The sequence below is a fragment of the Muntiacus reevesi genome, chromosome 15 (genome assembly GCF_963930625.1).
Source record: "Muntiacus reevesi chromosome 15, mMunRee1.1, whole genome shotgun sequence".
NCBI lineage: Eukaryota > Metazoa > Chordata > Mammalia > Artiodactyla > Cervidae > Muntiacus > Muntiacus reevesi.
In genome coordinates this window covers 63,785,990-63,925,398 of record NC_089263.1, presented here as the reverse complement: position 1 = coordinate 63,925,398, position 139,409 = coordinate 63,785,990, and the positions used below count along the sequence as shown (strand labels likewise).

Sequence of the window (139,409 nt, the reverse complement as noted above, 5' to 3'; positions counted from 1 at the left end):
TGCTGGGATTCTCCTCCCTCTAGGTCTGGCTCCTAGATGCCCCACCCCCCACCCCACCCCAGTCTATTTTATTCGCTTCCTTTCCTGAGATGCCCGTCATCATTGTCTTGGCCGAGAGCTGTCCTGTCTGGTCCCTGGCAAACGTCTTCATGGCGGAGGACCAGCCTCATATCTGGAGGACCAGACAGGTGTTTGTCTCCATCCCCTCGGTGCCCAGTGGCCTGCTGGCCGCCCCAAGTGGAGGTGGAAGTGAGCGCTCGTTTCCGGGAGCCTCTCCCCCGGGGCTGTGGATGTCGTGTGGCTCCAGGACCCGGTTAAGGTGGAAGATGTGTGTGCCCCTGGCCACTTCACAGGCGGCAGTCTGAAATCCAGAAGGAAACCATCCTTCTCAAGCCTGGACTCCTCCACCAGAAGGAATCCTGAGTCAGACACCGGGCGATGAAAGGCCAGCCTCCTCCACGGTCCACCCAGAAGAACCAGAGGGCGAGGGCGGGGCAGGGAGAGGCAAGGCATGGAGCATCTCAGCAGCCTGGCTGCGTGTCCTCTGCTGGTGGACAGCAGCTTTATTGAGATGCAATTCACATGCCATGTGGTTCACCCACACAAGTTTCAGGTACCATTCAGTGGTTTTTAGCATATTCACAGTTGTGCAGCCATCACCACAGTCAATGTTAGGACATTTTCACCTGCCCTAGAAAGAGACCCTGTAACCTTGTTGGCATGACCCCAAACCCCTCTTCCCAGCGTGCCCCCGGCCCTGGGCGGTCACTGCTCTGCTTTCTGGCCGCATAAGCGTGTCTGTTTCAGACACGTCACATAAAGTGAATCACATAATACGTTGCCTTTTGTGATTGGCTTCTTTCACTTAGCATTGTGCTTCAAGGTTCATCGGTGTTGTGGCTTGCATCCCTGTTCCGCTCATTTTTGAAATTTTCTCCTTCTTCGTTTGGCTGTGCTGGGTCTTAGTTGTGGCACTCAGCGTCTTTTCAGTTGTGGCACTAGATCCCTTAGTTGCAAAACGTCAGACCTCGTTCCCTGACTAGGCATCGAGCCCAGGCCCCCTGCACTGGGAGTGTGGAGTCATTCATAGCCCATTCATTTTTATAGTCGAGTGACACTCTGTTTTATATTTGGTTCCGTCATACATTTGTTGATGGACATTTGAGGTGTTTCCAGTTTGGGGCTGCTGTGAATAATGCTGCTGTGAGCACGTGTGTACAAGTTTTTGTGTGGACATGTGTTTTTAGTCCTGTGTTCCAGCTAGCAGTGGAATTCCTGGGTCAAACGGTGACTCCGCGTTTAATGTTTTGAGACACTTTAGGGTATTTCTCTGAAGCAGCTGCACCATTCTGCGTTCCCACCAGCGATGCATGAGGGGCCCAGTGCCTCCATATCCTCATCAACATTCCTTACGTCCGACTCTCTGATGACACCTGGCGGGTGTGACGTGGTCTCCCACAGTGGTTTTACTTGCTCACTTATTTATTTAATTTTCGTCTGCCCTGGGTCTTCGCTGCTGAGCAGCCTCGGCTGCAGTTGCGGAGAGCAGGGTCCCCTCTCTTGTTGAGGAGCACGGGCTCCGGGCGCCTGGGCTCACTCAGCAGCCGCAGTGTGTGAGCTCAGTGGCTGTGGCCCTTGGGCTTAGTCGCTCCGCGGCCCGCGGGGTCTTCCCAGATCAGGGTTGGAGCCTGTCCTCTGCGCTGGCAGGTGGATTCCATACCACTGAGTCACCAGGGAAGCCCCTCACTGCGGTTTTGATTTGCATTCTCTCTGATGAATAACTTGGAAAAGACCCTGATGCTGGGAAAGATTGAGGGCAGGAGGAGAAGGGGACGGCAGAGGATGAGATGGTTGGATGGCATCATCGACTGGATGGACATGGGTTTGAGTAAACTCCGGGAGTTGGTGATGGACAGGGAGGCCTGGCGTGCTGCGGTTCATGGGGTCTCAAAGAGTCGGACACGACTGAGCAACTGAACTGAACTGAACTGATGAATAACAATGTTGAGCATCTTTTCGTGTGCTTATGGGCCGTATGTATATCTTCTTTGAGAAATATCTATTCAAAAACTACTGCTTATAAGTTAGGTTGTTCAGCCTTTTGTTACTGAACTGTAAGAGTTTTTTTTTTTTTAAATATCCTAGATTCAAGTCCCTTACGAGACCCTCCCACCCCAAGCCCATGGCTTCAACGGGATGGACACTGGCCACCCAGAAACAGGCTGGCTCTTGGTGGGGGCAGCGTGGGGGCAGCTAAGGGAACCGCCTGCAAGCGACCCTGGGCCGCCCTGCCCCACTGCTGAGGCTTCCCCGGGTGGGCCGAGGGTGCAGCACCTGTGTCCAGGTTCCCTTGGCCCCGGCGAAAACCAAGACCTGGAGGATCTTGATCGGGAAGCCTGACTGGGGAAGACACACAAATGGACAGGGTGCGGGAGGGAGACGGCGCAGGAGCTGTGCCCCGAGGGAGGAGGGCTGAGCCCGCAGGAGGCGCTGTGTTTGCCGCAGGGCGGTGGGTGGGCTGGGCTGCGGTGGGGGGGGGGGGTGTAGGATGCCGCCCCCTCGCCAGGGTTAGGAGGAGGGTAGGAGTTTGTGAGTGCACACTGGGAGGGTGGGCGAGGAGAGACAGACGGGTGGGAGCCGGGCGGGTGCACGGCTGAGGCAGGCGCAGGGGCGGCCGGAAATGGTGGGGGGCAGGCAGGCGGCCCAGGAGCCCTTGTGCCAGGCCAGCGCACTCAGGCCTGTGGGCAGCGGTAGCTGAAGGGCTTCCATCAGGGGGTGACCCCGTCTGGCCTGTTGACCCAGCAGCTGCTGGCAGAGGGTAGGGGGCTGGGCAAGATGCCGTGACCCCCTGTTCGTGGGGCCCAGTGCCTCTGTCCCCCGGGAGGGGAGGGGGGAATGGGCGCTGTGGGGCATCTTGCGGGTGTTTGCACCACCTTGTCTGCACTGCCTCATCTCTGACAACATTTTGACATAGACCCGACTGCTACCGATTTTACAGATGAGCAGACCGAGGCTCAGAGTGGAGTGCAGCTTGTTCGGGGCCAGCCTGCTCTTCAGTCTGGGTGTGGGGACAAACCCAGGTCTGCCTGCCCCTCAGTCCAGCGGTCCACGGATGGTACAGGTCCCTGCAGAGGGTACCAGTGCCCACCAGAGGGCGCCAAAGCACAGCCTTTGTGGGCAAGCCCTCCCCCGGGGACCGAGGGTCCCAGAGGCAGCCCCTACTCCCAGGCCTTCTGCAGGCTGGCCGGCTCCAGGCTTGGAGAGCTGCAGTGCTCGGGTCCCGGCGGGTGAGGGGCACCCTGTCTGCCCCCGACAAGAGCAGGGATGAGAGCTTGGCCACCGGAGGGGGCAGTGTGAGAACCCGAGGTGACCACGAAGGAGCTCTGGGGCGCCTTCGCTGTCCTGAAATCTTTGGCAAACTCTTCAAGCTCCTGGAGGGCCCTGGGTCTTTGCGGAGCCCTGCACGGACCGCTGTGATCTGAACCAGCGTTCCCCCACCCGCAGAGGCCGCTCAGGAGGAATTCCCGCCTGTCCCCACGCCCGTCCCCTGGGTGGATTGTGACAAGAACACTTGGGTCCACAGGCCTGGGACTAGCCCCCCTGGTTCCTCCCTCCCTCCAGCCGGGAAGATGTGCAGAGCCGGCCGCAGCCCGCTGCGGCACACACCTCGCAGTGAGCCAGGCTTGTGGGGAGAAGAGGAGGGCGGGACAGGACGGCCAGGCTGGGCGGCCTCCCCCTTCCTTGGGGCCTCCGCGGGCCCAGACGGGCAGCAGGAGGTCATGGACTCAGGCCAGAGGGAGGACAGAAGGATGTCCCGGAGGGGAAGGTGGGGACGTCTGGGAGCTACTTGACAGGGTCCCCAGAAGGCACGCGTGCTTCCTGCCCCTGGATGCAGTCGAAGGACCATGGACAGGTTGGTCAACATCCTTTCACCGTGAGGGCAAAGGTGAGAGATTCGTGGAGGAAGGACCCGGAGCCTGGCTCCACTGGTCCCGTAATTAACCAACCCCAGGACCCCCGGGCTGGTCAGCTGCAGCCCAGAGCACCCCGAGGACGCAGGTCCTCACCCAGAGAGAGCACCCCCCCACACACTGGTCCTGGCGGCTCACCCCACTGAGGGCATCTGGGTGACAGGGGTGTCACCTGCCTTGGATGGTTTGACAGAATCATGACAGTATCACCCATGTAAGCTACAAATCCAAAGTCATCCCACCAAAGGCCACCGAGATCCCTGGGAGCTGAGGAAACACACTGAGGTTTGCCGAGGGGAGAGTGAGGGGCAGGGACCCCCCTGGCGGGCCGGTGGCGGAGACTCGGCGCTTCCACTGCCAGGCACGAGTCCAGTCCCAGGACAGGGAGCTGAGATCCCGCAAGCTGCACAGAGTGGCCGATGACATAAAATAAATACATAGTTTTTAAAAAGGGATGGACTACATTGCCAAATGGCCAAATCGGTGTAAAATTGGAGGATATCTGATGGGAGGACAAAGGCAAAGTCATGGTCAGAGAGGAGGGCAGGGAGCGGGGGAGTGGTAGGAGGAGACCTTTGCCGCATACCCGGGGTCCCTGCCATCAGTAGAAAATAAAAACGGTCCTTACTTAATCCCACATACACAGAGGGATTCTATAGGGAACAAAGGTAAACTTATGAAGTTAGAAGAAAACGCAGAAGACTCTTTCTAACATCTGGACAGGGAAGGACTTCTTACACAAAGATCCAAAAGCATAATCAATACGATTTGAAAAAACAACGATAAATTTGACTACATCAGAGCTCAGGGTTTTTCTCAGCAGACACCATGCTGTTGTTGTTTAGTCAATGAGTCGTGTCCGACTTGGCAACTCCAGGGACTGCAGCACGCCAGGTTTCCCTGTCCTTCGCCATCTCCCAGAGCTTGCTCAAATTCATGTCCGTTGAGCCTGTGATGCCATCCAACCATCTTGTCCTCTGTCATCCTCTGTCTAGGTTGGTTATAGCTTTTCTTCCAAGGAGCAAGCATCTTTTAATTTCATGACTGTAGTCACCATCTGCAGTGATTTTGGAACCCAAGAAAATAAAGTCTGCCACTGTTTCCATTGTTTCCCCATCTATTTGTCAAGAAGTGATGGGACCAGATCCCATGGTCTTTGTTTCTTGAATGTTTAGTTTTAAGTCAACTTTTTCACTCTCCTCTTTCACTTTCATCAAGAGGCGCTTCAGTTCTTCTTCGTTTTCTGTCATAAGGGTGGTGTCATCTGCGTATCTGAAGTTATTGATATTTCTCCCGGCAATCTTGATTCCAGCTTTTGTTTCATCCAGGCCAGCATTTCACATGATGTACTCTGCATGTAAGTTAAATAAGCAGGGTGACAATATACAGCCTTGACATACTCAGTAACCTCAGATATGGACACTTGCTCCTTGGAAGAAAAGCTATGACCAAACTCAACAGCATATTAAAAAGCAAAGGCATCACTTTCTGACAAAGTAAAAGTCCGTCTAGTCAAGGCTATGGTTTTTCCATTGGTCATGTATGGATGTGAGAGTTGGGCCATAAAGAAAGCTGAGCACCAAAGAATTGATGCTTTTGAACTGCGGCGTTGGAGGAGACTCTTGAGAGTCCCTTGGACTGCAAGGTGATCAAATCAGTAAATCCTAAAGGAAATCAACCCCAAATATTCATTGGAAGGACTGATGCTGAAGTTGAAACTCCAATACTTTGGCCACCTGATGCGAAGAACTAACTCATCGGAAAAGACCCTGATGCTGGGAAAGATTGAAGGCAGGACGAGAAGGGGATGACAGAGGATGAGATAGTTGGATGGCATCACCAACTCAATGGACATGATGAGTTTGAGCAAGCTCTGGGTGTTGGTGATGGACAGGGAAGCCTGGTGTGTTGCAGTCCAGGGGGTCCCAAAGAGTCAGACATCACTGAGCTACTGAACTGAGCTCTTGGCTATTGGGAATAATGATCCAGTTAATTTAAAAACATTTAAAAAATCTGTTTCTTATTTTGGCTGCATATTGCAGCATGTGGAATCTTACTTCCCTGATCAGGGATCGAACCCCTGCCCCCTGAAGTGGAAGCACGGAGTCTTAACCACTGGACCACCAGGGAAATCCCCTTCTAGTTAATTTTATTTTATTTTATTTTTTCCCAGTTAATTTTAAAGAAGCATGAGCAGAAGCTGCCTGCAGTCACGTCATTTTTTATCTCCTTTTCCTTCTCCTCCTAGGAAATAAAAGAGTAACTCTCATACAGCTGTTTTGGGGCTGAGACCTAGAATTGGTTTAAGAATTTAAACACCGTTTTAGCTGGTCCCAGAGGTTCAGATATATAGTATTTTAATATATTTTAAAAGAAATTTACAGTTCAGGACTATATTTCCTTTTTGAGCCTAGAGATGTCCGAGTGTTTTTATTTTAGTTTTTCTTTTTATTTTTGGTTGCGCGGGTCTTCATTGCTGTACGTGGACTGTCTCTAGCTTTGAGGATCAGGGCTGCTGTCTTGTTCCAGGGCATGGGCCTCTCACTGGGGTGGCTTCTCTTGTTTGGGAGCTCAGGCTTCAGTAGCTGGGGCACACGGGCTTAGCTGCCCCGCAGCATGAGGGATCTTCCCGGGCCAGGGATCAAAGCTGTGTCTCCTGCATTAACAGGTGGACCCTTAACCATGGACCACCAGGGACGTCCTCAGAGTTTATAAATTTAAACTTCCAGGTGAGAGGTTCGTTTTGTTTTCTGATTTGTTTTTATCTTTTGGTTTTACTGTGTGGTACCACAGAATGTTGTCTATATGGTTTTATTTCTTGGGACATATTGGAGTTTGAGGGGAGAGCAGTATGTCAAGATGCTCACAGAGGTTCCCTGGGAAGGGTTGGGAGTGTGGGCCCGGCAGCTCTGGGCCGGCCCTGGCCCTGCTCCAGCTTGGGCTGGAAGGACAAGCCTGGCCTTCACATCATCCCCCTGTTCCCATGGAACTGTCCTGGGCCTGGGACTCCAGTGCCACTGACACGGAAGATCTCTGGGAGCCCTGAGACTGGTGGAATGTGCCAGACCACCACCCCCGCTTCCCCCATCAGCCTGTAACCCTAGCGCCCCCTTCCCAGCAGGCTTTGCCTATAGACCAAGACCTGGTCCCTCACTGGGACCACGCTCGGGGTCAGTCTGTGTCCTTCCCCCAGAAAGACCCTCAGCTGGGTGGGGAGGGCATCACTTTGGGGGCCCAATACCCAGGAGCCCAGTCTCCTATCGCCCACCTTTTCTCCAACCTTGGCCTCACTGGCCAGCAGAGGGCGCCCTGGCCCATCCCAGAGAGTCCCAGGCGTTCTCGGGGCTTCCTCCGTGAAGCAAGTGGTAAAAAACCCGCCGGGCAACGCAGGAGATGCAAGAGAGGTGGACGCCATCCCTAGGTGGGGAAGACCCCGTGGAGGAGGAAATGGCAACCCACTCCAGAATTCCTGGACAGAGGAGCCTGGCGAACTGCAGTCCGTGGGGTCGCAAAGAGTCGGACTGAGCGCGTGTACACACACACACAGAGACACACATCAGACTGAGTACACACACACACACACACACAGATACACGTCGGACTGAGTATACACACACACACACACACACACACACACACACACACACGTCGGACTGAGTATACACACACACACACACACACATCCCGTCCAGAGAGCTGGGCACACACACACACAGATACACACGTCGGAATGAGCACACGTGCGCGCGCGCACGCACACACACACATAGACACAGACACACACACACAGACACACACGTGGGACTGAGCACACGTGCGCGCGCGTGCACACACACACACACACACTGAGCACACGTGCACACACACACAGAGACACCGAGCACACGTGCACACACACACACACACACACACACAGACACAGACACACACACACACACACACACACACACACATCCCGTCCAGAGAGCTGGGCACACACACACACAGATACACACGTGGGACTGAGCACACGTGCGCGCGCGCACGCACACACACACACAAACACACAGACACACACACACACACACACACTGAGCACACGTGCACACACACACAGAGACACTGAGCACACGTGCACACACACACACACAGACACACAGACACACACGTGGGACTGAGCACACGTGCGCACACACACACACACACACGCACTGAGCACACGTGCGCGTGCGCACACACACACACACACACACAGACACACACACACACACACACACACACACCCGTCCAGACAGCTGGTCTAGCCTGGGGAGTCCCGCTCAGAGGCCGGGGAGGCCGGGCCGTCCTCCGCGCAAGCTGTGAAGGGAGCCCCCGCCGCTTCCTTCTGCCCCCCGAGCCTGCTCTAGGAGAAGGGCGTGTGGCTGCGGGAGGCCGTGGGCAGACGCCGGGAGACCCGCCCGTCCTGCTGAAGAAAGAAGCGGCTTGTCCACTTCCCCCTCTCCCGTCCCGGTCCTCCTCCCTGATCACCTCGTGCCCACCTCCCGCTGGGGAGAGTGGGCACTGGGGCTCCTAGGAGCCCTGCTGGTATCGGGGCCTATCGGCATCGGGGGCCTGGAAGGGGCAGCCAAGGCGGTGGCGGGCGCCGGGACAGGCCGGCCGCCACCTCCAGCGGCCCCTCGTCCAGGGCTGGACTCCTCCCGGAGGACGAGACCCCAGCGAGGGGCGCCCACGCGTCCTGCGGGGCCACGCGCGCGAGTGCTCTGCACCGGTGCCCACCCCCGAGCAGCCCGGCAGAGCCGCGGGGGGCGCGCGGCCACGCGGGGAGGGGCTCCCGGGGACGTGGCGGGGCGCCTCCCTTCCGGGGGCGAGGAGGAAGCGCGGTTCTGGTCGGGCAGGAAGAGAAGGGGCCGGGGTTGGGGCGCCGAGGTGGGCCTCAGAGGCCCGGGAGCCCGCCCCGCCCCCGACGCGGGCCCAGCTCCGCCCGCGGCAGCGCGCTCCCGGCCCGTCCCGCCTCGAATGCCAAGTCCGTCCTCCCGGGACTCAGACCACCGCGCGGGGAGGCTGGCGGCGGGGGTGGGGTGCGGTGTGGACGGCTGTCGAGAAGGGTGACCCCGACGCAGCGGGGAGAAAGGGGGTAGGGAATGGCGGGAGAGGGCCCCAGGGAGACCCCTCTCCCCCACCCGGGCGGACTCCACGGGGGTGCCTGGAGGAGCTGGAGGCGGGCTGGCGATCCCTGGCGAGGCCCCTCTCCAGCCTGGATGTCCCAGAACAGCCCGATGAGCAAAAGGCGGCCGTGGGCGTCCTGGCCTCTGGCTCTGAAACTGCACCGCGAGAGGCGCCCGATTATTGTTACTTAACGGATGGGTTGAATCGAGGAGGCCTTTGGAATCATTTCCGTCTCTTCCACTGGGAACCCTAAAAGAATGCCTCTCCTCCCCCGCCCCACGCTAGCACACGTCTTCTCCAGCAGTCTTCACTCTGAGGAGTACCAGAACTTTCCAAGGACTGGCAGGGACCTGCAGCTCTAAAGGAACCCACTGCCAGTTTCTGGACTTCCACATGATCTCTTTCCTGAAACCTACCTGCGCCAGAAAGCGCTGGGGACACCGGGGTCCCCTGCCCTCCTGTCCTTTCGCCAGGCACGCTCTCCTTTCAGAGAGGGGCTCCCCTGGCAGTCTGGCCTAGGTCCCGTGCTCCTTGGTGACAGTGTTTCCAGGGAGACAAAGGAAAGGCAGTTCACAATTTGCTTTAGAATAGATAAAGCTTCCTTTAAGCGAATCACTGCAAACCCAAGTAGCACTTCTGTCTGTTTTCTCTTACGCATGTTTATTTAAGAGCAAACTTGGTTAGAAAGTGGGTGTCTTGGCTCTAGTTGACATGTTCTGAATACATATATAGTGTTCAGTGGCTGCGCTGACGATTTCCTAACCTGACTGTCGAGAGAGGTCAGACTGCCGGGCAGTGACCTTGGAGGGAAGGACAGAGCACCAGGAAGAGACGGTGCTCCTTATTCCAGCCAGGGCCCCTGTCAGGGCCAGGCGGCTGCGTGTCCAGGTCGTGTCTGAGAAGAACTCAGGCAAGATGGCTGTAGTGGGGGCACTTGTGGGGGTCTCCAGGACTGATGCTGGAGCTTCGTGTCCACAGGGCAGGTAGTCAGGAAGGGAAGGTCAGGAGTGGCCTGCAGCCTTCTGAGTGGGAGCTGGTGCCCCATGAACACAGGCTGATATAGCGAGGTCAGTTCTTGATGCTCTGATCTTGGTAACTGTCTTTTGTGAAAGCCGGTATTTTTATTTAGTGTTGCTCTCGAATGGTCTCAGCCTGCAGTGGCTTGAAGCGGGGCTTCAGTTCCTGGCCAGAGACAGGTCAGGTCTAGGCGGTGAAGGCACCGAATCCTAGCCCCTAGACCGGTGGTCAGTGACAAGAGCCTGACTCTTTGACTTGGCAGAAAAAAAAACTTGCACAAAGATGGAAAGCAGTGAAACAAATATTTATTAGGAGGAAAAAGAGTAGAGTATGTGTGGATAGACACACGGACAGACTCAAGAGAGTCAAGCCCATGTGGCAGATTGAATCACTTTTATGGGGCATTTCTCCCCGTTTTCCTTAGGCCAATCATTTTTAAAAATTATTTCTTTATTTAGTTTTGGCTGCACTGGGCCTCCGTTGCTGTGTGTGGGCTTTCTCTAGCTGCAGCGAGTGGGGGCTACTCTCTAGCTTCTCATTGCCGTGGCTTCTCCGGTATCGGAGCACGGGCTCCAGAGCACAGGCTCAGTAGTTGTTGGCCCACAGGCTTGGTTAGGGCTTCCCAAGTGGCACAAGTGCTAAAGAACTTGCCCACCAATGCAGGAGAGGTAAGAGACGCGGGTTCGATCCCTGGGCTGGGAAGAGCCCCTGGAGAAGCGCACTGCAAAGCCACTCCAGTGTTCTTGCCTGGAGAGTCCCATGGACGGAGGAGACTGCTGGGCTGCAGAGGCGAACATGACCGAAGGGTTGCAGAGATGGGCACGACTTACACACACACACACACACACACACACACACACACACACACACACGGGCTTAGTTGCTCCGCGGCATGTCAGATCTTCCCGGATCAGGGATCGAACCCAGGTCTCCTGCACTGGCAGGCGGATTCTTTAAACCTGAGCCCCCAGGGAAGCCCTGGCCAATCACTGAATTTGCCTGGTTCAGAGTCCACATTTGGTACGCCTCAGGATCCTCCCATGTGAGCACGCGCAGCTCTCCGCCAAGATGGATTTCACGGAAGAGGCCTGTGGGTAGTCGGCATCACTTAGCATCACGCCCCTTTGACCTCCACAGAGTCTTTCGGCACATGTCTAGTTGGGGAGGTCTCCTGACCGAGACAGAGAGACACGTGGTCTGTGCAGGGCCCAACCTCCTCTCTTAACTGTCCTGCTCTTCTCGTCTTGGAGTTTTCGTCCACGGGAGTGACTCTCCTATTGCTTTATCCTGGTGGTGGGAGGGATCAATCTCCTGCCTCACAAAAAAGTATGACAACCTTTCTTGTATCTCTGATCTGTTTTTGTTTTTAAAACATATGTATCATGTCTTTGACCTGGTAATCCTACTGCCTAAACGTTAGACTGTTTGCGCTGGCTCTTGCCTGTGGCGACTTGTTCCCTCATCTGTTCTGGAACCTTGGACCATGAGCTTTATCTGAGAAGATCAGGAGAGATCCCCACTGAAGGTGCGTCCCTCCAGACAGGCAGGCTTATATTGCCTCTGGGCTCTGGAAGGAACTGCCAACCTGGGCTGCTTCTTCTTTGTTTCTCAGCTGGCTGTTTCCAGGACCTCAAAGGGATGCTCAGTTTAAATCCCACCCATACCCCCCGCCTCCTGCCCCAGGCCTGACCTCTCATTAGAAATTTTAGGGAAGATCTTTTATTTTTTGTCCTAGGAAGGGCCCAGGATAGGAAATTTTCTGTCTCGTCTCCTTTTGCTGATAGTTTGAAAATATTTGAATTCACTCATTCACTGAGGATCTGGACCTTCTAGGATGCAGACTTTCTGTGGGAGTCTCGGTTCTAAGTGGGAACTTTCGAAAAGTTCACAGTCTTGTCACTCTTCTCCATGACACCCGAAGCTCTTGGTTACCAAGATTGAAAATTCGGCTTCCCCCACCCCCAGTTTCAGCAGCTTCTTTGTTTGGGTCATTTTCTCTTCTCCACCACTGCAGCTGTGCAAGGAAGGACTTTGTAATAGCTCATTCAGAATCTCTAGTCTCAGCAGATTTTTTTCCAGTCACCTAAACTACTTAATTGCTGAAAAGGGAGTAACCACTTCTGCTTTGCAGTGTCTGCATCCGCGTTTGTCTTCACCAGCAGACCCGCTAGCAGAGACGGCCCAGCACGGCTGCGCTGGTTCCAGCGGGCGTCAGAGGGCTCCTTTGTCTCCTGCTCCCAGGAGGGGCTGCAGTTGTTCTCCACAGAGGCCGAGGCAGCTGCTTGTTCCCGGGGATGCTGTCCTTCTCTGTGCCTAGACACTGAGACCACAGCTCCTCCAGTTAGGTCCAGACTTGGGGGTCAGAGTGATTCTCTCTGGCCTAGAACCAAAGGCTCAGAGACGTTAAAAGGCCCCCAGGAGCAACAACGCCTAGATAATATCAGGCCAGGAGTTTGGGGAGCGGGCACCTGGAATACGGCACGAACTTTGCTATCTGTGATTTCCTGCCATGAATTTCAAGAGGCCGCTTCCACTGGGGTGGCCGGTAGGTTTGCAGGGCTGCCCAACCTTGGGCGGGTGAGTTCAAACGTGGCACTCAAATTTAGGGTTGTTGTTTAGTCGCTAAGTCGTGTCCAACTCTGGGCGACCCCATGGACTGTAGCCTGCCAGGCTCTGTCCGTGGGATTTCCCAGGCAAGAATACTGGAGTGGGTTGTCCTTCCTTCTTCAGGGAATCTTCCCAACCCAGGGATCGAACCTGCATTTCCTGCATTGCAGGTGGATTCTTTACCACTGAGCTACCTGGGAAGCCCCAGTTTAGGGTTAGCAAGGTGATTTAGCTCAGTCTGCCATCTGTTCCTACCCAGACATCATTTGTAATAAGGTACAATTTTATATACGTGTTCTTGAGTCTCCTTTGTCCTATCTCATGAGCGTTTGGGTCTTGGGCGAGAGTAATGAGGTGTCACTGGGTTCTTTCACACCTCTGCATTAACCACTGCCTTATCCTATCTGATTCTGTACAGTCTTTTGCATGCGAACAGCCTCAACAAGCAATTAGCAAATTTATTTCATTAGTATACTGAAAAAACAAAACCCAGGATAAATTGAGGTTTCATTCAGAGAGGCAAGCATTTATTCAACTACTCAACAAATATGGTCTGTTTAGCTATGATGTATCAGAAGCATTCTTAAAATTCAGGTTGTCATACAAAATTGCATAATAAAAAATACAGGAATTATGGGGAAAATGAGGTTAGGGAAGGATACTCAAAATACCTCATCAGTGATACAGCTTTAAAAAGATGGGAGCGTGGGACTTCCCTGGAGGCCCAGTGGTTAAGAAACTGTCTGCCAATGCAGGGGACACAGGTTCAATCCCTGGTCGGGGGAGATTCCACCTGCCGTGGGGCAACTAAACCCATGCCTGCTGAGCCCGGGCTCCACGAAAAGAGATGCCACTGCAACGAGAAGCCCATGCCCAGCCCCTACTGAGCCCAGGCTCCACGACAAGAGATGCCACTGCAACGAGAAGCCCATGCGCTGCAACTGGAGAAAGCCCGCATTCAGCAATGCACAGCCAAAAATTAATAAAGATGGGAATCTAGTGAAAAAAGAAGGTTAGCACAGTTGTACAAGTTAAATTGTTTTCTTAAAAGACATAAATACTACAAAGGGGGCTTCCCTAGTGGCTCAGATGGTAAAGAATCCTCTTGTATGCAGGAGACCTGGGTTCGATTCCCTGGAGAAGGAAACGGCAACCGCTCCAGTATTCTGGCCTGGAGAGGCCCGTGGACAGAGGAGCCTGGTGGGCTACAGTCCGTGGGGTCGCAGAGAGTGGGACACGAGTGAGCAACTAACACTTTCACTTTTTTTTCACTGCAAAAGACGTGATTCTTTATCTGGAAAAGCTTGAAGTTTGCTTGCGGAAGTAGGCATCCGAAGGGTTGCAGCTTCTGAGGTATGGGTGAGGTGGTTGCAAAGTTGTAATGCAGTGTGGACGAGGGTTAGAAGGAAACTGGGAGACATTTGAAGTGTGTGAGTGTGTTTTCCTACACACCTCAGTTCAGCTGGTGGAGTTTTCTGTGTTCACGTAGGCTTTCTTGTAAACAAAATCACACAAGGTCCAAAATTCACATTATGCTCGAACTGTTTCCTAGTTGTTGAATGGTGTTGGAACAAATTCAGCTTTTCAAAGCAAGCATCAGAGCAGGACTGTAGGTGCTGTGTGGGAGGCACTGCCCGGCACACAGTAGGTTCAGCAATGTACCGCTTCTGCCCTCATGGGAGAGACACTGTAATGAGGGAAACAAGAAACAAATAATCAATTTCATTTCATATAGTTTGCATACCACCTTCCCCCTAAGTTCATGTGTTCACCTAACCCCCACGGTGATGGTGTTTGGAGGTGGGGCCTTTGGGGGTGATTAGGTCCTGAGAGAGGCGCCTCATGGACGGAATTAGTGTTTTTATAAAATGGACCCCTCCCACCCCTGCCCAAGCTCCCTTCCACCACAGGAGGACTTGGCGAGAAGACAGTTACGCGTGAGCCAGGGAGCATCTCTCGCCAGATGCCGAGTCTGCTGGTGTCTCGACCTTAGATTTCCCAGTCTCCAGAAATGTGAGTGATGAATACCCGGTCTCCGGGGTTCTGTCATAGCAGCCCAAAGGAGCTCAGACAGTAAGGCAGTGAGCTGTGGGTTCATGGCAGGTGGAGTGGTATCCCCCCAGATTCCTGGGCTGAAGCCCTCGCCCTCCTATAGGTTGAGGTGTTAGTTCCCTGGGCTGCTGTGACTCACACAGAAACTTACAGTCTCACAGCCTGGAGGCCAGAACCCTCAGGTCAGCGTGTTGGCAGGGTTCATTCCTTCTGTGGGCTGTGAGGAAGAATTCATTCCATGCCTTTCCCTCAATGTTTAGTGATTTTCTAACAATCTTTGGCATCCTTGGCTGTAGAAACACCAGCCCAATCTCTGCCTTCCTCTTCATGTGCCGTTCTTCCTGTCTGTCTGTGTGTGTGTCCACATTCCCCCTTTCTTAAGGCATCAGTTACAGTAGAGTTGGGGCTCACTCTGTTCCAGTAGCACCTCATCTTAACTGATTATATCTGAAAAAAACCCTATTTCCAAATAAAGTCACATTCTGAAGTATTGAAGGCTAAAATTTCAACATATGAATTTGGGGGGATATACACTTCCACCTGTAACTTACTAAAGGGATGAGGGAAGATCCCTTTCAGTAAGTGATATTTGAGCAAGAGACTTAAATAAAATGGATGGATTAAGGGACCTCCCTGGTGCTCTAGTGGTTCAGACTACATGCTGCCAATGCAAGGGGCCCAGGTTCAATCCCTGGTCAGGGACAAAGAATTGATGCTTTTGAACTGTGGAGCTAGAGAAGACTCTTGAGAGTCCCTTGGACTGCACGGAGATCAAACTGTCCATCCTAAAGGAAATCAGTCCTGAATATTCACGGAAGAACTGATGCTGAATCCAAAGCTCCACTATTTTGACCACTTAATGTGAAGAGCCAACTCACTGGAAAAGACCCTGATGCTGGGAAAGATTGAGGGCAGGAGAAGAGAGTGGCAGAGGATGAGATGGTTGGATGGCATCACTGACTCAGTGGACATGAGTTTGATCAAGCTCTGGGAGATAGTGAAGGACAGTGAAGCCTGGCGTGCTGCAGTCCATGGGGTTGCAAAGAGTTGGACATGGCTCAGTGACTAAACAACAACAAGGAACTAGATCCTGCATGCTACAAATAAGAGCCTGCACGCTGCAGCTAAGACCTGGTGCATCCAAATAAATTTTTTAAAAAATGAGGGAGTGACCATGCAGACATCTGAGGGAACAGAATTCTAGGGGGAGAGAACAGCAAATATGAAAGTCCTGCGATGGGAAAAGAGATTTTCCTGCCAAAGGAACAGGTCATTGTGTCTAGAAGGTAGCAAGAAGAGTGGTAAGAGATGAGGTTAGAGGATGATTCATCAACAGGAAATCCATCAATTTACAATTATTAAATTCTCAAAATTAAAGAAGAAAAACCTTATGAATTTATCAGAGTTCAAAAAACCAAAACAAAAACAAACAAGAAACTGCTATTGTTCCCAGTAAAAATGCTAAAGTATAAATAAACAATAACTTTCTCTTATGATAAAGAGTATCAGAGCATACAAGCATACATCATATTATTCATGCAATGTAAAGACATTTCTGTTGTTCAGAAATGTGGAGGGATGCCAGCAATTACCTCTTTGGTTCAGTATTGTTATTTTGGTTCAATATTGTTATATTTGCTAAAGCAATAAGATAAGAAAAGGAAATAAGCAATATTCTCCTTGTTGTTTGCAGATAATATGTTCCTACACACTTCCCCTCCCCCCACAATGAGGTATTTTCAGCAATCAGAACTGAATCACACATATATAGAGATCAGACTTATGGTTGTAAAGGGGGAGGGGAGAAGGGAGACGGATGAACTGGGAGTTTGGGATTGGTAGATGCAAATTATTACCTTTAGGATGGATAAACCACAACCATAAAACAACAAGGTCCTATTATATATCACAGGGAACGATAGCCAATCTCCTGGGATAAATCATAATGGGAAATAACTTTTAAAAGAATATATATGTGTATAACTGAGTCACTTTGCTATACAGCAGATATTGGCACAACATTGTAAGTCAAGTGTACTTCCATTTGAAAGCAAATAGAACTGAATCAGTCTTTTATGTGCTAGACTCATGTACTCTGGGTCCACTTTCTTGTCCTAGTCTTGGCTACAGCAACCATCTGGTTGTGCGGGTAGAGCCTGGCCGCCACTTGCCTCAGCTGCACTGCACACCCCTGGGTCTCTACTGCTGCTGCTTGGGATGCTTCTGGAGTTCACTCAACCTCCCGGGCACATGTGCACCTGGAAGAGAGAGTTTGCAGGGCAACCCTGGAGCCGTAAGGCATGGGTGCCAGTGGATATATGCCTCCCGGGCCTCTGTGCCTCAGTGGACAATTCCGTCATCCTACATGTTTTCTCAAGTACTCCACAGCAATAACACAAGAATACACGTGGTGTGGGATTCCCCACACCTTCCCCGTTTCTCTCTTTCAGGGCCTCCATTCTGGATCCCAGTGGTCACTTCCAAAAATAAACTATTTGCCCACTAGACCAAGTCCCATGTCATAGATTCTGCTTCGGGAGGGAATCTGAATGAGGAGAGTTAGTACCAGAAGAGGCTGTAGAAAGCAAAACTTAGGGGTAGAATTCTAAGATACATCACACACCCTTCAGACCCGTGGTAGGGCCCTTATGCTGGTGGTGAGTGAGCCGGTGACGAGCTCTGGCCTGTGGCACGGTTATAATGATTTGCTAGGGTGGATTAGGATGTGATTCAGGTGGAAGGGGAAGCACGGGCCTCCGTGCTGGCAGTGGAACTTTAACTGCGTGGAGGCAATGGTAATAAGATGGACCACGGGGCTGGCTGACTTTTGTTTAGGGTTTTCAAAGCCTCAAATAATAATGACAGAATCAAACCAGCCAACTGTCAATTTAAGGCACTCTGAATGCCCGTTAGTCTCATGGCAGCCTGAAGAAACCCTTACCTCCTGTAGGCAGAGGGCGCTGTACGGTGAAAACTGGTCCAGGTTTATTCACATCTCTGAATAATGTTGGTTCTATTTCTCTCTTCAACCATGTTTAAACTTCTATTTAACCTATCAGTGGGTATTTTGTGTTAAGTAACATAATAAATTATTATATTTTCCATTTCTAGAAGGTTTGCTCTTGTTCGGTCATTAACTTACCGTCTAACTCTTCGCGACCCCATGGACTGCAGCACAGCAGGCTTCTCTGTCCTTCACCATCTCCTGGAGTTTGCTCAGGTTCAAATCCATTGAATTGGTGATGCTATCTAGCCACCTCATCCTCTGCCGCCCTTTTCTCCTTTTGCCTTCCATCTTTCCCACTATCAGGGCCTTTTCCAATGAGTCGGCTCTTTGCATCAGGTGGCCAAAGTATTGAAGGTTTTTGTGTTTTTTTTGTAAGCTTTTCTTTTAAATCTTTAAACACATATAATTATTTTGTATGTCTGATAACACTCATATCCACAGGTTTCTGGATGTGATTTTATTGTCTGGTGTTTCCAATGGCTGTCACTCAGAGTGAAGTTTTCCTCATGTGTTTTGTGACTTGTTTTGACCGTGAGTTGCCCAAGTTCCCTGAAAAGTTATCCAAGGGGAGTTGTTGAAACCTGTGTGGAACTTGCATTTCTCCAGAGAATATTTACAGCTTGTCCTTTAAAAAAATTTTTAGTTGTGTTATCCTGCAGTCAGAAAATAAGTCTTGTAATATCTGTTTAGAAATCAAGTTGTCTGTTTTAATAAGTATATAATTAATATTATACACTAAGGATGTTCTGTGCTATTTATAGAAAAGCACATTCTGTCCCTGACCACAGACAGTGAAGTGCAAGATGTCTTACTGCCACTTAAACGTTGAGCCTGTGCTGCCAGGGAGGCAGGAAACTCCAGCTCCAGCGGTCTTGGGTGCAGCCCCTCAGGCTGCACTGGAATGAGGGAGATTCATCGGTACCCCAAGCCTAGGGGGAGGGGCTGTCTCACCTCCACTTCTGGCCCAGGCCTGCAGGCCTCCTGAGGGCCTCGGGCACCTGTGGGTGCTTGCAGCGGACAGTGGGCGGGGCTCACTCAGGTGTGCAATCCCAGGCCTTCGTGCCTGCCCCCACCATCCCAGGACAACCTTTCTCCTCTGACATCAAGGAACAGCAAGACCGGTTGTGCAGCTGGAGTGGAAGCTTGGAAATGATTGGGGCAGGGGAGTCAGACCTGGGGAGCCCCTTTAGATGACCCCAAAGCGCAGATGCCCAGGGCTTTCCCTGCCCGCCTGCTGCGGGGTGAATGGGTACCTGCTTCCATTCATTGTCTGGGTTGGGATGGAGTTATGTGATCTCTACTCTAAGTCCAGGAGGGCGCTACACGAAGCCAGGAGGGTTTAGGTGGGGGAGTGAGATGTGATGAACGTTTTATAAAGTTCTGGACTTTATAAAAGTTGAACTCTGGACTCGGCTCAGTGACAAGAGGGGGCTGGGGGGCCCCGAGGGGAGAAAGGGAGGGCATGAGGGGCCCAGGCCGCAGAGTGGGTGCCAGGAGGGAGTGACGTGGGACCCTCGGCCTGAAGCTCCTTCGCACGCTCTCTCTTCCCTGGGGTCCCCCAGGCCTGGAGAGGGGCCGCGGCGGCACGGCTCCCCAGGCCTGACCTTGAGTGAGGCCAGTCTGGCTTCGGGCCACGAAACTGGATCTGAAATGTGAAGAAATGCGGCTATTTCCCGGTTGACGTGGAAGGGATCCGGTTACCATTTGCTCCGGGACGGAAGGGGTTCTCCTCGGAGGGAGGGCAGGGAGCCGGGGCTGAGGGAGGGGTCCCCGCCCGCCCGCGGCGTCCTGGGGAAAACGCAGCGGGGCCGGGTAGCTCGACCGAGCGGAGAGTGAAGCCGGGCGGCGCGGCCGGTGGGCGAGGCCGGCGCCGGACCGCCCGGGCCGGGGGCGGGGCAGACGCTGCGCGGGGCGCAGGAACGGGGGCCGGCGGAGGGGCGCGCGGGGCCCCCGGCCTGGGGCGGGTGGCATCCGAGCCGCAGGGGGCAGAGCCGGGCCGGGCGGGGCGGGCTGGGGCACAGAGGGGCGGGCTTTCCCCGGCCCGGGCCCCCGGGTCCCGCCCCTCCCGCCGCCCCTCCCTCCCCGGCCCCCGCCCCTCGCGGCCCCGCCAGGCCCCGGCCTCCGCGCCATTCCTGCCGCTGCGCGTCCCGCCACCGCGCGCTTGGGCCATGGCGGGCCTGGGGCTGCGACCGGCCAAGGGCTACCGAGTGGTGCTGCTGGGCAGCGTGGCGGTGGGCAAGACGGCGCTCGCCACGCAGTTCGCCTGCGGCAGCTTCCCGGAGCAGTGCGAGCCGTCGGTGGAGGAGCTCTTCAGCAAGGTGATCGAGGTGAACGCGGCGCCCGCCCTGCTGGAGATCGTGGACACGGTGGGCGCCGAGCACCTGGTCACCCTCAAGGACCTGTACATCAAGAACAGCGACGGCTTCGTGGTGCTCTACAGCGTCTGCAGCGAGGCCTCGTTCGAGGCGGTGCGGCCGCTGCGCGAGCGCATGGGCCGGCTGCGGGGGCCCAAGGCCGTGCCGCTGGTGCTCGTGGGCACCAAGGCCGACCTGGACGCCCAGCGCCAGGTGCTGACGGCGCAGGGCCGCGCGCTGGCCCGCGAGTGGCGGTGCCCCTTCCTGGAGGTCACGGCCAAGAGCAAACTGATGGTGGACCAGGTGTTCACGCAGGTGGTGCGCGAGATGGAGGCCCTGGCCCCGCCCGAGGAAGTGGTTCCGGCGGTCCCCACCAACGCGCAGGAGACGTGGCCCTCGGAAAGATTCATCGGCTGACGCGCGGCGGTTCCTCCTGCCTGTATTCATCGCTTTTCGTGATTTCTGAAGCTCCCTTTGCTCCTCTGCGCTTTTAAAGAAAGTTATTCAGCTGTAAACAAGTGGTTACTTCTATATATTGACTCAAATCCGTGCCTCAGACTGTCCACAGAGCTTCTTAAATATTTGTCGAGAACTTTGCAACTGTATTTACTTCTGACAGTGCTGGGAGGAGAAACCAAAAATCAATTTTTTACCTCCTGTATGAAGAAAGGCTACCCTTTTCTTCAGTGGAATTTGTTACAGGATTTTTGTTTTGGTGATAATTAACACCTTCCAGTGTCATCTGACGTTTGATATTGATTGAGGAACATGAACTGAAGTTTCAGTTTTCCATTCCATGAGGCTCTGATGTGTTTCCCTCTCATTTACAGCCTTGAATTGCAGTAGTATTTTCCTCTCTGCCTACTTCTAAATATAGTTATGACATACGTAGCCATGGTTTGAAAGGGATACTGTATACTCTGGGAGGGGAAAAATCAACTGTGTACTCAGGCAGAGATAGCTCAGCTCTGCCTTCAGTTTTGTAATTGACACCTAGTTGATTTCTACATCTGTCGATCTGTGAATATATATGTCGATAAAGTGAAAATAAAATGACTTTAGAAGTCGATAGTTTTTGATATTTGTCTTTCTAGAACTTAAGCTACAGTTCCTAAAGTTTCCGTACACCATATCTTTGGTTTTCAGTTATTTTCCAGGACAAGTTAGTTACTAGAGTGAAAATGGGCCCACCTCTTTCTCCATTTCTGCAGAAGTCCTTTCGACTGCAAGTTTTTTTTTCTTGTCTCTGGCCAGAGTCAGATATGTTTTCTGAATACCTGCCTAGTTTAACACCAGTACTGAAATAAAAACAAAACATGAAGAATCTTTTTGCATAGTTTTCACGTAACAATAGAGATCTTTCTTGCACTGGGTTAATTTAAAAAATTGGTCTTTGATATGAATTGCTTGTGTTTATTTGCACAAGTTAGCAATTTTACCTCCCCCAGTGCAACAAATTTTTAAAATTTAGGAACTTAGCTTAGCCATTTGAAGTGAAAGTCGCTCAGTCGTGTCCGACTCTTTGTGATCCCATGGACTATACAGTCCATGGAATTCTCCTGGCCAGAATACTGGAGTGGGTAACTGTTCCCTTCTCCAGGGGATCTTCTCAATTTAGGGATTGAGCACAGGTCTCCCACATTGCAGGCGGATTCTTTACCAGTTGAGCCCCCAGGGAAGCCCATAGCCATTTGAACATCTTTCTAAGAAAAAAATAAAACAACGAAGCTCTATGCCTGTGGTCTAAAATAATCCCATTAAAGGAAAGTTATAGAGTGGCGGTTACACTGGGCTCTGGGTGTTATATTTACATTGTATATGATATTTGACCAGAAGAATGGATTTTAACACACAAAAATATTTTGGAACCTCGCAGTGCCTGAGAACTAGTTTACCCGGAGGAGGCGGCTAGGCCGGGACCTCCCCTTCTTTTACTTCTTTCTCTTTCCCCTGGACACTGGGGAGGGGGTGGCTGGGTGCTTCCTTTTGAGCCTTGAAACCCAGCTAGCCCGCGGCTCGCCTATGACCCTCTCTGCCTATGACCCTCTCTCCTGGGGTCACTGCTCCGGGCAGTGTTACCTCACACCCTCTTCCGGAACCATCATTTCTCCAAGGGGATGGTTCGGACACAGGGAGGGGGGAGGGCTGGGCAGTCAGGAAGCCTCTCCTGGCCTCGGCTTGGTCTGACGCTGCCCCCTCCTGCTGCTGAAGCAGAGGTGGAAACCCAAGACCCTTCCCTGAGCAGATGTGGGCTGCACAGAGAGAGCCCGGGTGGGGGGGCCGGGGGAGTGGGAAGGTGAGCAGTCCCCGCCCACCCCCGAGAGCTGGGCCCCCAGGACTGGGAGTGGACGGCCCCTTCGCCCGCCTTTCTGACTCCACTTGCTTATGCTGAGGCCGCTGGGGAGGTTTGGTGTCCCTGGATCCCAGGCCCTCTGGATATCAGGCCTGATTCAGGAAAAAAATTCACAAACAGCCATTTCTTTCCTTAAATTACTAGACTCCTCTCAGACTACCACTCAGATCCGGGTGTCCGGCTTGGAGGCCAGCGGCGTTCCTCACTGACCGGTCGTGACCAGTCAACGCGAGCGCCCGGCCCGTGTGATGAGCTCAAGCGACCGCAGGAGTAAGTGTGAGGCCGCTTTCCGCGTGCATGTGCACGCACACACACAGCTAAAGACCCACACCCTGGTTTCTTTCTCTTCCCGCATTTCTAATTTATTTCTGTTCCTCACCAGCTGCCTGCGGTCACTCTGGCCTCGGTCAGTAAGCAAGTGGCCGACATGACCCCTCGTCAGGGTGCTGTGGTGCCGGAGGCGCTGCGCCCAGCTGAGGGACGTGGCGCTGTGGCCGCCTGACCTGCCATCGGAAAGGGGCGCTCAGATCTCCAGCCCTTCACCTAAGACTGGGCTGTAGACTGTGCCCGCTCAGTATAACTGGAGAGTGCGAAGCTGGTTTCCAAAGAGGACGGAGCCGTCCCTCACCCACAAGAAGGGCGAGTGCTTCTGAGTTTCCAAGCGCCCCGCCACTCGGGGCAGATCTTTTTCTTGCCCGTGTGGTATGGTTTCAGTTTGTGTTATTCAGATTGCGGGTGATGTAAGTTTTCTGTTTTTGCAGGATCTCACTTCCCTAACCAGGGATCGAACCTGGGCCCTCAGCAGTGAAAGTGCCAAGCCCTGACCACTGGACCACCAGGGAACTGCTGATGCTGAGAATTCTTTCGGGGATTTTTTTTTTTTTCTATATTTCAGCCGTGCCATGTGGCGTGCGGGATCTTAGTTCCCAACCAGGGATCAAACCCTTGCCCCCTGCATTGGGAGTCTGGAATCCTAGCCATTAGACCACCAGGGAAGCCCGTCTTTGCCCATTTTTTAATCAAGTTATTTTTCCATTGTTAAATTTTAGGAGGTCTCTATATATTCTGGATGTTAATTTTGTGTCAGGTATGTGACTTGCAAATATTATTTCCCATTCTGTGGGTTGCCCTTTTACTCTGTTGATAATGTATTTTGATGCACAAAATTCAAATTTTTTCATGAAATCCAGTTGTCTAGCTTTTCTTTTGTTGTCTGTGACTTTGGTATCATTTCAAAGAAATCACTGCCAAATTCAAAGTTTCCAGGTTTTGACATATGAAAGCATAGGTTTATGACTAGTCTATACCTTTGGTCTATATCTTGTCTTTTATGCAGGCACTGTACTGTTCTGGTTACTAAAGTATTGCAGCAGTTTTGAAACCAGGAAGTTTGTCTTCCACCTTTATTCTTTTTCCAGGTTGCTTTGGCTGTTTGGGATCCCTTGGCACTCCATATGAATTTTACAATAAGTTTTTCTATTTCTGAAAAGATGTCATCGGAATTTTTATAGGGATTGCAGTGAATCTGTGGATTGCTTTGTGTAGTATTGATATGTTAATGATATGAGGTCTTCCAGTCATAAACATGGAATACATTTATTTGTGTCTTTTCATTTTTTAGTAATAGATTGTCATCTTCATTGTACAAGTCTTTTCACCTCCTTGGTTAAGTTTGTTTCCAGTACTTCACTCTTTCTGATGGCATTGTAAATGGAATTGTTTTCTTAATTTCCTTTTTGGATTGTTCATTGTTAGTGTATAGAAATGCAACTGATTTCTGTCCATTGACTTTGTATCCTGCTTTGTTGAATTTACCACTTCTAACAGTTTTGAGTTGTTTTTCTTTTGTGGAATCTTTACCGGTTTCTCCACATAAGATCATATGGGCAGAGATATTCAACTTCTTCCTTTCCAATTTGGGTGCCTTTTATTTGTTTTACTTGCCCTAATTGCTCTGGCTAGGATTCCAGTACAATGTTGAATAGAAGTGGTGAAGGCAGACATCTCTGCCCTGTTCCTGATCTTAGAGGAAAAGTTTTCAACCTTTCATCTCTGAGTGTAATGTTCATTGCGGACTTTTATATATTCAGTTTCTATTACATTTAGCTAATTTCCTTCTATTTCTAGTCTGTTGAGTGTTTTCTTTTGTGAAAGGGTTTGAATTTTGTCAAATTATTTTTTTGGCATCAATTAAATGTGGTATATACATTGATTTTATTTTTTTTAATTTTATCTACACTGGGTCTTTGTTGCCCTGGGCATGTGGGATCTTAGTTCCCCAACTAGGGAATGAACCCACACCCCCTGTGTTAGAAGGGTGGAGTCTTAACCACTAGACCACCAGGGAAGTCCCACATGGATTAATTTTTGTATGTTGAACCGCTCATGCATTCCAGGAATAAATTCCTCTTGGACATGGTGTATAAGACTTTTTATGTGTTGTTAAATTCTCTTTGCTAGTATTTCATTGACAACATAGTTGATTTTTTCCCCCAGTTTTATTGAGATATATTTGACACAGAACATTGTGTAATGTGTACACTGTAACATTGTGTAAACATTAATGGTGTACAATGTGATAGTTTGATACACATATATATTATCAATACAAAATGATTAACACAGTTCAGTTAGATAACACATCCTTCAACTCCCATGATTATAATTTTTGTTGTTGTTGTGATAAGAACATTAAAGATCTACTTTCCCAGCAACTTTGAGTATGATTTTTATCCTCTATTCCCTATCCATTTCATGGTTTCTTTCCTCTCAGCCCAGACCTTGGCTGATTAGAGTTCTTTACCCAGTAGAAAGACCCCAGCATTCATTCCCAAAGGATTCACGCGCTCAGTAGGTTTCTGCCACTTTTTGGTTGATACCGCTTTATGATAACCTTTTACCATTGGAACAGAAATACCAAGAGGCATCTCAAAGAACCCACTTGGTCTCTGGGTACCACAGTTAGAGTAAGCTCCTCCACCATCCCTCAGCTCCCAAACTCCTGTATTCTGACTTTGGGGAACACAGCACCAAATATGAGTCCCTGATTAAAGAATACGCCGGAAGCCGTAAGATGGAGCCCCATCCTCTCTGGGTACAGGCTCCCAGCTGGTGCTGCCCTTGTCTTCAGAGGCTGTCCCACCTTCCCATCAGGCCAGCCACTTGCGGGTGAGCGAATAGAAACAGGACCATTGCACTCCATGCGCATGGCCTGTTACTTTGTTTCTTCTGCTGTAAAATCAGTCCTCTGGTCATAGAAATGTTCTGCGGGGCACCAGGAAGGTCTACAAGGCATCCTGCAGGTCTGTGATGGTGGTGCTGGCAGAAGCATTAGAGGCAGGGAAGGCAAAGCCACATCCAGAATAATCGTCTGCCCCAGGGACGGCAAACAGCTGCTCCTTCCACAATGGGAGAAATCTAGTGTCATGGACTTTTCACCAAGTGAGGAGTGTTCCCGTGGAAGATGACACCATCAAAGGGGCTCAGTGTTGGTCTCTGCTGTAGGCAGGTTAGATCCTCGATGGTGATGAAGCCAGATCAGATGTTTTGAGGCAAAGTCCATGATGCGGGGCCCATTTGTAGCCTCCATCCCGGCAGCCTTGGTTGTTTCGTGCATGGGCCCATTGAACAAGCACCCGGGGGGATGGCTAAAGTGGCTGAAAGGCACAGGACAGACTGTCTTGCCCAACTGATTGTTGACAGCCTCCTCTGCAGAAGTGCGTGAGGGTGGGTATTCACATGCAGTAAAGTACCTTCACACTCGAGGGAGGTCCAGCCTCATTTCTCTTCCCCAGGTCACCCCATTACCAGTCTTCCAATCTTGTTTTTTCCAACTCTTTGATGGTCCAGCCCAACCCATTAGCAACTGCCCGTTAATCAAATGTAGAGCCATACTTCTAGCCATCTTGCAGTCCAGGCAAAGTGGTTAACAACCCAGTGCTTGAATGCTTGAAGTGAAGGCCACAGGGAGGCTTTTCCTTCAACACTCTCCTTTAGGGCCACCTCTAGATGGGACGTAGGGCTGCAGCCATCCACTTCTGGACCATCTGTAAACCAGGAGCGAGGTTTTCCCTCCTCAATCAACTAGTCGTAAGGCCCTCCCCATGAGGCCACAGGTCTGGACTGTGGGTGGGAGACCAGGCAGCGGGAGGAGGTAGGAGACACAGCCTATGAGCAGATGTTGACAGATTCCTGAGGCATGTGATCTACCTTTAAAGGCACCGAGGACCATGATTTGACCAAACATCCTGTGGTGGCAGCACAGGGTCACCAGCTTCCCAGCCCGCAGAGATGCACACTTACCGCCTGTGCAGTGGCCTCCCGCTGAGCAGAAACAAGTTCACAGACCGTGACCCGTGTGGATCAAGACAAAAACAAGAGTGCTCTGTAATCAGGTCCAAACACAGACAAAAGTGTGAATACTTTCAAAGCCACAAAAAATGATCAAACACTCTCCACTCTTCGCTACTATGATGAATGCTTCTTTACCAAGCACAGGCTTCCCTTCTCGGAGGTGAGTTGTTATGATATTCAAGCATGTAATCTCCCCCACTTCCCCACAGCATCTAATTCAGAGCAAAGCCCTGCTTCTGATTCAACTTTCACCAAAACCACACCATACAAGCCCATAACCAGCTGAAGCTGTGCTGAAGCTGAAGCTCCAATACTTTGGCCACCTGATGTGAAGAATGGACTCATTGGAAAACGCCCTGATGCTGGGAAAGACTGAAGGCAGGAGGAGAAGGGGACGACAGAGGATGAGACGGTTGGATGACATCACCCAATGGACTCACACTCACTCATATCGACTCAATGGACATGAGTTTGAGCAAACTTGGGGAGATGGTGAAGGACAGGGAAGCCTGGTGTGCTGCAGCTGATGGGGTTGCAAAGAGCCTGACACGACCGAGTGACTGAACAACAACAAAACCGCCTCATGTAAGGCCATAACCAACTGAGAAACTTCATGGCTCCCAGGTGTGTGTTCCCCTTACTGCAACTGCAGAGTAAAGTCAACTTTTCTTTTTTGGTTGTGCCTCACAGCATGTTGGATCTTATTACTAGTTCCCAGACCAGGGATCGAACCTGAGCACCCTGTAGGAGAAGTGCAGAGTCCTAACCTCCGGTCTGCCAGAGGAGTGCCCAGAGAAAGGCCAACTTGTTTGGTGACAGGCGTGCTCTGTGGTCTTTAGCTGGAGGGCAGCCACACCACGCATCACCACACCACCCACACCTGTGGTGATAAGGCCACATCATCTGTGGCAGCCAAGCATGTGGCCGTCAGGGTGCAGGGAGCAGAACCACGGCAGATAATCTAAGCGAGGCTGACAGCAGACACAAGGCTCTGGACTGGGCCTCTGAGAGCCACTTCCAGAGGTGGGGGTGGGGTTCCACCCTCTGGCTCTGCCTCCAGAGTCAGGAGTCTGTCAAACATCCAGAGCTGCCATCCTAGGCTGTGGCAGCCAAAATAGATGCTCCTGCAGCTGGGTCCCTGCCGTCCCTGCCTGCCACCGCCCAGGCAGCTGGGAGGAGGCATCAGAACCTGCCCACCCCTTCTCCATCTTGCTTGTCAGCAGAAAAGAGCAGAGAGCAGCAAGGACATGGCCTCCGCCCCCTTTCCCCTCCAAACCTCCTGGAAGATCACAGTTGGCTGACTCCAATTTCCAAGCAGACCTGGGTGGGAGGAAGTGGAGACAGGCAGCCGCAGCAACTCCCCCAGTGTGGCCTCGAGCGAGCAGCTGTGCGGCCCATTTCCAGATTTCTCTTTCTTTCTCTCTCTTAAAGAAAACCATACTTTTGTGTTCAGCCCCACAGGGTCCCCACTACAGACTGGCGGAGGGAGAAGCCGGAACCCCGGAACCCCGCTGTGGTCTGAGTCTGGGACTCTGACTGGGGTTCGAAAGCGGAGCCAAGTATCAAAGGTGGCAGAGGGGTTCCTGGGGCTCCCTGGGAAGGTGGGCCCGCCCTGACCTGTCGGGGGCGGGGGGCCGGGCGGGCAGTGTGGGGACCCCTTGTCAGATGGCCTCTGGTGAGATGCGGGCAGATGCTCAGTCCCAAAGGCATAAGGGCCCCCGAGTCGTCGGAGGGCATCTCGGGGAGGGACGGCACGGGCGCGCGGAGGAAGCCCACGACGGGGGGCGGGGGGCGATCCCTTCAGATCCCATCCCCGGCCTGGGTGAGTGAACCCCCGGCCTCCCGGACGGGCCTCTGGCGCCTTCCTGGAACCTCAACCCGAGAGGTCGGGCTTCCTGGGGAGTGGACACCAGAGCGCAGCCTCCCCGAGGTCCTGTTACACGTGCGTGTTGTGAAGTCACACTCGGCTAGTTAATAAGGCCCGCCTGCATTCCAGGGACGGCCGCAGACCGCGGGGGAGGACGCCACCGAGTCGGACTGGGAGACCTGGGGCAAGGGTTGGCGGCCGCGGCGGGGCGGCCGGGGCGGTGCATTCCTGCGGGCGGAGGCGGGCCCCGCGGCCCTGCGGGCTGACCACGCCCACCAACGGCCACGCCCCCTCCCGATGCCCACGCCCTGTTAATAACCACGCCTCTCTACTGGGTGACCACGCCCATCAAACCACGCCTCCTTTCGGGGTGCTCACATCCAGTCGATAGCCCCGCCCCCGCCCGGGTGGCCACGCCTCCCACCAGGCTGCTGACCCGCCTGCGCCGGACCCGGGCGAGGCTGCGCAGAATCCACTTATATGGACACTTGGTGCTTGTTCCTAGATCGCGGTCTGCTGTGCTGGGAGGCCGGGAGGCAGGAAGACCCGGCGTCCGTGGGCCGGGAGGCAGGGGGTCGGCGGGTCACCAGGGGCCCCTGGACTCTGGTCCCCGCCGGGCGTTTGTGCTGCGGCGGTGGAGGGGATAGCTCTGGGACGAAGACGCACGTGGGTGGCAGGGAAGGAGCCTCTCAGGGCAGCGACTTCGGTGCGTCTTGGGTGACTTGGAGGGAGGGGCGTGCCCACTGGAGGACGTCCTTACTGTCGGTGTAAGGTGACCCCCGCCGGGAAGTGGGGAGGGAGGCCCACCCACTCTCGTGGGAGGAGGGCAGTGAGCCTTTTGGTTTCCAAGGCTTCAAAACAGAATCCAACCCCTGGGAGGGAGAGGACACCAAGGAACCTCAGAGCCCGCCCTGCGTGGGGTTGAGAACTGAGCTCTTTGGTCTTGTTTTTGAGGCAGGTAGTGAGATAAAAACCATCACCTTATTTATGTGAGGGACTTCCCTAGTGGTCCAGTGGCTAAGACTCAGCTGCTCCCAGTGCTGGAAACCTGGATTCCACTCCTGGTCGGGGTGCTAGAGCCCACATGCCGCAACTAAAGAGCCCCTGAACCTAAGAGTGGGTGCAGCCAAATAAGTAAATAAATATATTTTAAAAGGATAAAGCGTTCTCGGGCTGGCGGCTAGGCCCGCACTTCCCTAACCGTCGAACCCCGCAGATGCCGGTGGCCGTGGGTCCCTATGGACCGTCCCAGCCAAGCTGCTTCGACCGCGTGAAGATGGGCTTCGTGGTGGGTTGCGCCATGGGCAAGACGGCGGGGGCCCTCTTCTGCACCTTTTCCTGCCTCAGGATCGGAATGCGGGGTCGGGAGCTGATGGGCGGCATCGGAAAATCCACGATGCAGAGCGGCCGTCGGGATGGGCAGCCGATGCTAATCAGCGCAGTGGTTGCGCACAACGTGCACCCCTCCCGTCAGTCCCATCCCATGTGTACTATAATAAAGCAAGTCTTTGAGTAAAAAAAAAAGGAAGAAAAAGCCATGATCACTTTTTATAGAGCTGTTCTTAACAAAGTTATATAATTGTTACAGATCAAACTACTGTTGTGAGATTTGTTTGGGGTTTATTTTATTTCGAAGCATGTGATCCCTACAGCTGATAAAGTAGAGAAGCCACAAATGAGCACAAAGGGCAACTTTTTAAAACAAGCGAAAAAGAAATCCTCCCTAACGCTGCAAAAGGAAAAAATTTGAGAAAAGAGTTTCCCCATATACCACTATGAGAAACCAGAATCTAAAAAAGGACTTAGGGTTGATAGGTTTTCTGTTCCAAAGCTGATGCTACTTTTAAGATATTCAAGAGCTCAGATTGAATAAAGGGATCAGCTAATACCTTTTAAAATATATTTGAAAATTTTGGTTTCATTTGTTTTAAAGTTTTTACTTTGTTTTAGGTTTGAAGGGTTCGTTAACAAAAGAAACCACATTTTTTACAGAAGACTATTTGATTTAATCTCAATATACAGTCTTTAAAGGAAAAGAAATAGAAACAGTAGAAGTAACAGCATATATGTCCCTAAATTGGGCCAACGACCTACATCCAGACTTAACAGTGCTGAAAGTCCCTCGTTAACAGCAATCTGTAGTCCCAACTGGGAAAGGAGTCTGGGTGGTGTGTCCACCCCACCGGTGAAGCTTCCAATCGCCATTTGGGGGCTCCTGCTTATATTCTCAGGCCACAAATGGGATATCACATCAGTTTGCAGGACAAAAATGCAGCTCTGTTCTTTTCTTTAACTTTTACAATGCTGTTTGTTTTACCTAGTGAGTCATAGGATTTCTTAGGCCCTGGGGGCTGGCCAGGCCCTCAGGAACTTAAGAGATTCCACTTCCTTTCTTATCTAAGGTGCTGCTTGACTTGCTGGTAACAAGTGGTGTGCTTGCGGGCAGACGTGTAGTCCAGGCAGCGTCCAGGCAAAGGTCTGAAGTGGGTCAGAGGCCTGCTTCCCTACATCTTTTAAAAACAAGTATTTATTTGTTTATTGTTATTTTTAATTTACTTTGCTTCACCAAGTCTCAGTTGTAGCATGTGGGGTCTAGTTCCCCGACCGGGGATCGAACCCAGGCAACCTGCATTGGGAGCGCAGAGTCTTAGCCATTGGACCATGAGGGAAGTTCCTCTCCTACTTCTAAAGCCTAAACAAGACTACCTCCATTTTAATTTCCCTAACGGTTTCTCATTACATAGATTTTGCCCTTCCTCTGAACAGAATTCTTGGGAAAGGAGTTAAAAAGTAAATGTGCTAACAATTTGTTAACACAGCCTTAAAATAAAATTCATTCAGACAAATGTAAAATCACTTTATTTGTGCTCAATTTACTGATGCAGGTGTCTCCTGAGACTAAAAATTACAAAACTGGCAGACAGAGCTCAGTTCTTGGGTCTGGGTACACAATTAATATCCCTGCAATGCGGGAGCCTTCTCCAGGCATTCCTACGGAGATCATAACTATATTTGGAGCGATACAGAAAGGGCCACAGCTGCAGTTCAGGGCTGCAAACAAGCTTTCAAATATGTGGAACTTCAGTGAAAACATTGACTATAACTCTCAGAGTATGTTCTGCATGTTATCTCATCTATGCAGCCATGTCCTACTATGCCTCCCCCACCGGGAAGTGAAGTGTCAAAGCATGAATATGCCAGACAGGGAGAAAATTTGTAGAGAAGTAACCCCTACTTTGAGGCTCAATTAGTCTCCGTTTTTACTTTCTTTGTGTGTTAGTCTGTCAGTTGTGTCCAACTCTCTGCAACACCATGGACTGTAGCCCGTCAGGCTTCTCTGTCCATGGGATTCTCCAGGCAAGAATACTGGAGTGGGTTGTCATTCTCTTCTCCAGGGGATCTTCCCAACCCAGGGATCGAACCCAGGTCTCCTGTATTGCAGGTAGATTCTTTACCGTCTGAGTCAGTAGGCTAAAGGCATTAATCTGGTAATTCTGAGCTCAAAAATTTACTCATTACAAATATAGAATGTGATTCAGAAAATCACTTATATTTTTAAACACTATCCCTTGCATTTAGGCCATTATGAAAATCTTAGAAAGCTAACGGGCTGATTGATAGGGACCAGATTTCACACTGATGGGAGCAAATGAGCACCCCTGTTCTCTGCCCATGATCTTGAAGGCCAAGGCATTGGCACAGGCCGGTCCTCTACCCAGCCAGTACCAAGGCCCCATCTGGGACATTCAAGTTGTGGCACAGGACCTCACTGTAGCTTCCAACACAGGCTAGTCTCCGCCTCCAGCTGGATCTGAGTGCACACCTGGTCCACCTGGGCCTCGCCCTCTGCTGTGACCTCCAGGCCATGAACATTCAGCAGTGTCCCTAGCAGGCCAGTGTGGGCCCGGCAGTCAGCCCCTCAACTCCCCTGCTGAGGCCTCCACTATCGCCCACTGAGCTTGCCAAGGTCTACTGGCCCTCCAAGGCATGAAGGGCTCATGGAATTCTTTACTCTGTTAAACTACCATTCAAAAATGAGAATAAAGTGAAAATATTTTCAGAGAAACAAAAATTGAAAGTGTTAGGAACAGACTGTGACTAAAGTATGCACTTCAGGAAAAAAGAAACTGGACCCGGAATGAGGATTTAAGAAGAATGATGAACAAGACTCAGAGAAGTCAGTGAAGGAATGTGTCTGGATGACTTCATTATTTCAACCTAATAGACAACAGCATATGCACTCCATATGCACTTTTCACTTTGCAGAAAGTGAAAAGGAACTAAAGAACCTCTTGGTGAGGGTGAAAGAAGAGAGTAAAAAAGCTGGCTTAAAACTCAACATTCAAAAAACTAAGATCATGGCATCCGGTCCTATCACTTCACAGCAAATAGATAATGGAAACAGTGGCAGACTTTGTTTTCTTGGGCTCCAAAATCACTGCAGACTGTAACTACAGCCATGAAATGAAGACATTTACTCCTTGTAAGAAAAGCTATGACAAACCTAGATAGTATATTAAAAAGCAGAGACATCACTTTCCTGACAAAGGTCTGTCTAGTCAAAGCTATGGTTTTCCCAGTAGTCACAAAAGCTGAACTTTCGAAGATCTGCTGCTTCTGAACTGTGGTGCTGGAGAAGATTCTTGAGAGTCCCTTGGACTGCAAGGAGATCAAACCAGTCAATCAATCCTAAAGGAAATCAACCCTGAATATTCATTGGAAAGACTGATGCTTAAGCTGAAGCTCCAATACTTTGGCCACCTTTTCTGGCTGACTCATTGGAAAAGACCCTGATGCTAGGAAAGATTGAGGAAAAGAGGAGAAGGAGGCAACAGAAGATGAGAAGGTTGGATGGCATCACTGACTCAGTGGACATGAGTCTGAGCAAACTCTGGGAGACAGTGAAGGAAAGGGAAGCCTGGCATGCAGCAGTCCATGGGGTTGCAAAGAGTTGGACACGACCTAGCGACTGAACAACAACAACAAAGAAAAATGGTTTTTAAAATGATTTCCCTCATGAAACAAAAACAAGATATTATAAAAAAGAAATACTAGGGACAAAAACACTTAGAAATGAAAGATATGATGATGGCAGAAAGAAAAATGCAATGTACGGACTAGAAGATAAAGTCAAAGATCTCTCCCAGAAACATAAGGATAAAAGGTGAACAACTAGAAAAAAGTATGAGAAAGGAAATTAACAGAAAACTCCAGAAGATCCAACATACGGATAACAGGTGATCAAAGAGGCTACAACAAAGAAATCAGAGCTCATAAAGAAATAATACAGGACAGTTTTGCAGAGCTGAAGGACCCAAGAATCCCCACCAGTGTTCCACCCAAGGAACACTGGGGATGAACAAATCTCACCAAGGTGTGAGGATCACAGCGGTCTCTGGCTTCCCCTTGCACAAACAACCAGCAGACATCCAAGTCCAGCCTTCAAACTTCTGTGGGAAAATGAGTTTTAACCTAGAATTCAATACCCAAGTAAACTGCCATTCAAATATGAAGGAAGAAAAGGCATCTTCAGACAGTTTAGTTCTCAAAAAAATTTCTCTCTGATGGACTCTTTCCAGGGAAGCCACCAGAATATAGGACATGGGGTCCCAGAATTCCCATTCAACAGAGGAAGAGACACAGGAAGAATTCCCATAAAGAATGAAGAGAAATCCCAGGATGGCAGCTAAGCAGCAGGCCTAGAGAAGACACAGCCTCAAGTGGAACAGGAAAATGAAAGGCTCTACAAGGGCTGAATCAAACTGCAGGTGGTGCCTGCAGTCATGAAATTAAAAGACACTTGCTTCTTAGAAGAAAAGCTATGACAAACATAGACAGCATTTTAAAAAGCAGAGACGTTACTTTGCAGACAAAGGTCCATCTAGTCAAAGCCATGGCTTTTTCAGTAGTCATGTATGCATGTGAGAGTTGGACCATAAAGAAGGCTGAGCTCCAAAGAATTGATGCTTTTGATCTGTGGTGTTGGAGAAGACTATTGGGAGTCCCTTGGACTGCAAGGAGATCCTAAAGGAAATCAGTCCCACATATTCATTGGAAGGACTGATGCTGAAGCTGAAGCTCCAATACTATGGCCACCTGATGCGAAGAGCTGACTCATTGGAAAAGACCCTGATGCTGGGAAAGATTGAAGACAGGAGGAGAAGGGGATCACAGAGGATGAGATGGTTAGATGCATCGTGGACTCAATGGACATGAGTTTGAGCAAGCTCTGGGAGATGGTGAAGGACAGGAAACCCTGGAGTGCTGCAGACCATGGGGTCCCAAAGAGTCGGACAAAACTTAGCGACTGAACAACAACAACAAAGATATGGGGAAAAGACGTGCGCTTCCATGCTCTCTCCCAGACTCCTGGCCAGCTTTGGGAGTGGTCTCAAAGGTCTGGTGCCGCGGAATTGCCTGGATCGCCGGTAACATGGAGCTGTAGCCCGTGGCTTTGTTCTCTTCAGTTACCTGGTCCACCCCAGAGTTGGAGAAATATTTTCTATAACATAGTTTTAAACTTATTTCACTCTCCTTGAGAGTGTAATAGTTCTTTAGTCATTTTATGAATTCCACATCTAAGTGGTTTCCAATAGTTTGCCTTTTTTTTAGCAGTTTAAAATCACCGTTGTGTTTTTACCTGGAGTCCATGAACATTCCAGAGACTAATTCCTCAAAGAAGATGTGATATATAGGTAGATTCTTTGGAATCTAAAAAAAAAAGTGATACAAATGAACTTATTTACAAAACATAAATAGACCCACACACATAGTAAAAAACTTATGGTTACCAAAGGGGAAAGGTATACGGGAGGGATAAATTAGGAGTTTAGGATTAGCAGACACACTACTATATATATAAAATAGATAAGCAACAAGGTCCTACCATATAGCTCAGGGAACTATATTCAACATTTTGTAATAATCGATAATGGAAACGAATCTAAATATGTATTAAATATATATATATCTAAATACCTATATATCTGAATCACTGCTGTACACCTAAACGAACACAACTTTGTAAATGAACTACACTTCAATTTAAAAAAAAACTCACCGGATAGACCAAGGCTGACCGAAGGCTTGTTTTCCAGTGATTTGATCAGTAACAGTTCTGAGTTGACTTTTAGGACCTGGACCAGATGTCCCCACGAAGCAAGGTGGGGGTGATGGGAGCTTTTAAAAGAGGAGATGCCCCAGCTGTTGGTGGTGGCTGGTGTTTTTCTCCCTGTTGTCAGCCCCAAGCACTGAGCAATTCCTGCTTCCAGGGTCCCACATGCTGGCGGCTATCCCGGAGGAAACAGGGTCTTCAGCGGAACGACCTGTTCCTCAGTCCCTAACAGCATCCAAGGATGTGACAGTTTCTAAGGAGAGCCAGACCCTACCGATGTTAAAGTAAGATTTTATTAGTAAGTGGAAGTATGATATATATGTAAGATATATCGAAATCCTAAATGTACAGCTGGAAGCGTTTTCATAAAGTCAGCTCCTCCTGTAATCAGGACCCCGAAGCCCATGTCGGAACTGCTCACACCTCTGTTGGATCCTCAGCTTGAGTTTCCAAGACAAGGCACGTGGCTTTAGCTTGAATCACAAGCTGACTTGAAGCTGGCCCTGGGTCCGAGTTACAGAGGAGACTTTCTAAGTATTCAGGGCTCGGGCCAGGACAGATGTCTTCTGTGCCACCCTCAGATGGAGCTCCCCGCCTCAGCCACCCTCCCAGCGAGAGTCCAGTCCTGCCTGGTCTTGGAGTCTCAGTGCTAACCTCGCCCAGGTCCTGGCCTGCTCACCCGTCTCTTGCGCTTGTTGAAATGGAAAGGTCTGGGTGTCCCGGCCGAGCAGACAGCCCCAGGGCCCGTGGCAGCAGTGCTACCCGGCACGCTGGTTGTCAGTCTTTTTCATTTTTGGCCAATGGACTTTTCTCTTTACTAGAATCCTGATTAAGGATTAAAGGACTTTTGTTATAGTTCATCCAAAAGTTCTAAATGTTTCCGTCAGGAAACTCCCTAGGGACCCCAACCCCCCTGGATTCTGGGATGGCACGTGGCATGGGCCTTGCCCTGATGCCTGTATGCTGTGTCTGGATGGAGGCCCTTTGGCAGAGGAGCCTGGGGGTGGGGGAGCTCCCCTGTGCATGGTCACTGGGGCCCCCCAGCCTCAAACCTGCCCTTTCTCTCTGCAAATCCCAACGGCTCCACTGTCCATGCTCCACTGCTTGTGAGTCTGCAGAATTTCACAAATGCACTTAAAGCCTTGTCCGCTGGTTGCACTAACACAGCCCCAGCTGGATGAGATGTGGAGACCCTTCCCCACAATTCCCCAGCAAGCCAGGAGCCCAGGTTTCAGGCCTCGGGAACTCATGAGTCAACAAGGTCTTTGGACAAAACTGTAGCTGGAGAAGCTCACAGCAGCCCGGGAGGCAGGTCCAAGGGAGCGGCCCGTGAGGGGGTCTGTTTCATCGTCTGGCATCAAAGACTTAAACTTCTAGGCCACGTGAGTCATCAGAATCCCCGTGGGCAGGGCCAGGGTGCCAACCATCCCAGCCTCAACCAGGGGCTGTTCTGATTCAGTGGCTGCCTGGGCCTAGTTCTGGACCCTGGAGAAGCCCCTGGGGTTCTGGAGCACAGCCCAGCACTGGGCCCCTGCAGCAGTGAGCAGCCCCGGGGTGTTTCCAGGGGCTGAGGGTGAACGCAAAACCACTGAGTCATTTCTTCAGGTCTCCCATGCTCCTGCCACCCAGGGGGAAGGGAGAGAGCCTGACTTCAGGGAGAAGTTGTCTTTGCAAATCTCCAGGCCGTGGCCACACACTGTGACATGTGCAAGCAGTGGAATTCAATTGGTGGTGAAGAGTTCCACCTCTTAGTGTCTGGTTTTTGTTTTGTTTTGTTTTTAGCTCTGAAAACTTGAAAAACTGGTTAGAAAGAAAACTTGTCACTGTCTCATCTTCCTTTTGAAGCAGAAGTCATCAGTAATTTCTGCCAGTTAAGAGTTGAACAGACTCAATTCAAATTTTAAAAGACAGGTTCCCAGTAACTTTTAAAATTGCACCAAAGACAAAAAACAGGAATAAACCTGACTAAGGAGGTGAAAGGCTTATATGCTGAGAACTATAAAATATTAATAAAGGAAACTGAAGATGATTCAAAGAATGGAAAGATATCCCGTGCTCTTGGGTTGGAAGAATTAATATAGTTAAAATGACCATGCTACTCAAAATAATCTATAGATTTATTGTGATACCTATCAAATTACCCATGACATTTTTTACAGAACTAGAACAAATAATACTAGAATTTATATGGAATCATAAAAGACCCAGAACTGCCAAAGCAATCCTGAGGAAAAAGAAGAAAGTAGGAGGCATAACTCTCCCAGACTTCAGACAATACTACAAAGCTACAGTAATCAAAATGGCATGGTATTGGCACAAAAACAGACATATGGATAAATGGAAGAGAATAGAGAGCCCAGAAATAAATCCAGACACCTCTGATCAATTGATCTTCAACTAAGGAGGCAAAAATACACAATGGAGAAAAAGACTCTCTCTTTAGCAAGTGGTGCTGGGCAAGCTGGACAGTTGCATGTAAATCAATAATGTTAGAATACTCCCTCATACTATATAAAAAAATAAACTCAAAGTGGCTTAAAGACTTAAACGTAAGACAAGACACCAGAAAACTCCCAGAAAACAACACAGACAAAGCATTCTCTGACATAAATTGTACAATGCTTTCTTAGGTCAGCCTTCAAGCCAATAGAAAGAAAAGCAAAAATAAGCGAATGGAGCCTGAGAAATTCGCAAGCTTTTGCACAGCAAAGGAAACTGTAAACAAAACAGAAAGACAGTCTACAGACTGGGAGAAAATATTTGCCAACAAGGGCTTAATTTCCAAAAGACATAAACAGCTCAGACAACTCAACAATGACAAAAACCAAACAACCCAATTGAAAAATGGGCAGAACTAAATAAACATTTCCCCAAAGGAGACATACAGATGTTCAACATTGCTAGTTATTAGAGAAAAGCAAATCAAAACTACAATGAAGTAGCTTCTCATGCCAGTCAGATTGGCCACTATTAAAGTCTACAAATAACAGATGGTAGAGAGGGTGTGGAGAAAAGGGAACCCTTGTGCAAAAACTCAGCAGTGGCCACAGGACTGGAAAAGGTTAGTTTTAAGACGGTAGGCGCTGAGAGAGGGCATCAGAGGGCAGACAGACCGAAACCAGGTGGCCAAAGTATTGGAGCTTCAGCTTCAGCATCAGTCCTTCCGGTGAATATTCAGGGCTGATTTCCTTTAGGACTGACTGGGTTGATATCCTTACTGTCCAAGGGACTCTCAAGAGTCCTCCTACACACACTTTGTGTGTGTGTATATCTGAATCACTTGCTATATAGCAGAAATTAACACAACGTTGTAAGTGAACTAGAATTTAAAAAAAAAAAAAAAAGAAGACAGACTCCCAGACTCTGTTTAAAAACAGGCTGGCTTCTCTGGTGATGCAGTAGTTAAGAATTCACCTGCCAATGTGGGGCACACGGGTTCCATCCATGTTCTGGGAAGATTCCCCCACGACTCGGAGCAACTAAGCCTGTGTACCACAACTCTTGAGCCCATTCTGCAGAATCCACAGGCCTCACTGCTGATCCCACAACCACTGAAGCCCAAGGGCCTAGAGCCCCTGCTCTGCAACAAGAGCAGCCACTGCGACGAGAAACCTGAGCACCGCACCTGGAGAGGAGCCGCCGCTCGCTGCAGCTAGAGAAAGCCCGCCCAGCAACGAAGATCCAGAGCCGCCAAAAAGCAAAAAGCAATAAAACCAGTAAATAAATCTTTCAGAAAAGAAAAAAAAAACAGGCAAGAGGACATCTGACCTTATTCAAGATGGAAGAGCAAGGACCAGGTTTATGCTCTGACCTAAACCCCTGAAAACCTCAGCAAAGCTACCAGACAACAGCTTTTAAGACACTGAGCCCGTCAAGGACCACAGAAAACGAGGGAGGTGCGCCCTCTGCTGTACAAGGGAGTACTGTCTGGAGTATTTCCAGGACAAGATGCAAGGACGGGACCCAGCATCTCCGGAGGGGAGTCCAGGGAACCACACCTTCGGAGCCCATAGGGCAGAGTTCTGCAGAGGTCTCCCTGTAGTGTCTGCTGAGCACCAGTGAGCACATGCCGGGTCAGGATACGGGGTGTACGGGCCGAGGGGCTGGTGATCTACCCCAGGCTGGGAAAGAGCCACCGTGAGGACTGGAAACAGCAGCAGCCGGTGCTCACACAAGGCGGGGAGTAGTCGTTTGTACCATCAGCCAGAGTAGGCATGTCTCAGCTCAGGAGCAGGGAAATTACCCCAGACCAAATGCTCCTTGGACCCCGTCTGTGAAAAGTGAAAATGTTAGTCACTCAGTCGGTCCGACTCTTTGTGGCCCCTGGCCTGTAGCCCGCCAGGCTCCTCTGTCCAAGGGATTTCGCAGGAAAGAATACCAAGAGTGGGTTGCCATTCCCTTCTCCAGGGGATCTTCCCGACCCAGGGATCGAACCGGGGTCTCCTGCTTTGCAAGTGGATTCTTTACCATCTGAGCCACAAGGGAAGCCCTGGACCCCACCTAACAGAGATTAAATACAAATCCCAAAAGGGTCAGACTGTTTCCAAGTAACCCAACTGCAACCAGAACAAATACCAAGAACATTTGCAGGACACAGAAATATCCAGCGCCAAGAGGTAAACTTCACATGGTCTGATTTCCCGTCGGAAAGTATCAGGCATGCAAGAAACAGAAAAACAGAACCATAGTGAGGAGAAAAAGCAACCATCAAAATGGGCCCAGAAATAATACAGTTGAAAAAATTCGTAGATAAGGATGTTGTCACGTAAAACTCAGTTGTCAAAGATATATGCACCCCCCAAGTGTTCACTGCAGCACTATTATAATACTCAGGGCGTGGGAGCAGGAGGAGAAGAGGACGACAGAGGATGAGATGGTTGGATGGCAGCACCGGCTCAGCGGACATGAGTTTGAGCAAGCTCTGGGAGGCACCGAAGAACGGGGAAGTCTGGCGTGCTGCGGTCCATGGGGTCGCAAAGAGTTGAACTTGACTTAGTGACCGAACACCAACAAAATTAAATAACTAATGAAAACATTTAGAAATTAAAAAAACCCAAAAAGTTGATAACAATGAGAGCCGACTGTAAAACACAGGGAACTCTACACGGCACTCAGCGGTGACCTAGAAGGGAAGGAAATCCAAAACAGAGGGGATATTTGTGTATCTATGGCTGATTCACTTCGCCGTACAGGAGACATTGACACAGTAGTGTCAAGCAACTATATATTTAAAAGAAAAAAACCCAGTGGTCTACACGCCTGTATAAAAGGTAGAAATTAGGGAGTTGGTTTAAAAAAACAAGACCCAGCAGTGTGCTACCTATAAGAAACCCACTTTAAATGTAAAGACACAACAGCTTAAAAATAATAGGAGGGAGAAAGAAAAGCCACATTCAATCAAAAGAAAGCCAGTGTGACTCCTACAACATCGGGCAAGATAGATTTCAGAGAAAAGAATATTATCAGAGACAGAGGACAAAGGAGTCTATCAGATAACATGACAATTCTGAACATACATGCACCTGTCAGCGAGCTGCAAAATATCGCATAAATGAAGCCAAAACTGATGGAGCTGTTGAGAGAAATAGATGAATTCACACTTACAGCAGGACATCCCAACACCCCTCTTTCAATACAAGGACGCAGACATTCAGGAAGGAAATGGAAGACATGACTAACACTATCCACAAATTTGACATTTATAGAACTTTATAACCAACAACAGCAGAATACACCTTATTGGTAAAGGCACACAGAACATTTGCCAAGAGAGATCATATTCTGGGCCATAAAACAAGTGTCAAAAAATTTTAAAGTCATACAAATATTTAAGTCATACAAAGTATGTTTTCTAACCACAGTGGAATTAAATTAGTAAGCAATAATAGGAAGATCTCTTGAAAAAAACAATCCTCAAATATTTGGTAATGAGAGTCATACTTCTGGGACTTTCCTGGCGGTCCAGGGAATTCTGAATAACTAGTAAACACATGCTATGATGTTATGCTCAATGCCATGGTGATGAGAATTCTGCCTGTAAACAAGATAAAGTTTTCCCAGCATAAATAAGGCAATAAGGACTGACCCACGATCTTGAGGCAGTGGCCAGCCTGGGTGAAGGATACACAGAGCTCCAGCCCTGGGTGCTGTTGGCACCTCAAACGAAGCTTTTAAAGTGACACCTATTCCCATTGACATCTGGGAGGGTGCCAGTTTTCTGTCTTGAGCAGGGATACGGACACTTTCACACCTCCCTCTTAACAGTTCCAGCCTGTCAACTGCAAACTGGCATTTGCCAAAGTGGTTCAGCCGGCAGAGAATCCACCTGCAATGCAGCAGAGCTGGGTTCAATCCCTGGGTCAGGAAGATGCCCCGGGCAAGTGAAAAATCGACTCCAGCATTCTTGCCTGGAAAATCCCGTGGACAGATGATTCTGGCAGGCTACAGTCTGTGGGGTCACAAAGAGTTGGACACAGCTTGGCAACTAAAGCCCCACCGTCTGCCTCTCCAAGGACTAAGTCATGCCCTGCTGTACCTGCTGACCTTCAACACCCCCGAAGGAGTTCAGGGTGCAGAGCGGAACCGTGGCACTCTCTGCTGGGGTCGGGGGAGCTGCCAGGACGGGCCTTCAAATAGTCAGATATTTTCCAGAGCCGATTTTATGAGCCCAGTTCTTGGTTCTCCCCATAACTGGAAAAGCACTAAAGTCCTCCACGGTGACCACTGTTCTGCGTGATGCACGAGGCTTCACGAGGCCAGTAGAGACTTTCTGGGGAAACACGCATGCCACGGCACGTATCCCCTCAGCAGAATCACGTGTATCCTGACCTTCCCCCATCTCGGCGGAGCAGTCTCTCAGCGCTCCCTGAGGCGCTGTCTCCCAGGCTGCAGTCCTCGTTTTGCCCCAAATAAAACTTCGCTCGCAACTTTCAAGCTGTGTGTTTCTTCAGGTTGACAAGCCCGAAGGGCTCCTACTGCTCTGGCCCAGGGTGAGCGTCTGTCCGGCACCGGGGAAACGGCCCGTAAGCCTCCCAGGAGGGGGTGCGGACCCATGCTCCAGAGCCCCCTGGAGCTGGCCTTGTGGGGGCGTTTCCTCCAGGACGGAGCCGCAGGACAAGCTCTGGACGCCCTGTCCTCAAAGTCTGGACCTGCCCCCTGCCCCCGCCCTTTGGAGGACAGCTCAGTGTATACGCAGGGCAGAGAGCCCCAGGGCCTCTGGCCACGGGCCCTAGATCTGTGTCCATCTGCCGCCTTTGGACCTGTCAACTGTCCTACATCCAGAGCTTGTGAGGGGCCGTGACTTTTCCACGGATGAGCCAGTTACCATCAGCCTTCTGCTTACCAGCTCCGGAAGCTGTTACTGTCCAAAATGCTACCTCATCCCGGGCACAGCACTCTCCTGGCCATCACTATGGGCCCCACCGCACCCTGACTGCGGGCGCGGCCTGCTCTTCATCTCAGTAATCCTGTCCATCCTGTCTCCGATGGTGAACCCAGGGCAGCCTCTCCTGCCAACCGTGGTCTGCAGACGACAGCCGTCCCCAGGCTCTAAGAGGTGCCGAAGCCCGCCCAGCTCACTGCCTGACGCAGAGCCTTCTCCAGGAGGACACTGGGCCTGGTGGAAGCTCTCCAGCCTCACCTTGCAGCCCATCCCTCAGGGCGTTCAGCGCCCCTCCCTCAGTCCTCTGCCAAGGAGGCCCCCGGCGTCTCCACCTCCTTACTGAAGGCCCTTGTCACAGGCTTCAGGCCGCCCTCCCGGCGGCGAATGTTGACTGCGTCCTTGCCAGGCACTGAACTGGGGTCCCGGGTGAGTGGCTCCGTGTGAGCCATTCATTTCTATCCATCTGTAAACGTCCCCCGCCCCGCCCCCTGGCGGTCTCACGACCCTCCGGCTCCGTTCCCAGAGTCCTCTTCCTGCAGATCAGGTGCCTCGGGCCCTTTGCTCAGGAAGCGATTTGCTCCCAGAGACGATGTTTCCCTGCTGGACTGCTTTCAAAGCTGACCCTGTTTATCTGGGCTTCCCTGGTGGCTCAGACGGTAAAGAACCTGCCTCCCGTGCAGGAGACACAGCTTCAATCCCTGGGTGGGGAAGATCCCCTGGAGAAGGGCATGGCGACCCGCTGCAGTGTTCTTGCCTGGAGGCTTCCATGCGCAGAGGAGAATGGTGGGCTACAGTCCAGGGGGCTGCACAGAGTCGGACTCGTCTGAGCATGCGCGCGCGCAAAGGCTAGGTTAGTGCTGCTGATCCGCTTGGAGGTAACGAGGCAGGACGGGGACAGGCCTGTAGAGAGACCCACGACCTCCTTTTCCTTAGACTATTTGCTCTAGAAGTCTTGTCATTGCACACCCTTTCTCTGCCCCCTTGAAACGTCTGAAGCTTAGTCAAGCTGAGGAAGACGCTCAGGTTATCTCGGCCACCGGGTGCCAGGGCAGGGAGTGGGCGGCCATCCAGGCTCGGCTCCCGGGGACCAGGGTGCCACCTGCTCCGGGACGAGCCGCCACCCGGGGAGCCCGCGAACGTCGCACTGGCCAAGATTCTGTTCCTCAGCAATTTCACCTACTGGTTTTAGCGCTCTTCACATCTTTGGTAGATCATTATTCTCAGGCCTGTCCCCAAGGGACAGACAGTGGTGAGGTGAAGTTCTCCCAGCAGGCAAGGCTGGAGTGGAAAGGGAGAGGTCTGTGGTAAGGATGTACTGATTCCTGGGCGGTGGTGAATGGTGGGCTGCTGGTTGGGGATAAGAAGGGGGCAAGACTAGAAGACTAGTGATGAGGAGGTCTGGGGAAGAGGCACATGAGTGTGAGGGGGCTGGGCGGAAAGCAGGCAGATCTTCGTGCCACCCGAGCCCACCCGAGACCCCTGCCCCTCTTTTAAGGAAGTACTTGGCCACGAGGTAGACAAGATGGCTTGTCCAGTAGACGTCAGGGGCCTCTGTCCTCAGCCACACCAGGGCTTGCACAGGCGACCGTGACCAGATGACAGTGGTGGCCAGGCTGGAGGCTGGGTGGGGGCTTCCTCTCACTGGGACTTAGCTCACCGATGACACCTCCAAAGGCCGACCTGTCATCAAAAGAGCTGCTGGCCTTCAGCGTGACGCCGTACCTTGAGAGGACAAACCACTCACTTGGCCTGTTTATTACACCAGACCTCTTCCAACCAGGAGACGGAGAAATGCTTCCTCAACAGAAGCATCTCCCTCAACAGAAGCAATGCCTACTCTGGATAGATAGTTCTTCTGTGCCCACAGTTGCTCTGCCAGGTTACCTGACTTCTGACTGATCTTTCATAGCATCACCTCAGAGTCAGAAGAGGTGTGACGGCGGGCTGTGAGACTGCAGGCTCTTCTGTTCTGATACAGATCATATCGCCCTGAAGCAGCCACTCAGAGAGAAGATCAGAATTACCTTCAGCTAAGGCATGGGGCTGGGGACGTCACCCTGCAGGGTTGAGGCTCTGTCCACCAGCGTGTGGGGTGAGCCCTGAACCAATGGCCCGTGTGTGATACTACATCCAAGTAGCTAGAAGACACTGTGGGGAGGTGGGAACAGCCGCTCTCATCACTCCTGGAAACCCAAGGGAAGCACTTTACTTCTGGTCACCGAACATTTCGGTCCACTACATTGTTATCAAGGGGATGAAGTCTTCCCCCAGGGACAGTGTTCCTCTGAACTTAAACCTGTGAACACCATCTGGTCACTTTGAGCTCTGCATTCTGATGGATCAGCAAAGAAAGGAGTTACTTTCTTGGTGGGGGTAGCTGACCCTGGTTATCCTGAGAAGTTACAGTGCTGTTATTCAATGAAGACAGAGAGGAACATAACATATCTGAACTCAGGACATTCTCTGGGGCAACTCTGGGTGCTTATGTCCTAAGGGAAAATGGAGAATGGCCAACTGTAGCAACCATATTTTGACAAGAGGAAGGCAACTCTAGGCTCCGACTCCTCAAGTCTTAAAGTTGTGGTCAACCTACCAAGCAAGCGACCTGAGCCAATATAAATGATTGTTGAAGGTGAGGAAAATCTCGTGTGAGTGGTGGAGGAGTCAATTGCATTTCTAATCCATTTGCATCAGTGACTCGGCCTTCACCCCCTAATTTCTGTGCAGTTAGCCTTTTGTGGAGATTGAAAGAAACTGAAAATTTGGACTTAAAATGTGGCAGGAGAGGGTCTGAGTGGTGCAAGAGGCTGACTGTACGTAGGTGACACCTCTGATGCCCTGGGTCCCTCACCATCAGCCCCCTGTCTTTAGCCGCAAGTGTAACAGGCAGTTCCACACAAGCTCAGGTTGATAGCATCCTAAGTCAAGTAGGTACCATGCAACTTATCCAATTCTTATGGCAAGGCTGTGCATGCTAAGTCGCTTCAGTCATATCCGACTCGCCGCAACCCTGTGGACTGTAACCCTCCAGGCTCCTGTGTCCGTGGGATTCTCCAGGTAAGGATATGGAGTGGCTTGCCATGCCCTTCTCCAGGGGATCTTCCTGACCCAGGGATAGAACCCGTGTCTCCTGTGGCTTATGCCTTGCAGGCAGATTCTTTGCCGAGCCAGCGGGGAAGAATTTTTAAAAAGTGCTTTATTTTATTTTTGGCCATGCCCTGTGGCATGTGTGGCCTCAGTTCCCCAACCAGGGACCAAACCTGTGCCCCCTGCACTGGACGTACAGAGTTTGGACCACCAGGGAGGTCCTGTAGTAGCTGCTATTGAGGTGTTTTTTTTTTTGTTTTTTTTTTTTTTGTTTTTTTTTTTTAGTGACCACAAAGTCTTTCATGTTCCTCTTTTCAAAAAGCAGAGTCTCTCTGCGCCTTGATTTCAGGCTTGGACATGCGACTTGCTTTGACCAAGGTGATATTAGCCAACATATCACCAACAGAGGCTTGAAAACTGCTTGTCTGTTGTGATTTACCTTTACAATAATTTTGTTACCTATGGTGCATAGATTGCTAAAGCTGAAACTCCAATACTTTGGCCAACTGATGAGAAGAATTGACTCATTGGAAAAGACCCTGATGCTGGGAAAGATTGAAGGCAGGAGGAGAAGGGGACGACAGAGGATGAGATGGCTGGATGGCATCACCGACTCAATGGACTTGAGTTTGAGTAACCTTCGGGAGTTGGTGATGGACAGGGAGGCCTGGCATGCTGCAGTCCATGGGATCACAAAGAGTCGGACACGACTGAGCGACTGAACTGATGGTTTATAGGCCTATATGGTGGGAAGAGTCAAGTAAACACCACCACCAAAAACTTAAAAGATGCATGGATGGTGGTTTCTCCAAAACATTCGTTTGATTCACCTGTCTGGCATCTACATGACACATAACCTAGATGGATCACGGCAGATGATGGTGGACTAATGTGAACTTAGACAGGTGTAGTTCCAATTATAGCTGATGTGCTGGGCATGATTATTTTTTAGCTGAAACAGACTGACCAACCCTCTGGAATGTGATATACAGCTATTGATTCAGTGAGTGGTTTAGACAGAAAAGCAAAAGCAATCCAACTCTATGTGCTAAGGAAATCAATACCCCTTCTCATCTTGCCTCAGCTCTGTGTTAATAATAACTCTGCTGCTCTCTGTTCCATGGTCAGGAGAGATCTAATCCTTTTGATATTTTGCATGATGTCATGCTAGTTCCTGGAGAAGGAAATGGCAACCCATTACAGTGTTCTTGCCTGGAAAATCCCATGGACAGAGGAGCCTGGCAGGCTACAGTCCATGGGGTCACACAGAGTCAGACTGAGCATGCACGCATATGCTAACTCACCAGTACGTTGATGACGCCGTGCTAATTGGACCTGTTAAACAGGAAGAGGCAGGTACCTTGGATACTCTAGTGGGTCTTCTATGTGCCAGATAAGGAAAAGTAAAGACTGCTCAGTGGACCGGCACACGAGCCACGTTGGTCAGGTCCAGTGGTCTGAGCATGCCAAAACGCCCTCTAAGGGCAGAGAAGGGGAGGGAAGGCTGCTGTGTCTGCCGCCGAGGAAGAGCGACAGGTGGGTCAGGGGCTCTTTGTATTTTGGAGGCAACAGATGCTGCAGCCACTCATTGAGTGGTCCAGAGACTTCCAGCTTTGACTAGACGAGATCGCATGCATTCAGGCTGGTATGGCCGTAGACTTCCGGCTTTGACTAGGACCCAGAGCAAAAGCAGGCTTTGTGGTACATTCAGGATTCTTTTTGAGCCACAGGACCCAGTATATACAGTGGAAATAAAAGCATCAGAATTGAGTTTGAATGCTATTTGGATTCTCTGGTAAGAGTTGCGGCAAAGCCCCCCAGAGCATGAGGCGGGTCCACGCCTCCCTAGCACTCACACAACAGCTTCTGGAAGTTGTGGTTCAGCTGACAGCAGAGGGTCATGGCCACAAGGACTGTGCAGAAGCGCTCCCTGTCGTGAACTGTTATCTGACCCACTGAGTCATAAGAGTGTCATGGGAGGCAGGCCCAGGAGCCATCTGTCATGTAATGACTGTGCTACTTTTGAATCAGGCTCAAGCCAGGGGCTTCCCAGGTGGTGCTGGTGGTAAAGAACCTGCCTGCCAATCCGAGAGACATAAAAGACACTGGTTTGATCCCTGGGTTGGGAAGATCCCCTTAGGAGGGCACATGGCAACTCACTCCAGTATTCTTGTCTGGAGAATCCCATGGACAGAGGAGCCTGGTGGGCTATAGTCCATAAGGTCACACAGAGTCAGACATGACCGAAGTGACTTAGCAAGCCAGTGCAGAAGACAGGAGTAAATTCCACCGACAGATCCACCACCTCTTCTCTTTCCACCCAAGGCCTCCAGGGAGTTCCTGATGACCACCTGGCAGAAAAATTATGGCCTTGGGGCCAGTGACCCCTTGCAGAATGGTTGTACCTTGCCCCTAGAGCTGTGTCAAGTTAGAGTTCCCGGGGATCTCTCCCAAGAAAGAACACTGAAGCCTGGGACACGGGCAGGTTTTGCCAGTTACCACTGGGCTACTAATTATCATTGATAGTTTCCACAAATTATCATCGAGCTCCTCATGCCATTGGACCAAATTTGAAAAGGTACCAGAGCCTCTTTACCACGAGAAGCTCTTACACAATGGGGAAGGGGAGGGGATTGTCTGCAACTTGGGGAATCCCTGAAATAGCTCGTCTTAAGGCTTCCAAGAGATAGCTGTGGGCCATCATCTTGAGAAGGAGTCTGTGATTGATTGGAATGACACCGTCTTGTTGTCATTGAAAAGGGGGAGGGACTTTCCTGGTGGGCCAGGGGTTAAGAATCTGCCTGCCAATGCAGGGGATACGGGTTCGGTCCCTGGTTTGGGAAGATCCCACGGGCTGTGAGACCACAAAGCCTTGAACTTGTGTGCTGCAACTACTGAAGTCACATGCCTAGAGCCCTGCTCTGCAATAAAGGGAGCCCCCACGGTGAGAGCAGCCTCCCCTCGCTGCAAATAGAGAAAGTCCACGTGTAGCAACAAAGACCCAGCACAACCAAAAATGAATTAACTTTGAAAAAAAAAAAACAGAAAAAGGGGAAAAATGAGCCCCATATTATAACATGCAAGGAGACTAATAGATCCAGGGGAGCAGGGGGAAGACAGTCTTGGACACGAATGTCACACACCCCTTGGGTCTCCTTGGTGGGGCCCACTTCCCGACCGTCTCTGTGGCTCTGTGGCTCCACTCCCAGCTGTGTCAACTCGGATCTGAATTGTTCTGGCACCTGGGACAGAACAGTCACGTGCCCTGGAGAAGACTCCCCTCCTGGGCTGCCACTCCATAGACCTGGTGATACACAACTGCAAGGCTGGTCTTCTGTCCACTCCTCTGGGGGAAGCCCCCCACCCCAAGTCCGCACCCTGACTGCCCACTGGAGGCCGAATAAAGAAGCTAAGAAGGGTGAGAAAGTGAAATCTCGTCAGGCAAACTTCGGCCAAACGGAAACTGAAGGTGTCTAGGCAGTATCTCCCCTCTTCCCTCTCACGAAGGGCTGAGGATAATCCCTCCTTCCAGTCTATCCAAAGACGTCCCACCAGCCAAGCAGACTCGCCTGCCAAGTGCCGGCGTGTCCCTTTGGGCTTGCTGGGAAGTGGCCCCTGGGTGCGATCCATCGCTTCACGCTGTGCCCACCCCCTGGCCGTCCTCCATCCCCACCTCCTTTCCACCCAGTCGGCATCTCCCATGAAGAAGCATCATGCCGCCTTCATCTTTGCATCTGGCTGTTTCCTAGAAAACCCAGCGTAAGCCGTACTTCAGGTGTTTATTTTCATTTTGAAAGTTTTATTGGATAGAATATTTAAAGCTGTAGTCTTTTCTTTCAGTAACTGTTTTCTGATTCAGGGAGTCAAAGCAAGACATAACCAAGGCTCATCAGTACCATTTACCCAGGTTCCATATATATATGCGTTAATATACAATATTTGTTTTTCTCTTTCTGACTTACTTCACTCCATATGACAAACTCTTGGTTCGCCCATCTCAGCACAGCTAACTCACATTTGTTCCTCTTTATGGCTGAGTAACATTCCATTGTTTATGTGTACCCCGACTTCTTTTACCACTCATCTGTCAGTGGACATATAGGTAGCTTCCAGGCCCTGCAAGTTGTAAATAACGCTGCAATGAAGAATGGGGTACATGTGTCTTTTTTATTATGTTTTTTTCACGGTATGTGCCCAGGAGTGGGATTGCTGAGTCATATGGTAATTTTATTCCTAGTTTCTTAAGGAATCTCCACACTGTTGGCCACAGTGACTGTATCCATTTATATTCCCACCAACAGTGCAAAAGGGTTCCCTTTTCTCCACATCAGCAGAAGAGACACAGACGTAGCGAACAGACCTGTGGACGGAGCGGAGGAAGGAGAGGGTGGGACGAACTGAGAGAGCGGCACACGTGAAACAGCCAGCCAGCGGGAAGTTGCTGCGTAACGCAGGGCGCTCAGCCCGGCCCGGAGGAGGTGGGAGGGGTGGGAGGGAGGCTCGGGGGGAGGGGCGCGTGTGCACTTAGAGCTGATTCACGTTGTTACAGGGCAGACGCCAACACAACCTGCAGAGCAATTATCCTCCAGTTAAAAATTTACAAAGAGAGAGAGAGAAGAAACCAAGGCGGCCAGCGGAGGGCCTGAGCAGGCATGCGCCCAGGCGCGGTCCATCCGCAGTGGCCACCACGAGGGGGCGCAGCCAGCTCGCTGGAAGAGGCGCTCCCGGCCCCCGGCCCCCGGCCCCCGGCCCCCGGCTCCCGGCTCCCGGCTCCCGGCCGGAGTCCGAAGTCCCAGGGAGCCTCCTGCGGAGCCCAGGCGGGCTGCTGTCCGCTCCCCCAGGGGGCCTGCTCCCCGAGGCGCTTCTGCTCTGGGGGTCCCCCCTCCGTCCCCCAGGGCCTCTCTCCAGTCCTGGTCCCCGCTGACTGGCACATGGCATCCGCGGACACCCAGCCTGTGAAGCTGAGAGTCCCACCGTCCCGGGGAGTCCCCGGGGCCACTGCCTGTCGGGGCCCCCTCCCTGCATCTCTCTGCCCGCGAGACCGTCCCAGCTTTTCCGGGGTGTCACCGGGAGCCTGGGACTTCAGAGGAGCCAGGGCGGCCAGCCGCCCCCAGGAGAGGCTGGGCAGCGGGACTCTGTGCCCTGGTGCCCAGGGCCAGGGATCTGAGGCGTGGGTCATGGGAGCAGAGTGGGCGTGGGGCGGACCGGTGTCACCAGATGCCGCCGCGGTGGCTTCTGGAAGGGCTCAGAGTGACGACAGCCGGGGACTCACAGGGTGTTGCGGCCGCTGGGCGGTGGGGAAGGCATGTGGGGGGGCCAGCCAAGGGGGGCCCAGCGGGCTCCCCCACCCCGTCCTTCCTCCACGGTGTCCCCAGGGGTGGCCCTGCCCGCTGATGCCCCCTCCTCACAATGCGAAGCGGAGGGGCTGGCCTGGACCTCGCAGCCCCCTCCCTCTGCGGACACCCACAGCCCACCTGGCCCGCCTCCCCCCAGCCCCGAGCGCCGAGTCCTCTGGAGTCCCTCTCGGCCCTTGCTAAAGGTTTGGGAAGAGTCCTTGGGTCCCTTTGGGAAACAATCAGAGTTCCCGTCCCTCCCGTCCTCCCTGATTCCATCTGTTGGTAGAGTGCTCTGGACAGGGGTGCTCACTGCACTCCGGGTAAGGCTTGAGGGGCAGAGGCAGTGACACCCTCCCCTGGGGGCGAGACGCAGCTGCCTGCAGGGTCCAGGAGCCCCTCTGCTGACCAAGCCTGACCCCACTGTCCTCTCACCCTGTGACCCCAAGGACAGCTTCCTGGCAAACACTCCCCCCGCCCCACACCCCGGGGGGAGCGTGGCAGCCCCCCGGCCTGGGCTCCTCCTTCAGGGGGTGGCTCCTAACCCCGACCCCCAGCCCAGGCCCAGGCCGGGCAGAGAGGGGTGAGATTTTACTGTCTGTTCTGGGGGCCCAAACCGGGTCTCCTCCCACTGCTCCTGGCTGCACTTTGGGAAGCCGCGGCCCTGGGGTCCGGCCAAGCTCTAGGGGGCCCTGGCCCCCTGTCCCCCCGCCTAGGCCTCCCAACCCCTCAGTGCTCCACCTGGATCCACTCTCATGGAATAACTGGAAGAGGCATTGGCCCGTCGCTCTGGGGGGAGTTCCAGCTCCAGCCTCTGCCCTCACACAACACGCCAGTGTGACGAGTCTCATTTTTGAGTAAAGCCTTAGGCATCCTTTCCTCTATTATGTAGACTTGAAAGTGAAAGTGTTGGCTCTCAGTTTTGGCTGACTCTGCGACCCCGTGGACTGTAGCCTGCCAGTCTCCTCTGTCCATGGGATTTTCCAGGCAAGAATACTGGAATGGGTTGCCATTTCCTACTCCAGAAGAACAAAAAAACCATTTTCTAGTTTCAAAAGTATTTCACTGCAGAAAATGTTCAAGTTGAATAAAATAGCAAATAATAAATTTAAAATCATACAGAATTCCAACAGACTCAAGCACTACAGACATGACCCATATATATGAAAGTTAGTCATATCCAACTCTTTGCGACCCCATGGACTGTAGCCCACCAGGCTCCTCTGTCCATGGAATTCAGCAGGTAAAAATCCTGGAGTGGGCAGCTGTTCCCTTCTCTAGGGGGTCTTCCCAATCCAGGGATCTAACCCAGGTCTTCCACGTTGCATTTTCTTTACCACCTGAGCCACCAGGGAAGCCCTGGGCACTTGCTAAACAAACTCCTGTCCCAGCTATGTTTGTCCAAAATACTATTTTTGTTTTAAACAATTTGCCAGTGGGGGACATGGGTTGGATTCCTGGTCTGGGAGGACCCCACGTGCTGTGGGGCGGCTAAGCCCGTGCACCACGACTCCTGAAGCCCACAAGCCTGGAGCCTGTGCTCAGCAAGGAGAGAAGTCAGGGCGATGAGGAGCCCACGTGCTGCGACCAGAGAGCAGCCCGCTTGCTGCAGCTAGAGAAAAGCCTGCCTGTGGCAATGAAGACTTTATAATAATAAAAAGAATAAAGGATTATGTGAAGGACAGACTGGGCATCGCCCACTCCCCCCTCAGCCAGTCTGTTCCTCTAACCCCTCCCCAGGCGTCCAATCACATCTATATTCACGCAGCAATCCTGTCACAGATAGTGCGCTTAAACAAGCATCTGTCACTTAATGTCAGGTCACGGATGTTTTCTTCAACGAGTGGAAGTGGACCCGGCTCATTTTGCGGCTTGTGGGATCTTAGTTTCCTGATTAGCGATCAAACCCAGGCCCCAAGTAGTGGAAGCAGGGAGTCCTACCCACTGGACCGAGGCTCATTTTCTACAAAGTGGCCACACTGTCATGTAATTATTTTCCTCTTTCTCTCTTGCTGGATATTTTGGGATTTTCCAGTTTATCCTACAGCAAGAATTCTTGTGTATATTATTTCTGATACATACATTTTCCAGAAGTGAATTGTTACCTCAAAGATCTTGTTGAAGGTAAGATAAGACTCTTAATCTCTTTTTCAAGATAAGAAGTCTAGCAGAGGCACACAGTCTACTGTTTGTCTGAGAAATCTCCTAGGTACTTAACATTGTTCCGGAATCCAGAAGTGTGATTACAGACAGTCACCAGGTAAGGTCAGCAAGCAGCCTTCAGTTTTCTACGGAAAGTTGTTCTCATGAGTCATGGCAACAAATTCTAAAGTCTTAGAAATATTCTAAGATCCTTCTGTTTAAATAACAGATTCATTGTAACTGAGAAATGAGAAGTTGGTGACAGTATAAATGTTCAGACAAGTCCCATTTTATACCAGAAATCAAGACTTATACAAGTGTAAGAGGTCTGAATTCAACAGTTTATCAAATGAAAGTCTTCCATTAAGTTTTAAAATTCAGAATCATATCTTTCCCTCCATGATTTTGGGGGAAAGTTGACATCTTTAACTCTTTCTCAGCTTCCTTTTGTTAACTATGTACTCTTTCATTTTTAAGGCCGGGCTCTGGAAATTAACTAGTTGGCCTTAGAAGCAAAAATCTGATGTGTGGAGCTCCATTTTACTGAGCCAAAAAAGAGAAATAAATGAATAAGATCTTAATTAATAACAGCTGAATAAGGAGCACACATAATTTCTCTTCATCAAAGAATAGAAAAACTTTTTAGTGGATACCGCAGTAATTAATTCCAAAAAGACTAAGGCCAATTCAGTCTTCCGCCAATAGGGAGCCAGTTTCCTCACAATTTTGCTGGAACTGGAGGCAATTATCTGGTTTATTTTTGGACAATCTGATGGGACACAAACACTCCAAATGAGCATGTTTTCTTGCTTTTTAAAAGGGGGCTTTATTGAGATATAACTGACATGTAACAAACTGCACATATTTGAAGTTTACAGTTTAGTAATCTTTCATATGTATACATCCTGATGAAACTGTCATGCCAATAAAGATAACACATCCAGCACCACTAAAAGCTTCTTCATGTCTTTTGTAATCGCTCCCCTCGCCCACCCTGCTCACCACCCGTAGGCGAGGACAGACTCCTTCTTAGCAAGATCAGCTACCACTTCCCGTCGGTGAGGCTGACAACAACCAGGAGCTTCCCCTCCTGCTCTGCCAGTGTAATTTCACACCCTCTGTGCAGGGCCCTGTGACAATATCAGTGAAGGTCACAAATGCACAACTGACCCAGCCATCCCGCTTCTAGGAATGAATCTTAGCACTCTAACATCCATGGAAAAGGACACAGGTACCAGGATAGTCTCTTCAATTTTAGTAGCAAAACACTGGAAACTCCCTAAATGTCCACCAGCAGACACCAGGGAAGTAATCCAGTGACTCGAACAATGGAGTAATATGCAGCCGTGAAAGAGAAAGAGGAAGCTTTCTTAGTTCTGGTGCGGAAATTACCCCTGGATACGACATAAAGGGGAAAGTGTGTGTGCAGAGCAGTGGGTGGCCTGCATGCCTCTTCATTCTTTGCGGACCATCATGAGGGCTCTGACCCCGACCGCGCCTCTCTTACCCTGCCCTGTCCCCTGCCTGGGGAGAAGGAGGAAGCACTTCCCTGGCTGGCAGTTGGGTGGTGGTATTAAGCCTCTTTCTCTCTCTTCTTTGTTAATTTTGTTCCACTGTCTCCTTCTGTCTCCAAGCGGGGAATCTGCCTGGGGTGAAGCACCATGCCCACGTCCAAGGGGGTCTGTGTGTCCAGGAGTGGTGGTCAGTGTCGGACAGCCCACAGCCTGAACTGAAAGTCGCATCCTCCCCATCAGCTTTTTCAGTAGTCATGAGGATGTTCCGATCTTCACCTGTCTGCCAGACTCAGGTTGTGCCCAGGCAGGTCATCCCCAACAATGAGGTTGTGTGCCAGCAGGGTGTACACATGCCATGCACACATCCTTTAAGGTGTGTGCGTGTATTTCATGTGTGTGGCAAAATGCGCATACCATAAAACTTACCATCTTAGCCATTTTAAGGTTACTGTGGTATTAGATCCATATGCTCACATCGATGTGCAAGCATCATCACCACCCATTCCTGTAACTCTTTTCATCTTGTAAAACTGGTACTTTATGCTAAACAATAACTCCCCATTCTCTCCCTCCACCCCCAGCCCACGGCAACCACCATTACTCTTCCTGACTCGATGATTTTTGAATACTCTAAGTACTTCATCTAAGTGGAGTCATATAATATTTGTTTTTTTGTGACTGGCTTCTTTCCCTTAGCATGAGAGCCTCAAGGTTCATCTATGTTGTAGCGTGTGTCAGAATTTCCTTCCTTTTTAAGACTGAATAATTAATTTTACTTTAATTCAATGGAACCCTTTGAATTCGATTTTAATCCCGTTGTATGGGTATGCTACGCTTTGCTTATCCATGTCCATCAGCGGACGCTTGGGTTGCTTCCACGCTTTAGCTACTGTGAATACTGCTGCTGTGAACACGAGTGTGAGAACGTCTCTGTAGAGAGTATATACCCAGAAGTAGAATAGTGGATCATAGGGTAGTCTTTTTAAAAAGTTTTGAGGACCACCATATGTTTTCCCCAGTACATTTACATTCCCGCCCACAGCGCCCACCTCACCAGCTGTTTTTTGATTTTTTGATAGCAGCCATCCTGGTGGGTATGAGGTTAATACCTCACTGTAGTTCTGACTTGCATTATCACTGAGGATTAGTGATATTGAGCATCTTTTCATGTCCTTATTGGCTATTTATATATCTTCTTTGGAGAGATGTCTAAGTCTATTGCCCATTTTTGAACCAGGTAGTGTGTGTGTGTGTGGGGGGGTTATTACTATTATTGTTGAGTTTTACAAATTCTTTACATATCCTGGATATTAATCCCTTGCAATGCAGGACATCCGGGTTCAGTCCCTGGGTGGGGAAGATCCCCTGGAGAAGGGGATGGCTACCCACTTCAGTAGTCTGGCCTGGAGAATTCCGTGGACAGAGGAGCCTGGCAGGCTGTATAGTCCATGGGGTCGCAAAGAGCTGGACGTGACTGAGTGACTAACGCTTTCACTTTTTCACCAGATATTTGGTTTCCAAATATTCTCTCCCATTCTATGGGTAGTGCTTTTACTCTGTGGATAGTGTCCTTTGAAGAAAGACAAATTTTAAATTTTTCATGAAGTCCAACTTGTCTCTTTCTAATTTCATTACCTATGCCTTTGGTAATATGCCAAGAAATCATTACCAAGTCCAGTACCGTGAAGCTTTTGACCTGTGCATCCTTCTAACAAATTTATAGTTTCAGGTCCCTCATTTAGGTCTTGATCTATTTTTAGTTAATCTTTGTAAACAGTGTTAGGTAAGGGTATAATTTCATTCTGCTGCATGTGGGTATCCAGTTTTCTGAGCACCATTTGTTGAAAAGACCGTCCCTTCCTTGTTGAATGGTCTTGGCGCTCTCATTAAAAATGATCTGACCTCATTGTGCATGAGGATGTATCGCTGCTCCTGTTCATGATGCCAGTTTTGCTGTTCACACTGTCTGCCCTGTTCGCTGAACCCGGCGTAGGCGAGGCTGGAAAGAGGCTGGAAGGAGGCTCGAGGAACCGCAGGAAGGTCTATCCTCTCCGGGCTGGCTCGGCAGCCGTAACGCAGCCTCTCTCCTGGCTGGGGCAGCAGCCGTAGCTTAACCATAATGCAGCAGTAACGCAGCCACAACACAGGCTCACACACAGCCACGGGGTCGCTCCGGTGCAGCCCCAGCGCAGCCGCCGCCAGGGCTTTCACGGTGGAACCCATCCGGGCGGACCGCACAACACGGCCTGCGAGCCAGCGAGCGCCCGTGACGCGCGCGTGGCGCCGGGAGTGAGCGCGGCTGTTGCCGAAGCGGGCAGAGTCACTGTTGACCGAGGGCGGGAGGGCGTGACTGGCCCCGTCCTTCTGATTTCCCCGCAGAGGGCTTCTGCCTCCGCTCTGCATTTATTCCACTGACCTGCGTCTGTCTTTATGCCAGAGCCACAGCTGCATCACTATAGCTTTGTAGGAAACTTTGAAATCAGGATGTGTGAGCTCTCAGTTTTCTTCTTTTTCAAGATTATTTTGGCTGTTTAGGGTCGCTTGAGAGTTTGTGCCATTTTTAGAATGGGCTTTTCTATTTCTGCATATTCCACAAGTGTCATTAGTTTGCAGAATTTGGGATTTTGATAGGAATAGCATTGACTCTGTAGATCACTTTGGATAGTATTCCTATCTTAACAACATTAAGTTTTCCAATCCATGAACGTGGGATGTGTTGCCACTTATTTGTTTCTTCTTTAACTTCTTTCAACAATGTTTGGTAGTTTTCATTGTACACCTCCTAGGTTAGGTAAATCCTTAAGAACTTTCTATATGTCTCATAGCTTGTTTGTCCCTCCTTTCCTGCACTACTGTCTTCTTTTATGACTGGTTGATTTTTTTTTTTATAATGAAATGTTTACAATCTTTTCTCATTCCCTTTCGTGTGTATTATATAGCTGGTTTCTTTGTGGTCACCATGGGGATTACATTTAACATCCTAAAGTTATAACACCCAAACTTAACTTTAATAACACACAGAGCTCTGCTCCCTTACAGCTCTTCGTTCATGGTCAGTATCACAAAATTACATCATTCAACGTTGCTTTTGTGTCTGTACCACCCTGTGAATGGGGTGCTCTTGGCTAGGAGCATCTGAGGCACTGGCTGGGGGCTGTGTTACAGTGAACACCACAGGCCTTCTGCCACCAGGACCAGTGTTGAGACTGCACTGGCCTTGTGTTTCTTGTTATGATTGCAGGACACACTTCAGCAAAAACATGTCAGGGAACTTTGAGGAACAAGCTTTATTGCTCACAGGTCCTGGAGGGTGCGCAACACACCGAGGATCACACAGGTTGTGGGAGAGAAAGAGAGAGCGAAAGGAGAACGTGGGGCCTTGCCGTTGTTGTGGCCCAAAGATGGTGTCTGGGGTTTTATGGGTCACTCGTCACTGAAACATGAGAGCAGGACTTAGGGTTTAGTTTTCTTCCAAGTTGTCAGATTGCTAGGTTTCCCACAGTGTTCCAAAAAGGGAACTTCTTGAGTGTGGGAGGCCTAGTTCCTTAACTTGTTGTTTTGATAGTAGCTGTTTCATACAGCTGGTAATATGTTTATTTAAAATAGATGTCTTCTGAAATGGATGCCTCAGCACTTACATTGCAATCAAAAGCTTAATGTTATGTATTTACACTACATTTGTCTTCCCCAAAATATAAAACGTTAATTCTTTTAAATGCATTATTCTCCTAAATTTCATGGAAAACAAGATTTGGAGTTCCAAACCAAGGTTACAGTAATACTACCTTTACACCAGAAACAAGTTTTTTTGTTTGTTTGTCTTTAATGTATCCATCACTTAATTAGTTAGAAAACAAGCAAACCATTTTTACAATAATATTAGCTTTTATAATTGCTCGTGTATTTACCTTTATTGAGATCTTTGTTTCTCCATGTTGCTTTAAGTTACCATCTAACGCCCTTTCATTTCATCTTGGATGACTCCTTTGAGCATTTCTTGCAGGTCAGGTCTAGTAATCATGGAGTCTTTCAATTTTGTTTATTGGGAATATGTTCATTCCTGGTCTTCCCAGGTGGTGCTAGTGGTAAAGAATCTGCCTGCCAACGCAGGAGACATAAAAGAAGCAGCTTTGATCCCTGGGTCAGGAAGATCCTTTGGAGGAGGCCATGACAACCCACTCCAGTATTCTTGCTTGAGTAATCCCAAGGACAGAGAAGTCTGGTGGACTACAGTCCATGGAGTCACAAAGAGTCAGACACAGCTAAAGCAACTTAGCACACATGCACATGTTCATTTCTCTCTCACTTTTGAAGGACAGTTTTGCTGGATGTACGATTCTTGGCTGACAGGTTTTTTAATTTTAGCATTTGAATATATTGGCCCACGTCTTCTGGCTCACAGAACTTTTTATATATATTTGGCTGTGCCAGGTCTTAGTTGCAGCATGTGTGATCTTTAGTTGTGGGATCTAGTTCCCTGACTATGGATCGAACCTGAGCCCCTGCATTGGGAATGCAGCCTTAGTCACAGGCACCGGGGAAGTCCCATGGCCTCCAAAACTTCTGATGAGAAATCTGCTGATGATCTTATTGAAAATCCCTTGTGTGTGATGATGTGATGATTTACTTCTCTCTTGCTGTTTTCAGGAGAGTGAAAAAACTGGCTTGATACTCAACATAAAAAAAAAAAAGATTATGGCATTTGGTCCCATCAGTTCATGGCTAATAGAAGGGGAAAAAGTGGAAGCAGTGACAGATTTTCTTTTCTTGGGCTCCAAAATCCCTGCAGATAGTGACTGCAGCCATGAAATTAAAAGACACTTGCTCCTTGGAAAGAGAGCTATGCAAACCTTGACAGTGTATTAAAAACCAGAGACATCACTGTGCAGACAAAGGTCTATATAGTTAAAGCTATGGTTTTTCCAATAGTCATGTACAGATGTGAGAAGTGGACCATGAAGAAGGCTGAGTGCCAAAGATTTGATGTTTTTAAATTGTGGTGCTAGAGAAGACTCTTGAGAGTCCCTTGGACAGCAGGATCAAACCAGACAATCCTAAGGAAATCAACCCTGAATATTCATTGGAAGGACTGGTGCTGAAGCTGAAACTCCAATACTTCGACCACTTGATGTGAAGAGCCAGCTCACCGGCGAAGACCCTGCTGCTGGGAAAGATTGAAGGCAGGAGGAGAAGGGAACGACAGGATGAGATGGTTGGATGGCATCACTGACTCATTGGACATGAATTTGTGCAAACTCTGGGAGATGGTGAAGGACAGGGAAGCTTGGCCTGGTGTAGTCCATGGAGTCCATGGAGTTGCAAAGAGTCAGACATGACTTAGCAACTGAACAACAACAAATTGTACTTTTCAGCTCCAGAATTTTGGGGAGGAGGGAGTTCTTTTTAGGTTTTCTCTTTACTGATATTTTCATTTTGTCCCCATATTGTTTTTTTGACTTTATTCACATCTTCCTTTCTTTGAGCTTCTATAAGATAATTGTTTTAAAGCCTTGATCTAGTTTATCTGCTATCAGGTCTTTTACAAGGGTAGTTTCTGTTGGTTTACTTTTCTCCTGTGAATAGCCCATATGTTCCTGTTTCTTTCTCTGTCTTGTGATTTTTTGGTTGTACAGTGGGCATTTCCATTTCATAATGTAGTAACTCTGGAAATCAGATTTTCCTGCTTCCCCAGGGTTTTCTGGGTTTTTTTAAATTGTTTTTATTTTTATTGTTGCAGGCTGTCTCTGTGCAGAGCATTAGCCTGAGGTGTAAATATAATATCTTTCTGAGTCTTTCCTGGGTACATGCTGTCAGTTCTGAATTTCCCCCAACTATGCAGTTTAGGCTCTGAAAAGGGGAAAAAGCAAAAAAATGAAGGTGGGAAGGGCAATGGCTCTTTAAGCCCTCTGCAAGTCACTTCAGCTAGTGGGGGACAGTGGAGAGGGAGGTATGCAACAGCAATGGCTGCCACCTCTTTGTCTGCACCTCTGTGATCAGACACAGCAGTCAGTGATGAGAGCACAGGTTCCCAAGGTTTGGAGGGCAGAGTCCTTTTTGGCCACCTAAGCGCCCACATGCTATGTGCAGGCTGCTCCAAGAACATGTAAATAGCTAGCTGCCGAATGGCTGGGAGAGGAGGATGGATAGCTGCTACTGTGCTAAGAGCTGAAATTGGCCAAAACTAATCACCAACCAAAATTTATCAACCAAATATTCCCCTAGAACTTGCAAACCTTCAACACACTCCAGAGTTCCAAAATAATTATGTCAGAAAGACTCTGTCCATGTGATTGTTGTCTAGGTGGGGAGACAGAGTTCTTGTTCTTTTTATTCTATCATCTTCCCAGAATCTTCTCCAAGGTATATTTTGTACAGAGATTAGACAATGCACATATACATGTATAATGTCTCCAAATGACAGTATTGTCCACTCAGAAAATCAAAGAAACTAAAAGCCCTTTAGAACAAATAATACAATCTGATAAGTTCGTTGATTAGAAAACAAATGTCTGTACAAAACTCATTAGATTAACACTTTATGCCCAGGACCTTATAAGATAATTTTTATAGGAAAAGGTCTGATTCACAATATTGGTAAAACCATGGAAAGCCTAGTAACAAATTTGAAAAGAATTGTTTAAGACCTATATGATAGCAACTCAGTGGAGAACACTTAAAACTAAAAATCAAGGAGGAGGACCAGAATTCATGGGTAGAGTGAAAGGGGCTGGCTGTGCTGGAGGGGGGGTTGGTGGGTAGCAGGGGGCAGAGAACTGACTTTTTAATTATGAGCTTAGAACTGTTACTTGACTTTTTTGAACAATAGTTACATTGCTGACCTGGTAAAAATAGAAATTGAAACTTAAAAATTTCACAAGACAGAACAAATATGGTGAGGAATTATAAGATAACTTTGAAACCTTGGAATTACATTTTTAAAAATAAATATTCAAATGTCCTTGAGAAATTTTGCGCTAAGTTAACAGTCACACCAATGGTGGGTGCGTGTCTTAATTCCCAAGACTTTTCTCACGTAACCCTGGGAGTGAGTGTCATTTAGGAGTGAGGCACCTAGGGCACGAATTTTATCTGCGGGCTTGGTATTTGCATGATCCTGAGATGAGCACCTCTTTAAATTTTGTGTCCCGGTGCTTCACTGTTTCATCCTAGTTCTACCCCGATTGTGTCCCTGGACAATTGCAAAGATTAATACCACCATTGAAGACCTGAAAGAAGCTGGAATGGGAACACATATTACATTCCCATACACCTAACTAGCCAGCTTAGCCTGTGCAGATGTTGAATGGATCTTGGAGAATGACTCTGAACTGTGATAAATGTAATCAGGCGGTGACTCCACTTGTATCTGCTGTCCCAGATGTAGTAGGTTTACTGGGGCAAATCAAAATGGCCCTGGCATTAGGCATGTTCCTATTAGACTCGTTATTGTCCTCTTCTCTGTACTAATTATCAAGGACCATCAGAAACAGTTTGCTTTTACCTGGCAGGGCCAACAGTATACCTTGACAATGTTGCCTCTTAACTATGTAAATTCTCCTGCTCTCTGCCACAATATATTCCACAGAGATCTCTACTATCTTTCTTATTATTTGTAGCTGGTGCTTTTTTAAAAGCTGGGGAAAACATTTAATTTGCATATGAGTCACCCAGGAATTCTTCCTTTATGAATTCTAATCCAGAAAGTCTAAGGCAGGCATTCTGCATTTCTAAAAATATTCAGGGGAATGCCATGCTGCTAATCTTTTGGCCACTCTACTAGTATCAAGGTCTTAACACACTGACTTTTAAAATACAGTCGAACAAAAACACAAAAATATTCTATTTTAATCTATGCTGGGCTTACTTTTTGCAGAAGGAAATTATTTTTTAAATTGTGGTAATATATGCATAACATAAAGCTTCCCATTTTAGCCAATTTTAAGTACACAGTTTAGTAGCACTAAGTACATTTATGCTGTTATGCAACCATCGCCACCAACTGTCTTGAGAATTTTTTTCCTCTTGCAAAACTGAAGCTCAGTATCCATTAAATAATAACTCCCTATTCCCTCCTCATCCCAGCCTCTCACAATCACCATTCTATTTTCCATCTCTGTGAATAGATCTTATTCAACTGAACATTACAACTGGTCGACCACATTGATGACATCATGCTGATTAGATCTGATAAACAGGAAATAGGAAGTACTTCAGATACCTTCGGAGAAGGCAATGGCACCCCACTCCAGTACTCTTGCCTGGAAAATCCCATGGACGGAGGAGCCTGGTAGGCTGCAGTCCATGGGGTCGCGAAGAGTCAGACATGACTGAGCGGCTTCACTTTCACTTTTCACTTTTATGCATTAGAGAAGGAAATGGCAACCCACTCCAGTGTTCTTGCCTGGAGAATCCCAGGGATGGGGTCGCACAGAGTCGGACACGACTGAAGTGACTTAGCAGTCAGATACCTTAATAAGATACATGTGAATAATAGGATGGGTAATAACCCCTCCTCTCCAAAAAAAATGTAGGGGCCTGTGATTTTAAATTTCTGGGAATTATTTGGTATGGAGAATTTTAAAACATTCCCTCTAAGATGAAAGGCAAATTGCTGTATGTTTTACCACCTACCATGAAAAAAGGGCTTCCCTTGTGGCTCAGCTGGTAAAGAATCCACCTGCAGTGTGGGAGACCTGGGTTCAATGCCTGGATTGGGAAGATCCCTTGGAGAAGGGAAAAGCTACCCACTCTAGTATTCTGGCCTAGATAATTCCATGAACTGTATAATCCATGGGGTTGCAAAGAGTCAGACATGACTAAGTGACTTTCACTTGTCACTTTTGTGAAAAAAGAAGAGACAAATTCCTGGTAGGTCTTTTTAGACTTTGGAAGCAACACATCTTGGTGTGCTGTGAGATGACACATCTACAGAGTTCCCTGTATGGTAGCCAGTTTCAAGAGACCGGAGCAAGGGAAGGCGCTGCAGGTTGAGGCCACTCTTCCACACACAAGCTCTACCTCTTGTATAGACTACCACCTATAATCTGGCAGATCCACTAATGCTCAAAGTATCCATGAGAGCATCAGTAGGTAAAGCACAGCCAGATCTCTGGAGCAATCCTCTGCTCTCTTCTTCAGCTGACTATTTTCCTTCTGAGAAACTGCTCCTGGTTTGCGTTTGGGATTCAGTGGAGATTGATCCCCATTCATGGACACCCAGTGACCACTCAGCACAAGTTTCCCAATATGAGCTAAGTGTTGTTAGACCCACTTAGCCAGAAGGTTAGATGTGCCCAGTAGCTTCTCCATCATCACATGGTCTGAATGAAAGACTTCAAGCTCAGGCAGGCCCAGGAGGCACAAGCATTGGATTGGCCAAAAAGTTCCTTGGGTTTTCCTGGAAGATGTTACAAATGAACCTTTTGGCCAACCCAATAATAAGAGTAGAAAGTGACTCCAACACCAATTCCTGTTGCATTGCCTCGCCTCCCTTCTCTCAGCCTATGCTTATGGCCTCTTGGGCTGTTGAGTAAGAAAAACTCAAGCCTGCTTGTCTGAGGGGTCTGTCAACATGCTGGTTCTACCTGGAAGTGGAGAACCGCATGGCAGCCCCACGCAGTAGTGACCCTGAAGGACGCTGGCGAAGGAGCATCTGCCCAGGGTGCAGAGCTTGGAGCGGCACATCTGGCTGTCTACTATGTGGAGAGTGAGAGGTGGCCAGAGAGACAGATTTATGCGGATTTAGACAGTTGCTAAGTTTGGCTGGAGGACACCAAACAGAATTGGGAGTCTGGTGACAAGAAAGTCTGGGGAAGAAGTGTGTCAATGGGCCACCTCTCCAAGTGGGTGCAGACAGAGATCTGTGCACTCTATGAAAGCTTCTCAAAGGGCATCCACTTCGGAAGGGATTCGTTAGTCAGGTGAGATGACTAAGGTCTGTGTAGTTGTTTTCAGCCTCTGTCACAGTTTGCTCGTGTTTTCTTAACAAAGTACCACATATTGGGTGAACAACAGACATATGTGTCTCACAGTTCTGGAAGCTAGAAGGCCAAGACTGAGTTGTTGTCAGGGTGCTTCCATCTGAGTGCCGACGAGAAACCTGTTTATGCCTCTCGCCTCGATTCTGGAGGCTCTCTGGGGATCTTTGGTGTTCCCTGGCTTGTAGGAGCATCACCCCCGTCTCTGCTTTCATCTTCACATGGTGGGCTCTGTGTCTGTGAATGTGTGTTTCCAAATCTCTCTTAAAACATATACACTAATTAATTTATTGGTGGCTGTGCTGGGTCTTAGTTGCAGCATGCAGGTTCTTTAGTTTCACTGTGTAGGGCTTAGTTGCTCCACAGCATGTGGGATCCTAGTTCCTGGTCCAGGGATCGAACCCACGTCCCCTGCATTGGAAGGCATATTCTCAGCCTCTGGACCATCGGAAAAGTACCTCACCTTTCTAGTGATATAAGATCAGCAGTCACATTGGGCTAGGACCCACCCTAACGACCTTGTTTTAGCTGATTATCTCTGTAAAGGTGGTGTCTCCAAATGAGGTCACTTTCTCAGTTACTGGGCATCGGGACTTCAGTATGAAAAGGGAGGGGGACACAATTCAAGCCGTAAGCGCCTCTTTCTCTGGCCGCCCCAGTGGTTTCTCTATCGCCCCATGAACGACGCAGCTACAGTGACAGGGAGGCAGGCTCTGCTTGGGGTCAGCAACACAGGCTTCCTCGTCCCAGGCAGCTCTGGCAACTGCCCAGGGCCTTACCTCGACAGTGGCAGAGGTCAGCACTTGGCTCTTGGTAGCACCATTCCCCAGGGACAGCAGCCGGCTGCCTGGCAGCAGGAGGCTTACACTGGCCCTCTCCCATCACACAGGGGCCATGATTCATCCTCCTGGAATAGATACATTCTGGACAGAGATGTGGCTCGGCTTCCTTGACCATAACTTCCATCAGCGCCGCGATTCACAGACTCGCGAAATGCCTTATCTGCCATCGTGGTTCTCCATGCTGCACGGCTTCTCAGACAAGGAATTCGTGTCACAGCCAAGGGGGTGCAGCGGCCTGGGCTCCTGGCCATGGACTTCACTGGTCTCACCGCACACCTGGTCACCTGGGAGTGACCGACCTGATGGAGGGGCTGAGTGACCTAGGGAAGATTCAGTTGTGGTGCCAGATGGGAGACAACATCCAGGAAGGACGAGGCTCTCTCTGCTTCACGGGCTTCCATATGGGTTTGGGTCAGAGACAATTACCTTGGTCTGTTTCTGCCATTCCAAAATTCATGGGTCCAGGGACCCCCCTGGTGGTCCAGTGGCTAAAACTCTGAGCTCCCCATGCAGGAGGCAGGGTTCGATCCCCGGTCGAGGCACTAGATCCTGCATGCCACCACTAAGAACTGGTGCAGCCAGATTAATAAATAAATACTCAAAATGCACAGGTCCAGGACCAGGGAGTGGAGCTGCGGTGCACCCTCTCTTACACCCAACCTTGAGCTCTGCTGGCTTGAGGGTCTCAGTCCTCCATGGGGAATACTGCAGTCACAGGGCGCCCAGCAGCTTTATTAAATTGAAGGACAGTACTACCACCTGGCCCTTTGGGGTTTACTATGAAAAGGCCGGCAAGGGATTGCTCTATGACTGGTGTGACTGATTCTGTTCCTGGGGGAAACGGTGCGGCCACTTTGCAGTGAGGACGGGAGGGCTGGTCTGCAGAACAGGGCATTCTCTGCAGCTCTTCCGACAATTTCCATGACCGGCAGGATGGGTTAATGGAAAACCACATCAACCAGAGCAGTGACAGTGCCAGGACTCAGACCCCTCGGGGACCTTCCTTCAGGTCATTTCATCACGTACATGTTCTCCAGCCAGCCTGCCAGCTGAGGCTCTGGCTGCGGGTGGGGGAAATCCAGGCTGAGTAAGGAAAGAAGAATGAGTAACGGGAGAAGGAGCCTGCAGACATGGCTTCCCAGCTGTTACAGAAACTAGGGCTGTGGGAGCTTCGCCTGGGAGTCTTTGCTGCTGCTGCTAAGTCACTTCAGTCGTGTCCGACTCCGTGCGACCCTATAGACGGCAGCCCACCAGGCTCCTCTGTCCCTGGGATTCTCCAGGCAAGAACACTGGAGTGGGTTGCCATTTCCTTCTCCAAGTCTTTGCTAGTTTAATGTGTTTGCTTTGCAAACTGTTTCCCTCTTGTCTCTCCTTGACCTTGTGATTGTACGTGCAGTCTGTGGGAGGTTAACTCTTCAGTTCAGACTGCACGTTACAGAGCATCCAGGGGGCCGTGACTGAGTGTGGGAAGCGGTTAGCACAGCCGGCGTAGAGACGAGGGGACTCGGGACAGCACGTCCTCTTTCTGGGGAATAGTGAGTACCACCACTTGCGGGAAGGCTGGGTGGATGGCGCTGAGTGAAAACGTTCACGGCAGAAGGTGCATCTGGAAGCCAATCGCCTGTCATCGGTCTATGTCCCCCAGCTTCAAACTCCTCTGTCATTGCCCCACGTGGGGATTCTGGAATTTTCTCCCTCGCAGAGGGCTAAGCTTCATCAGTAGCAGGTGCCAGAGGGACCATGAAGCAGGAAGGGGGTCGTCTGGGTCCCACCCGCCGGTTGGCTGCCACCCGGCACATCTCGCCCCGGACCCCTGCCCCCGCCACCTCCCAGGAGGCTTTGCAGCAGGTTCTGAGTGGAGCACCTACCAGTGCGTGGGCTCCCCTGGCATCCCAGGGCCTGCCTTTCCAGCAAGTTCTGCAGGTGGAGCACCTCACTGAACTTCGCTGGGGCTGCAGCCTCCCCACTGAGGCCTGAATCCAGGCCCAGTGCCCGTGCGGGGGTCGGGGCGGGACGAGGGGGCTCTTCCAGACTCGCTCCTTCCTTGGGGCACTGCTCAACCCTCAGCGCCCCCGCTCCGCCTGTGCCGCGTCTTCTCCATCCTCAGTAGCCACCCCTGCACTCTGATCCCCTGCTGCCGTCCCTAAGCGGCCCCCCTCCCAATTACTGTGTGGTCTCCACCTCTCGACTGGACCCTGAATAATGCCGAGAGCATAAAGGTGCTCAGCTACAGCCTGTGCCAATGTCACGGAAGGATGTTCAGAGGGCACACCTCGAGCAGAGGAGAGACGGTGGAGTCCAGAGCTGACGAGGAGAATGGATGCTCAAGGGCGCCCCACCCCTGTGCCTGCAGCCCAGCACCCTGGGGCCCCATCCTTTGACCCAGCCCCTCCCCTCTCACACCCCCCAGCCCTCAACCCTCTGAGACCCCAATTTACTGTTCTAACCTTTCGTGGGGGTACCCTCACCTCTCAGCTCTGCTCACCCCCTGTGTGATCGCAAGAGCCAAACCATGAAAGAAAGTCACTCAGTTGTGTCCGACTCATTACGACCCCATGGCCTGTAGCCACCAGGCTCCTCTGTCCAGGGAATTCTTCAGGCTAGAATACTGGAGTGGGTTGCCATTCCCTTCTCCAGGAGAACATCCCCACTCAGGAACCAAACCCAGGTCTCTCGAATTGCAGGCAGATTCTTTACCACCAAGCCACCAGGGAAGCAAGTTCTACTTTGAAGCCCACTCTGTGACTGCAGGCTGGCCCCTGAGCACTGAACTTGGTTGGAGAAAATCTCAGGCCGCTGACGAAATCACTTCCAGGGTCTCAGTATCGCTGGACCACCTCACACTCGAGACTGACAAGTCTCATCTCCTCCTGGAACCTCCAGCATCTCAATGAGATGTTAGATTATAAAATGTGTAACACATTCACATGGTTCAATAACTGAAAAAATTAAAGCTGGACACACAGTGAAATATCTCCTACCCAACCTCTGCCTCCCTCCCCTTCCCCTCCCCACCCCTCCTCTCTCTCCCACCCACGTGCACACACACTTGTGTGCACACACACTCACCAGCAACCGTGCTTGGCCCCTTGCATGCTCTTCCAGGCTGCCTTAATGCACACGCGTTGCTGTTCAGTCGCTAAGTCGTATCTGACTGCAGCACGCCAGGCTTCCCTGTCCTCCACTATCTCCCAGAGTGTGGTCAAGCTCATGTCCATTGAGCCAGTGATGCCATCCAACCATCTCATCCTCTGTTCCCCACTTCTCCTCATGCCCTCAATCTTTTCCAGCATCAGGGTCTTTTCTAATGAGGTGGCTCTTTGCATCAGGTGGCCAAAGTGTTGGAGCTTCAGGCAGACACAAATGTCTATTTTTTCCTACTTTTGTTTATCCCATGGCTGCACACCATCAGCTCTTCTACATTGTGTTTCTTTGGTTATTTTTCTCAACAGTTTATGTTGGGACAATTTTCAAATCAGAAGCAAGACAACGTCCTCATTCTCTTTCACGGCCACATAGTCCTTCATTGTCTGGACCCCTGCAATAATTTCCCTTGTGTCTACTGATGGACACTCAGGGAGTTCCCAGTGCTCTGCTACTACAATGGAAGTGACTTTCCTGGTTCTGCGTCATTTCTCATGGATGGTAGAGAGTTGATGAGATTCATTCCTAGAAGCAGAATGGTTCCCAGGAATCTTACTGGGTTTTACTGATCTTGCTGAGTGGCCTCTGTGGGGGCTGTGAAATCACACTCGGCTCCTGGTGACCGTCGGCCTCACCAGACACTGTTGTCACCCACACACTTGGGGTTTGGGCAGTCTATTCTTTTTTTATTTTTAATTTTTTGACCATGCCACGTGGCGTGCAGGATCCTAGTTCCCCAACCAGGGACCAAACCCGTGACCCCTCAGTGGAAGCTCTGAGTCTCAACCACTGGGCCACCAGGGAAGTTCCATGAGGTTTGGGCAGCCAGATGAGCCACCCTCCCTTCCTGCGCGTCTTTCAAACTAGAAACCCCAGGCTTCCCCCCCAGGACTCCCCTGGCTGTGAGGAGGCCCCGCGGTCCCCGTCGGGATGGGGATGACTCTGCCCCTGCCTCCCTGCCCTGGGCCAGCCTCACCTCCTGTCTCAGCCCTCGCAGACCAGGCCTCTCCCCGGGCACCCTGGCACTCCTCGAGGGCTTCCTGGCCTCCCTGCGGCCCCCTGCTCTCCCTACAGCAGCCAGGGAGTTCTTTCCAAGTCACAGATCCCAGCAAACTGCCTCTTCAAAGTCCCTAGTGCTCCCCCCCTTTATAGCTGGAGTGAGTGAACCCCAACGCCCAGCCCCAACCAAGCCCCCCTTGGCACCACCCTGCCACTTCGGGGGGTCTTGCTTGACTCACCACTCTCGGCCAACCCTGCTTTGAGCTCTTTCTTTCCCTACAACCTGAGCCCTTCCAGGCCCTGGGCTGTTTCCCTCCCGGCACTGCCCCTCCCGGGTCCGTGCACACGCGTGTCCCACCCCCGCCGTGGTCCCCGCCCCGCAGTGAGTACTGCCCGTGGCCACAGTGGGACTGCCCCACCCCCAGAACTGCTGCATCACCCCACGCCATCTGCCCTGCACTTGAACTTGGACTGTTTATTAACTTGCTCCCTGTTCCTTCCGGGCCTCCCAGGGATGTGAACCCTTCAGGGAGAGCCCGGGCCCGCCCTCCTCACCGCCCCCTTGCAGGGACAGGGCGGGGTCGGAGGGTCCCATCCACGCTTGTCCCACCGCCAACCGTGGCCTCCCTCCCAGTTCACAGGAGCCTGGATGGGGTCCGGGGCCCGGGGGCCCACACCCAGGACCTTACCTCTGTCCCCTCTGCCCAGCAACCCACTCCTCGCCTCTGGGGCAAATCCTTCCCTATAAAGGAATTTTCCTTCTGCAACCGGGAAGCTACTTATGCAGAGCCCTTGGTGGAGGGGCCCGAGCAGGTAACCCCACGGGACCTTAGTGTCTCCCTCCTGCATGGACCGTCAAGGCGCCCCCCACAGCGCCAGCATGGAGTCCACGTGGCCTGCTCCCCGACCCCAGGGCCCTGCCTCTGACCACCTCTATTCTCCTTGGACCCTGGCCCACCCTGCTGCAGGGAGGCTGGGGCGGGGGGAGGAAGTGGTGCGTCTCATTACCCTCTGCATTTTTGGGCCCAAATCCATTCTTTGGTCCCTGAATATCTGCCTGAATCAGAAACTTTCCATCTGGTCCTCAGCTTCCATGAGCTCCCCCTTCCCTCCTGCCCCCTCCTTCTGCAGGGGGAGCTCGGTGGAAACTCAGCGGCCATCCCCCTACCCCGAGGCTCCAACCTGCCCAGGGCCCACACTCGGGCCCACACTCAGAGCCCAGCCTGGGGCATTCTGTCCCTCCCCCTCCCCTGGGTTCTCCCCACGATCAGTTGGTCCATCCCACCCGCATCTCATCCGAAAGGGCCTTCCCTCCGGCTCCAGCCGCTGATGTCCAGGCCTTTCCAGCTGGACCCCAGACTCCGCCCACCCTAGGCTTAATCATCCTTCCCCGGCCTCCCCACCCGCCTCCAGCTCTGTGGAATGAGTTCACCAAGGTTCCCCAAGTTCCCAGGGACTCTGCCCTTCTCCAAATCCAAGGCCAGGATGGTGGTGTGGAGGAGAGCTGGGGCCAGCTGTGATCACAGCTGGGCCCTTGAAGGTCAGTTCCAGGAACACGAGAGCCAGTTCCCACCGGGCCCGATGCACGGAGCCGAAATGTCGTCTGGAGGCCCTGCCATCCCCCTCCTCTGTAAAGGACTGTGCGGGAGGTCAGACAGGTTCGTGATCCCCACCCAGGTGAGGAAACTGCCCACAGCAGACCCTCCCAAAGGTCACGCTCACATGTGAGAGGTGGGCAGGAGGCGCCGGGGACAGAGTCTGCCAGACCCCAAGAGGCTGAGAAAGCCTCTTCCAAAAGAAATCACTCCACAGCCACTTTTGAAATCAGCTTTATATTAAGCTATAAAAACCAAGAGTTTGTTCTTAAAAAAACATACAAAAGCATACTATCAAAAAATAATAATAACACCAAACATGCAAACTTCTACAAATGTACAAAGGCCTTCGTGCACCATTTACACGGGCCAATTTCTGGCCACAGTACCTGGGAAAGCGGGCTACAAGTCCAAGAGAGCCAGCTGCAAACCGGGTCACAGAGGGGTGTTCCCACAGGCACAGACGGGGCGGGGTCACGCCTGCTCTCAGCTGCCCCAGGCCGAGGAGGGTGACTGAACCTGTGCTTTCCTGGGTAGGACGAGGCGCCCCGCAGGGCGGGGGATGGGTGAAGGCTGTGGTGGGCAAAATAATGTCCATCCCATAAAGACGCCCACATCCTAATCCCTGGGCCTGTGACCACGTTCGTTTCCGCAGCAGCGGAATTAAGGTTGTCAGGTGGAATTAAAAATCAGCTGACCCGAGCATCAGAAGAGGATCTTGGACTGCCTGGGTAGGTCAAAGGTCATTGTCTGGTGGGTTGAAGGTCCCCCACCAGGGACCTTAAACCGGAAGAGGGAGGTAGGAGGGGAGTGCTGAGACGCGGAAAGGATTTGACTGGCCGCTGCTGGTTTTGGAAATGGAAGCGGGCCACGAGCCAGGAAATATGGGAGGCTGGCCTCTAAAAACTGGAAAAGGCAAGGAACTTCCCTGCCACAGCTTCCAGAGGAACCTGCCCGGCTCAGCCCACCAGACCCATGTCAGACTGCTGACCTCCAGAACTGAAAGGCAAGTTTGCATTTTAGGCTCCCAAGCTGTGGAAGTTTGCTAGAGAGGCAACAGGGAACTGACCCAGAGGCCAAGGGGTCAGAGGTCAAGATGGCCCTGCCCCGACCTCAGCCTGACTTCCAGGGGAGGACCCGCAGAGGCGTCCCCGGGCCTGCCCCTTGTCGGGGGAGGCAGAGCTCGGGAAAACCCAGCAGGTCCTAGCCCTCCCGGGCGCATCGTCAGGGGACACCCGAGGGGAATCAGAGAGGGGGTCAGAGGCTCGGACGTGGGCTTTGCCCCCGCTTGCCCCACAGGCCCTTTTCCTATCCCCCACCCCTTCCCAGGTAAGAGTTCTTCTTTCCCTTTTTCCTCCTCCAGTTCTTCCTTCCATTCCACTCAGAGGCTGAGCCTGGCTCGACGTAGCCCTGGACCAGAGGAGGCAGGAGGGGTGAGGCTCGGGCCCCCGTCAGGAGCTGGGGAGGCCAGAGACCCAGCCTGAGCAGGGCGGTCCTCGGGCAGGCGTGGCAGGAGCCCGCAGACAGGCGGTGATCCCAGAGCTGGGCCCCTGAGCCACACACCCTCCTGACCCCTCCTTCAGGCCGCGCAAGCTCCACTGTGATCCACAGAGCTCCCCCCACGGCTCCTGCCCCGACAGGAGGGGTCAACACGCCACGGCTTGTCCAGTTCCAGCGGCCCAGGGGCCCACACCGCGGCCAGGCCTGGGCGGCAGCAGCAGAAGGCAGAACCCCTGGGAGGGGCCACGTGGGGCTGTGACGCTGGTGCTGGTCTGACAGCCGCCAAATGGAGTGGTGTCCCATGCGCGCCAGGTGCTCCTAAGGAGGTTAGGCCGCAGGAAAAGCTAACCAACTTTTATAAGTGAAAATAGGGCCTTGGAGGGCTCGTGCGGCCCCGTGTTGATGTCCAGAATGCTCCGGATGCTCTTGGCGTCACTGCTGGACAGGTTCCCCTTGATGGCCAGGATGGCACTCAGGTGGCCCTTGCTGGCAAAGAGAGGGTCCCGTCATTCCGGCCCACGCACCAAGACCCCTGCTCACACTCCTTCCCAGCTCCCCAGACTCCTGGCCGGAGCCACAGTTCCCAGCAGCCAACCCCCCTGCCCACGAGGGTGCCCACGAGGGTGCCCCGCTCTGCTTAAACCACTGTGCTCGGGCGGCACCGGCCGCAGTGTGGCTCCAGAGGGTGCCAAGGTCCGGCCTTTGCACTGGCTGTTCTTCCTGGAACGCTCATCCCCATGCCCTGGAGGTAACCAGCTCCTTCTCACCCCTTTAGCACTTAGCTAATATGTCACCTCCCCCCAGTGCAGGAGACACAGGTGCGACCGCTGATCTGGGAAGATCCCAAACACCACCAAGCAACTGAGCCCGTGAGCCACAGCTATTGAGCCTGTGCTCAAGGGCCCGGGAGCCACAATTACTGAAGCCCTCAAGCCCTAAAGGCCGCGCTCTGCAATAAGAGAAGTTACTACCATGAGAAGCCCACGCTCCGCAACTCGAGAGCAGCCTCCACTTGCTGCAACTAGAGAAAAGCCCATGCAGCCACAAAGACCCAGCAGAGCCAAAAGTAGACAATAAAATTTTTAAAAAAGTAACCTCCCCAGAGAGGATTTTCCAGCTCTAAAGTCAGCACCTCCCGCCATTCACAACCTTGGTTAAACAATCTTTAAAACTTGCAGATAGTACTCCTTCGCCAGATGACCTCATCATTGCTAACCCTCATCTGACTGTCTGTCTGTCAGGAGCCTGGTCTGTCTTGTACCTCCTTGCGTCCTGGGGCCTAAAACAGAGCCCGGTACCTAGTAGGAGACCATCTGATAACTGTGGGTGGGATGGGTGGATACAAGGATACATGAATGGATAGATGGATAGGTGGGCAGGTGGATGACTAGATGGGTGGATGGATGGATAGATCGAAGGACGGACAGATGGGTAGATGAGTGGGTGATCAGATGGATAGATAGCTAGATGCGCATCCAGAAGGCTAAGGAGGTGCCTGTATGAGTGGGTAGATGGAAGGGTGAGTGTGTAAGTGGATGGGTGGCTGAATACGTGGAGGAGACCAGCCAGCGGCCGGACCAGGCTATGCTGGGAAGGGCGACCACACCAGAGGACTCAACCCACTGAGACCACTGCCCTGGCTCACCAGATCACCCTGACAGTCGGGGGCTGAGCCTCCACTCTAGAACACAGACCCAGGAACCAGGGCACAGGTCAAGCCTCTGAGGACCCCTAGGCTGACCGGGGGCCCCAGCTTCACTACGGACGTGCCATGGCCTCCAGCAGGTCCGTGGTGTCTCTGGTCTCAGATCCCCCTCTGAAGGAGAGGCTCAGAGCATGCGGTGTGGATCCGGACTGCATGGCTTTGTCTCAGCTCTACCACTGACCAGCCGCGTTAACCTGGCCACGTCCTCACACTCCCCAGGTCTCATCTGGGCGACGGGGATGAAGAGTGTCAGCCCCACCAGGCGGCAGCAAGGACTGAGTGAACAGCCGCTGTAAGGATCTGGGCACAGTGGCCAGTATCTGCGCTCTGCCCCGCCGGGCTCCGACTGCAGCGGGGAACCAGAGGGCTCCGCTGCCTTCCCCGGGTGCTCGGAGGCCCCGGTTCTCACCTGAAGTCGGGGTACCAGGTGGCGTAGGTGGCCACCTCGATCTTGATGGCACTGGGGTCTTGCAGGCGAATGATCTCGGCGAGCGTGGGGAGGGCGTGGTGCAGCCAGGTGGCCGGGGAGCCCTGCAGGCACAGGCCTCGTTGAGAGAGGCTGGCCCTGCCCGGAAGCGCGCCCGGGGGCCCAGAGAGGCTCAGGTCGGGCCTGAGCAGGTTTGGAGAGGCCCAGAGGGGCTGTCCAAGCCCGTGAACAGCTTGGAGCAGGAGGGCAGCCCACCGCCGTGGGAGGTTGGGGGGGGACACGGGGGCTTACGTTCTGGGTGCAGAACTGCTGGATGAGCTGGGCGTTGGCCTGGACATGCCCCGCCAGCTGCTGCTGCTGCTCCGCCGTCTTGAGGACCAGGCGCCGCTTGCAGAGGCGGGCGATGTACTCCTTCACCAGGTGCAGGTGGACCACCTCCAGCAGCTCCTGGGTGGGCGAGCGGGCAGGGCCATGGGAACCCAGTACCTCCCTGAAGGCCAGGGTCCAGGGAGGGGAGGACGCCAGAACAGAAAGGCGCATCGGGGTGTGCGCACACACACATCTGCCCGCGCGCCCCCCACCGGCAGCCCAGCACCCCCTCACCTCCCGGAAGCAGTCCTGCAGTTCTGAGAACTCGGGCATCCTCTCGGCCACGGAGGAGATGATTTCCTCCAGGGTCTGCTGGGGGGCGGCCCAGCGGGTCTGCGTGAACCTCTTGAAGAGCGGCTGGGAAATGAGAGAGGCAGGCTGTGTGGCCACGCCCGGCAGAGGAAGGGCCAGCCCAGTAGACACGCACGCACAGACGCACACGGGGCCGGGACAGGGGTCAGGACAGCGGTCGGGTTATATTGACTCCCCTGGCGCTCCAGCAGGAAGTGGAGGCCGGGTCTGCGTCCCCTTCTCCAAGGCTGACCAGCCGGGACTGCCATCTGCCTTCCCTGAGGCCGTCTCCACCACCTCCCTCCTTAAATAAATAAATTCCTGCATAAACAAAGCCGTGTGCTTGGCTGGGCCCATGATGATGATGACCCTGCCGAGTCATCCAGGGTCACCGCCTGGCCACCCGCAGCCGTGGGGCACTGGGGACAAGGCAGGCTCCCACGGTGGGGGGCAGGCAGGGAGTGCCCCCCCTTCCTCCCCTAGGACCCCCGTCTTCTCCTGCGGTACAGGCGCTAAGGGTTTCCGGGGACGCTCTGGCCCCCGCAGATGTGGCGGGAGCCGCCAGAGGCTCTGAGCGTCCGGCTGGGAGGCAGGGTGCGGGCAGGAGGGTCTGGGGGCGTCAGGGGAAACGTACAGGCGAACTTGAGGACTAGGTGGAGTCCAAAGTGGGGAGGGGCGCTGAGGCTTCTCTTCCGCACCCCAGGGCCCTAAGCGGCCCTCTGAGGCCAAGCCCCATGCTGAAGTGGGGGTGACATCAAGGGCGGGCCATGGCCCCACCACGGGGGCCACCAGCCTCCCTGCAGCCCCGTGCCACGCCTTCCTCATGCCAGTTCTTCATTTCTGCTGCCAACCCCCCCTCCCCCAGCCCCTCCAGCACTAGACTCAGCGCGAGCTGCCCGCGGGGCAGGAGGCTGCACTACCTTCAGGTCCCCAAACAGGCTCTGGAGTAGGGTATCAAAGCCGCGGCTCTTGAGCTCATTCAGGGGGCTCAGCAGGGAGCTCCGGAGGTCTGGTGGTGTCTGCCACCTCTGCTCCACAGACATCCTGGAAAGCACAGGAGTTAGGGAGGTCACGCCAGCCCCGCCCAGCCTGCAGCCCTGAAGCCAGAGAGCCCCAGGCGAATCTCCCTAAGTCATCGCTCTAGAACCCTCCCCGGCTCCCCAGTCCCGGTGGGAGCAAGACCAAGACCACTCCATCCAGGCTCCCTAGGCAGGACCCAGCCTTCCCACCTAACACACGCCTAACACCACACCTGGTTCTAACCAAGGACGAATGGCTCAGCCTCTCCATAGCTCAGGGTGCCCACGGGCTCAACGGACACAGTCACTATATCTACTTAACAGGGTTGCTAACAGGATAAATGAAATCCTTTGCGTGAGCGCCTGACCCACCAGCACTAGATACATGTTTGCTGCTGCCACTGTAAGCCCTGGGCATTTCCTTTCCACCCTGCTCATTTTAATTCAACATCTCTGCTTAAGCTGCTCCTCCTCCCTCCCCCATCCCAGGCACCTCCCCCGCCCCTCTGCACCCCCCCTTCCCCCCATCCACTCCCCACTGGCTTCCCGGCTCCCCCCAACAACACATGCAGGCAGCTGCAGTGATTCCTCCCACTGCCCAGCGCCCTTACCGGAAAGAGAGGCAGTTGTTGATGTTAGCGATGACATTGGCCCTGTAATTTCGCAGCTGTCTGCATCTCTCCAGAAATTCATCAAAGGCGCGCTGATAGCTGGTGAAAGGCAAAGGGCACCCGTAGGAGCAGCATAAACACTGGGACAATAGCAGCCTCCGGCGGCCTGCCCGACCAGCCACCCGGCGTCACACGCGGGCTCCCCACGGCACAGGGCGGATGCAGGAGGCACCCGTAACTGGCTTCACACGCTCAGCCCAGTAGGGCCAGGGCCCCTGCAGAGCTCCTGGAGAGGGCGCCTGCCTGGCTCTGCAGCGCCCACACCTTCCCCCAGGCCCCTCTAGAGCTGCAGGCAGAGGTGGGGAGGCGGGCAGCCAAGAGAACTCTGGGGGCGCAGACCGGGGGCATCACCTGAAGGGGAGGCCAGGGCCTCAGTCCCTCAGGGGGCATCTTTGCAGTTGGAGGCTGCTCTTCTGGGGGCTTTGGGGAGCAGTGGGGGAGGGGGGCGGGGGCGGGGGAGGGTGGTCAGATGACCTGGGGCTCTCAGTGCCCAGGTGGGTGGTGCAGGGGGATAAGGACTCCTGTCATAATAACAGACATCCTAGGGGCCGGGAGGGGGCGCTGGTCTAGCTAAGATCCCCCCCTGGGGTCCAAGAGAGGGGCTGGGGCTCTGAGAGAGGGGGCGGCAGGGACCCCTCAGCCGCCAGCCCCGCTCCGGGCATGCAGGTCCATCACTCACCTCCTGAGGAACGTGGCCAGCTCTACCAACAACAAGGGCTTTATCTGCGTGCCCAGGTCCAGGGTGATGCTCTCGGCCTTGGCGTGGCCCTGGGAGATGATCTGCAGAGGTGGGGGGTGAAAATGAGCAGAAGCCCGCCTGGTCTAGGGCTAGGGCAGGGGCAGGGGTGGGCAAGACATGGAACAAGGGGGTCTGGGCTCAGCGGCGGGCGTGTCTGCCCACAGGGACGCGGCGGCCAGTGTGGGCGGGGCAGCGGGCGCTACCTGGATGATGTCAATGGCCAGCTCACTGTGGCAGCGGGCGTCCAGCCTCTGAGGGGCCACATCCTGGGTCCAGCGGTTCGACTCCAGCTCCAGAGCTCGGGCCGTCAGCTCCCTCACGCTGGCCTTGGGGGGTGGAGGGGCCCGCTCAGGGTAGTGCGAAGCCCACGTGGGCGTCCCTGCCAGGCTCCCTGCCTGCATCCTGTCTGCCCGACTCCCCCCTCCCACCCGCTTCCTTCCTGCCCCCCCACCTCGGCCCCGCCCGGCACTGGCCCTGGACTCACCACCTCGTTGGAGAGGAACGAGGCCTCCAGCAGCCGGATCTGCGTCGGGGGCAGGAGGGTCCCAAGTCTGACTCCCTGCAGCTCGGGCGCCAGCTTGGGGCTGTTGAGGATGTCGCTGTGGGCAGAGGGGCTGGCGTGAGGAAAACCAGCGCCGTCCCCCGCCCCGGCCAGAGCCCTGCACACAGCTTGGTCGCCTTCCCTCCAGCGCCTCCCACCCCTGCCTCTCCATCTCAGTTCGATCCAGGCCCCGAACCGCGGGATCACCCTGCCTCTGTTCACTCTCTCACCCATGTCCACTCTTACTCCAGGTTAAGCTCCCAAAACCCATCAGCCTCGAGCCACCCTGCCAGAGGCACCCCACGGCCCAGCCCCCATCTCCCGCCTGGCACACCGCAGGACTCTCCTCCAGGGCTCCCCGTCTTGCCTCCAACAGTCCCTCTCCTCCCCCGGCAGCAGCGGCGGCGGCGGGCAGAACCACATTTCCGGTCTGATCTCCCTGCTCCAAGGGCTCCCCCTCCCCTTCTCACCCGCTGTCTCCTTCCCACCATCCCCCACCGAGCTCCCACCCTGGATCCCACCAGCCCTGCCCCACCTTCCCCCCAAGACTGGCTCTGCTGCCCCCAGAGGAGGGCCAGTCCCAGCAGGAAGGGCTATCTGCCCCTCCCTGACCTCGCCCTGGACAGAGGCATATCCACACATCCTTGTGGCACTTCTGTTGGGTCCCAGAGCCCCCTGGGGACTGCCCAGCCCTGGCACTTCCTCAGGGCTCAAGAATAGCCCTTTGTGCCCCCCGCCACCCGCCACCACCCGCCCCCCCCCCCCAAAGCCTGGATGCGCTGTGTCCCTCTGCTCCCCAGACTTCTGGCCACATGGGCCTCCACGGAGCCACCCTGGTCTCCCCGTCTCAGGGCTCAGCCTCCCACTGCACTGACACCGGGGCACCCCAGGTTAAAGCCCCCGAGGTCACAGACAGGAAGGTGGAGGGGCAGAGGGGACAGGCCTGGCACTTCCTGGTGAGTCAGGACCAACAAGAAGGAACCGGCTCGGCTGGCGGGACTCTCTGGCATCCCTTGCCCTGTGCCAGCTTCCCTGCCCTCCCTGACTCCTCACCCACCACCCCCGCCTGGTCCTTCGTCGGGCCCCTGCTGGAGGCTGACCCACCAGCACCAACTGAGACTCCTGACGTCCCTGAGAGCCTCAGACATCGCTTACACGGTCTACACCTCCAGACTTCCTGCAGGCTTTGTGCTACAGGTCGGGGCCAGCCCCTACCAGAACCCCTGAGCAGATCCACACTGCAGTTTAAGCCTCTTCCCACACAGCTTGTACAAACGACTGACATGCTTGTTGAGGTAAAATAAGGGAAAAAAGAAGAAAAAAGGTGTTGCTGTTGTTTTTTTCCTTGAGTTCTTTACCTGTTCCTGATCTGCAGTCTGTAAGTTTCTTTATCAAAAATGAAACCTGATTTGAGAACTACATGCTGCACTTACAGCCCCCTCAAAACATTCTGTATCTGGAGCTCAAGTTCACAGCACCCTCTCTGCAAACTACCCCTTAAGAGTTTTTCTCTCCTTTTGCATTACAGAAAGCAAGCTTCAGTACAGTCCACAAAAGACAACGGACCTAACAACCGGGCCACCAGACTGCCAGACCCAAATTACCGGGCTACCCAACGCCAGCCTGATGACTGCTTTTGAAACAGTGCGAGGAGAAGCACCGAAGATCCTAACGCCTCTGTTCATTTCCAACCCGACTGCGAGCCCCCAGCTATATAATCCCCTAGGTTCCTCATGGAAGCGGGGACACCGTTCTGGAGGCAGGAGCCTGCTTTGTTCTTGCCTCTGTCTCCGGATTTTCTTAGCCAGCTTCTCTGGGCAGAGAAAGCCAAGACACTGGCAGCAACATGCTCAGGGATGCATGAGGTCTGGGTGTATCAGGGGATGCCTGGATCTGAATCCAGTTGGTACCGGGGATTCTCCACGGCAGCACCAGGAGCCTCCCAAACTGAGAGCTCCAGTCCTTGGTGGCCAGAACTCAGCTCTGCCATGGTCTCACTGGGGAAGACCCTGCACAACCGGGATGTGTCCCCAACAGGCCCAGTGCCCCCGTCCTGCCTGGGACTGCTCCCTCGGGCTGCTGGGCACTGAACACTGAGCGCTCCACACGACCCCCAGAAGGCCTCCCGGCCCAGCCTTGGGCACTGCAGGGCTGCTCCCTTTGTCGGGAACACCACCCGCCCCCGCCTCTCCCCGCCTGTACTCGCTCCCCCCCGCCTGACTCCCTTACTTCTGTTAGACTGTCAGCGGCCCAGAGCAGGGACACTGCCTCCTGCGGCAGGTAGAATCCTGCACCTCCTCCTCCGAGCTGGCTTCCTGGGCTGACCCAGGCGGGGTCAGGCCACTGCTCCTGGCCACAGCCCTTCCTGACTCTGGATCATGGACGACTTCACACCCTAACCCAGACTGGAAACTCAGGAATCAAAGATGAGGCCCTTGGCCCCGTTCTCTGTGCCTCAGTTTCCCCAGCTGTGGGATGCGGCTGAGGCCGGAGAGGCTAAGGGTTCCCGGGGCAAAGCAGGCCCGTGGACGCCCTGCCCTTTGATTCCAGGCCTGCCTGGGCCGTTCTCCCAGCGGACTCCCTGCACCTGCTGGCACCCAGGCCCCGCCCTCCCGGGGCCCTCCCGGCTCCCCGCGCCCGTGCTCACTTGGGGTAGAGGTTTTGCACCCAGACCAGCAGCATGTAGCTGTCGCGCGGACACAGCTCGAACTGCGTCAGGGCCGCCAGCTGGGCCGCGAAGTGCGCGTGGTAGCTCTCGGCGTAGGCGGCCACCACGTGGAAGTCGGCGGGGAAGAGCGGCTTGAGGCGCTCCACCACGGCCTCCAGGTCCTCCTTCATGGTGCGGCCCATGTGCAGGAAGACGCGCTCGGCCTCCGTGCGGCCCTCGGCGTCCGCGGCCGGCCGCCCGCCCAGGCGCTCCGCGGCCGCCTGCGCCACGCCGTCCCGCCACAGCTGCAGCCAGCCCCGGGGCCGCGTGGCCGCCAGCCCCGGGCACCCCGGGGGCCCTGCCGCCGCCGCCTCGCGGTCCTGGCGCTCCTGCTCGGCCAGCACGGCCAGCGCCTGGCGCAGCCGCTCGGGCGCCGCCTCCAGCGGCCGGCGCAGCGGCCGGAGCACCTGGTCACGCAGGAGCGCGTACAGCGCCTCCACCTTGCTCTGGCGCCGCACCAGCTCCTCCTCGCTCGCGCGGCCCGCCGCCGCGGCCTCCTGCAGCTCCAGCTCCAGCGCCAGCAGCGGCCCCGCCGCCTCCAGCCGCCCGCGCTCCAGGTCGACCTTGAGCTCCTCCACTGCGGCCAGAACGCGGCGTTAGCGCGGTCCGGGGCTCTGAGACCCACCCGGCCCCTGCCCCGGTCCCCTCCCGTGGGCCGAGACCCCCCAAAAGATGCGGGGTGTCCCAGCCCGGGTGGGGGACACCAGGCTCAGAACCTGAGATCAGGGGGCAGCAGGTGAAAGCAGGGAGGGGAGGGCCCTTGACGCCCACGTGCCCTGCCCCCCCCTGTCCCGGCTGAGCGGGGCATGCACTCCAATGAGCCCGGTCCTGCCCAGACCCTGCCCGCGGAGGGAGGGAGCGCCCGCGCACCTGTGGGCAGCTGGCCAGGCGGCCGCGGACTGCACTCAGACTCGCCCTCAGTCTCTGCTGAGCTGGGCTGACCCTTCTTCTTCCTCCCTTTGGTGAAGACGCTGAACATGGTGGCCAGGCCTTTGGACTTCTTCTTCTTCTTGCCGGCCTCTTCTTCGTCCCTGTCCGGGGCCACCTCGGCCTCCAGGGGTGGCCCCAGGTCCTCGGAGGAGGCCTCCGACATGGAGGCCTCGGACTCTGCCTCTGAGGTAGAGGGCAACTTCTGGGGGCTTCTGGGGAAGTCAGGGGCCCCGGACACAGGCTGCTGGCCTGGGAGTCCTTGGAAGAAGGTCAGCATCTTCAGCATCACCCCGACTCAGGTCTGGGGGTTGACAAGTGGAGGGAATGAGAGGGTCAGTGGTCGCGGGGGGACTGGCCCCTGGCTCCCCAGCCCAAGCACACAGCCAGGTTGATCTGTTTTCACCGGTATGACTGCCAGAGCTCTGGCTGTCTCCTGGCCCAGATGGGACCAACAAGTCAACTTTCCCCCAGACGCCCGTTCCGCAGCACCCACAGGCCCTCCCAGAATCTCCAGACAGAAGGGGACTTCGTTTTGGCAAATCTTTCCTTGTCAGCCCATCCTCTGGGCAGGGAGGGGGACCACAGGCTCGCCGGGGACCCTGAGGGAGGGGGCAGAGCTCGGGCTGCTGGCCCGTGGCACAGAGCGAGAACCAAGGTCCAGAACAGTCACAGGCACTAAGAGGCCAGGAAGAGGCAGCAATCCGGCCCCAGCCCCATCCTCCGTCCTGCTCCTGACTCGTGTGGCTTGGGGTCCCAGAGGGACGCGACGAGCAGAAACAGGGCTGCTCCTGCTGGGACCACGAGGCAGGCAGGGCCAGACCCCAGTTATGACCGTGGGGCTCAGGTCTACAGAAACCACAGTGCCCCTCAAGCCCGTTCGCAGGTCGGAGGGACAAGGGGCCCCACGAGGCGCAGGCCTGTCTGAGGTCACACAGCAGCTCCGACGGGAAACTCGAGCTTCCCAGCTCCACCGCACCCTGCCTGCTCCCCAAGTGGGGTGACATCACCACCACAGAAGTTTCCATTTCCTGGGCCCTTCCTGAGTGCCCTTCCCATCACTTCTGCACTGCCTTCCAGGAGGGGTGTTATTTTCCTCATCTCACATAACTAGCTCAGAGAGGCTTAAAATGCCCCCATGGTCAACAGCTTGGAACTCAGCTCACCGGGCTCTGGGCACCCCCACCATCCAGAGAGGCAGCACCCTCCCCAGCGCCTTGACCATGGGGGAAGCCCGGCCAGGACCGGTGGAGGGGAATGCGGCTGACCCGAAAGGAGGGAGCAGGGCAGGGCTGGGAAAGGGGAGCAGAGGGGGACGGGCCTCCTTGGTAACTGGGGTGACCCATAACCACAGTGCCTGCCCCACCACCCAAGAGTAAACACACCAAGTCGTGACTCATACGGCACGACTTCCAACTCGCCCCTGCAGCAGCCCTGCAAGGCAGACAGGGTGATCCACCCCTCCAAAAAGGGAAACTGAGGCGGCAGGAGGTGGGGGGGTGAGGTGGGATTAGGCCTGTCAGACTCTCCACATCCCGTGCTGCCTTCCCACCAGCCCATCACCTTTGCCCATCCTCCCAGGAACTCCTCCCAAAGCCCTGAGCTTGACCAGAGCCACTCAGTGGCCAGGAAGCTGGGCTTTCTCCCCTCCCACAGCCTCACCAGATGCTGGGGGCAGAGTCCCACACCGCTGGGTCTCAGCTGCCTCCTGGTGCCATTTGGACTGCGAGTTCCCCTTGAGAACCAAGCTGAGGGTCCTCCGGGGAGCCCCAAAGCGAGGGTCCCTATGTGCAAGGTCACTGGGCACTTCTGCCCTGCCCATCCCTTCCCCCAGCATCCCTCCCAATCCATCTTGCTTTCGTGCCAAGCACCCACAGGAGCTGGTCTGGCTTGTTGGCAAGAGCTGCTCAACCTCACCCTGGGCCCAGGACCCACCTTTCCGCCCCCCATCCCCCCACTCCCTACCCCCGCTGCCAGGGGAGGGGGAGGGCCCTCCTGAGCAGCTGTGGACCCACCAGCCCCACTTCTGCCCTCACTGCCCCCGCCTCCTCCAACCCCACGCATACTAGGCTCCCCCCAGCCTTCAGACCTGGTTCCTGCAGGTCCCCGCACGGCATTGCCGCCTCCTCGCCTCTGGGGCACAAAATCTCCCCCTCCAAGGTCCGCAGCAGCCCCTTTGGCCCCCGCCCAGGCCTTCACTCTGAGGCAGCTGGTGCAGCAGAAAGAGAGGCCATTGTGGGCTTGGCTGTACCATCTGCTAGGGTGTAGACCAGACACCACCCTGCCTTCATAGACCTCAGTCTTCCCATCTGTGCAATGGGGAGGAGAGCCCCACCTCACAGTGCTGCTGCAAGAAGGATGTGAGGGAAGCACACAGCCACACGCTGGCACCTGGCCAGGCCTCAGGAAGGGTCTGAGTCTTGCGTCCCAGTGTCTGTCAGGCTAACCCCGGTGCCCGGACACAGCATAAGAGCGCAGGAGAGACATTCCTTTAAGCCAAAGCCGGTGGCTGGGCACACTCGGGCAGGAAGGGGCATGCTCCGAGTCAGACCGTGTGGCCACAGCCTGGGCACCTCCCTGGTCCTCCCAGCTCCCCCAGTTTCTATGCGGGTCCTCCCAGTTCCCCCAGTTTCTATGCAGGCACACACACAGTTTCTTTGCGGGCACACACACCCTCACTCTCCTCCCCCGGGTCAGGGCTGAGGTCCACACCAGCCTCCCTGGTCCCGGTGCATGAGGGCATTCAGGCTCAGGCAGGTGAAGGGACTCGGCCTCGGTCACACAGCCAGCCGCCCCGCACCCCGCCTTGGGCCGCCGCCGCCCCTCCTACTGCAAAGGAAGGGACACTAGGGCCCCTTCCCACAGCCCCCTCCTCCCGGCTTTCCCAGGGCAGAGCCCTCGTCTGGGAGCATCTAACCGGACCCTCTGCACCCTGACGCAGCAGCTCAGCCTTAGGGCTTCAGTTTCCCTAGAAGGGGGGCTGCGGAAGACCTGGGGTTCTCAGCGCGGGGTTCCCTCCATCGCGCCAGCCGCTCCCTAGCGGGATCCGGCCGGAGACTCGGGTCGCGTCGGGGCGGGTGCGCAGCCGCGCGGAGAGTTTGGGGACGGACGCACCGGACGCACCGCGAGCGCAGGTCACTTACTGTGTCCGGGCCGAGCTGTCGCCGCAGAGCCGGGCGCCGCCTGAAATAGACGCAGGCTCCGCCCCCGTCGGGCCGGCCCGCCCCGCCCCACCCGCCCGCCGCCCCCCGCCCCCGCGGAAAACCCGCGGGCGGAGGCCAAAGCCGAGAGAGTGTGACGGGGGTGGGGGGCTGCCCGGGTCCCCGCGTCCGGTGCCGCGCGCGCGCACCCCCTGAGCGAGGCGAGGCCTGCTAGGCTGGGGGGTCTGGGAAGCGCTCCCTCCCTCCCACCAGCCTGGGCGGGGTGTCGGGGCAGGCTGTCGCCAGGCCTGAGTGGGGCTCCAGACCCGCACCCCCCAGCGGACAGGATGGGTTCGGTGCTGACCCATTGTCCGACGACAGCTTCTGATTGGCTGACTGGAAGGGGCCGTGCACTCAGGACCACTTTGGCGCGTCACAGAGCCAGCACCTCGGGCAGCTCAGAGAACCCCCTAGGCAACCCAGCTCACCCCAACCGTGGGGAGTCCCCTTCCTCCCGCGGGGTGCTGGGGACTGTCCCACCTAACTGAGGCTGACCGCTCGGAGGATCACCCCTTCCGGAGAGAGTGTTCCCATCCTGGGGGTCACTGTGACCACACACATCCCTGGGGAGGCAGCCCCCATGGAGGAGGCTCCCTACGGGCCGGGTGCTGGTCCGCCTTTGACAGAGCACCTGCGCTGGTGCCTGGCATACATTCTCATCGCCCAGCCTTCCTGAAAAAGGGGAAATGGCTCACAAAAGTGAGTGACTTGCCCGAGGTCACACAGGCAGTCAATGGGGGTCCGAACCCACACCCAGGCCTGCAAGACTCCCACTGAAGCGCTGTCCCTTTGTGAGACCCAGGCTGGCTCAGGCCAGGCCCCTAAAGGCGCCAGGTGGGGACCCCAACAGCTCAGGCTTGAGTCTCAGCCCAGCTGTGTCCTCACTCCGCATGGCCTTGAGTAGGTCACATTGCTTTCTGGGCCTCAGTTTCCCATCTGAGGCCTATTTATCTGGGTCAGTCAAGGGACCGGAGGGGAGCTGGGGAAGAGGACCTCTTCCCTGTTTCACATCCTAGAAATTCCTGCGCTCTGAAAAGGACCGCGCAGCTCAGGAATTTCCCGTCTGGGCACCGGCTTCCTTCTTGCTCTTTAACAGAGCTTCTGCTCCTCCCTCCCTTTTGTGTGGCCCTCCCCCTCCCCTCTGGTTCCCTGCTACCCCTGGAAACTGGGCACGGAGCTCTGCAGCCTGGGAGGCATATGGCCAAGTGGGCAAGGCAGGGGGGAGATGGGGGTGCCCCTGGCACTGAGAACTTCCTCTTCCTCCTTGGGAAAGGTGGCTGGGGGCCAGTTTGGGGCTTGGACATTGATCCTGTCTCTGGGCGGGGTAGGAGGGGGGTGAGGGGGTTGTTGTGGGAAGAGGGGGCTTCAGGAGGCTGCAGTAAGACAGACTCCACTCCCTTCTCTCCTTGTGGCCTCAGGGGTGACATTTTTCAGTTCTGAACCAACGGTCACAGTGCTCCCTCACTAGGAGGGTCATCCAGCTACCCCCAGTGCATAGATGGGGAGACTAAAGAACCCCCCCCAAGTTTATCCAGCCAGAGAGGAGGATGAGGACATGATCCGAGGGGTCCTGGCCCACTGCCTCCATGGCTGTCTGCCGTGGCCTCATTGTGCAATCCTCAGTCCTCCCTGCCAGCCTCCTCTTCTAACCCCAGATTGGGAAATTGCTGGAGAATCCGAAGTGCTCTGGGTCATGGAGGAGGGGACAGCGTCAGGCTCACAGACCCACCACCCCCTCAGAGCCCCAGACCCTGATGGGCAGGGGCAGGAAGAACACACCCGGGCAGGCTCGGCACCCCCTTACCCAGCTGCCGTGATGCCCGCACTCCCTCTCTGGGGCCTCACCCAAACTCCAGGCTGCAACCGGGGCTTGGGAGAAGCTGCCTCACCCTCCTGTGGCTGCCCCAGTCACTTCCCCTTTCCCTGAGTTCAGGCATGAGAGTCAAGGGTCACATCTGTGAAGCCCCCAGCTCAAGGGCAACCCTCTAACAATAGGGCTGAACGGAGAGCCAAGGGGTGTGACTGTCAGTGGGGCCCAGGGGGCAGGAGCTATTCTTACCCCCTCTTGACAGATGAGGAAACAGTCCTCAGGAGACCAGACACTTCCAGAAGGAGCCAAAGGCCAGCCAAGAATTCCACCCTCAGCAGGAAATGAGCGTCAGATGCGAGTTGGGAGTGTCCCTGGTCAGCTGTTGTCTCATTACCCACCTCCCCGGGGGGGTTGGGTCTCGGGCTGCAGGCCGTTTCCACCTGGCAGGAGGGCAGCAGGCAGGGGTGGACTGGCAGCAGACCCCCCAAGTCCAGCCCAGAGGTCAAGTGCCCCCACACCTGGCCCAGAGCTGTGGTCAGCTCCTTGCATGCAACCCAGGACTTGGGAGGCCCCGGACACATGCCTTCCCTCTGCTTGGAAATGACAGGTGACTTTTTTTTTAATTGTTGTAAAATTCACTTAACTAAATGCTCCATTTGTACCATTGTAAGTCCACAGTGCGGGACACTAAGTTATATGTTGCTATGCAACCATCACCACCATCCATCTCCAGGATTTTTTTCACCTTGCAAAACTGAAACTCCATACTCATTAAACACGACCTCCCCTTTCTCAGCCTCCCAGCAGCCTGGCATCCGTCATTCTACTTCCCATCTCTATAAACTTGGCCACTCAAAGTAGCTCATACGAGTGGAATCGAAGGGACAGTATCTGTCCTTCTGTGACTGGCTTACATAACTTCGCATAATATCCTCAAGGGTCATCCATGTTGCGGCATGTGTCAGTATGTCCTTCCTTTTAACGCTTGAATAGCGTTTCATTGTTTATCTTTTCATCTGTCCGCAGATACCTGGATTGCTGCCACCTCTTGGCTGTTGTGAATAATGCTGCTATGAGCCTGGGAACTCAACCAGCCCTCCCAGTCCCTGCTTTCGGTTCTTTTGAGTAGACAGCTGACTTTTGTCGACCTCCACAGGCCTCAGGCTCTCTCCTAAGTGCTTTGCGTGCGTTAACTGGTTGCATTAGACAATCTGATGAAATGGGTGCTCCTTAATTATCGCCTTTCCACAGATGAAGAAATCAAGGCACAGATAGGTCCAGTCACGTGCTGGTCAGTGGTGGAGCTGGGAGCCCACACTAAGCATATTGTTGTGGTTCAGTCGTTCAGTCGTGTCCGACGCTTTGTGACCCCACAGACTGCAGTACACCAGGCTTCCCTGTCCTTCACTATCTCCTGGAATTTGCTCCAACTCATGTCCATTGAGTCGATAATGCCATACAACCATCTGATCCTGTCACCCCCTTCTCCTACGCTCCATCTTTCCCAGCATGATCAGGGCTTCCCAGGTGGCTCAGTGGTACAGAATCCACTTGCCAATGCAGGAGACTCAGGAGACATGGGTTCGCTCCCTGAGTCAGGATAATCCTCTGGAGGAGGAAAAAATGACAAGCCACTGCAGGATTCTTGCCTGGAGAATCCCATGGACAGAGGAGTCAGGCGGGCTCCAGTCCATTGGGTTGCAAAGAGTCTGATAGGACTGAGTATGCAGACACACAATGTGGATCAACTGAAATACAGCTTAATGCGATTAAGGCAGGTGCAAGGAAGGAGAGTCTGCAGGGCTAGGAAGCTTAGATGCAGAAATGGAAGGTTTTTTTTTTTACTGCCCTCTACTCCGTTTTCATCTTTGAAAAAAAGAGGTATTTCCCAATCTGTCTGCGCAGCAGCAGGAGGGCCTGACGCGGGCCAGGGAATATAACGCGGGTGGTGTGTGATGGACCGCCCTCCCTCGATTCCCCCTCCCGGAGCTCCCAGGGCGAGGGAAGTGGACGGCAGAAGGGGCGCGTCCTGCCACAGGGCTCAGCAGGCGCTAGAAAGCCCGGTGCGTGCGGGATGGGACTGGAACACCGGGGCCGTGGGTCGCTGGGTCTGGCCGCCCCGAGGACCTGGCGGGAGGGCGGGGCCGGGGGCGGGGCTCCTCCACGGCCCCGCCCACTTCCCTCCGCGGGATGACTTGCACTCCCCACGGCCCCAGGCCCGCTCGCACGCTACTTCTCCCCTCACTTCGCAGGGTCAGGTGACCCGGAACCCTTGCTGGGGCCTCTAGTTTCTCGGGGATGTCCCGCTCGCCCCCGAAGTGCGCTGGGCAGAGCCATCGGGTCCTCTGTTGACAGGTGAGGAAACCAAGCCTTGGAGGAAACAAATGGACGCAAAAAGCTGAGGCCTTGAGGCTGGGATCTCTGCTGCCACCCGGCCTCCCCCAAAGGGGAAGTCACTTGCTCAGGGTCATTGGCAGCTGCACCTGACCTCGACCCGAGTCTTCTGACCACCCCGACGACCACGGGACGGTCAGGTCAGCTGACCAGGAGCCACCCTCACAGGCCAGCCCCTCCCAGGAGAGCCCCATCAGGACAGGTGCACGCCCCGACAGGGAGTGTCCCCTAGGCCTCCGCCAAGCTGTCTGCCTGTTAATAGCCCTCCCTTCCTCCGGGGAGGAAACCAGGGCCCCCGCTCCTTTCTGTGAAAACGAGGCCTGAGGAGAAAGGGCTGGAGGTGCTAGAGGTGGGGCCACACGGGAGAAAGCAGGGCCCGCTGGGCACCAGGACCCCAATCCCAGTGGCCTGCTAAGGACGGCACCGCCTCCAGGGCACCAGGGAATCTCCACGCCAGCCCGTGGCCTGAGCTTGTTCCTAAAAGGGCCTGGCTTTCCACAGCATTTTTTGGCGGTGATGCAAGATGACCTGCTTCAGACCCGGGGCTGCCCCAACCCGGCAACCCGGGCTCTTCTCCTCCACGGCACAGTTTCCGGGAAAACAGCCTTGCTCCACATAAAGTCCCACCAGGGACAGAGTGGGTCATGTGGCAGGAGTCGTGGGAATCCCAGTGCTGCGCAGGGCTGGCCAAGGCCGAGGGCGGAGGGAAGCTGCCCCAAACCACCACCAGGCCTTCCCCTTCCTCCAGTCCGGGTGCTGGAACACCTCCTCATCTGGGGAGCTCTGCCCTCTGCACTTTGGAGAAGGAAGGCATGATGGTGGGGGCTCAGGCATGGAGACCACTTGGGCCCTGGGGCATCCTACCACCTCCATCTGTGGTTTCTGTTTTTGGCTGAACAGAGCAGCTCCTGGGGGCTCAGTTCGCCCGAGGGGGAGATGGAACCTGTGTTCTTGGCAGTGAAAGCGCAGAGTCTTAACCACTGGACCGCCGGGAAGTCCCCCATCTGGGGCTTTAGACACATTGCTTCACCCCTTTGACCTCAATCCTTTCTGGAAACAGAGCAGTCACTCACTTAGGGAGCTGCCAGAGAGGGCTTCAGGGAGAGGGTGCATATAAATAGCAATGCCTGCCATCCTGAGGGAGTGCAAACAGGCAGGCCAGTCCTCCTCCTGCGCATCTGCACTTTCGCCCGTGATACTCCCAATGTTACACCAGGAGGTGGGGCCCAGCGAGGTGGAGTAACCTGCCCAGCGTCTCACAGCTAGCAAGGTGCGGAGCTGGGTTCCCAGCCTGGAGGTGTCTGAATCCACAGCCTAATCCTTTTTTTTTTTTTTAATTTAAGTATAGTTGATTTGCAGTTTACAATTGATCTGCAATCAGCTAATCTATATTAGTTTTGATCGCCCTGCCTGGCACAGGCCGGCCGCCCACCACTCCGCACTGGGAGACGGCTGGGGAAGCACCATCTAACCCAGGGCGGCCCAGTCCCAGCTTCTCCCCCTGGGCCAGGGGACGGTGGGCAGACATTGACCTTGGTGGGAGGGGGACCCTCTGACCTGCTGGAGGTCCTGAAGGGACTGTGAGATAGAAAAGGAGGAGGTGGGAGAGGGGGTGGAGAGGGCCCTAGGGACCCTGCAGCACCCTCTCCCCCTGGCGCAGCGATGGGGGCCCTGTGAGGACTGCATCCCAGCCGCTGAGGGGCCCCGTGAAGTCCAGGAAGGCAGGGGCCGGGGTCAGCGGGCCAGGAAGGAGGCAGGAGAGGCCGTGTGGGCATGGAGGTGGCAGGCCGGCTGCCCCTCCCGGCGCCCTTGCTGCAGGTCTCCGGCCGATCCCACCTACCCCAAGCTCCGCGCCTGCTGGGCATGGCCTCCCAGCATCTCCTGTGTCACAGAGGAGGGGACCCAGCCTCAGAGAGGACCGGGCCAGGTCACCTGCTGCGGGAGACAGCAGGCTGAGACCCAAACACCCTTGAGCGGGGTTGGCCCCGGGCTGGGCGAAGGGCCACAGAGGGAACATGTCCAGGTGGAGCAAGGGGGACACCCAGGTCCCTGCTGTCGCCTACGCTGTGTTGGGTCAGCAGGTTGGGCTTCCTGTCCTTGAAACTGAGCATCCTGCCTTGGGATCCACCCTCTCACCCCCAGCCTCATTAAGGAGCCACAGGCTCAGGGCCAGAGACAACCCTCCGTCCACAAAGGAGCCCTAGGAAATGTGGGCAATGGCAAAGCCAAGCTGAGCCCAAGGGGGACGAGCAGGGAGCTACGCAGGGGAAGGGGGTGGCGAGGCAGAGGTGGGGCCTGGGACCCGAGCTCTGGGGGCACGCAGGATGTCCTGCTGCCCAGGGGAACAGGCACTGGGCGAGCCCCCCACCCCACCCCTGGGCGCTGACAGGGGCTGGCACATTCCAGGAACACACACACGTGAACACACACACACGCGCACACAGGCTTCCTTATCAGCCAGACAACCTGGTCCTCAAGTCCGGAAGCAGCTCAGAGAGCCAGCCCTCTCCCCCGACGCTTGGCCCGGACAATAGGATGGGCAGGGAAACACTCTGGCTCTTCGCGAGGCCTCCCGGGACCTGGCGGTGGGCAGGGTCCTGAGCACAGCCCCCAAGCCCGGGACAAGGATGGCCAATGGCCAGGGCCCTGGAGCCGAGCCAGCCGCGATGCCCTGGCCTCAGCCCTCCCGGCAGTCCCCCGCCCCCCTGGTTGCACCCTCATAGGAGCTGCATCTGGCCTCCTAGTCACCCCAACTCGGCCTCGGGAAGCCGACCCCAGCCCCTCACGCTCTGCTGGGCTCACAGAAACACAGCCGGGGCCTACGGAGCCGCCGGGGCACGGAGGGTCCTGCCGGGAAAACCCTGCCTTTCTGGCTCTGGGCCTGGCTCTCAGCCTACATCCTTCCCGCTGCTGCGCCTCGCCGCCTCCCCCTGGGGGTGTTGCCCATTCGCAGGCCCCACCCACCTCCGGAGTCACTGACGAAGCCCCCACACCCCCGCACCCAGGGTCTTTCTGCTTTTCCATGCCAGGCCCATGGGAACAGGGGGTCACGGGGGCCCCAAGCCTGCCTTCATGGCAGGCCTTTGCTTCACTCCTCTTGGCCTGGGAGGCACAGACAGCACCCCCATTTCGCAGCTGGAAAACACCGAGGTGCAGAGAGGTGAAGAAACTTGCCTACAGTCTCCTGATTGGAAAGCAAGAGATAGAACAGGACTACGCCTGGCTCAGAAACCCAGCCCGGGACCCTCTGCCTGCAGCCCAGGGGCTCAGGCAGGGCCAGGCCCGTCGGTCGGGGCCGGGGCCGGGGCTGCAGGTGGGGTCTCTCTGAGGGGCCTGGGACGCAGAGGTGTCGGTGGTAGCAGGGACTCCCTGTGGAGAAAATGGCCAGGACCAAACCAGGGCCCCTACCCCAACATCTGCCGGCCACCGGGCTGACTCGTGGGGTCAGGCTGGCCTGTCAGTCCCCTGCCGCTCCCGAGGGAAAGAGGCACCCCTTGGATACCTGCCCGCTCCCACCCCCTCGCCGGCTGTAGGACCTCATTTCACCCATGCTGGGGCCTGGTGTGAAGCAGCGCTGACCTGCATCCTGTGCTGGCCTCAGTTTCCCCACTGACACTAGGGCTGCCTGCCAGCGTCAGCACTCACATGCCCTGCCCCCACCCCACCCCTGTTCCCTGGCCGGGGAACGCCAACCTCTCCTCTTCCTCCTTCCTGCCCCGCGCCTAGCCAGGCTGTGCCTGGTACTTGCTCCTGACCCCCCAGGATCCCAGCAGGGGGAGGGTGGGGGGGGCACCTGGTGTGGCCACCCTCAGTGCCTCCCTGTCAGTCTCCCATCACAGGGCTCCGCTTTCCTGGGAAACCCCAGGTTGCCAATGCAAACGGGGTTTCCTAGCAGCCTCACCTGCAGGCTGGAGCCAAATTTCAGGGCCATGTGTTCGTGAGAGAAGGATGAACAGGAAGGTTTGAGGGGTCACGCCGGAGTGAGCTCCTTGCAGGCTCACGTCCAGAGCCAGGGCCTGCAGGGTCCACCCCTCCACCACTCACTCCAGGTTGACACCTGCCCTGCGGCAGCACACAGCTTTCACTGCTGGGAAGTCCCTCTCACGTCTAACCCAAATACCTCAAGCTGTAGGACACGCTTTGGCCTTTCCTTATCTGCCAGGGCGCAGGCTTCCTTAGACCAGGACAGAGCAGTGCCCACCCCTGCGGGGCGAGGCTCACTTGGCACGCGAGGCCAGGGGCCCTGGGGAACCAGGGTCAAAGTTTGTTTTGCTCTGTAACCACAGCGGTGGGCCTTCCCAGTTCAGACCTGCCTCATTCTCCCCGTTGGTACGGTGGGCTGGAAAAGGGAGTCAGCACGGAACTTCTGGCGGGCCCCTGGGTGCATGGGGACACAGACCTTCTGTCTGAAGTCAACTTGGCCCCGCCCATCCTTAGATACCGTTTTAATTCATGTTTATTTTAAAAATAAATACTCTGTTCTTCACTTTCATATTGGGGTGGTGTGGGACAGTTAGGCAGGGAGGCCTTCCTGGGTGGGCAGTTCTGAAGGGAACTTCTGCACCAAACCCTCCTCCAAATGGCTGGAATGCCTCTCAGGGCTCCTCCTCCTGGCCATCAGAAGGAGGAGGATGGACAGGATAGTCCACGACCCGGGGCTTCGGGCCTGGAGGCAGAGCTGAGGCTGCCTCCCGGGCCCCCAGCTTGGGGCCCGGTGCCCAGGGGAAGGTGGCCGCCCCTCCATCCACCGGGGTCAGCCCCGTCTCAGGCCGGCAGCACTAGATGCAGGTGATCACCATGCCCACGGAGGTGGACAACTCGATCTCCTCGAAGAGCACGCGGCCCCCTGTGGCCCCGGAGCCTCCGGCCTTGGCCGCATCCCTCATCAGGGCCTGGGTGTGGCGCAGGAGGTGCTGGTTCCGACAGTGGCCCAGACGGCGCAGTGCTAGGATGGCCAGCACGTGGTCCCGCCTGCAGAGACACGTGGCCCCCGCTGCAGACTCGACAGCTCCGGTGACACCCTGGACCCCAGGGCGAGGGGGACCCCGGGGCTTGGACTGGAAGCGTTAGGGCACCCAGCATTCCTGGGGCGTGCCTGGGTCTTGAAGGGTGCAAAGTCCAGTGGAGACGGGAAGAGGCAAGCCTGATGGGAATGGCCTCTGAGGCCCAGGCAGAGGTTCGGGAAACCTAGTGGACCGAGGGAGGCTGCACGGGGCCGCGATGCCGCAATGCAGGGAGCGGAGACAGGCAGGGGAGTCAGAGCCTCTTCCCCTGAGAACCGTGCTGGGGAGCCCCGGCCCAGCGACAAGCAGAAAGGCATGTGGGGGTGGGAGGCTTGGCCCAGTGTGCCGCGTCTCCCGCCCCGAGCACCCCAAGGAGCTGGAAGCACTGGCGGCACCTGGAGGGAGGGAGGGCCGGCCTGACTGTGCAGGAAAACCCCGAGGGGCCAAAAGGGGAACCTTCCGCGTTGGTGCAGTTACTCTGAGCCAAAGCCAAACAGACACTGCGGGCAGGGATCAGAGGATTCTCTGGTGGGGCGGGCCGGGCAGGGGGCCGGGGGCCGGGAAAGGGCTCGGCCTGGGGTTTTCTGTAGCCTCCCCATCCTGGAATCTCCAAGGCCATGGAGAGATTCAGCTGGGATTTCCACGTGTGTGATGACTCAGCAACCCCCAAACACACACCCTAGGATCAAAGCCTTCTTCCTCCTGGCAGGTCTGGGGCTTCCAGAGAGGGCTTGCTCCCGGAGCTGGGGGCCTGTGCCTTCCCCTAAGACTCACTGGAGGAAGGGCTCTGGCTCCCTTCAGACTCCAGGGACCACAAGACTGAATGAGGACGGTGAGAACAGATCACCGGGAAAGAGCACGCGATCCCACCAGGGCCCCCACAGGTCCGAGCCCCGCCCGGAGGCCCCCTCCCCATCCCCCGTCCCCCCAGAACCAGCTCCCCCCGCCCGCCCTCGGGCTGCTCGCTGGCCCACCTGCAGCCGCGAGAACTCTCCTGAAGGCGCGCGGCTGGGTCCGGCCCCAGAACCAGCTCCGGGTACGAACCTGATGTCGGGGTAGCTTCTGATGAGCGTCTCCAGGTGCCGCCCGATGTCGTCCTTGCGCGTCTCGCCCATTATGTCAGCCACGCACGGGATAGCTTGGCCCAGCCACTTGGCCTCGGAGCCCTGCGGAGACGGGGAGACGCGGGCGCGGTGGGCCACCCCCGCCCCCAGCCCCCTTCCCGCTCCCACCTGCAGCCCCTCGGTTAGTGTCCCGTTTAGCCCTCCTGCAGCCACTACCTCGGCCCCACCGGGACCGCCTCCGGCCCGCGGAATGGGAAGCGGCCCGGCTCAGGGTTCCTCTTCCCCCCCACGACATGGCGCAGGGGAGGCTTTCTGTGTCTGCTCAGGGGGGTGGAGCCCAGGCCCCACGGGGAAGGCCTGCCTGGAACCAGACGGGGAGTCGGGGACCAGCGGCCCAGATGAGGGGTGTCTGTGTGGGGAGGACGTGCCTGAGCTCGCACTGCTGGGGGTTGGGTGGAGGAGAGGTCGGACACAGTCCCCGCCCATCAGAGGCGGCTGCGACCCTCATCCCTCCCCTACAGCCTCCACGAAGTGTATACAAATCAATGCAAATATATGCAACGTGTCCTCCCCACCTGGCCCCGCCCCGGCATGTGGAGAGTGCGGAGAATCGCTCGCCAAAGCCCGCCCACCGGGAGGTCTCTTACAGGGGGCGAGCTGAAATCAGAATGAGGGGGGCGCTATTGGAGGTTCCACGGGCTGGAGAACCCTCAAGAAGGCCAGCGCCCGGGGGGCAGTCAGGCGATGCTCCTACCAACTCCTGGAAGGTGTTGCTGATGGCCTGCGCCTCCAGCCTCATCTTCTTGGAGCCGCTCAGGCGGTCCTCACCCCGGAACCGCTGGCGGGGTCTCAGCGCCTGCGCCAGGTACTCGCGGACAACGTAGCGGTGCAGCTCCTGCAGAGTCTCCTGGGGCGGGAGTGGGTCAGGGTCACCGGTAGGAGCCCTGGGCACGCCCCCACCATCGCCCGCCCCGCCCCCGGATACCTGGGCCAGGGGCGGGGCCATGTGCTCAAGGAGGCGGGAGAAGGCCACCACCTTGTCCATGAGGGGCTTCAGCAGGTCCTGGGTCAGCCAGGCCTTGGTGCACAGGACTCTGAAGAGTGGCTGGGGGCAGAGCGGTGGGCAGTCTTCCGAGGGCTGACCCCCAGCACCCACTAGACCCTCCCCTGGGCTCCCAGGGCATGGCTCCTGACAGGGGCGATTCAGGCCAAAGGACGAGCTGGCATCAGGAAGAAAGTCTGGGGAGCTGACCCCCTTCTCTATGGTATCTTGGGGACAGCCCCATCTGGCTCTAGACCTTTCCCTGAGACTGCCTCCCCCAGGCTGGGAGGCCCTGTGGGTGCGGTTGGAGTTGGAGCCTCTAGCCAGGCCTTGCGTCGGGAGTCCTGGGGGCGCCGTGAGGGGCTGCATGAGGCGCCATCCTCAGAGAGTCCCAGAGTTCGTCTCTGAGACGAGGAGACTGAAAGCATTAGTCGCTCAGTCGTGTCTGACTCTTTGTGACCGCATGGACTGTACTTCCGTCCATGGGATTCTCCAGGCAAGTACACTAGAGTGGGTTGCCATTCCCTTCTCCGGGGGATCTTCCTCACCCAGGGATCGAACCTGGGCGTCCTGCAATTACAGGTGGATTCTTTACCATCCGAGCCACCAGAAGAGCCCAAGGAGAGTGAAGGAAGAAGGTAATTGTTTCCCAACTGTTCTCGCTCAGCTGGGAACGTGTCTGGGTCCCCTGCCTGCCCCCTGAAACACCACCCTGACATGCTCCTGTGGTAAATGAGTGCTGTGACTTGGGTCCTCAGGCTCCAGGACACAGGGCGCACCTGCTGGGCAAGGAAAGTGGGGAGAGAAGGGCCCACCCCCTCACCTGCACATCGCCCTGCAAGCCCTGGAGGAGCTGCTTCTGAAAGGCGCAGGTGGCAGCCACCAGGGGCTTCTCCAGCTCTCCAAAGCTTTCTGGGAACTTGGCCAGAAGGTGAGTCCTGGGGGCGGGGAGGGGCCAGGGGCGGGGCAAAGTGGGCAACGGGGTCACGGCCTGGCATTCAGCCGTGAAGGCTGGGTGCCACCCCAGCTCCGTTCCCTCAGACTATAGGGTGAAGGGCAGCCCCCTGGGGCGGCACAGTGGAGAAGCCACGGGAGCAGTCACACGAGGGGGCAGCACTCGGCCCAGGAGCCGAGCACAGAGGGGTGGGCCAGGGGAGGGTTCATGGTCCTGCCACATGGCAGAGCCCCCCTGCGGCAGCGCTGAGCCAGACCTCCATCCCTCCTGGTGTCGGAACAGCACAGCCAGCTGCTCCTGGCACAGGGACCCTCCTTAGAGGCTCGTGAGAGTTGCTCAGTCGTGTCCAACTCTTCGTGACCCCATGGACTGTAGCCCACCAGGCTCCTCTGTCCATGGAATTCTCCAGGCCAGAATACTGGAGTGGGTTGCCATTCCCTTCTCCAGAGGATCTTCCCAACCCGGGGACTGAACCCAGGTCTCCTACATTGCAGGCAGATTCTTTACCATCTGAGCTCCCAGGGAAGCCCTTTGAGCCTCATAACTGCCTCTCCAAATATTGCAATGTCCCCATCTCACCATTGAGGGGACAGGGTTAGGCTCTCCCAGTCTGCAGCCCAGGGACACAACGTGAAGTCACTCAGCCGTGTCCAACTCTCTGTGACCCCATGGACTGGCGCTGGCCAGGCTCCTTCCTCCATGGGATTTTCCAGGCAAGAGTACTGGAGTGGGTTGCCATTTCCTTCTCCAGAAAGGCAGGAACACAGAAGGGCAGGCTAAATTTCTACCAGGGGCTTGACCAGAGATGGCCTACGCCAGAGTCCCCTGTGCCCAGGCCCAGCCTGGCACAAAAGGAGTGTTAGAGAGCCAGTGACTCATCACGGTCATGCTTTGGGTTCCCAGAGCCCTGGGTCAAGCCCCAGATCCAGCGCGTACGGCCCGCCTGACTGTGGACCAGTGGCGATGCCCCTCTGAGCCTCCACACTGCGTTCCCGTCTACGCGGGGACATCACACCATCAGCCGTAGCTGATGCATCTTCAGTTGGGGACACCACGGCTTGGGGCTGAAGGCACGGGCAGCCCGCAGGGGAGAGGAACACGGGCCCCAGCGCCAGCGAGGCCCTGGGGGGCAGGGGGGAGTGTCAGGGAGGACTTCCAGGAAGAGAGAGGGTCCCTAAAGAGGAAGAAGGCTGGGCGGGAGGAAGGGGGGAGAGAGAGGAGCCCTGGGTGGCAGGGGTGAGCTGGGCAAGGGTGGCTGGAACCTTGGCCTCTGCTCAGCCCTGAAGCTCGCCGCGTCCCTGCCAGGGCCTGAGCTCTGCCGGGGCCGCGGGAGGACCCCACGGCGGGCCGGGGACGAGCACGGAGGGCGGGTCCCCTCGGGGAGGCCTCCAGCGACAGGCGCCTCGGGGCCGCAGGGGCGGCGTCGGTGTCGCGGTTCCCAGGGCTCGCGCGCCCCCTGCCGGTCACGTCGGGCACCGCGGGAGAAACCCACCTGAGGTCCTCGCAGGCGTTGATGCTGGCGCACAAGTCAGGCTCGCTCGCCGCCCCCGGCTCCAGAAGAGCCTGTTTGAACCTGGGGGGCAGGGTGCGCAGGGGCCTTGGAGGCTCTCCCTGGCTGCGGAGGCCCCGAGGCCGCCCTCCAGGCTTCTCCCTCCCAGCTGTCCGGAATCTCGGACTCCGAGGAAACGGGATGGGTGGGTCCTCCCCAGGGACGACCAGCGTCCACACTCTGGCCACCCCGCCCACCACATCCCGGCCCAGCATTCACCCGCACCTGGGCAGGAAGAGCCCCAGCGCCCGCGCGCAGATCCCCAACGTGGTGGCCTCCAGCTTCGTGGAGATGGCGCCGGCCGCCTTCGCGTGCTCCGCCACGAGCTGCGAGCGAGCGCGTCTGAGTCCTGGTCCCGATGCCCCAGCGCCCACCTCGTGGCGCGGGGACGTCTCCACCCTGCCCCGCTCTGCCTCCCAGTCTCGGCTCCGACTTCCAGGAGCCCCGACTTCCTGGGGGGTCAGTCCTCCCAGCTCCGCACACCAACCCCCCCACCCCCCCGCTAAGCTGGGAGCTGTGGCCTCGCGCTCCCAGCCTGGCCATGAGACCCGAGGACCTCCGACCGCGCCCCACGTGGGGCCTCAGGCTCCCGTCCGACGGGGAGAGGCAGTTGTGACTGTGTCTTATAAGTCTCCACCGCCAGAGGCCCAAAGACACGTCCTTCCCTCCGGGCGCACCATGCAGACGTCCGAGGACAGCGTCGTGCGGTACAGGCCTTGCAGCACGTCGGGGGCCTCCGCAGCCGCCCAGCGGTCCTGCTCCAGCTGCAGGATCCTATTGAAGCAGCTCGCGATCTCGGTCTGTGCGGGCCAGGGAAGGGGCCGCGGTGAGACCCTCCCAGGAGGGAGACCCCCCTACCTCCGAGCCCTAGGGCGCGCCCTTGGAGACACGGGCACCCCTGCCGAGACACAGGCCTATGGCACAGAGAGGCTCGGACCGTGGGCACTGCGCCTCCCTACCCCGCGGCATCGACCGCCCTCCACCCGAACCCCGCCCCCTCCGGCCCGGCCCCGCCCTGCTCTCACCTTCAGGAAGCTGATGCAGTCGTCCTCCAGTCGGGCCCGGACGTCCGGTGCCAGGAGCGGGGGCAGCGGCTCCGAGGGCACAGTCTGGTCCTGGGGGCCCAGGAAATCGGGACTGGAAGGCAGGGCGGGGCCTGGAAGGTCTGGGCGGGACTCTGATGCGGCCGCAGCTGCCCCCACTGCCCTCTGCATAGGCTCAAAGCCTAACGCCATCGCGGAGGCTTTGGGCTTCTGTTCACACCCCCGGCCCCCCACCCCGCCCTCCAAGATTCCGTGCCAAACGCCTCTCCGCCCGGCTTCCCACCTCAGGATTTCCTGGCTAAGCAGTCGGCGGAGCGTGCCCCGAAAGCATAAAGATGGCAGTCCGGATGGAGCTCGACCAGTTTGCTTTCGGGATGACCTCCACCCTCTCGCTCGGGGTTCACCCAAGATTGAGCTCTAAACGCCCCCGGGACCTTGCAGTTCAGGGTCCAGATAGGATCCAGCCCACACCGGGGCGGGTGCCTGTCTGCAGCCACACAGAATATTAAGGAGCCCAGCACTTTGGCGTCCCCTCCAACTGCCCGTCTGCCTGGCGAGGTGGGGAGCGCTCAGGTGGACGGGGGACCCACCCCATCACTTTCTGAAGAGCCCTGAACCGAGGTGTCCATCCAAAGCAAGAGTGGGGGTGAAAGCCAGCCCTCAAGGAGCGCGGTGAGCCCGTGGTTGTGTCCAGCGTGGAGGGGGCGCCCTTGGCCAGTTCACTCAAAGGCCCCGCGTGGACTAGGCGGGACTCACTGGGCTCACCGCCTCGGAAGCAACCCCGCCCGTAGCGCTTCCCAGCTTCGGGAACCCGAGTTGGAGAGCGCCAGGGTCTGGGATGGGGAGAGGGCTCCCGGATCTCGGATCTTGGCTGCCCAACAGCCAGTACTCTCCCGGGGAGGAAAAGGAGGAGAAAGGTGCCCCGTGCCCTTCAGAGCAGGTTCCCGAAGGCCGCGCGGGCGGGCAGTGCCAGCCCCTCCTTGCCCTCGCCCCACCCCGCGGCCTCCGGCCTGGGCCTCACCTGCCGTAGACGTTGGTGGCCCAGTCCAGCAGCACGTAGAGCTGCTTGTAGCTGCGGGCGTCGCGCCTGAGCTCCTGGAAGCGCCGGGCCACCGCGCCGTGGAAGGCACTCAGGTAGGTCTGCCAGGCCGGGAAGCCGGCGGCCGCGTACGCGGGGTGCACCTCCCGCTGCACCTTCTGCAGGTCGCGGCGAACCAAACCGCCGAGCTCGGCCAGGAGCCGTGCCACGTCGGGGGCAGCGTCGGCCGCCCCCGGGGCCGCCCCCGGGGCCTCCCCCGCGCCCGCCTGCCGCACGCGTTCCTCCGCGCTCCGCTGCACCGCGTCCTCCCAGTGCTGGCGCCAGCCGCGCGGCGTGCGCAGAAAGTCGCCGTCTGCGGGGGGCTCCGGGTGGGCCTCCTCTTCCGCGAGCACCACGCGGGCCACCTCCGCGAGCGCGGCAGCGTCCACCCCGTCCGGGCCCAGCGTCTCGCGCACGATGGCGCCGATCTCCTCGGTCAGCCCGTCGTAGTGCAGGCACACGTCCATGGCGCGCCGCGCGAAGTCCGTAGGGTCCTGCTGGAAGGTGCACGAGGCTTTCTCGGCCAGTAGCCCCGTCTCCAGGTGCTGCAGCTGCTCGAAGGCGGCCAGGAGTTGCCTCTTGGAGATGAGGTCGGCCACAGATGTGCCTTTTGCAAGGTCGGGCGAGAAGAGGGCCAGTGAAGGGGACGCTCCAGGTAGGCCTGTTGGCCTGGACCCTACACACCCCGGGCTGGGCTGCCTGGCCCCAGAGCGCTACGGAAGGCCTGCTCCAGGAGCAAGGGCCCTGACTGCCCTATGTCCTTCGGAATTGCCTTTGAAGAGGCAGATCCCAGGTCCCGAGCCTGGTTCAGATGGAGCCTGGGATGGTCCTCCCCTTGCCTTCAGCCCCTACATCGGCCGCTGCTCCCTGCATGGAGCTGGACCTGGTGGCCTCCAGTGCAGTCCTGACTCAGGTCCGGTGGGGCCAGAGCTCAGGCTGGTCGTGTCCTTGGATGCCCAGGCTCCTGCCCATGGTGTCCAGTTTCAGCATTTCTTGTTCCCAGCTGTTCCCTGCTCTGGGCCAGCCTCCACCCCGGGGGAGCCCTCCACCTTCTCCTGCACAGCCCCTTCAGGGCCCATCTCCTGGGTGGCCCCCTGATCTTGCCTCCAGGAGGTCTTGGCACCCTCCATGATCATGTGATCTGAGTGGGCCAGTGCCTTGACTACCAGTCTGGTTTGGCCAGGAGCCAGGCTGTGGAAGCCCGTGGAGTTCTGGAGCCCTGCAGATCTGGGTTCAAATCTCATTTTTCCACTTCCCAGCTGTGATACGTGAGGCAAGTCACTTAACCTCTCTGAGCCTCACTTTTCTCGGCTGCCCTTGTTGAAACGCTGGAAGAATTTTACCATGTGGTTGTGCAGGGTCAGGCGTTTATGGTGGCTGGGGAGGGTAACCCAGTAGGAAGCCGGGGCCCGCTGCCCCCTCTCTCTCTGGCCTTGGTTTCCTCCCCTGCTCAGTGTGGGGCGGGGGCGGGAGGGTTCACCTTCGGCTTCCTCAGGCCCGGTCCCCGTGGACGACTGCCGGCCAGCACCTTCCTTGGCCTTGGAGGACCCCTTCCTGCCGCCGGCCGGCCCCGGCTCAGAGGTCGCCCCGGTCTGGTCCCCGGCGGGGCCGTTGTCTGAAGTGCGCCGCAAAGACCGGAACAGGAAGCGGCCGCTGAGCCTGAGCAGCCCTGCGTCCCCTCTGGGGGCTTGGCCCAAGGCCCGCTGGCTCACCCTCGAGAAGGCCCGCCGCAAGGTGCCCCGGCCAGGCCTGGAGCCCTCGGGCCGGGCGCAGGGTGCGTCCTCGCTGCTCGCCCGACGGGCGCCCTGGGCTGGGGTGTGCAGCTCCACGGGCTCTTGAGGGCGGTGCGGCTCTGGCCCAGAGGCCTCTGTCTGCGGCATCGGCATCTCGGAGTCAGCGCAGCTGGGGGTGAAAGGGAAGCTCAGGCAGCTGGGGCGGGGTGGTGGGGGAGTGACCAGTCGCGGGGAGCAGACACCGAAACCCCATGAGATCCCGTGGGGCATGTGGGGATGGGGGCCCAGGCGCTGGTCAGGGAAGCTTCCCCCTCCACCGGAGGTGACCCCAAAACTGGAAAAGGAAAAACTGGAAAAAGAAATGTCAGGAGGAAATGTCAAAACCTCAAGAGGAAATGTCACGAGGCAGCTCCCTTGGCCTGAGCCATCTTTGTGCCAGGATGCAGCTATTTCTGCAGACAACGACAGCTACTTCCATCAGGAAACCTCCCCTGACACCATTTTCCATGACAGTCTCCCCTGGGTACCCACCTGCGCTGGGTGTGCCAGGTCAGACCCTCCCACCAGAGCTGGAGAGGGAAACGAACGTGCAGATTCCTGGGCTCAGCCCAGCCAGCAGCCCACAGTCCCCAGAGTGGGCCTAGCAACCACGTCCAGGGCTTCCTGAACCTCGGGTCCCGAGGCCTAGTGTGTCCACCCCCTCACAGCCCCTTCACTGCCCCCCTCACCCCTCAGCTCACCCCCTTTCAGTCATCAGGCTGACTGTTTCTGCTCAAAGCGGAGCTCAAGGGCCCCCGTGGAGGACATCCACCCCTTTCCCTGGATGTCCCAGAACTGGATGGGGGTGGGATCAGGCTGGAGGGGGCTGGCCCAGGCCACTGGGGGCTTATCGAGGCCTTGCAGTCTGCAGGGAAGGCTGTGGGAGGGGCCTTGGTTCTATATTTAACCAGGGGCTGGAGACTCCCAGCACCCATTCTCACCCATGATCTCCTGCCCGCTGCCCCCTGGAGAGGACGGGGAGGGGGTCTCCAGGGCGTGGGGGCCTGGGTCAGGGCCCTCACCACCCCCAGGCGTCCCCAGGCTCCACTCACTGCCCACCCCCTTTCAGCCCAGCCTGGCTGCTGGGGAAAAGAAGAGAAAGTTCTTGGCCTTCTGGGACCTCCCACCCACCCCACTGTGTAAAGAGGAGTTAAAGGTGGTGGGGGGCTAGCAAGTTCTCACTTCAGCCCGAGGAGCTAAGGCCCAAAGGAGGGCAGGACCTGCTGAAGTCACTGACCAACCAGAGGCCGAGCCACCCCCATCCCCAGGCCACCCCCCACCACGGGGACAAAGGCCAGGCTGGAGCCAGCGCCCGACCCTTGGGTGGTATTGGGCCGCAGTGGCCTCTCCCCAGGCCTCAGTGTGCCTGGGGTGATTGACACCGGGACAGGCAGCGCCCAGACCCTTACCCACCCCCGCTCCACCTGCCAGCAAGATGTCTGTCCAGGGGACAGACATGCAGGGCTTCGCCGAGGCCTACCTTCCTCTCCCAGAGGCAGCTGAGCAGCTGGAAGGAGGCTGCCCCGAGAGAGGGGCCGGCCCAGGTGCTCGATGCAGGCCTTATCAGCCCCGCCCTGGCCACAGGTCATGGTTCTCCCGGATGCCAGGACTCGGGGACCATGCCCTCAGATCAGGCCCGACACAGCAGGGAGCACTGTGCCAGCGGCCGTCTGTGCCCCCACCCCCCACGCCCCGCCGTGCCCCCAGCGCCCAGCAGGGGCAGGAGTGGTGATGAAGAGAGCCATTCCAGCGGGGTCCAGCCTGCTACGCTCTGGGCTCCGTCTCCAGGGAGTGTGGGGGCAGGACAAGCCAGCCTACCTTGGTTGGCAAGCGCTCACACTTAGTAAGCTCCTACTGTATGCTCGGTCCAACACCCGGCACCTGTCAGATCCCCATGACAGCAAAGCGACAGGGTGTCATTCACCCCACTTCATAGATAAAGAAACAGGCTCAGAGAGGGGCAGGGTCCTGCCTTAAGCCACACAGCTCAGGGGCGGGGAGTCAGGACCAGCCCGGGTCTGGCTAGGAACCTGGGAGCAGAGGCTGAACCCTGTCTCCCAGTACCAGCTGCCCAGCGTTGCTGCCCAGGGAACCCTTCTCCTGGCAGAGGGTCTGAAGGTAGGCGGGCTGCCAGATGCCAGGAGTGGGATCAGAGTTGAAGTTCTCCCAGGAAGCCTAGGGGAACATTCTGGGGGCAGAGGGGCAGCGGGCAGCTGGCAGCTGTGTCTCACGACAGGTAACAGAGGCAGAGACTTGAAACTCAGCCACCCTGATGACCACCTCGTCCCAAAGCCCATCGAGGCCCCCCTGATGGTCCCCCTGCTCCCTGCTCCCTGAATCTCGCTTCTGCAGCTTCCCGAGTCATTCTTGACCTTCATGAGGCACAGGTCAATCAGGTCACTCTCCCGCTTTAAACCCTTCCATGGCTCCCCACAGCCTGGCATTTGAAGCCCCTCTCATCTCCATCATGGTCTGAACTTCCTCCAGCCTCACTTCCAGGCCTCCTGGGCCTGCACCCAGCCAGCCTTCCAGCTTCTGCTCAGGCAGCTCCTTCTCCCAGCCTCTCCCTCTGCTCCCTAAAGCTGACCTGGATTTCAGAAGCTGGGGTGCAGTTGCCTCCACCTCCGAGCAGTCCTTGGGCTGTGCTGTACCACCTGCCTGCTCATCAAGCCCCTGGACTGGCCCCGTGTGGCGATGGGGTCTCCTCACTGGCCTGGGGACCTCTGTCCATCCACCCCTCCCTGTCTCCCCGGAGCCAGCCTGCAGAGGGTGTCAGGGAATGTTTAACAGTGGGATTCCTGTGTGCTGTGTCCTATCTCTCTTGAGCCCTCTGTTCTTTATCAGTCCCTATCAGTGGCCAGAGGAGCTGGCAAGCTGCTCCCAGGACTGAGATCATAGAGATGGGATGCTTGGATAGGATTTCCTTCCTTAGCTTTTCCATTTGGTGAAAGGGATTACTTAGGACCCTCTTGATATGGATTGCTTTTGGCCTTATGGCCTCTATTGCTCCTTGTTTCCTTAGTAACTTGTAAAGTCAGGTCTTTATTGATCTTTATCTGAAGAAGCTACCTTGTAATACGGTATAATATACTCTTATAGAATTGAATAAAGCACCCTTGCTCCACCAGAGACTTGGGTCCCCTTGCCGTTCTTTCTCTCTCTCTATTTCTGGATGATTCCCTGGAGCACGAAGGCTGGCTGCATAACCCAGGGCATATTAGCCTCTTTCCTTCTTTCACTTTCATATCGTCGACTCCAGACCATCAGGTTCTGGTCCATTAAAGGACCTCAACAAGTGGCGCCCAGAACAGGGGCCTGGTATACACGGTACTTCGGATGGAGTGACTATTGAAACCGGTAAGTAGAAGGACATGGGTCAAATGGCTGGAAAGCCTCCTCACTTTTCTACTTTACTTCATCATTTATTTAAAGTTCAGGGACTTTAGGTTTCCCGCCAACGAGTAGAGGCTTGCCTTCAAACAATAGTTGAACATAATCCCTGGTTCCCTGATGAAGGCAGCTTTGATTTAGAAATTTGGTATCCGGTCAAAGAGAATGTTGAACGAGCCGCCAGACGGGGAAAAAATATTCCAATTGATTTCTGGCCCCTGTGGGCTCTCATTAAAGCTGTAATTCTGCCATTTCAAGGCAATTCTAGCCCTCCTGATATTCGACAACAGACAGAATGCTTATTACATGAATATGAATTCGATGATGAAACTTTACAAAAGGCCCAATTAGAACAACACAAAATATTTCAGAATTTTCCTACAAGCCCTGCCCTGGCTGCTCCAAATGCTCCTCCATGAATCCAAAAGTCTCTCTTTTCCTAGAACCTAATGATTCTGACGACTCTCCTGAGATACTTTGTGACACCAAAGCTGGCAATACTTTTCTGGATAATACTGATAAGTCCTTAGCACAAACTCATATTTGCAAAAAATTGCTGCCTACTCACTCTCCTTCGAGACAGAGGTTCTCTCTGAATTGCTGGCTTTGCAATCACAAGTCTCTGAAGCCGATGGTTTTTCCGCCTTCCCAGTTTTTAGAAATGCTAATGCTCAAGGGCAAATAATACCTCAATATGAAGGTATTAACCTTTTCCACATGCAACAAATGATAAAGGCTGTAGCTATGTATGGCCCACACTCGCCTTTTACTAGAGAGATTCTAAATGCTATGGCATCTTCTATTGGAACCTTTATTCCCTATGATTGGTGAATTTTAATAAAAGCTCTCCTTAAACCAGGAAAATATCTTCAATAGACAGTGTGGTTTCAAGATTTAGCCAGAGATCATGCTAACAAAAACACTCAAGCTGGCCCTCCCCAAAACCAAATTACTTTTGAAATGTTAACGGGCACCGGACAATTTGATGCTATAGAAGCTCAAATACAATGCCCTCGTTTGTTGCATAAACAATTAAAAACAGTGGCCCTTGAATCCTGGGATTGAATTACTCCTCAAGGGGAACCTACAGGCAGCTTCACTAAAATATTACAAGGCCCTAATGAAACTTATGCTGATTTTTAAGCTAGATTAGAAACTACTATTTCCTGTACTGTACTCGGAGAAGAAGCTAAAAGGCAACTAGAGAAACTACTTGCTTATGAAAATGCAAATCAGGAATGTCAAAAGGATATAGCCCCAATTCGTGAGACAGGGACTATTATTGATTATTGATTATTATTGATTATTGCCTTGTCGAAATCTGGGATTAGAAACTCAAAAAATGCAAATACTAGCTGAAACAATGGCTGCTTGCTTTAAAAAGGGAAATGAGAGATGTTTCATATGCAGGGATAAGAACCATTTAAAAAAGGGTTGCCCTAAGAAAGCTAATTTAAAAAACCTCCAAAAGTGTGCCCCCGCTGCTGTAGGGGAATGCATTGGGTCAAAGAGTGTAAATCTAAATTTGATATTGAAGGAAAACCTATTTTGGGAAACTCCAAGCAAGGGACCCCCCAGGACCCCTTCAACAAAAACCAGGGGCAAAATCCATCTTTTCCCTCAAACCCTCTACATCCGGCAATGCTGCCGTCTATATACCAGCCCTAAATGATTTTCTCCTTTACCCTCAAGCAGTCCCTTCTAGAATACCTACCGGACTTTTTGGGCCCCTGCCCCCACAAACTTTCGGTCTTTTACTTGGCCGATCCAGTTGGACTTCTAAAGGGATTACTGTTCACCCTGGAGTAATTGATCCAGATTATAAAGGAGAAATTCAAATTATGATGTCATCTCAGATTTTATGGCAATTCAAAAAGGGGGACACAACTGCTCAATTACTCCTTTTACCTTACATTTCTATTAACTCCTCTAATGATGTACAGACAGGTGGATTCAGCAGTACAGATCCAAAACAGTCCTTATGGACATCATTGGTATCTGAGTTTGCCTGACTGAATATAAATATCAAAATTAATGGTAAAAGGTTTTCTGGTCTCCTCGATACTGGATCTGATATTACTATTATATCCAAATATTTGTGGCCCAAATCCTGGCCTATACAAAAAACCTCTTGCCAAATTGCAGGAATTTCTCAAACCAAAGTGCAAGAAGTTTATCAAAGTGTTCAAATCTACCCAAATGAGGGACCAAAAGGCCAACCTGCAACATTAAAACCTTATGTGACAGATGCACCCCTTAATTTAATAGGAAGGGATTTACTTATGCAGTGTAAACTCAGATTTACATTCCACATTTTTCCTAGGGGCCACTACTCATTTAACAAATAATACAATTATTAAAACAACTTGGAATTTCAACAAGCCCATTTGGACAGAGCAGTGGCCCCTTACGAAAGAGAAACTACACGCTGCTAAAGAACTTGTAGATACACAGTTAGAGTTGAAACACATCGAGGAGTCTTGCTCTCCTTGGAACTCTCCTATTTTTGTTATAAAAAAGAAATCTAACAAATGGCATCCCTTAAGAGACTTTAGAAAAATTAATGCATCTATGAAACCTATGGGTGCATTACAACCAGGAATCCCATCGCCTACCACTATTCCTCAAAATCGGCACAATATTATTATTGATTTGCAAGATTGCTTTTTAAATATACCTCTACACCCTTTAGACCCAGAGAGATTCACTTTCTCTCTCCCTTATCCGAATGATATCGGGCCTCATAAACGACACCGATGGACTGTGCTGCCTCAAGGAATGATGAATTCTCCCACCATGTGTCAGTACTATATAGCTAAAAGCCCTTGAGCCTGTGAGAAAACAATTTCCTGACTCTCTTGTTATCCATTATATGGATGATATATTGTTTTTGGTTCCATCTGTTTTAGAAACTCAACACATGTTTGATTTAGCTCAACAATGCTTATAAAACTCTGGACTAACTATTGCCCCTGAAAAAATTCAAACCTCTACACCTTATCATTACTTAGGATTTGTTGTTAATAGACAATGTATTACTCCCCAACTAACTCAGATTCATACTGATAAATTATCAACCTTAAATGATTTTCAGAAACTCTTAGGTTATATAAATTGGATTAGACTCTCTTTAGGCATTGCTAATTATCAACTGCCATTCCCTTCTCCAGTGTACCACATTCTGTCAGACCTCTCCACCATGACCCGACCGTCTTGGGTGGCCCCACACGGCATGGCTTAGTTTCACTGAGCAGAAGATATTAAGAAGAGGTGGCAAGAATGCACAGAAGAACTGTACAAAAAAGATCTTCACTACATAGATAATCACAATGGTGTGATCACTCACCTAAAGCCAGACATCCTGGAATGTGAGGTCAAGTGGGCCTTAGAAAGCATCACTACGAACAAAGCTAGTGGAGGTGATGGAATTCCAGTTGAGCTATTTCAAATCCTGAAAGATGATGCTGTGAAAGTGCTGCACTCAATATGCCAGCAAATTTGGAAAACTCAGCAGTGGCCACAGGACTGGAAAAGGTCAGTTTTCATTCCAATCCCTAAGAAAATCAATGCCAAAGAATGCTCAAACTACCGCACAACTGCCCTCATCTCACATGCTAGTAAGGTAATGCTCAAAATTCTCCAAGCCAGGCTTCAGCAATACGTGAACCGAGAACTTCCAGATGTTCAAGCTGGTTTTAGAAAAGGCAGAGGAACCAGAGATCAAGCTGCCAATATCCACTGGGTCATCGAAAAAGCAAGAGAGTTCCAGAAAAACAGCTATTTCTGCTTTATTGACTACGCCGAAGCCTTCGACTGTGTGGATCACAATAAGCTGTGAAAAATTCTGAAGGAGATGGGAATACCAGACCACCTGACCTGCCTCTTGAGAAACCTGTATGCAGGTCAGGAAGCAACAGTTAGAACTGGACATGGAACAACAAACTGGTTCCAAATAGGAAAAGGAGTATGTCAAGGCTGTATATTGTCACTCTGCTTATTTAACTTGTATGCAGAGTACATCATGAGAAACGCTGGGCTAGAGGAAGCACAAGCTGGAATCAAGATTGCCGGGAGAAATATCAATAACCTCAGATATGCAGATGACACCACCCTTATGGCAGAAAGTGAAGAGGAACTAAAAAGCCTCTTGATGAAAGTGAAAGAGGAGAGTGAAAAAGTTGGCTTAAAGCTCAACATTCAGAAAACTAAGATCATGGCATCTGATCCCATCACCTCATGGGAAATAGATGGGGAGACAGTGGAAACAGTGTCAGACTTAATTTTGGGGGCTCCAAAATCACTGCAGATGGTGACTGCAGCCATGAAATTAAAAGACGCTTACTCCTTGGAAGGAAAGTTATTACCAACCTAGATAGCATATTAAAAAGTAGAGACATTATTTTACCAACAAAAGCCTGCCTGGTCAAGGCTATGGTTTTTCCAGTGGTCATGTATAAATGTAAGAGTTGGACTGTGAAGAAAGCTGAGCGCCGAAAGATTGATGCTTTTGAACTGTGGTGTTGGAGAAGACTCTTGAGAGTCCCTTGGACTGCAAGGAGATCCAACCAGTCCATCCTGAAGGAGATTAAGTCCTGGGTGTTCATTGGAAGGACTGATGCTGAAGCTGAAACTCCAATAATTTGGCCACCCCATGCAAAGAGTTGACTCATTGGAAAAGACCCTGATGCTGGGAGGGATTGGGGGCAGGAGGAGAAGGGGACGACAGAGGATGAGATCACTGGATGGCATCACTGACTCGATGGGCGTGAGTTTGAGTAAACTCCAGGAGTTTGTGATGGACAGGGAGGCCTGGCGTGCTGCGATTCATGGGGTCGCAAAGAGTCGGACACGACTGAGCGACTGAACTGAACTGAACTGAATTATCAACTGACTAATCTATTTAATACTTTGAAAGGAAATCATGATTTAAATAGCCCTTGATCACTTTCTCAAGAGGCATGAGAGGAACTCTATTTGGTACAGAATAAATTACAGAAGCAATTTCTTACATTAGACTAGATTTACCTTTAGAACTATTTGTACTCCCCTCTCTTCATTCTCCCACGGGACTATTTGCCCAACAAGAACACCCAATAGAATGAATCTCTACCCATTTTACAGGAATAAAAGTCACTTACACCCTACCTTGATTTAATTGATCTAATCATTATCAATGGAAGAAATAGGACTAAAACTCTAATTGGCTCGGATCCCCATAAAATTGTGATACCTGTCAGTAAATCTCAATTGGAGAATGCCTTACAAACGTCTACTGATTTCCAAATAGCTTTTCTGGAATATTTTGGAGAAATTTCATTTCATTATCCTTCTAACAAGCTATGGAATTTCTTCAAAAATACTGAATTTATTGTTTCCTGCATCGTCAGCTCACAGCCAATACCTCAAGCTGAAGTTTTCTATATAGATGGGCCTAAGAATGCTAAAGCCTCATTCTGGTCTCTCAAAGAATATAAAGTGTTTTACACTAAATTCCATTCTGCTCAGCAAAACAAATTATATGCTCTTATTCACATCACACACTAAAATTGCAAATAAAAATTAAAGGGGGAATACGCTGGAACGTTGCTATCTTCCCTTCTAAAGTAGACTCTACTAGATGCCAACATAAGATATTCTCTAAACCTATAACTATTATTAATACAGCTTTGTTTGTTTTAAAATTTTTAAACTTACCACAGGGAGATATCTTGACAAGAGCAGAAAAACAGTTTGAGGAATTGAAGGCGCCTGGGTGGGCTACAGTCCATGGGATTGCAAAGAGTTGGACACGACTGAGCGACTTCACTTCACTTCTCTCCCTCTGCTGCCGGGGTCCAGCCCCAGCAGGATCCAGGGGAACCCTCAGGATGAACGGCGTCGGCAAGATAAGACACAGTGAGAAAAAGCGCGGGGCTAAGTCTGAAGTTTATTTTTGCACTCCCCCTTTATACCTTCTACAACATCTTTTAGGGGGAAGTGCATATCGCTTACACAAGAGTCAGCTCAAAAACATTACAGCAACTTGACCTTCGACAGAAACAGGATGTCATCCACATACTTCTCGTTTACAAGAGTCTTTTTATCATTTGACCTTCAGGCCTGCTAACATTTTATGGCTTGTACCTGGGGTGACTTAAGCAACTTCAGTAGCTGACCCTGTTTTTCTTGTGGTTAATCAATTTTCTTTTCGATAGGCATCATCTCTATGGGAACCAGATAGGATCACATTTTCACGGAACAGAAATGCGAAGGATTGCAAAAACAGCAGATATAGCACAAAACAGGCTCTTAGTCTAATAGGTAACTACCTGCAAGAAGTCACCAGCTAATCTCTATCTAAAGTATTTTCTATTAGGCACATTTGTGGCTATTTTATTTGTGGAACCTTTCTCACCCCGCAGAGGGACTTATGCTTAATGGTTTCTTTTGTTAGCCTACTGTGCTTAGGATGTTTAGAACAATCATGAGCATTTTTTGCAATGGGAGCACACATTTATCAAACAAGCCAGAATGCCAGCAAAAGGGTTTGCATTGAAGCATTTCTTTCATCCCTGGCCCCTTCATAGGGTACCAGCGTCCGGGAGATTTGTTAGTTAGGGTTTTAAGTTGGTCTTCATTCAGTGAAAGAGGAGCAGGAGAACTCTCGGCAGACAACACAAGAATCTGCAGCAGGGCGAACAAGAACAACAGCAGAGAAGAGGGGAGGATGCAGGGTGCAAGCTTCTGAGTGCTCTGCCGAGGAGCTCTGACGATACAAGGGAGGACAACAATAATAATAAGAGTCAGCGCTATTACAGCAACGTAACTGAAAATAGTGGACAAAATACTTTTGGCAGAGATAAAGTTGGAGAAGGCTTTAAAGAAATCGCTGGCGGCTCCAGCGGCAGGAACGTGTAATCGGGAATGGTCCGTTGTTCTAATCTGTCCATGCAGTCTGTCTAAATCTAAACTTCTGCTAGAGCTATTCCATACCCCTGAAATATGATTTTTAATTTTTCCCAATTGTAATCAGTCTCATTAACCGTTAAGGGTGTTACACAAATCCACCGGTAGTCTGAGTGGCAGGACAGTGCTAACTTTACTTTTAGGGCTTGCAGTTCTGATCCAATATGCATTACCGCTTCCTCTAGGGCACCTACTTTCATTTCTAGTTTTCTGTCTATGACCTCTTGAGTAGCTAAAGCTAAGGAGACATTTTTTGACATAGTATTAACATACTGTGCAGTATGTACTTGCTGGGTTAATGCAATTGCCGCTACAGAGACAGAGGTAATGGCAGTAATTAATGCTGAAATTCCTAAAACAAGCAATCCTATAAATCACTTAGAGTTCATCAGATCTCATAATTGTTGAAGCACAGCTAGACCATAATTATCATACCAATGAGTAGTTATTGTAACCGGTACCACAAGATAAGGCAGACGCTGTAATACAACAAAGGAAGACACATTATATTGAGGATTTAAACAGGAGGATAGCATACATTGTTTACAGGAAACCTTGTTAGGCCCGCCCGTAGAGTTCATGTGTATTTGAAGATTTTTTGAATTATTGGTAAAGAGAAAAACATAGGGTGAGGACAAACAGGCCAGGGCAGCATATATAGAATCATTTTTGGGTCGAGACAATGTGATAGGAGAAGTGGCTGCAAGGGCCCTCCATATTTCAGGTTGCCAGAATATTTTATTTTTGATTGTGTAGGATAGCGTGGGAGGGACAAATTGGCTATGATGCCATTTATTGGCTGCCAAGGGCCAGTGAATAAGCTGGTTATTCCAATTGTAAAACTTGGCAGTATAGCCATGGACTAACTTTGGCTTTTGTCTGGGATTTGGGTTGCTTCAGTCTTGTACTGAGAAATTTTTTCCTCCTGGGATTATATAATCAATTTTGGAGTTACATGTACAGGATTTCCAGCTCGGATAACCCAAACGGTTATCTATAGTTTTCCGTATCACATCTGAAAAGTCTATCTCATTGCAATTCGGATAACCAGGCAGAGCAAGTTGAAATTTTGACTCACAAGGATCAAGAACTCCTGGCATACGAGCCAGCAGCTTCCACACTAGCCGGCTTCTCTTTTTATCTTCAGGAGCCGTCAGAGGGGAATCTGTCAGCAAAAGCTTTTTAGAGGCCCCAACGCATCCTTCTTTAGAAGGGGTTATAAGGTCTCGGGAGCAACCGGTAGGGAAATTAAAACACACCGGGAGTCCTTTGGTCAGTCCTTTAAAGGTGTGGTTGTAATTAATAGGATAATGATCATGTATAAGAAGTATAGGATCCCCCCAAAAGATGGGGTTGATCGGTATTAAGCCATATAGGACTGTTAATCCAAGTCACCACTTGAAAGGTGGGAGGATCTGGAAAATAAGCCCAATATGTTTCGGGGGAGGCAGCGTTTATCTGACAAGAAAGTAAAGCAAGAATGGCAATAAAGACTCTTTCAGGGGAGGATGGAGACCCCTGTGGGGACGCTATCTCCTGTGCTTGCTGACAGAGCGCCTTGACTTGTCCCCAGGTAGGGAGAGAAGCTTGTCGTGTCGAATGTGCTGGTCATCGTGGTGGTCTCCTGCAGCGCGAAGAAGTGGGAGGATCATGAGCAGTTAAACAAAGCCGTGGCATCTGCTTGGTGGGAGGGTCTTCCTGACCTTCTTTAACAATTTCTGACATCATCTGCGGCTGATTTATCTGACTTCTCCCATTAGGTGGGGGTGGTGGCCCTTCCTTTTTGGTGGTCGGGTCATCGAGGGGGTCGGATGCTTGAAGATCTGCGACATGTTGAATCAATCTATCTGGGACCCAGATTGGTGATTCTGCATCCTGGGGAAATATACAAGCATATCCTCGACTGCTGGTTAATAACAGGTCAGGCCTCCTTCACTGTCCCGATAGGAGGTCTTTTCATTTGACCAGAGACCTCTTGCCTGACTGCTTGGGACTCCAGTGCCGTAACATTGCAGACATGCCTGATGAATCAATGTTAAGGTTGTTAATTACAAAGACAGCATGGTGCAGGATCTGATGAGGGGAACGATACTTAAGTTCACCCTCCTGTAATTTAAATATTTGGGATTTTAAGGTCTGGTGGGCTCTTTTTACTATAGCTTGGCCCTGTGGATTGTAAGGTATTCCCGTGTTATGCTTTACATGAAATCTCATACAAAACTCTCGGAATGACTTGGATGTATAGGCAGGGTGTTTTTAGTTTTTAAAGCTTTTAGCAGCCCAAGATAGGAGAAGCTAACAAATAGGTGTTGAACCACATCTTTATATGCTCTTCCGTCCGGGTGGTGGCTATGATAACATGAGAAAAAGTATCAACAGTTATGTAAACGAAAGACAGTTTTCCAAAGGAGGGGACATGCGTCACGTCCATTTGCCAGAGCATGTTGGGTCTAAGGCCGCGAGGATTTACTCCCATCGGTAAATTTGGGATCATAGTGGGGCAGCGAGAACAAGCACAGACTATTTCTCTCACAGATTCTCGAGGGATCTGAAACTGGCATCTTAAAGCTGTGGCGTTTTGGTGACGCGATGAATGAGAGGCCCTCGCTTTTTCTATAACAAAAGCTACAGTTATTCTAGTTAGTGAATCTGCCAAGTCATTCAAAGCATTTAACGGGCTCTGCAGACCAGAATGGGCTCTAATATGGCCAATATAAAAGGCTTGGTTTCGGTTCCAGATCTGTTGCTGTAGCTTGGTTAGCAAGTAAAAAATTGTAGTCTTAGTTTCAGGCAGAACCGCAGTTTCAATGTGTGCAAACAGCCTAACCATATACTGAGAATTGGAATAAGGGTTAAATTCCTTTTCTGCAAACATTATAAAAGCCTCTATGACCGCAGTGAGTTCAGCCCTTTGAGCAGAAGTTTCTTGGGTGTGTATTACTCTGTTTTGATCTTTTGTAACAATACAAGCACGCCCATTAGCTGACCCATCTGTAAATATTACCTGAACATTGGGAATAGGGGACAGTTTGCATCTTACAGGGAATATCACGGGATGTCTAGAAAGGAAATTTAGTAGTGCATGTGAAGGCAAATGATGTAATATCTGTCCTGTGAATCCTCCCACGGTGATTTGCCAACTCTCCTCAAACATCAGCAAAGCATCTAAGTTGATCTTTGTTGTAAGGAATCACATTTTTTAATGGTTCTTTGCCAAAGAGCTCTATACTGCGCCTCCTTCCCTTTAATATTAAGGCTGCTACTAGACTTGGGTATGCTGCGACTACCTTTTTGGCTTGTGGACCCATTCTAGAGGTCCTTCCTGCCAGAGAGCCCCTGTAGGTGCAACCGGAGTGGCCAAACAAACTGCCAAGTAGTTGACATATTAACTCTCTTTACATAACTATTAGATAAAGCCTTTTCAACCTTTTTTAATGCCTCTTGAGCTTCAGTGGTTAACTCTCTTTTTGAAGTTGGGTCTGAGTTTCCTTGTAAAATATTAAACAGGGGTTTAAGTTCAGCTGTTGTTAATTTTAAGTAGGGTTGTATCCAATTAATATCTCCCAAGAGTTTTTGAAAATCGTTTAATGTATGAAGATGATCTTTTCTTAGCTGCATAGGGGCATGAGTCACTGTGTCAGAATGAATGACACGTCCTAAATAAGTTATAGGGGGATTAATTTGAATTTTTTCTGAAGCTATTCTTAGACCATGTGTAGATAAAGCCTGAGTCAATTTGTGTAAAAGTTTGTAAATGAGCTCTATCGGAATGAGCTATTAGAATGTCATCCATATAATGAATCATATACACTTGCTCATATTAAACTCTTACATCTTCTATGGCAGCATTTACAAATTTTTGACATAGTGTTGGACTATTTTCCATTTCTTGTGGTAGCACTTTCTGCCGGGAGCCATTATGGGAGATCCCACCCATGACGAGGTCATGAGGAGAAGACCTGACACGCAAGGCCGTCCAGGACATAAGGGACCCTCCAGGTTGGCCCCGGCCTCTAGCCCACCCTGTATCCCGCCCCCCTTTTCTGCTGCTGTTCTTGTTCACCCTGCTGCAGATTCTTGTATTGTCTGCGGAGAGCTCTCCTGCTCCTCTTTCACTGAATGAGGACCAACTTAAAACCCTAACTAATAAATCTCCCGGACGCTGGTACCCTATGAAGGGGCCAGGGATGAAAGAAATGCTTCAATGCAAACCCTTTTGCTGGCATTCTGGCTTGTTTGATAAATGTGTGCTCCCATTGCAAAAAATGCTCATGATTGTTCTAAACATCCTAAGCACAGTAGGCTAACAAAAGAAACCATTAAGCATAGGTCCCTCTGCGGGGCGACAAAGGCTCCACAAATAAAATAGCCACAAATGTGCCTAATAGAAAATACTTTAGATAGAGATTAGCTGGTGAATTCTTGCAGGTAGTTACCTATTAGACTAAGAGCTTGTTTTGTACTATATCTGCCGTTTTTGCAATCCTTCGCATTTCTGTTCCGTAAAAATGTGATCCTATCTGGTTCCCATAGAGATGATGCCTATCAAAAAGAAAACAGACTAACCACAAGAGAAACAGGGTCAGCTACTGAGGCTGCTTAAGTCACACCTGGAGCAAGCCATAAAATGTTAACAGGAAGGCCAAATGATAAAAAGACTCTTGTAAACAAGAAGTATGTGGATGACATCCTGTTTCTGTTGAAGGTCAAGTTGCTATAATGTTTTGAGCTGATCCTTGTGTAAGCGATATGCACTTCCCTGTAAAGAGTGTTGTAGAGGGTATAAAGGGGGAGTGCAAAAATGAAACTTCAGACTTAGCCCCGCGCTTTTTCTCACTGTGTCTTATCTTGCCGATGCCGTTCATCCTGAGGGTTCCCCTGGATCCTGCTGGGGCTGGACCCCGGCAAGTGGCGCCACGAACAGGAACCCAAAGGTAAGTGTCTCATTGTCCAGTTTTCGGGACGGCTAGGACCCCACTAGGGCGCTGCAGGCCCCCCTACATAAGAAAGGTAGGGTAAAAAAGGTGGGTAGGTTTCAGGTTCCTTCTTTCTAAGATTAAGATCCTCTCCTTTTTCTTCTTCTAATTAGTAACAGAAATGGGTAACAGTGAGTCCAAAATGGGCAGCTTTTTATTGGAGTCATAATGCAACTCCTTAACCACAGAGGAATTAAAGTTAAAAAGACCAGAGTTCAGTCCGTTTTCACGTTTGTCCAAGAGCAGTGTCCTTGGCTTCCAGAAGAAAGCAGTTCTCCTGGGTTCCCTCACCCTCCTGCTCTCCACCCGGGCGCCCTTCCCAATAAAGTCTCTTGCTTTATCAGCACGTGTCTCCTCGGACAATTCATTCCCGAGTGTTAGACAAGAGCCCAGTTTCGGGCCCTGGAGGAGGTCCCCTTTCCTGCAACTGGTGGGGACTCTTCTTCGCTGAGACCGACATCCTGACCACTCAGGGTACTCGGGGGCCAGCTTGCCGGCCAGTGGACCAGACCAGCGGCCGCCGCTGGGACCCTCTTGTCCCTGGTCTCCTCCTGACGCAGCCAGCTGGCCAGGGTGCCCGACCGGTGGGGAACAAGAGACTGTATCAACCTCTCTCCCTTCCCTCTCTCTTCCCTCTCCTTAGCCCTTCCTATCCTTCCGTTTTCCTAGTCCCCTGGTCCTGGATGCAGGAATCTGAAAAGCCTTTAAAAATTTTACTTATTTCAACTTTTTTTTATAAACTAGTACATTTTATATTGTAATATCTAATTCATGACCAGACTTAGAAAATGAAGCTAGATCTTGCACTGTGTCTGTCTAAATATGTCTTGGTACGTCTTTGTCTCTGGGGAATATTTTTTAGGTTAATTTGTAAATGAACTCTATTTAATTGGCTTAAAGAAAGGTAAGCACTTACAAATCAAATAATTCTAAATTAAACAATAAATTCCAGGTTCAGGTGAAATGGGAAATATTCAGTATTAAATACCTGATATTAATGTTTGTTCGTTGACCTATCTAGTATAGACATATCTTAGAGTAATTAACATCAAATAAAATATTTTCATTGTACCTAAGTTTAATATAAGTTAAATATTATATCTGTTACAAGTTTGTCAACAAGGAAATAACCTCGAGTGAAGAAACTTCTAAAAAATGTAAATGAGATATGAGTTTATGTACAAATTCTATTAAAAATAATTATTCTTTAGGAATATCTGTCTACAATAGTCTCTCCAGATTGGTGTAACTTAAATTTCTAAGGGCTGTGCTAAACTAAGTATTGGAAGTCTATTAAATAATTAGGTCATTTCCAAATAAAGTAAGATTTTGAAACATTTACTACTAAACACTGATTTCCTTTCACAGAAAAACTAAAGAGATTTGAGACTACAAATGAATAATGTTTGATGCAATTCTGAGATGTTCGCTAAAATTTTTTTTTAGAAATTATCACTGGTATTTATGTTCACCAATCTATAGAATGCTAATATAAAAGTCAATTCTTGGTTGCTTAAGGAAAGTAAGATGTGTGTGTTCAGTAAAGAAGGTATGAAGAATGAAGATACGTTTTATGAAGGAAAAAAGAAGTAAGTCTGGCTTACAGTTGGCTGTTCCAGGATGGGAGAACAAATTGGTACAAAAAGTGATAAAAAGGTTTTATAAAAACTGGACCCCAAGGGAAGAGTTTTGTGTATAAATAAAAGTTTTCTTGAGATGTTGAACTGCCTTTGATGATGGATTTTAAGTTTCTTTACTTCTGAAGTGATCTGTTCTATGTTTATGTTTAAAATCTTCTTTTTTACTTTGGCTAAGTAAATATATTATTTCACAGTGATCTATATGATTCTACCTGACAGAGTACTATAAACCCTTTTGATATTTATTGACAAAACTGCCTAAATAGCTTGACTTCTAGCTGACTTTGGGATGCTTCAGAGGGTCCCTGAGATATCTCAAAGAGCTATTAAACTAACCTGAGTTCATTTGACATGTTAAATTGCATGGGAAGTATTGTTGGAAGAATGATAAATCTCTTCAGATTACATTGTATGGTTGATGCTACTTATATAGATATTCTAGAAATTATATAAAATTCATAAAAATCTGATATGTCCTGGTAAAATGTTGTCAGTTATAATTTTAGTTATCATGTTAAAGTGTTACAAGTCACAGCAATGACCAGGTTACTTTGTTAATTACAATTTAATTAGATTTTAAACATGCCTTGTATGGTTTGACTCTCATGCCTTTAAAAAAATACTGCTAGTTCTTCAAGATTTATAAAAAAGACTTTTCTAAGATTAACTGATAAATTTTGTTTGTTTGGTATCTGGTAAATTGGTAACAGACTGGAATTTAGTCTACTCTCTATGTTAAGAAAACAAAGTTTTCTTAAAATAAATCTTTCAATAAGAGATTATAAATTTCTTTGCCTTTAAGTGATTTATATTTGTTTTTAAAATGTTCTGTTACTTTAGTAAAGTAAATAAGTGTTATTTAAGATTATGGTACATGTAGAGGCTCATTCTGCTTCTACCAAAAATATCCCTCACTGTTAGACTTGTGCTATCCTAATGTCTTAAAACATGACAACAGTCTACTCCTAAATTGGGGAATTAAAAATGGGTAAACAATAGCTGAAAATCAAAGAGTCAGGGCTATGGGAAATCCAAGACGGCCGCTTGGCTTTTCCCAGCTCCCTGACAAACCTCATTTTTATTTGATGGGTTAAAGCCTTCCCCAGCTACGGGGTTAATGCATCCATAATAAAAAAAAAAAAATCACTAAATATTAAGTTTTGTAAATTGTTAAACTAAGTTTCTAGTTTTGTTAATTAAAGTTTAGGGTTTACTAAGACTCACTTCTGAGATAGTTCCTTGTTATGTTATATTGCTAACAGATTTAATTAAATTATTAAAAAAGATACCCTAAGTTTGTTTCTAAAGCTTATCTCAGTAATCTATCTTTGGATGAAGATCAGATGCCTCCTGACCTGCAACCAAGACATCCTGCGTGGGCAACTCAGCAAGCCTCCATACCCACAGAGGGGCAAATCAAGTCACTTTGCCATCAAGCCCAGAGAACAGCTTCTCTACAGGGATCTTCAGCCTCTCCTGAAAGGGTTTTTATTGCTATGCTTGCTTCACTTTCTTGCCAGGTGCTGGCCCAGGTCACCGGGAAAGCATGGCCGTGATCATGGAGCTGCACAAGGAGGTCCTCCAGGACACGGTCCCCCCTAAGAAGCACTGGCTGAGACACCAGCCCGCCAACGCCCCGATGGGCCTGATACAAGAAAACACGTTCTGCGCCAGCCGCAGCCCCGGCTCTTCACCACGGACCTCACGTGGTGGAGCACAAGATCGCAGCCTTAGATGCACTTGCGGCCTGCAATACTCTTCCTCAGCCCAGAAAAAAGATCGTTGCCGCGCTCTTCAAAGCCCTGAATTCAACCAATAGCGAGCGCCAGGAGGCCAGAAAAGCCTGCATGAAGAAGTTCTTAAAAGGCGCTACCATAAAGTAGACCAGATCCACACTCACGTGCGCCCGCTGTTGATGCTGGGAGACTATCGGAGCCTGACGCTCAACGTCGTCAATCGTCTGAGCTGTCAATTTAATATCTGTTCCTTTGTGGTGCTGCGACGCCCACCTTACCTTATCGTGCCCGTCTCAGAGAGTACCTATCGGTGTGACATTTACGGTATAGCCGTTCTGCAACAACTGCAAGATTGCATGCGATCCCGACGGTTTTTAGGACTAGTTATCTTAGGGATTTCAGCTTTAATAACAGCAATTACCTCTGTCACTGTGGCAGCGATATCATTGACTCAACAGGTACGTACTGCTCAATATGCCAATGATATGTCAAAAGATGTTTCTTTAGCTCTAGCTATGCAAGAGATTATAGATAAAAAATTAAAATTAAAAGTAGACGCCCTAAAAAAAGCAGTCATGCATATTGGAACTAAATTACAGGCCTTAAAAGTAAAGTTAACATTATCCTGTCATGCTGACTACCGGTGGATTTGTGTAACACCCTTAAAGGTTAATGAGACTGATTACAATTGGGAAAAAATTAAAAATCATATTTCAGGGGTATGGAATAGCTCTAGCAGAAGTTTAGATTTAGACAGACTGCATGGACAGATTAGAACAAGGGAGCATTCCCAATTAGACATTCCTGCCTCTGGAGCCGCCAGTGATTTCTTTAAAGCCTTCTCCAACTTTATCTCCGCCAAAAGTATTTTGTCTACTATTTTCAGTTACGTTGCTGTAATAGCGCTGACTCTTATTATTATTGTTGTCCTCCCTTGTATCGTCAGAGCTCTTCGGCAGAGCACTCAGAAGCTTGCAACTGAAATTCATCTGGCTGTTTTAAAAAATAAAAAACGGGGAGATGCCGGGAGCCATTATGGGAGAGCCCACCCATGACGAGGTCATGAGGAGAAGACCTGACACGCAAGGCCATTCGGGATACAAGGGACCCTCCCGGTTGGCCCCGGCCTCTAGCCCACCCTGCATCCTCCCCCTTTTTCTGCTGCTGTTCTTGTTCACCCTGCTGCAGATTCCTGTGTTGTCTGCCGAGAGCTCTCCTGCTCCTCTTTCACTGAATGAGGACCAACTTAAAATCCTAACTAATAAATCTCCTGGACGCTGGTACCCTATGAAGGGGCCAGGGATGAAAGAAATGCTTCCATTCAAACCCTTTTGCTGGCATTCTGGCTTGTTTGATAAATGTGTGCTCCCATTGCAAAAACTGCTCATGATTGTTCTAAACATCCTAAGCACAGTACGCTAACAAAAGAAACTATTAAGCATAGGTCCCTCCGCGGGGTGAGAAAGGTTCCACAAATAAAATAGCCACAAATGTGCCTAATAGAAAATACTTTAGATAGAGATTAGCTGGTGACTTCTTGCAGGTAGTTACCTATTAGACTAAGAGCCTGTTTTGTGCCATATCTGCTGTTTTTGCAATCCTTCACATTTCTGTTCCGTGAAAATGTGATCCTATCTGGTTCCCATAGAGATGATGCCTATCGAAAAGAAAATTGATTAACCACAAGAAAAACAGGGTCAGCTACTGAGGCTGCTTAAGTCACACCTGGAGCAAGCCATAAAATGTTAACAGGCCTGAAGGTCAAATGATAAAAAGACTTTTGTAAACGAGAAGTATGTGGATGACATCTTTTTTTTTTAATATAAATTTTAATTGATTCCAAGCATATGATAAATGGTTTAATATTCTTACCAGAATTCTCCATCCTTAGCATTAAGCTTATGATAAAAAATTTCCTACCAAATGGAAAAAGGAATTTTTTCTTTTTTTTTTATATTAACATCATATATATTTTATTGTTATTTTTTTCATTTATTTTTATTAGTTGGAGGCTAGTTACTTTACAATATTGTAGTGGATTTTGCCATATATTGACATGAATCAGCCATGGATTTACATGTGTTCCCCATCCCGATCCCCACTCCCACCTCCCTCCCCATCCCGTCCCTCTGGGTCTTCCCAGTGCACCAGGCCCGAGCACTTGTCTCATGCATCCAGCCTGGGCTGGTGATCTGTTTCACCCTAGATAGTATACATGTTTTGATGCTGTTCTCTCGAAACATCCCACCCTCGCCTTCTCCCACAGAGTCCAAAATTCTGTTCTGTACATCTGTGTCTTTTTCTGTTTTGCATATTGGGTTATCGTTACCATCTTTTTAAATTCCACGATGTGGATGACATCCTGTTTCTGTTGAAGGTCAAACTGCTGTAATGTTTTGAGCTGATCCTTGTGTAAGCGATATGCACTTCCCCCTAAAGAGTGTTGTAGAGGGTATAAAGGGGGAGTGCGAAGATGAACTTCAGACTTAGCCCCGCGCTTTGTCTCACTGTGTCTTTTCTCGCCGACACCATTCATCCTGAGGGTTCCCCTGGATCCTGCTGCGGCTGGACCCCGGCAACTTTCCACTGGTATCTTAAATAAGGCTGTTTAAAATTTTCTGAGGGGAGACTGAAGGCAAATCGCCTTTTATCCGTGGGGCTTAGAGGAATAGTAAAAAAGCAGTCTTGTAAATCAATTACAATTATATTGTACCCCTCAGGGATAGCCACTGGAGAAGGGCGTTCGGGTTGTAATGCTCCCATATCTTTCACAGTAGCACTGATGGCCCTCAAATCTTGTAGTAGCCTCCACTTTCCTGATTTTTTTCTTTATCACGAAAATGGGAGTGTTCCAAGGGCTATTGGAGGACTCGATATGTCTTAATTGCAACTGCTCACAGACTAAAGTCCTAGCTGCCTTGAGCTTTTCAGTAGTAAGGGGCCATTGTTCTGTCTACACCGGATGTTGGGGCTTCCATGAGATAGGGTCGGCAGCATGAACAATGGCCCCCATTATAAATTCCGATACCTGAGACCAAGATGTTGCTGCCGAGGCACAGGCTTAAGAGGCTCAATTTTTCTTTCTTGATGTTTGCCCAAGCCTTTTGAGGGGTCATAGACCATCTGAAGCATCTGGGCAGTAACCTTTCATCAGGGCTGTAGAGAAGCATTCCCATCAGAGACAAAACATCTCTTCCCCATAGAGTAAAGGGAAGCGACGGGACCACATATGGCTGGAAATTTCCATGGGTGTTGTCAAACTGCCATTTTAGCGTTGTTGCACTCCTTACTACAGAGGGAGCTTTCCCCAAGCCTATTAAATCATTTTCAGTTGTATGTGTAGGCCATGAACTGGGCCAGTCTTTTCTAGCAATACAAGAAGCGTCTGCCCCTGTATCTAATAACCCAAAGGTGGGTTTGCCACTGACAAAAATATTTTTCATGGGTCTTATTTGAGTAATTTCTGTCACCCAAAAGGCCACATCACTAGAGCCAAAACCCTTGACTCGTCCCTCACTCTGAGCAGCGACATTACCCACAGTGGTAGCATGTGGTAAAAGTAAAAGCTGAGCAATTCTCTGCCCCTGGTAGATCGGAGTTGTCTTACTTGGAGGAGAAATCATTATGTGAATTTCTCCAGTATAATCAGAGTCTATGACCCCAGGGACAACGGCAAGGCCTTGCACTGCTATGGAACTTCTGCCAAGTATAATTCCCAGTAACCCTGCTGGCAATGGGCCTTTAAATCCAGTAGGAATCTTTATAGTGGGACTATCAGGAGTTAATATTGTTGAGGTGGTGGAACTGAGGTCCGATCCTGCACTGCCTGGGGTTGCTCTGATGAGCTCTGTGATGGGACGAAGGGTATGAATGGGTTTAAGGTGCTCACCCCAATCGTTGCCGGGGCCTGGGGCTGGCCCCTCAACTCATTTCCCGGCTGTTGACCAAAAATCAAAAGTGTCCCATTTTTGTGAAATTTAGACTTACATTCTTTAGCCCAATGAAGCCCCTTCTGACAACGAGGGCAAGGGGTTTTCGGAAAGTTAGAAGGGCCAGGAAGATTAGTATTTATAGGAGAGGATTGAGAGTTTGCAGAAGGGGGATTAACTGGTTTGTGGGGACAGCTCCGGCTAAAATGCCCACCTGTCCACATGAAAAGCATCCTCTGACTGCAGCACCCTTTCGCCTTAAACCACTTGGACCTCCTTTTTGAGGGGTATCTTTACTAGCAAAAAAGGATTGTACTGCTTGCTGGTAAGAGTTACCCTTTCTTGCTGCCGCTATAGCGACAGCCTGCATCGTTGCTGGGTCAACATTTGCACAGTGTTTGACATAGTCTCCTATGTTTCTGGATTGTTTTATAGGGCGAAGAACAGCTTGGCAGGTCAAGTTAGCATTTTCAAAAGCCAATTCTTTTGTTAATATTACAGCGGCTTCTACACTAGGTATTACTCTATGGATCCCCTCAATTACTCTTGAAAGAAAGTCTTCATAGGGCTCCTCTGGTTTTTGTTTAATATTGGACAGAGATGAGGCTGATTCCTTTCCCTGTGGGAGTGAGTGCCAGGCTCCAAGAGCACAAGCGGTTACCTGCTCCAGAGTCCTTTTATCTAAATTCATCTGGTCCCTAGCAGACTCATAATCATCAGTACCTGAAAGCATTTGCTGCGTTATATGCTTAGGACCATGTTTGTGGTTAGCATTAGCCTGTTTCTTGGCCAAATCTTCATATTTCGTCCTCCATAGCAGGTATTGACCTCCAGACAGACAGGCCTTAGCTACTGTCCTCCAGTCGTAAGGAGTCACCCATTTGGCCGCCAAAGCATCAAGTAGTGTAAAAGTATAGGGGGCAGTGGCTCCATATGTAGCACAGGCCTGTTTGAGTTCTTCTATTAACTTCATTGGGAGGGGCTCCCAGGATGAGTTGTCTTCCCCCCACTCATCAAATAATACAGGGAAGCAGGCTTCAAGGTGGGGGTCAAATCCATCTTCAGGGCTGGATAGCACCCTTCTCCTTAAGGGGCCCATAATGGGGAGGAGGGAGAGGCAACCAGGAGCACCTAAGCACCCTTTTATGTGACTCAGGAGATTTATCTATCAAGGGTTTTGGATTGAACCTTACTGAGGAGTTAGCTGAAAGGGGCTCTTTTAAGTCTTTTGGAGCATCTCTGGCTGAGAAGGACCATTCGTCCTCAGAGTGGTATCGGACTGCTGCTTTTTCTAATGTATCCTCATTTGGGGGAGACAATGAATTTTCCTGTTCATCTTCAGTTTCAGGATTATCATGAGTATTCATTGCAGCTAACATGCCCCTCAACTGCCTATAACTAGGGTTAGTTTTTTCGTCTTCTTTAACTTACTTGATTTTTTTAGACTCATGTGTGGGATCTAAAGCATCTCTAATCATATTCCACAATGAAAAGGTGTCAGTCGGCCCTTTCTCAGGGCCATTCAGGGTATAGTAAGCTTTTAGTTGTTTTCCTACCTTTTCCCATGTTTCTACGTTTACAGTGCCCTCTTCTGGGAACCATGGACATTGCTCTTGGACAAACGTGAAAAAGGACTGAACACTGATATTTTTAATTCCTCTGCGATTAAGGAGTTGCATTATGACTCCAATAAAAAGCTGCCTTTCTTTTGACTCACTGTTACCCATTTTTGTTAGCAATTAGGAGAAGAAAAAGGAGAGGATCTTAATCTTAGAAAAGAAGGAACCTGAAACCTACCCACCTCTTTACTCTACTTTTTTATGCAGGGGGGCCTGTAGCATCCTAGTGGGGTCCTACCTGAAACCTATCCACATTTTTTACTTTGCCTTTCTTATGCAGGGGGGCCTGTAGCGCCCTAGTGGGGTAACCGACCCACCCTCCTCACCCTGCCTGTCTTATGCAGGGGGGCCTGCAGCGCCCTAGTGGGGTAACCGACCCACCCTCCTCACCCTGCCTGTCTTATGCAGGGGGGCCTGCAGCGCCCTAGTGGGGTCCTAGCCGTCCCGAAAACTGGACCATGAGAGACTGACCTTTAGGTCCCTGTTCGGGCGCCACTTGCCGGGGTCCAGCCCCAGCAGGATCTAGGGGAACCCTCAGGATGAACGGCGTCGGCGAGAAAACACAGTGAGACAAAGCTCAGGGCTAAGTCTGAAGTTTATTTTTGCACTGCCCCTTTATACCCTCTACAGCATATTTTTTGGGGGAGGTGCATATCACGTACACAAAGTTCAGCTCAAATATTACAGCAACTTGACCTTCAATAGAAACAGGATGTCATCCACATACTTCTCATTTACAAGAGTCTTTTTATCATTTGGCTGTAGGGCCTGTTAACATTTTATGGCTTGCACCTGGGGTGACTTAAACAGCCTCAGTAGACAACCCTGTTTTTCTTGTGGTTAATCAATTTTCTTTTCGATAGGCATCATCTCTATGGGAACCAGATAGGATCACATTTTCACGGAACAGAAATGTGAAGGATTGCCAAAACAGGAGATATAGTACAAAACAGGCTCTTAGTCTAATAGGTAACTACCTGCAGGAAGTCACTAGCTAATCTCTATCTAAAGTATTTTCTATTAGGCACATTTGTGGCTATTTTATTTGTGGAACCTTTCTCACCCCGTAGAGGGACCTATGCTTAATGGTTTCTTTGGTTAGTTACTGTGCTTAGGATATTTAGAACAATCATGAGCAGTTTTTGCAATGGGAGCACACATTTATCAAACAAGCCAGAATGCCAGCAAAAGGGTTTGAATTGAAGCATTTCTTTCATCCCTGGCCCCTTCATAGGGTACCAGCGTCTGGGAGATTTATTAGTTAGGATTTTAAGTTGGTCCTCATTCAGTGAAAGAGGAGCAGGAGAGCTCTCAGCAGACAACATAAGAATCTGCAGCAGGGTGAACAAGAACAGCAGCAGAAAAGGGGGGAGGATGCAGGGTGGGCTAGAGGCCGGGGCCAACCTGGAGGGTCCCTTGTATCATCAATGGCCTTGCATGTCAGGTCTTCTCCTCATGACCTCGTCATGGGTGGGATCTCCCATAATGGCTTCCAGCACTCTGCCCATTTGGTATCAAAACGGGTTCAATAAACAATGGAAATCTAGGAAATTAATCTTACAGGGAAAGGGATATGCTTGTATTTCCCCAGATGGATCCAACGAACTCACATGGCTTCCTCTTCGGAAGACTCGACCCAAAGGGGCCCACAGCATTCAAAATGGAAACGAAACAAGAAAAACCCCAGGAGGAGGAAATTCCAACACAGGCCATGTTGGCTCTAAAGATCTCCAGGAAGCACCGCCCTTGGCGACATCAACCTTATGAATCCTGAAAACCTTACTGCTATGCTCGCTCCATTTGCCTGCATGACCCCCCTCCCCCCACCCTGCTTGAGCCAGATTAACTAACCAGACTAACTGGGTTTACTTACCCAACCCCCCTTTATTGCAGGTCGTAGAATGGATGGAGAAAGGACCGATTGTATCAACCAATGACTACTCCCATATGCCCCCTCCCTGGAATATGAAGGAGCCCTAACACCCTGGGGAGGAGGGAAAACTAATTAACATTTCTTTAGGCTATGAAGTCCTTCCATTGTGCCTGGGGCCAGGGGAATTATGCATAAACATCACCCACAGACTTGGGCTTTCGTCCCGCCTCCAAAAGAGGACATTGCTTTGGACATTGCTTGGATTATTTACTCCTTTGGACATTGCTTGGATTATTTACTGCCCTTTCTTTGTGAGGGCTTCCCTGGTGGCTCAGAGGTTAAAGCATCTGCCTGGAATGCAGGTAGACCCTGGTTTAATCCCTAAATTGGGAAGATCCCCTGGAGAATAAATGGCAACCCACTCTAGTACTTTTGCCTGGAGAATCCCATGGAGGGAGGAGCCTGGTGGGCTACAGTCCATGAGGGCGCAAAGAGTCGGACACGACTGAGCGACTTCACTTTCACTTTCTCTGTGAACCATGTTTACACTACTGAAACTTTAGGGAAAGAGTTAGGGATAGAACAAAGAACAATATGTAAAGGTTTACTTATAAGAACTTTAAATATACTCCTGTTCGTTGGGACAAATGCCAAGCCAAATCAGGAAAACTAATATTTGTGGCTAGCCACACCATCGTCGATTGGGGACCCCATGGTATGTGGTTGTCTAACTGCTCGGATGATATTAACAGCACTGTGTGTGATTATGCTGTAGGTGGCTTGGGGGGTTACTAACACCACGATGGAACATTACCATGACAAAGGACTTCTTGGCTGGCTTGATGGTGGAATGGCATCCCCTCGTCCTGGGATCATCCCCAATAAACATACTGGGCCTCAACAATGGGACATATGGAAACTTGCTGCGAGCAATGAAGAACTTGGAACTTGGACTGGACATTTCACAGGAACCAGTCATAGTAGTCATAATAGTAATTATTTCTTTCACTGTATCAATCATATTTCATACAAGCTTGTATTCCCCTTCCTTTTGTTTTAGCTATAGGAAACTTACAATTCAATAAGACGTTCTGTAACTTGCACAAATTGCAAATTGTATACCTGTCTTAAGAAATGAATCCCTTTTGATTCTTTGATCTCAACGTAACTTGTGGTTACCAGTAAATCTCCAACGGCCCTGGGAAGAAGGTCCCGTGGCCGGGCTTGCTTCCCGGGTACTTACTAAATTACTCTGATGATCTAAATGATTCATTGGATGGCTGATTTTTGGCATTTGGGGTTTAATAGCTATCTGCACCCCTGCTGCCGCCGCTGGCGTTGCCTTACAAACCTCAATTCAAACACATGATTTTATCCAAAATTGGGCTAAATATGCTCATACTATGTGGGCCACTCAGGCTCAGATAGATGAGGATATTCAGGATGAAATACAGGAACTAAAAACAGCCATCAAATGGGTTGGAGATCAATTAACAGATGTACAAAAACAAGTGATATTAAAGTGTGATTGGAATTCTACTCAATTCTGTGTTACTTCTGTTCAATCATAGTGCCTATAACTGGGAGCAAATCAAATTTCATTTACAAAATATTCATGATAATCCCTCTCTGAATGTACAATTATTGCAAAAAGAAATCTTTGAAACCTTCTCTAAAAGTCTGCCCTCATCCACCAATCTGGAAATTTTAGCTGAACAACTAGCTGATGAATTATCTGGGTTAGACCCACGAGGATGGTTTCAAAGCATCACCCACAGCACAGGGTCTGGAACTATAACTCTGGCGATTGTCTTGGCAATTATATTTGTTGTTTACTGTTGCCTTTCTGCAAAAATTTTTAAAACTAAACAAACTCAAATAGCCAGGACCTTTTTTACAAATATAATAAAATAGGGGAAATTGTCAGGGAATGTTTAGCAGTGTGATTCCTGGGTGCTGTGTCCTATCTCTCTTGAGCCCTCTGTTCCTTATCAGTCCCTATCAGGGGCCAGAGGAGCTGGCAAGCTGCTCCCAGGACTGAGATCATAGAGATGGGATGCTTGCATAGGATTTCCTTCATTAGCTTTTCCATTTGGTGAAAGGGATTACTTAGGAGTCCCTTTTGATATGGATCACCTTTTGCCCTTATGGCCTCTATTGCTCCTTGTTTCCTTGGTAACTTGTAAAGTCAGGTCTTTTGATCTTTATCTGAAGAAGCTACCTTGTAATACGGTATATATACTCTTACAGAATTCAATAAAGCACCCTTGCTCCACCAGAGACTTGGGTCCCTGTGTCCTCTCTCTCTCTCTCTCTCTTTCTGGCTAATTCCCTGGAGCATGAAGGCCGGCTGCGTAACCCATGGCATATTAGCCTCTTTCCTTCTTTCACTTTCTTATCGTCGACTCTGGACCACCAGATTCTGGTCCATTAAAGGATCTCAACAGTGGGGGAGTGAGTCTTCAGTGTGAGGGTCACCCCTGCCTGTGCTGGCCCTCTCAGGCATCATGCTGGTGTCTTCTGGACTGCAGACTTCCTGCTGACTCTGCCGTGGCCCCTGCCCCGGGCCTGTCTCCCCACCCATGGGGCCTCTTCCTGGCTATCTTTCTCTCTGTTCTGTTACCCTGAGTGTTCAGAGGCCCTGGCCCCTGCACCTTGGCCTCAGCTGAGCTTCAGGAGCTAGAAGACTCAGGTCTAGTCTCCGCCCCGAGACCCATGTTCTCCAGGTCAGGCCAATGCACGCACTGCAGGGCCAGTAGCAGAGATGGGAACACCACCCAGAAGTCAAGCTTATTGGAAGCTCCCATCTGAGGCCACCCTATCTGTGACCAAGTCTGGGCTCCCCTCACCACTGGGCATCTCCATCTTAACTTCTACCCGCTTTTCCTAGGCCTGCTCTCCTATAGCAGCCCCTCCCAGTATCCCATCACAGTCCCAGTCTGTGGATGTGAGAGTTGGACCACAAAAAAGGCTGAGTGCTGAAGAATCGATGGTTTTGAACTGTGGTATTGGAGAAGACTCTTGAGTCCCTTGGACTGTAAGGAGATCAAAACCAGTCAACCCTAAAGGAAATCAATCCTGAATAATTATTGGAAGGATTGATGCTGAAGTTGAAGCTCCAATACTTTGGCCATCTGATGCAAAGAGCCGACTCATTCGAAAAGACCCTGATGCTGGGAAAGATTGAGGGCAGGAGGAGAAGGGGATGACAGAAGATGAGATGGTTGGATGGCATCACCAACTCAATGGACATGAGTTTGAGCAAACTCTGGGAGATGGTGAAGGACAGGGAGGCCTGGCGTGCTGCCGTCCACGGGGTCGCAAAGAGTCGGACGCGACTGAGCAACGGAACAACAACAAAAAGGCACTTAAAAGGCTTCCCTTCTTGAGGCTTTCCTGGTAGCTCAGTGGGAAAGAATTCACTTGCCAATGCAAGAGATATAGGTTCAATCCCTGATCCGGCAAGATCCCACATGCGGTGGGGCAACTAAGCCCTGTACCCCAACTATTGAGCCTGTGTTCCAGAGTCCCGAACTGCAAGTACTGAAGCCCGCATGCCTAGAACCTGTGCTTCACAACAAAAGAAACCACTGAAATGAGAGAGGCCTGCCCTCCACAACTAGAGTGTGGCCCCCACTGGCCAGAACTAGAGAAAACCCTGTGCAACAATGACGACCCAGCATAGCCAAAAATAAATAAATACAAATTTTAAAAAGACTTCCCTTAACACAGCAACAAAATATAACCCTTGTCCCCGCCCCAGGCTGCCATCACCCTCAGAAGCACAGACTCCTCCTTAGCTCGGCATTCAAGGCCGTACCTGGCCCCTCCCGTTTCTTCTCCCACTCTCTCTCTCACTCACTCGCTCACCCACTCTGATCACTCGGATACACTCACATGTCCTCCATACCTTTGTACAGACTGTTCTCTCTGCCAACAGTGACCTCACCCTCACCTTCTCCAGCTGCCAACTCCTTCACGGCTCAGCACAAGATGGCTCCTCCTGCAAGAAGCCTTCCCTGACCACCTGAGCCCCAGACCACAGTCGAGACCTCCTGCTCCGCGCCTGGTTCCTGACCTGTGCATACCTTCTCCCATGACTGAGGGCCAGTTCCAGGGTCTGGGGCATCTTGCCCTTGACCAGGAGCCCCCCAGGGCAGGGAGTGGGTCAGACCCAGCGTCCAACCACCGCAGGTGCCCAAGGAAAACAGATAAGCAATTTCATGTAGGAGCATCAGCCCATGGGTGTGCAGCCACTTTTGTGACTGTGGTGTCCCCTGGGGTGTGTGTGCCGCAGAGGGTCTGTGAGTGGCTCTGTTCGTGAGTCTGCATCTGTCTACTTTCTACCTCTGTGTGTGTGTGTGTGTGTGTGTGTGTGTGTGTGTGTTCACTGTGACTTGAGCTGGCATTCTGGTCTGGGCTCTAAGCGGAAGCCGTTGGCCCAGAAAGCCACTGGCAGAACCGGAATTGTCCTCAAGCCTTCGAATCCCCGTCTACCGCCCACAACACCCCAGAGGCCTTCCTCCTCTACCTGCGTGGACATACCTGCTGGGTGAGTAGACGCTGGACCCCAGGCAGAGCAGGGCCACCAGGAGAAGCCGGCGGGGCCGGGTCCTCAGAGCGGGACCTGGGCAATGGGGCCTCTGGAGCAGCCAGAGGGATTGACCCACGGCTGGGGCTTTCCAGCTGCGGTCACGAAGGCCGGCCTCCGCCCCACCCCCAGCCCCACCCTCCACCATGAGCCCCACTTTCACTTTCAGCCATCCTCCCCCCGCCCCCCGCCCTGCTCAGAGGCAATCATGCCAACCTTTGATTCCTGCAGCCGTGCGGAGCCCAGCCCAGGCTCAGGTCAGAGTCAGGGGCCCTGGTGGCTGTCTGCTTAAAAAATATTCACAGCCTGAAAGTTGAGAGGTGCATTTCATTTGGTGGGAAGTTTTAGAACTTCAAGCCTGGGAGGCAGCACCTCAAGTACCCTGAGAGAACTGCTCCAAGGAGGGGAGCGGGGGACTGGTTATATTGAAGTTTTGCAACGAAAGGTAGTAGTCTGAACACCAAAAGGCTATTGTTAATTAAAGAAAACCAGATATCCCAAGTCACAGACGTCGGCACTTTTCTGTGTGTGGGAAGACGCAAGGTCTGTCACTGAAATCTTTCCTTTCGTCACACCTCAGCTGTCAGGTCCTCTGCACCTTCGCATCCCGAGCTTCCTTTCCTCGGGACCACCGTCGGGGGTGGCTGTCGTCTGATGGTTGCTAGGCAGCAGGTACTTTTCTCCTTCCTGTTTCCCCTTAGGGCTCACAGGTTCACACTGGAGGGCTGCAATTGCTGACGACTGTGACACCCTTGTTTACTGATACGGCAGGAAATATTCCATTTCTCCTTCCCAGGTGGCTCAGTGGTAAAGTCGCCAATGCAGGCAACACGGGTTCGATTCCTGGGTCAGAAAGATCCCCTGGAGAAGGAAATGGCAACTCGCTCCATTATTCTTGCCTGGGAAGTCCCATGGACAGAGGAGCCTGGCAGGCTGCAGTCCCTGGAGTTGCAAAAGCGTTGGACACAACTTAGCGACTAAACAACAACAATTTCTCAGAGTGAAGGAGAGGATGAGGCGGGAGCACTCTGGGGTCTGTAGGGAGCTAACCCTGCTGGGGACGCTGGGACAGCCTGGAGGAGTCTTTTGGGCCTAGAAAAGAAAACAGCAGTCTCAAAGGCCCTTATTGAATCATCTAACTTCGGAGAAAACAAAACAGAACTTTAGGTCCCACCCTGATGCTCCAGGCTGGTTGCATCTATTTGGGACTTATCATCCCCTGTCTGGAAACCTTCCACCCCCTACACCTGCCCAGAAGACTCCTCACCCCCTGCCCAACTACAAATGCCATCTCAACTAAAGAATACCCAAAACATCCTGCCTGATTAACGTTTCCCTTATCGTGTCCACAAACCTCCCTATAAATCTGGAGCCTCCCTGACCCCTCTCGGCACTCAGCCTGGTCGTTAGGCCAACTGTTGCCCCTCCTTGCCTGAATAAAGGTAATCTACTTCTGTTGAGGCCGTCTTTCCTTTTCTGCCTCGGCCCGAACTATACCTTACACAGCCTGTCCCTCCTGTGGTCAGATTGAGGCCCGAAGGAGCAGGCGCCAACCGGCTGGAAGTGGGCACCCAGCCCACGGCGCCCAAGCCCAGAAGGACCCTTCCCTCCAGGGCGGAATCGTCAGCACCAGTCCTGTGCCCTGCCAAGCTCATCTTGAGAGCCCCGATGCCCTGCCCATGCTAAGAGCCCCGAGGGCAGACGTGGGGGAGCGGAGAGTGGGGAGCGATGCAGCGACAGCACAAGGAACATTGTAAGCCGCTCATCAGGACCTGGGAGAAGGAGGGGACCCCAGAGGACACACAGGATCGCACTCAGGGGCGAGGAGGGATGGAGGGGTCAGCCCGCGAGGGAAGGCGCGGAGGTGGGCCTCAGCCTGATCGGCCACCAGCACACGGCCCACTTCCCCACGGTGGCTCCAGTTAAAGGCATTTAGTGGGAAGGGTCACTGAGACTTCCCAGAAGAGGCAGGCCCTACACCTTCCTGGGGGGATTCCGCTGCTGGCGTCCTAGGGAAAAAACTTAGGGAAAATCCAGGGAGGACAGATCCAGGCCTGTTCACTCTGGCTGGAGCCACAGGGCCGTGGGGCAGAGCAGCGGAGGTGCTCCAGACAGCATCCTGGAGAGAGCAGACACAAGCCTGTGGGCCATCCCAAGGCTGCCAATGCAGACATTCATTTTCTCGAAGTTCTGAGGGCTGCAAGGTCCCAGATCAAGGTGCTGGCAGGGCTGGTTCCTCCCAAGGCCTCTCTCCTGGGCTGTGGACAGCCGTCCTCTCCCTGTGTCTTCACACGGTCACCCCTCTGTGGGTCTGTGTCCTGACCACCCCTTCTCATAAGGCCATGTTGGACTAGGACCCCCTAAAATGGGCTTGTTTTAACTTGCTGTGGAGGTTCCGTCGCTAGGTCATGGCCAACTCTCTGACCCCAGGGCTCTTTAAAGACTTATCTACAAATACAACCACACTCTGAGGTCCTAGGAGTTAAGACTTCAACAGAAGGAAGTTTTGGGGACAAAATCCAGCCCACAGCAGACTGGAAGGCACCCGAGATGCTGCGGCACCTTGCTGTCATCTGCAGACAGACCACGCTGTACCTGGAGATATCAGCACCTCCTCCAGGAAGCCCTCTAGTGTCCTCTTGAGTCAGTAGATCCTAGAGCCCTGGGTTCCCCTCTGTGAGGTGAGGCCATCAGAGTTCCAGCTCAAGCCTGTGAGGCACCGGCTACTTGGGTGAGCCGTCCCCCAGCTCAGGCTGGCCTGCCTGCTGGCTTCCGGTCCCATGTGTCTCTCCAACGGTCAGAGGTGAACAGATCAGAGGGCCAAGCACAACCTTGACAGAAGGAGGGGTCCTCGAAGAGACCACCCAGGACTCTTTGGTGGGAGCCCTGGGACTTTGTGGGGTAGCCGGTCCCCACCCACGTTGCACAGGGTCACCAACTCAGAAAGGCAGAGGAACCCACTACACGGCAGGCGAGTCCAGGTCTCTGCCTCTGGGGACTGGGTCTCCCCTGGGGCCACGGGGGGCACTGCCAGGTCCTCAGTCTGCCCCTCCTGCCCCCCAGCTCAGCGAGGCTCATCTGGGTGCTGGGACCTCCCGCTGTGGGTCACCTCCACTTCAGGGCCCAGGATGGGGGGGAGGGGTTTCTCCCAGAGCTCTTTCCGGCTCCCAGCTGCACCCCACCCCTGCCCAAACCTGTGTCCACTTTTCAGCATGAGGCTGGGATGTTTCTTTTGTCCTATTTCTAGGTTGTTTTCCCCAACTTTCTCAGTAAAATCCCTTCAGAAAAGTCCCAGTCCTGTCTCAGGAGCCTTGGGCGCAGGGCTGGTCTGACCTGGATCAGGAGAAGGCTGGGCCGAGGGGGCAGCTGGAAAGGCGTGCACGGCTGGGGACCCAACGATGAGAACAAGTCCTGCTGCCTCATGCTGGACCACGCCGCCTTCGGAGAGGCAATCCTGAGTCAGCCTCAGGTTCTTGTTGTTGTTCTGTTGCTAAGTCCTGTCCGACTCTATTGCAACCGACCCCATGGACTGTAGCCCACCAGACTCCTCTGTCCAAGGGGATTCTCCAGGCAAGAATACTGGAGTCAGTTGCCATGCCTTATTCAGGGGATCTTCCCAACCCAGGGACGAACCCAGGTCTCCCGCATGGCAGGCAGATTCTTTACCAACTGGGCCACCAGGGAAGCCCAAGGATACTGGAGCAGCTAGCCTATCCCTTCTCCAGTGGATCTTCCCCGCCCAGGACTCGAACTGGGGTCTCCTGCTCTGCAGGTGGATTCCCCAGCTGAGCTACCAGGGAAGCACCCAGCCTCAGGTTACTTCTCCATAAAACGGGGTTGCTGTTGGGATTCAGTAGGCTCACCTCGGCAGAGTATCTGGGGCTCAGAGCAGGAAGGAGAGGGGCAAGGACCACACCACGAGGCCTGCCCGCGTCTTCGAGGCTCCTGGGGAGGAGCCAGGCTACCGCGCGCTGAATATAGGGGCCCAAAGTGCCCTAATTCCACCTTCACTGCTGTGGGGCCTAGGACAGAGCTCGGCCTGGGAACAGGACACCGAGGCTCTGGTCTCTACCCCTCACCGGCTGTGGGCCTGCGCGAGGGGCAGTGTCTGTCTCCGAGCCTGGATCTCTCGAGCCGGATGCTGCGATGCTTAGGTATCCCTGGCCCCGGTCTGCTGGTGGGCGGGGCCGTGGAGACGGGGGCGGGGCTGCCGGTGGGCGGGGCCGTGACGGCGGGGCGGGGCTGCCGGTGGGCGGGGCCGTGGCTGCGGGGCGGGGCTGCCGGTGGGCGGGGCCGTGGCTGCGGGGCGGGGCTGCCGGTGGGCGGTGCATATGCCTGGCACCGCCCCCTGCACCTACCACGCCGTCTCGCGGGTCAGTCGCTGTGGACTCAGCCCGTTCTACTCGTTACGGGGCAGGCCCAGAGGGTGAGGCTGCTCTGCCCGGTCCCCATCGGGCTTCCTCCCTGGGCCCAACTCCCCCGTTCCCCTGCTCCCGGGGCACGACAGGGTCCCGGGACCCCGCTAGTTGAGGCGGCGCCTCTTCCCCAGATCTGCCCTGGTCGATGGTGAGCTCGAGGGTGGCGTTGCGGGCACGCGGGCGCTTAGGTCCCAGGCGCACCGGGAATTCCGCCTCAGCCCGGCTCTTTGTCTTCGCCCGGGAGGGTCGAGGATGAAATCTCAGCACCATCCCCCGCCACACACACACATATTCCACACCCGGAACCCCCCCTCCCCTCGCCTGGGAATGGCTCCCGGCTTGCTCGAGCCCTGGACCCCAATCCCGCGTGTCCACAAGTCCTGGCAAGGCTTTCTGTGAAATGTCTGCCCCCTGCCCCCTTGTGGAGGCGACAGGGAGGGCCAGAGGAGGACGGGAGGGACCTCGAAGGACAGCCCAGTCCCCCCAACCCCCCACCCCAAGAGGAGCCAGCCTGGGCCTGTACACTGGCCACAGGTTTAAAATCACAGCGGGCTGCCTGGCAAACTTCTGCACCTCTGCCTCCCAGCTCTCCTGCGTTGGGGGGGTGGGCTATTTTTAGAAGGCAGGCGGGT

General features: G+C 52.6%; 4 protein-coding genes, 3 long non-coding RNA genes and 1 other non-coding gene across 20 annotated transcripts in view; 4 read left to right on the top strand and 4 right to left on the bottom strand.

Moving 5' to 3' along the window:
• The window catches only part of LOC136147421 (uncharacterized), a 16,897-nt gene extending 15,811 nt beyond the window's left edge, over positions 1-1,086 (top strand). For 3 of the 7 annotated variants that reach the window (XM_065906817.1, XM_065906822.1, XM_065906815.1), the window contains exon 12: positions 218-1,086. In XM_065906817.1, coding sequence (XP_065762889.1) covers positions 218-365 — 148 coding nt within the window. In that variant the 3' untranslated portion in view covers positions 366-1,086. Of the gene's footprint in view, positions 1-23 lie in introns of all 7 variants that reach the window. The other 4 variants (XM_065906821.1, XM_065906819.1, XM_065906818.1 and 1 more) reach the window with 4 other exon arrangements.
• Positions 1,087-19,890: 18,804 nt separating this feature from the next.
• LOC136147052 (ras-related protein Rap-2c-like) lies at positions 19,891-21,220 on the top strand. Its single transcript, XM_065906182.1, has one exon. The coding sequence runs from the start codon at positions 19,968-19,970 to the stop codon at positions 20,568-20,570; it is 603 nt and encodes a 200-aa protein (XP_065762254.1). The 5' UTR covers positions 19,891-19,967; the 3' UTR covers positions 20,571-21,220.
• A 2,055-nt stretch (positions 21,221-23,275) lies between these two features.
• TRNAE-UUC (transfer RNA glutamic acid (anticodon UUC)) lies at positions 23,276-23,348 on the bottom strand. Its single transcript has one exon. It is a non-coding gene; the product is annotated as a tRNA-Glu (tRNA).
• A 1,637-nt stretch (positions 23,349-24,985) lies between these two features.
• On the bottom strand, positions 24,986-28,275 carry LOC136147346 (uncharacterized). The gene is made up of 2 exons (XR_010659171.1): positions 28,136-28,275; positions 24,986-26,890 (listed from the first exon to the last, which is right to left on the bottom strand). It is a non-coding gene; the product is annotated as an uncharacterized lncRNA (long non-coding RNA).
• A 27-nt stretch (positions 28,276-28,302) lies between these two features.
• On the top strand, positions 28,303-30,335 carry LOC136147347 (uncharacterized). Its single transcript, XR_010659172.1, has 3 exons — positions 28,303-28,427; positions 29,232-29,432; positions 29,943-30,335. It is a non-coding gene; the product is annotated as an uncharacterized lncRNA (long non-coding RNA).
• Positions 30,336-72,072: 41,737 nt separating this feature from the next.
• Positions 72,073-85,948, bottom strand: TNFAIP2 (TNF alpha induced protein 2). 3 transcript variants are annotated; one of them, XM_065906589.1, is made up of 12 exons: positions 85,894-85,948; positions 82,694-83,054; positions 81,764-82,400; positions 79,060-79,174; positions 78,779-78,901; positions 78,516-78,616; positions 77,777-77,875; positions 77,067-77,190; positions 76,090-76,212; positions 75,778-75,933; positions 75,469-75,590; positions 72,073-73,840 (listed from the first exon to the last, which is right to left on the bottom strand). In XM_065906589.1, exons 2-12 carry the CDS (start codon positions 83,037-83,039, stop codon positions 73,699-73,701), a joined length of 2,088 nt encoding a protein of 695 aa, XP_065762661.1. In that variant the 5' UTR covers positions 83,040-83,054; positions 85,894-85,948; the 3' UTR covers positions 72,073-73,698. The 3 variants fall into 3 exon arrangements, with proteins under 3 accessions (XP_065762661.1, XP_065762663.1, XP_065762662.1); XM_065906591.1 differs by lacking the exon at positions 85,894-85,948 and adding an exon at positions 85,742-85,831; XM_065906590.1 differs by lacking the exon at positions 85,894-85,948 and adding an exon at positions 84,413-84,594.
• An 8,652-nt stretch (positions 85,949-94,600) lies between these two features.
• EXOC3L4 (exocyst complex component 3 like 4) lies at positions 94,601-134,428 on the bottom strand. Of its 5 annotated transcripts, none has more exons than XM_065905870.1 (12): positions 134,314-134,428; positions 103,369-103,790; positions 101,832-102,495; positions 100,793-100,904; positions 100,445-100,567; positions 99,993-100,093; positions 99,711-99,791; positions 98,087-98,201; positions 97,207-97,326; positions 96,976-97,128; positions 96,202-96,323; positions 94,601-95,125 (listed from the first exon to the last, which is right to left on the bottom strand). In XM_065905870.1, the coding sequence occupies exons 2-12, from the start codon at positions 103,772-103,774 to the stop codon at positions 94,933-94,935; spliced, it is 2,190 nt and encodes a 729-aa protein (XP_065761942.1). In that variant the 5' UTR covers positions 103,775-103,790; positions 134,314-134,428; the 3' UTR covers positions 94,601-94,932. The 5 variants fall into 5 exon arrangements, with proteins under 5 accessions (XP_065761942.1, XP_065761941.1, XP_065761940.1 ...); XM_065905869.1 differs by adding an exon at positions 133,679-133,771 and having other exon boundaries at positions 96,976-97,326; positions 134,314-134,421; XM_065905868.1 differs by having other exon boundaries at positions 96,976-97,326.
• LOC136147500 (uncharacterized) lies at positions 118,806-129,943 on the top strand. Its single transcript, XR_010659199.1, has 3 exons — positions 118,806-118,929; positions 122,132-122,805; positions 129,487-129,943. It is a non-coding gene; the product is annotated as an uncharacterized lncRNA (long non-coding RNA).
• Positions 134,429-139,409: the final 4,981 nt, after the last annotated feature.

Bases quoted from the DNA above. Each gene is read 5' to 3' on its own strand.
- LOC136147052 (XM_065906182.1), top strand. From the start codon at position 19,968: ATGGCGGGCCTGGGGCTGCGACCGGCCAAGGGCTACCGAGTGGTGCTG.
- TNFAIP2 (XM_065906589.1), bottom strand. From the start codon at position 83,039: ATGCTGAAGATGCTGACCTTCTTCCAAGGACTCCCAGGCCAGCAGCCT. The intron at 82,401-82,693 runs GTGCGCGGGCGC...TTCTGGCCGCAG, and splicing joins GCCTGGCCAGCTGCCCACAG to TGGAGGAGCTCAAGGTCGAC. The intron at 77,876-78,515 runs GTGAGTGATGGA...GCCTTTCACCAG, and splicing joins CTGGCCACGTTCCTCAGGAG to CTATCAGCGCGCCTTTGATG.
- EXOC3L4 (XM_065905868.1), bottom strand. From the start codon at position 103,774: ATGCCGATGCCGCAGACAGAGGCCTCTGGGCCAGAGCCGCACCGCCCT. The intron at 100,094-100,444 runs GTGCGCCCGGAG...GCTCGCTCGCAG, and splicing joins TGTCCTCGGACGTCTGCATG to CTCGTGGCGGAGCACGCGAA. The intron at 98,202-99,710 runs GTGGGTTTCTCC...CCCCGCCCCCAG, and splicing joins AACGCCTGCGAGGACCTCAG to GACTCACCTTCTGGCCAAGT.